Raw genomic sequence first — 144,179 nt, 5'->3', positions numbered from 1 at the left:
CCATAATTGTGACAGTACACACTTATGATCTTCTGAAAGTACAGCAATAATAACTCACGATGTCGTCTGGTGAGCATGGGATCCTAGGAGTCGTCTGCTGTGGAGCCCCACGTTCAACAACGTGCGCTGAACCCTGTGTTCCGGAACACTCGTACCTTCTCCAGTATTGTACTCTTGACGTCACATGCGCCACAGATCGCCGCTTATCCTGTCTTAAACGGGCGAGCCTGCGACCTCCACGTTCTGTGATAGGACGTGGAGGTCGAACACCTTGCCGTCCACTCATGATTTCACCGTCCTTCAGCCACTTTCTACGGACGCTCGGGGCAGTAACATGCAAACGGCCCAGCAGCTCGTTCCCAGACGTCGGTTCATAACAGTCTGCCATTGGGCAGTCCCCATCTGTGAACCATATCGGCGCTAGAGTGAGCCAGATCGCTTATCTTCTAATCCTGATGAAAGGCAACTAAATCAGCACAGTAAGCTCAATGAGCATGACAACAATTAATGATTCTCCAACTTTAAGATAACTATTCTTATTACTTTTCCAAATAAATTAAAGCTTTTTTAAAAATACCGGTACATGGAGATATACGGCACATTTAATATGATAACATACACTGAAGCACCAAAGAAACTGGTATAGGCATGCTTATTCAAATACAGAGATATGTAAAGAGACAGAATACGGCGCTGCGGTCGGCAACGCCTATATACGAGAAGAAGTCTCTGGAGGAGTTCTCAGATCGATTACTGCTGCTACAATCGCAGGTTATCAAGATTTATGTGAGCAGAATGAGATTTTCACTCTGCAGCGGAGAGTGCGCTGATATGAAACTTCTTGGCAGATTAAAACTGTGTACCCGACCGAGATTCGAACTCGGGACCTTTCCCTTTCGCGGGCAAGTGCTCTACCATCTGAGCTACCGAAGCACGACTCACGCCCGGTTCTCACAGCTTTACTTCTGCCAGTATCTCCTCTCCTACCTTCCAAACTTTACAGAAGCTCTCCTGCGAACCACGCAGAACTAGCACTCCTGAAAGAAAGGATATTGCGGAGACTTGGCTTAGCCACAGCCTGGGGGATGTTTCCAGAATGAGATTTTCACTCTGCAGCAGAGTGTGTGCTGATATGAAACTTCCTGGCAGATTAAAACTGGAAACATCCCCCAGGCTTTGGCTAAGCCAAGTCTCCGCAATATCCTTTCTTTCAGGAGTGTTAGTTCTGCTTGGTTCGCAGGAGAGCTTCTGTAAAGTTTGGAGGGTAGGAGACGAGATACTGGCAGAAGTAAAGCTGTGAGAACCGGGCGTGAGTCGTGCTTCGGTAGCTCAGATGGTAGAGCACTTGCCCGCGAAAGGCAAAGGTCCCGAGTTCGAGTCTCGGGCGGGCACACAGTTTTAATCTGCCAGGAAGTTTCAAGATTTAAGTGAGTTTGAACGTGGTGTTCACATGGCACAGGATCGATGGGACACAGCTTCTCCGAAGCAGCGATGAAGCGGGAATTTTCCCATACGACCATTTCAAGAGTGTACCCTGAATACCAGGAATCAGGTGGAACATCAGATCTCCGACGTCGCTGCGATCGGAAAAAGATGTACAAAACGGTACCGACGACGGCTAAAGAGAATCGTTCAACGTGACAGAAGTGCAACCCTTCCGCAAATTGCTGCAAGTTTCAATTCTGGGCCGTCAATAACGTTCAGCGTGCGAACGATCGAACGAAACATCATCGATATGAGCTTTCGGAGCCGAAGGTCCACCCGTGTGTCCTGATGACTGGACGAGACAAAGCTTTAGACCTCGCCTGGGCCCGTCAACACCGATATTGGACTGCTGATGACTGGAAACATGTTGCCTGGTCGGACGAGTCTCGTTTCGAATTGTATCGAGTGGATGGAAGAGTACGGGTATGGGGAAAACCTCATGAATCCATGGACCCTGCATGTCAGCAGGGGATTGTTGAAGCTGGTGGAGGCTCTGTAATGGCGTGGGTCTTGTGTAGTTGGAGGGATACGTCTAGATACTACTCTGACGGTTGACACGTACGTAAGTATCCTGTCTCATTACCTTTCTCCATTCAGGTCCATTGTGCATTCCGAGGGACTTAAGCAATTCCAGCAGAAAAATGCGACACCCCACACGTCCAGAATTGCTACAGAATGGCTCCAGGAACACTCTTCTGAGTTTAAACACTTCTGCTGGCCACAAACTCCCCAGATATGAACAATATTCGGCATATCTGGGTTGCCTTGCAACGTGTTGTTGAGAAGAGATCTCCACCTCCTCGTTCTCTTACAGATTTATGGCATCAATTCCCTCCAGCACTACTTCAGACATTCAAATGGTTCAAATGGCTCTGAGCACTATGGGACATGACTTCTGAGGTCATCAGTCTCCTAGAACTTAAACCTAACTAACCTAAGGACATCACACACATAAATGCCCGGGGCAGGATTCGAACCTGTGACCGTAGCGGTCGCGCGGTTCCAGACTGTAGCGCCTAGAACCGATCGGCCAACCCGGCCGGCACTTCAGACATTAGTCGAGTCCATGCCACGCCGTGTTGCGGCACTTCTGCGTGCTCGCGGCGTCCTACACGATATTAGGCAGGTGCCCCAGTTTCTTTGGCTCTTCAGGGTAGATGTATGTGTCTTACAGGAAATGTTAAGTATTGTTATTCATCTTTAGAGTAGTAATTTTAGTTGTTTCGTCTCACTATTACCATAACTGAACCTGTAGCAAAAGTCTTTGACACAGCCAGTTAATTGATGTTTGACTCAGAGACACATCATCTGTAATCTGTAGCGTATACGACGTGTGGCTATAAAATGACGGGAATGATGCTGCCGCGGAGCAAGTACAAATGCGCTAAAGATGAACGGCTAACAGTTGTGAAGCGTGAAGCTTTCTCAGTTGAATGCGGCGTCTCTGGTCATGGAGCTAAAAAGGGAGAGTTGTGTCATTACGTCACAAACTTGAAGCTGATGTCCGTCATATTCACTAGCCCAAAACATTAGTTCACAGCATTCATACCTCCACAGTTAAATGCAGTGATACTTGCTCGTGACGTCAATCTGACGTGCCTGTGCCCAGTTTATGTCGTGTTGCGTGCTTTGATTGTGTGGAGACGTAGTTGTTTCATCAAAAATGACAGCTTGCGTTGTTTACGCCTGCACTAATCGATCCGATCGTAAACTCAAATTTAAAGAAATAATATTTCATTCGTAACTGGAGCCGATCAAGTAATATTTTCTTTTGTATACATGAATTATTATTACATTGTTTACTTTTATTGTAGTGGTTTTATTTCTGTAATTTGACTTTAGATTTGCCTCATTGTAATCATTGTCCTTTCTTTCTCTTCTTTCCTGTGTTTCTCATTGCCTTCAAATCGCAAACGCTTCAACAAACGAGCCACACTGCATCAGCTGCCTCGTCCCAGCACAACACCCAGCTACGTAACCGCGCTGATTGTTGGGGCAACGTCTCATACCCTAAAATCCTCTCACCGATAATTATTATTAATTTTTTTTTTGCATTTCCTCCCTCTTTAAAAAAGATTCCCGATAGAACAGACGGAGACAGCGGTCACGCGTGAATGATTTTCGTGTGTATGATTCTATGAATGTGTGTGTGCTTTGCTTCTTTTCTGAATAACGCTTTGGCTGAAAATTTACATGAAGTTTGTTGCAAAAAATCCTCTGCAATTCAAAAGGAACAATAAAGTACGTAATTACAATACCCGAAGAAAAAAAATTATGTTCATTACACCACATTAAGATTGTCTGTAGCCCAAACAGGGGTTCACAATGCTGCAACCAAAAGTTTTGATCACTTACCCTTTGATATAAAATGCCTGACCCACAGAAAAGTAAAATTTTAAACTAAAATGCAAACGTTTCTCTTTGACAACTCCTTCTACTCTGCGGAAGATTGTCTATTACTGCAATGTCTACATGGCGATAGGTAGGAATTACCGACTAACGTATGTCTGTCTTCAACTAAAAAACGTAAAAACTGACAAATAATCCGCATAGAGGTATATCAAAGAAAGTCTCATGTCGATATACAATGACTTGTTCCATATCTTTACCATTTATCGTGCAAATGATATATGAAAAATGAAACAAACTAACAAGTGACTATTGGTATAGCACAAAGCATGGTGTAGACTTCTATACTTTGAAAACCTCTAAATGAAATTCAAAAGAAAAACTAAGCAGGTGATCAAAGTAGACGTACATACCAATGGTGATAGCTGCATGTCTGATGAGTCAGTGTGCGGAGTGGCATTCAGCTGGGAGGACTTGTTGTCTGTCCACAGTGATTTCCGTAATGCAAGCGCATCTGTATCAAATTCTGTGCGAATCTCAGGAAAAGCCCTACGGAAACCCTTGCAATGATTCAACAAGTGTTTGGGGGACAGAGCATGAGACGTACAATCGTCCTAGTGGTAGAGCCCGGGCCCTCCAAGACCCAAAAAAGCGAGACGGGGGAAGAGCAAAGTGAAGATCATGACCATCGTTTTCTTTGATACCAAGGGAATTGTGCACAAAGAATTCGTCCCACCCAACCAAACAGTGAATTCCGCGTACTACTGTGACGTTTTGCGACGGCTCCGTGAAAACGTGCGGCGACGACGGCCCGAACTTTGGCGTCAAGGGAACTAGCTGCTGCGTCACGACAAAGCGCCCTGTCACACCTCCTTGCTCACCACGGGCTTTTTGACAAAAAACAACGTGACGGTTGTACCCCACCCGCCGTACTCACCAGATTTGGCACATTGCGACTTCGCATTATTCCCAGAATTGAAACTCAAGTTGAAAGGCCGTCGGTTCGACACTCTAGAGAGGACTCAAGAAGCGTCGCTGGCGGTGATAGAAGCCGTCAACGAACAGGACTTCTAGAAAACGTTTCACCAGTGGCAGAAGCGCTGGGACCGGTGTGTACGTGCGGATGGGAAATACTTCGAGGGTGATGGTGACCATTAGTCCAGAGGTGAGGTTTTTAACAGATGTCAGCACCAGTCCCGAAAATTTTGGATAGCACCTCGTAAGCTACTGTTGGAAAGTAGGCCTACGTGCTACACAGATCGAGCTACTATTACTCAAAAATGACTTACATACATGTTAAAGCAAAACATCCATTTTATGCGGTCCAAGTGTTTGAGATCATTCCCTTAATCACTTTTGTAGCATTGCACAATGCTGGAACATGTTTAAAAATTAAACCGTTTTTTACCCGTAAACTGTAATTATTGGCCACACACATCATAGATAAGATTTGAAAGTGAGAAGATGTGTAAACTACAGTGAGACAAATGCACAGGCACTCTAATAAAACAAGAGCTCTATTCTGCATGGAGGTATACCTCTGTGCAGTTCTGTTTCTTTGACATTTCATTATCGCTCGCTTTGTTGACATGCACAAGAAACTATAGCGTCCCTTGCTTCCTTCCTTATTGCACACATTTATGAGATAACGAAGCACACATAGGTAAGTTACTTACAAACGTGAACATTAAAATTGTTGCTCATACGAATTGAAAGCTGAAAATAAAGCGATCAAGAAGTAGCAGCAATAAAGGAAACATTGGTTTCGGTGTTCCATCTTCATTTGCTATCGACACAAATCTTGATAATGGCACATTGAAGCCGAAATAATGATTGCGTAAGTGTAAATATTATGAAACGTCCCCTTTGAACAATTTATACAAGACTGTGCTTAAACTGACACACAATGTTTTTAGCGCAACGCAATCTGACTTTCAAAATTCCCTACAAAAGAATGGCCCTGACTAACATTAAACTATACCTTTCACAAATCACTTACCTCACAAAAATCTTCGCTGCTTAAGCTACTGCAATACAGCGAGCGCCACTACTGCCAGCTAAATAAAATATTCAAACTATGGAAGGCACTAACTACTGATAGGGATAGTTAGCAAATGAAAGATATTAGTAGAGAACAAACAATGTATTTACCTTGATATCATCATATATAAATATAGCAGTTCATGACAAATTACAAATCTCCGCCATCTCTCTCCCCACATCCACCACTGCTGGCGGCTCACCTCCAACTGCCCAATGCTACGCGCTGTTCACATCCAGCTGCCGCTACCCAACACTACAATGGCGAGTATTACAACAATGCAAAGCAGCCACAGACTGCACACAGCACAGCCAGTGATTTTCATACAGAGGTGGCGTTACCAATAAAAAACCTAAACAGCCTACTTACATAGAGAAAACATAAACAGCCTACTTACAATATAACACTGTAAATAAACAACAGTCTAATGGCGGTACTGAGTTTAAAGAAATTTTTGTCTTTGCTTCGTTTGTCTTTTAGCCACACCCCGTGCTACTTCTTCCGATTGTTTTCCCTACACCCAGCTAGAATATCTGTGTTGTCTGCTAACCGTATCTTTGTTGTCTGTTCCGTTTCGAGTTTTATTCCCCTTCCTAAATTTTCCTTGACTTTTTTTTTAATTGATTCTTCGGCCAACAAACTGATCAACAGCGATGGTCTACCGAAATCCTGTCTTACACCCTTTATAACGTGAACTTGTTTTCTGTGACCCGCCAGTTTCACCATTCCCACTTTGGTTCTGTAACTGTTGTATATTATTTGTTATCACTGTACTTCATATACAATCTTCTAAAAATAACATTGCAATGGCTCTCTCCAGGTCCACAAACGTTGGGGTGATGTCCTGATTTTTCTTCAGTCTGACGTCCATTTACTAACAAAGCTCAGAGGCTGTGAAAACTGGCGATTGAAGGAATTTTCATTGCTCTTGTTGCATGAGCAACGAGAGAAGAGGATAGCCAGTGAGGTAACTTTTTTTTCTTCTGAGGAAGGTCTCTTACGGCGTCCTCTACTATGCTGACAAACATTAATACAACCCACTCAAAGAAACACCTCTCAGTTTATCATCAGTCTCATATAAAGTTGTTTAAGCTTCATAATTCAAAGCAGTTAATGAACCTGACTCGAAGATGAGCCTGTATACACGGTAGTTACCCCTGATAATAAAGACGGTACTACGGCTGTCAAATGCTCGGCTTTAGCTGGAAATGTCCAGCCTTTTACGGTCGTGTCCGAGCAGCTATACAGGGTGTGCCAGGAGAAACTGGTAAGTATTCAGGAATATGACAGGAACGACCACTCGAAGGAAAAAGGTCCAGTAAACATGAGCTTTAAAATGGGTATATTAAGAACTATGAGCACTTGTTCAGTAAAAGAGATGTGTTTCACAAAAGGGAGCATAAAGAAGTCTTCATATTTCTCATTTTAGAGCCTATGTTTTCTTGATGTTTTTGATTCATATGATCGTTCGTATCATATAGCTGAACATTGACCATACACGCTGTATACAAGTTCGGCCCGTGCGGCTTTTGCTCGGCTTTTTAGCGATGAGATAGTGAACACAGAATAAAGGTCCGTTCCAAGATAATGACGTACGCAGGAGATGTCACAACCTCCCTTCGCGCAGAGCAGGCACGACAAAGTACAGTTGTCGGTCAGCCGACAATCCGCCATGCCCCGCCACACAAGTGCATATCGAGAACGTTTTTTCGAAATTATTGTAACTGGTGGCATATTACTTTGCAATTCCAGGCTTAACTCCGACGTCGAAACGGTGTCAGCCCCCACAGCGCCCAGTGGAGAAAGGAGCACAGTAAATTGCAAATCGACACAATCACAAAAATTATGTTGATACTGCGTAATTTTTACCTCAGGGAGTCACACCTAGTGATACGTGGCTGGCGACCACGGGGCCCCGAGCTGAGTCCTGGCATTGCTTCCACTTACTTATGCCAGGCTCCTCACTCTTATCTTTCCTATCTGGCCACCCTCGGCCAGCTCTTGTTCTTTTCCGACCCTGACGCTATTAGGTTTCGAGGGCTAGGGGTCTTTCATGTTCCAACCTATACTTCTCATGCAGCGTCTGACCCGGAGCGGGCGGCTGCAAAAGGCGTCTGTATCCCATGTTAGGGGCGGCCTCCATAACTGCGGAAGGCAACGGAATACCACCGCAGATTATCTTCCCTGCATAATGCAGTCTCCATTTTATGCACAAAAAATGGCTTCCTCTCATGTTAAATCAGTGTCCGGAGGTAAAATAGTCCCCCATTCGGATCTCCGGGGGGGACAACTTGAAAGGAGGCAAAAAATCAAAACGAGAATTGGTACCTGGAATGTCAGAACTCTGCTACAAGCAGGAAAACTAGAAAACCTTAAAAGAGAGATGGAAAAGAATCATATGGACCTCGTAGGAGTTGCTGAAGTAAGATGGAATGGACATGGAGAGTTGCAGTCAGATGAAAATGTATTCTACTACTCAGGAGGGGAAGTAAAAGGAATTAATGGAGTAGGAATGATTATGACAAAGGAATTGGCTAAATGTGTGGAATATGTAGACTATGCAAATGACCGGGTTACTGGTGTAAGGCTGAAAGGAGCACAAAAAGATTTACTGATTGTCCAGGTGTATATGCCAACTTCAGAACATTATGACCAAATTGTAGAGGAAACGTACAATGTAATAGAGAGAATAATGGACGAAAATAAAAAATGCTGCAAAATCGTAATGGGAGACTGGAACGCCATTGTGGGAGAAGGGAAAGAGGGAAACATAGTAGGCAGTCATGGTCTTGGAAAGAGAAATGACAGAGGTGAATGGTTAATTGACTTCTGCAGGGAAAGGCAGCTGATAGTGGCAAACACATGGTTGAAGAACCATAAGAGGAGGCTCTACACTTGGAAATCACCAGGGGATAAATATAGAAACCAAATCGATTTTATACTGGTAGAAGAAAGATACAGGAATGGAATCAAGAAGGTGCACATATTACCAGGTGCAGATATTAATAGTGACCACAACTTACTTATGGCAGAAATAGAAATAAGAATGAAAAAACTGAAAAAGGCGTCAATGGTGAAGAAATGGGATCTAGAGAAGATAAGGTCCAACAAAGAACAAATTACAGAAATGCTGTCTCGGGACTTTCTAAACACATTACGAGACAAAGAAGCACCTGATAATGCCAACGAGTACTGGAATATGCTGAATCAAGGAATCATTAAAGCAGGACAGCAAAATATAGGATACGTAAAAGGGAAAAGGTCAAAAAAACCATGGGTCACACAAGAAATGATTTCCAAGATGGAGGAGAGAAGAAAATTGAAAAACAAGAACACTGAAGATGCAAGAAAGATATACCGACGGTTAAATAACGAACTGCGAAGAGAAACAGAGCAGGCTAGGAAAAAATGGCTAAAAGAGGAATGTGATGAAATTGAAGAACTGGACAGGAAAGGAAGATACGACTTACTATACAACAGAGTAAAGACTACGACATGGGAACAAAACAGAGCAGGAAGTGCTACTATGGAAATTTTGAGTAAAGACGAAGAGGTAGTGTATAAAGATCATGACGATGTCCTCCAGAGATGGGAAGAATGTATAAAAGAGCTATATGACACAAATAGCAAACCAGAAACTCTGGAACTTGAATCACACAACAGTGTAAGTGATGAAGAGAAAGGACCGACCATCATAATGGAAGAAGTAAAGTCTGCTATTGCTGCAATGAAATATGGCAAAGCAGTAGGTACAGATACAATACCGGGAGAAATACTAAAATGCTTGAACCACAATGGAATAAGAGAAATATTGAGGTTATGTAATAAAATATATGACAGTGGTGAATGGCCTGAGGACTTTTTGACACCAGTAATGATTCCATTGCCGAAAAAACAAGGAACCAAGAAATGCAGCGAGCACAGGACAATCAGCCTCATTTCACATGCAGCCAAAGTGATGTTAAGAATAATTAATAAAAGACTTGAAAAAGTAATAGAGGAGAATCTCGGCGAGGAGCAGTTTGGCTTTAGACGGAATACGGGCACCAGAGATGGAATAGGGCTCCTACGAATCTTAGAAGAAAGGTTTATTGAAAAAGGAAGAGACCTATATATGTGCTTCATCGATTTAGAAAAGGCATTTGACAATGTGGTTTGGGACAAGCTGGCGACTATTATGAGGGAAAAGAGAGTGGACTGGAAAACCAGAAGACTTACAAACTCATTGTACCTTAATCAAAAAGTTTCAGTTAAAGTGAGAGGAGAAAGTACAAACTGGATCAGACTAGGGAAAGGTGTAAGACAAGGATGCTGTTTATCACCTACTCTTTTCAACCTGTACTTGGAAAATATGATTGACCAATGCTCATTAGATGACAAAGGAGTAGAAATTGGAGGAAGAAGAGTAGGGTGCTTGAGATTTGCTGATGACATGGTCCTTCTAGCCACAGGGGAAAAAGAATTACAGGATTTGGTGGACACCATTGCAACTAACGGAAAAAAATATGGAATGAAAATTAACACAAATAAAACAAAAGTATTGGCAATAGGAGGAAATAAGGAACTAAAAATTGTGCTGAATGGAGAAAAACTAGAACAGGTGCAAAATTTTAAGTATCTTGGAAGCAGGATAGACACCGACTGGAAGTGCACCACAGAAATTAAAACAAGGATAGCAATGGCAAAAGAGGCGTTTTATAAGAAAAGGAGAATCTTCTGCAGCGGTATGGACAGAGAACTCAGAAAGAGACTCATAAAATGTCTTGTATGGAGTGATCTTCTACATGGCGCTGAAACATGGACTATGAGGAAAAAAGACAGAGAAAGGCTGGAGGCTTTTGAGATCTGGACATAGCGGAAGATGGAAGGAATAAGTTGGATGGACAGAGTAAAAGATGAAGAGGTACTGAGAAGAGTGGGAGAGAAAAGGCAGTTACTAGATGTAATAAAGAAAAGAAAAAGAAATTGGATTGGGCATATATTAAGAAAGAATGACGGACTGATAAAAACAGTTTTAGAAGGTTATGTAGAAGGGAAAAGGAAGCGAGGAAGGAAGAGATTCCAGATACTGGATGACACGATGGACGGTACAACATACAGCAGCCTTAAGAAGGAAGCAATGGATCGCAGAAAATGGAGAGGCAAAGGACCTGCTAATATAGCAGATAACTGATGATGATGATTGCGTAATTTAAAATTATATTGTCAAGAGTTCCCCGAAATGCTTTCCAAGAAAAATAACGTTCTTGATAAAGTGGGTGAAAATGAAAAATATTAATACTTAACTACAGGTAATTGTTATTTACGAGAGCGTGCTATAACTTAATGCCTTCGAATTTATTATTATCTCCTAAAGCTTTTTAAATAAAACCAGTGTTATTAACATTCTACATCTTCATTTTCGTATCTACATATCTGCAGCCTTCTGCCGCTAAACGACTCCGAATGGTAGCGTGTGACATGGTGGTGTGTAATATGACTATGATGGTGCGCGAGAACTGAGTTTCGAATTCGTAGCGTTCGTCCACACGTGGAGCAGCCTCTCTTTCCGCATAACAACGCCAGATCACACACGAGTGCTGCGATATCTGCAACAATCTAGTGCCATGGGTTTACTGTCATCACTCATCCTTTACACAGTCCCTAAATCGCCTCCATCTTATATTCATGCGTTTCCAAAACTTAAAGAAAAATTTCTAGGACTTAACTTCGATAGTGTGTTGGTATTTTCACGAATTCTTTACAGACGAATGGAAAAACTGGTAGAAGCCGAACTCTGGGAAGATCAGTTTGGATTCCGTAGAAATGATGGAACACGTGAGGCAATACTGACCCTACAACGTATCTTAGAAAATAGATTAAGGAAAGGCAAGCCTACGTTTCTCGTATCTGTAGACTTAGAGAAAGCTTTTGAGAAGGTTGATTGGCATACCCTCTTTCAAATTCTGAAGGTGGCAGGGGTAAAATACAGGGAGTGAATAGCTATTTACAATTTCTATAGCTACCAGACGGCAGTTAGAAGAGTCGAGGGGCATGAAAGGGAGTGAGAGCCTCTCCCCGATGTTACTCAATCTGTATATTGAGCAAGCAGTAAAGGAAGCAAAAGAAAAATTCGGAGTAGGAATTAAAATCCATGGAGAAGAAATAAAAACTTTGAGGTTCGCCGATGACATTGTAGTTCTGTCAGACAGCAAAGGACCTGGAAGAGCAGCTGAACGGAATGGACAGTGTCTTGAAAGGAGGATATAAGAGGAACATCAACAAAAGCAAAATGAGGATAATGGAATGTAGTCGGATTAAATCGGGTGATGCTGCGGGAATTAGATCAGGAAATGAGACGCTTAAAGTAGTAAATGAGTTTTGCTTTTTGGGGAGGAAAATAACTCATGATGGTCGAAGTAGAGAGGATATAAAATGTAGATTGGCAATGGCAAGGAAAGCGTTTCTAAAGAAGAGAAATTTGTTAACATCGAGTGTAGGTTTAAGTGTCAGGAAGTCGTTTCTGAAAGTATTTGTATGGAGTGTAGCCATGTATGGAAGTGAAACGTGGACGATAAATAGTTTAGACAAGAAGAGAATAGAAGCTTTCGAAATCTGGTGCTACAGAAGAATATTAGATGGGTAGATCACATAACTAATGAGGAGGTATTGAACAGAATTGGGGAGAAGAGAAATTTGTGGCACAACTGGACTAGAAGAAGGGATCGGTTGGTAGGACATATTCTGAGGCATCAAGGGATCACTAATTTAGTATTGGAGGGCAGCGTGGAGGGTACAAATCGTAGAGGGAGAACAAGAGATGAATACACTAAGCAGGTTCAGAAGGATGTAGGTTGCAGTAGGTACTGGGAGATGAAGAAGTTTGCACAAGATAGAGTAGCATGGAGAGCTGCATCAAACCAGTCTCTGGACTGAAGACCACAACAACTTCGATAGTGATGAAGCGGTCTAAGCAGAGGTGACCTTGTGGGTCCATCAAAAAAATCGAACATTCTGCAGTGACGGTGTCTTTAGTTGGGACAAATGAGTTCAATAAAGATGTAGAATGTCAATAAGGTTTGTTTTATTTAAAGAGCCTTAAGAGTTTTCACATAAAAAATTAAGTGGCACTACTTTTCAGTACTCCCTCATACTATGACTAACTGAATTACCGAAGTTATTGAACATCATTTCGTTTTTCGTCCCAGAAGAATAGATAGTTACCTCTTTAATCAAGAAATTTTACTTCGTTGTGGCATAAGATTAGCTTAGGACGAAGACAGAGACTGAGAAAAAATGAGCACGTACGTGCTATCGTATTTGGAAAATTGTAAGGCTGTACATCGATTGTTTTTGCTTTAATTTAACACGTTTAAGATTGGTCTTGCGAAAAACTGGCTATAACTGTTTATTATCAAGCCATCGAATATACCCAGCTGACACTGTTTCTATTCAAAATAGGCTGTCTGGCTTTTAGGGCAAAATGTCTGGCTTAATATAACACCGAGTCCGACTTTTCTATTTTTGAATCTGGCAGTCCTAGACTTTTCTAAAGTTCCTGATCACCAACATCTATCTCAAGGTTTGAAATAAATTGCACACCTCCCCGCAATGCCTAATGGCGTGATGGCACCATCATCTTGAGCCTCAAATTGTACAATGAAGGAAACTCGGAGCCCTAATTCAACGATGTTTTTGATGCTGGTCGATGAAAGTGATATATTTAAACCATCCTTACCGTGCTGGGTTGCAAACACCCCTTTCGATGTATTTTGTTGTCATTAAATGGCGTGTAATTTTCACTTGAACACTTCAGTGCTGTGGCACGTGCATAATATTTCCTAAGTTGAAAGGGACGAAGTCTAAATATTCATGCTGCAGCAGCTTAGAATAGACAGTTATAATGCTGCTGTAGTTACCGTCAGTTTACTTCTTTTCCGGAGGAAGACAGACGCGTTTCCCGTCGCTGGGGGTTTAACAAATCCCACCATACTAGTGGAGACTATTTCCACAAAAATGGTAACTCAATAAACAGTTTTCAACAGTAAATGTGATTTACGAAGTTTGCCTGATGCAACGAAAGGTCATCTAATTCATTCCCACAATTTTTCAAATTCACATTAAAAATTTTCTGTGTTCCAATGAAACTGTCCGCATAAAAACCTCATCGCAAAGCACGTACATAATACGTCTTACGTCCAAAGACAGGAAAACAAAACGCCAGTGCTGGGCATGCGTAGAATACATTGTTTTAATGTGTGAAAGATCGTTTCTGTGCTGAAGAAGACACTGAATGGGCATTGTTTCCCTCAGTTACACGTAAGAAAACTGTACATTACAACTGAAATTAGGACAATGTAAGCGTAGTTATTGTTGCTCTTATTTTTGACAAAATGAGCATTATAACTGAAAATTACAAAAATTTTCAGAACTTAAGAAAAAATTATGCTGGTATGTAAAATCCTTTTTGTAACTGATGTATGTTGTCAATGTTCGTTACAAATGTTTTCACCAATATTTCTAACAAGACGTACCATTTCACTCTCAAACAAAAACATTAACTTGGGGTTACTCAAGCTCCACGGCACTAATGATGTTAAATTAATTGATCGCAGTGACGAAGAGTTACATATAGGGTGACGTCCCGATTAATCGGGATTGACCCGTTTTTTGATGCTCGAAAATTTGTCCCGACTTTTTTTTTTCAAACAAGCAATTTGTCCCGATTTTCAAGGATTATTTTCAGACATTTACAAAGTGGTTAAAATATTTTCTGAGTGTCGATTTTATAAACTATCAATTGAAACTGACATTCCGTACGTTGGTACCCCCTGATAGTTTACAGCTTAAGCACTGTAATTGTTGCGTACTCTTATTTTCTTTTCTTTTGCTTGCCATTGTTGTCAGCACTCAGTATCAGTTTCGTGAAGTGCTAGCACGTCGTGGCGATGCCGAAACGAAAATCAGAGTTTCCCGAAGAGCTTCAGAGGAAATTTCCTTGCTTCACTGCTACAGACAATGACTGTTCAGCAAAATGTAACGTATGTAACTGTGCTGTATCCGTGTCTCATGGTGTTGCTGCAGATCTCAAGCATCATATGGAATCAGAAAAGCACAGGAAGAATCTTCGATCGGCAGGTTCCTCGCAAAAAATGACTAGATATTTTGTAACTTCAAATACACAGGAACAGAAAAACGTAGCTGCAGCAGAAGGAACCCTGTCATTCCATGTTGTTAAACACCACCAAAGCTATCGTTCTAATGACTGAAGTGTTCAACTAAACAAAAATATTTTTCCTGATTCTAAGATTCCAGAAAATGTTTCGTGTGGAAGAACAAAGTGTGAAGCAATTATCAACAACGTTATAGCTCCGCATTCCCAGAAACAGGTAATAGCTGCTGTAAACAGTGCAAAGTACTTTTCAGTATCTACTGATGCTAGCAACAATGGGCATCAGAAAATTTTTCCTGTGATAGTTCAGTATTTTTCTGTAAGTGAGAGTGGACTGCAGACGAAATTGCTTGATCTTGATGAATTGCAGAATGAAAAGTCCGAACCAATTTCCAATTTCTTTCTCATGTTATACACTCATTCAGTATCATCTCAAAGTGTGATGCATTTGGTGCAGACAATACTAACTGTAATTTTGGGGGGTTTATGAAGAAAGAGGGTAATAATGTTTTCACACATCTGAAAGAAAAATTAAAAAACTCTAACATTGTTGGCATAGGTTGTCCAGCACATGTTGTTCATAACACACTTCAAAGTGCTTGTGATGTTTTACCTGTTTACATTGACTGCATTGTCATGAAGTTGTACAACCATTCTCATATTTTTTCTATTCGTGTTGCAGAACTCACTGAATTCTATGAATTTGTTGGTGTCAATTACAAAAATTTACTTTCCTTTTCCAAAACAAGGTGGCTTTCATTGTTGCCAGCCATAGAAAGTATCTTGAAAAATGTATGAATCTTTGAAATCTACTTTTTGCCAGTCTAACTCAAAGTGCCCTGCAATCTTAAAGAGTTTTTTCGGTGATCCTATAAATGAATGTTATTTACTTTTTGTACATTCACAAATGAGTGTTTTCCAACAATCCATTCTGAGCATTGAGAAACAGAATAATTCCATATGTGAAGTATTAGCAATCTTAAAGAAAGCTTTGACAAGTCTAAATTCAAGGAAACATGAACATTTTGTACCACTAAGTGTAAAAAAACTGCTGAATGATTGTGATGACCAGTCTTTTAAGAAATTTGACATAGCAGTATCAACGTTTTATGATGCTTCAGTAGACTATTTATCCTCATAGTTACGGGGAATAGCTGAGTTTTCTGTATTCTCATGGATGATTCTCACAGAACCACCAGAATGTAGTTGAAAATACTTTAATGTGGCTAAATGAAAAGAGCATTCTAGTAAATGACAGCCTCTTATTTGATGAAATAGACAGTGAACAATGGAATCAGTTGATGGCACATGAAAAACGGTGTAGGTTTTTCAGATCTTGCCAGTGTAATGAACAGTTCAGAGAATCGCTTATTATATCGCAGTACTTCTTTTCACTCCCTGGCCACAATGCAAATGCTGAAAGAGTTTTCAGCTTACTATAGTCGCAGTGGACAGATGAGAGGAATAGATTTACGGTGAGGAGCGTTAAGTGTATTTTATTGACCTGTTTAAACTTCAGTAAATGCAGTTGCACTGACTTCTATTCATATCTATTAGGCAAACCTGAGTTGCTGAATGAAATTTCATCTTTGAAGAAATATGATTGCAGTGTGGAATCCATAAAACCATAAATTCCTTGTGTTCACTAAGAACTTTTTTTGTAGTGATTGTTACTGTATGTCTTTCTACATTCTGTGTTACAAATGTTACATTTCTTAATAAGTAAATTTCTGAAAACCTGAAATGTACTTCTTTCCTGTCTTTCCATTCTTTGTTTGGTTTTGTATACACACACACACACACACACACACACACACACACACACAGACACACACACACACATAAATATCAGTGAAGGCTATATTTGCAGAGGAAGAAGAAATGTTAGCATTAAAAGTGATATTAAACGAGAAATAAAAATTGTCCCACTTTTTGGCCAAGAAAATGTATGAAAGTCCCACTTTTGTCCGAAGAAAATATAGTCACCCTAGTTACATAGCACTAGTCGTACGAACCTTGTAGATAGCCAATGTGCACTGCGATTCGCTAACAGAAAGAAGGAAACGATGCAGCAATAACCGCAAGAGTTGTAATGGGATATCAGATGTTGTTTCGATCGATAACTCGTGTGTTAAATCGAGGAGTTAGAAGTTTAGAACACAGTAGGTAAAGTTGTACCATCGCAGCTACCAACGAAACGGAATCCTATTGGTTGAAGGATAGGGCAGACACACAGAACCTGGTGAGAACATCCATTTTGTAGCTCTGGAGCCCCCTCCCCCCTACCTCCTGCCTCCGCCACCCACTCCAGCTCTCAGACAAAGGAAAAAAACATAGTGTAGTCAGGAGTTTTTCTTTCAAGAAAATAATCTAAAAGTTGGTATTGCGTTAGTTAACTGTCTCGTAACTGGAACTTATTCACGACTGCTTACAAGTCACAATTCGTCTTCCAAAATACGGAAAATACTCCATACCTCCAGGTCTATCCCGCTGACCATCTCCACCTGCAATCCATTGTATGGGTGCCGTTGAAGGAAAATATAGTGTGTGATGTAGATGGAGGAGATTTGTGATACCCTGCGGCAGTGATGAATATGGCACCCCGGTTGCTCATGATTTGTTAGCGTTATTACAAGGATTCACTTTCTGCACTATTCTTGACTTATGTTTCTGTGAGTAAGTGTTCCTCGACGAATCAGAAGGCCCAGTGTTGAGAACTTGGTGAATGCGGAACAGTCGTACTTCGAGTTCGATAATGATTCAAATAGATGTCGTAAATTCTATGCCTGTGACTGATCTACCACACTTTACATGTTTGTAAATCATTCTTTGAGAACAGGAAATAATCTGGATAACTTTATGTTGAAAGGCATATTGGCTAGAAAGTTACATAAAAGCTTTGTCTCCTATGTAAAACAATATTTGAAAAATTTCTTGACTGAAGACTTTATTAGATTTACTTTCTACGATTCAGTGGATTTGTAATAATATGTCTGCTCTGGTGTGAAGTACATTTTACAGAAAAGCAATTTACAATATTGTGACATATTTGTTTTGTTATCGTATTTCTGTTCGAACATTTTAGCCACGTATGAAATACCCGTGTGCATATCCTTACCATGTCACTTCTTGTGCGTGTTGTTCCTCTGACGTTGCTAATGTAATTTAACTGCAGAAAAATCAGTGGATTATAGTGAATGAACCAAAGGTAGTTCGTTTCGTGGTGGTGCATTTATCGAATGACAAACAGCTATAAACAACTAAATTGTAATGCGACAAACAATGCTACACTAAAAGCAAATGTAACAATAATGAAAGTGAGTTGCAACGCCCTCATCTCAGCGCGTCATCAACTACGAGCGAGAGGTAACTCGTGAGTATCTCTCCTTTCTTCCGCCAGATGGCGTGGAGGTTGCGCTGTCGCACGAGTACGCTTCGAACGTATTGGACAATTCAGTCAGAAAAATAACATCGTACAATTAGAAATTCTGATACACTCTAGTATTTAAGGACAGCAAAACAGATATTCGACAGATAGATTGTGGCCTCTTGAAAAATTTATAAACATAGCTTTTATCTACGATACCTTATGTTCAAACATAGACGTAAGAGAATGACATGGATATGAAAGCATTTTACCGCGTAGCTTCTAACTAAGTAAAACTTAACAATTTGTGGTGAACTTTATTTTCATATTCCGTTTTCTCACAATGTGATCCACAAAGAAAAAGCTGATTACTCACAAAAATAAATGCCAAATAAAGAGTTGAGTTATGAATAAAAGAATAAAAAATACGCATAAAAATCTGCGAACGGCCTTGGTGATATGCCTGTCGGGTCATCAACAATGGCTTTTATGCCTTCATTGTAGAGATACTGCCCGTAAGTATTTCAGTTAACTATATTTAACAATCTGGTGATCAGAAACTGCCCGGAGTTTCCTCTTTCCCTTGTTGACGAAATAATGATTTTTCAGACCTACAAAATAGGTACGATGAACTTCGGTTATGCCAGCACGATTTAGTAACAAAGTTTACAAAGTATCACAAAAAACTTTGTAGATCGAACATTCTTCTTCTCTGTAGTTGTATGTCTACAACTACGTACATCTATAGTCTGTGAAGTGCTTGAAAGAGGGTATTTCCCATGGTACCACAGATCAAGAGTCTCCCAGTCATTTTGCTTGCTCTAGTGGTCCATACGGGAGCGGTAAACAGGGGGCTGTAATAGGTCCCTAGTTTCTTCAGTTAAGACTGGTTGCTAAAACTAAGCAAGTAGGATTTCGCAGGAGAGTTTTCGTCTGTCTTCAAGCATCCCTCTTCCACGTTTCCACCTTCCTTTCCACGTTTCTCAGAAATTCTGTGAAGCTCTTCCGTGAGTCAAACTTCTAGCCATTCTTGTTACCTTCTTCCCCTGTTACTCGAATCTTGGATGGGCCCCACACATTTAAGCTCTATGTACAAAAACAAGTTCGCTATTCTTAATATCAATAATTCCTCTGTTTTTAAATATTTTCTCAAGTAAGTTTGTTTCACTAATCCTTAAAACTTCTGGCATCCATGAATTTCGAACACGAACATCATCGTGCTAAATAAGTGAAGAATACTTTGAATATTTTTTCTCTTTCCGTTTTATGCACACATCTCTACAGAAACAGTACAGTTAGTTGTACTATCTCCACTTATCTGGTCTTTACAAAATAGCATGACTTTGGACACTTCCAGTTGCGTATAGAAATGACCGTTCTTGTTTCTTACAACCTGTTCTACTCTTACTATCACTAACTTTTGAACTGGTAAATATTTTCTCATTTAATGTTGGGTTTCGACTGATAATTACAAAGCTGTTTACTAACAACAGTACTTCTTATCTTTCTGTTTCAGTTTTTTGGCACTTAAGTCATCTTCGCTGTCAAACGTTAGTGTTTCATCATCCAAATGTGATCACATCGAACAGCTCTTGTTTCAGTCTTAAATGTGTTCTCGGATAGTTCAAACATTAGAACCCCGTCTCCTGTGGTTACTGATGTTGCAAACACTTTTTCCAGTCATAAAGTCTGAACACATTAATATTACTGTGGAAAATACACCTTTGGTATTTTGTGGAAAAATGTGAAGACTTTTAGAAGTAGTAGTTGTTGTTGTTGTTGTGGTCTTCAGTACTGAGACTGGTTTGATGCAGCTCTCCATGCTACTCTATCCTGTGCAAGCTGCTTCATCTCCCAGTACCTACTGCAACCTACATCCTTCTGAATCTGCTTAGTGTATTCATCTCTCGGTCTTCCTCTACGATTTTTACCCTCCACGCTGCCCTCCAATGCTAAATTTGTGATCCCCTGATGCCTCAAAACGTGTCATACCAACCGATCCCTTCTTCTGGTCAAGTTGTGCCACAAACTTCTCTTCTCCCAATCCTATTCAATACGTCCTCATTAGTTACGTGATCTACCCACCTTATCTTCAGCATTCTCCTGTAGCACCACATTTCGAAAGCTTCTATTCTCTTCTTGTCCAAACTAGTTATCGTCCATGTTTCACTTCCATACATGGCTACACTCCATACAAATACTTTCAGAAACAACTTCCTGACACTTAAATCTATACTCGATGTTAACAAATTTATCTTCTTCAGAAACGATTTCCTTGCCATTGCCAGTCTACATTTTATATCCTCTCTACTTCGACCATCATCAGTTATTTCACTCCCTAAATAACAAAACTCCTTTACTACTTTAAGTGTCTCATTTCCAAATCTAATTCCCTCGGCATCACCCGATTTAATTTGACTACATTCCATTATCCTCGTTTTGCTTTTGTTGATGTTCATCTTATATCCTCCTTTCAAGACACTGTCCATTCCGTTCAACTGCTCTTCCAAGTCCTTTGCTGTATCTGACAGAATTACAATGTCATCGGCGACCCTCAAAGTTTTTACTTCTTCTCCATGAATTTTAATACCTACTTCGAATTTTTCTTTTGTTTCCTTTACTGCTTGCTCAATATACAGATTGAATAACATCGTGGAGAGGCTACAACCCTGTCTCACTCCTTTCCCAACCACTGCTTCCCTTTCATGCCCCTCGACTCCTATAACTGCCATCTGGTTTCTGTACTTATTGTAAATAGCCTTTCGCTCCCTGTATTTTACCCCTGCCACCTTCAGAATTTGAAACAGAGTATTCCAGTTAACATTGTCAAAAGCTTTTTCTAAGTCTACAAATGCTAGAAAAATTGGTTTACCTTTTCTTAATCTGTCTTCTAAGATAAGTCGTAAGGTTAGTATTGCCTCACGTGTTCCAACGTTTCTACGGAATTCAAACTGATCTTCCCCGAGGTCGGTTTCTACCAGTTTTTCCATTCGTCTGTAAAGAATTCGCGTTAGTAATTTGCAGCTGTGACTTATTAAACTGATAGTTCGGTAATTTTCACATCTGTCAACACCTGCTTTCTTTGGGATTGGAATTATTATATTCTTCTTGAAGTCTGAGGGTATTTCGCCTGTCTCATACATCTTGCTCACCAGATGGTAGAGTTTTGTCATGACTGGCTCTCCCAAGGTCATCAGTAATTCTAATGGAATGTTGTCTACTCCCGGGGCCTTGTTTCGACTTAGGTCTTTCAGTGCTCTGTCAAACTCTTCACGCAGTATCTTATCTCCCATTTCGTCTTCATCTACATCCTCTTCCATTTCCATATTATTGTCCTCAAGTACATCGCCCTTGTATAAACCCTCTATATACTCCTTCCACCTTTCTGCTTTCCCTTCTTTGCTTAGAACTGGGTTGCCATCTGAGTTCTTGATATTCATACAAGTGGTTCTCTTCTCTCCAAAGGTCTCTTTAATTTTCCTGTAGGCAGTATCTATCTTACCCCTAGTGAGACAAGCCTCTACATCCTTACATTTGTCCTCTAGCCATCCCTGCTTAGCCATTTTGCACTTCCTGTCGATCTCATTTTTGAGACGTTTGTGTTCCTTTTTGCCTGCCTCATTTACTGCATTTTTATATTTTCTCCTTTCATCAATTAAATTCAATATTTCTTCGGTTACCCAAGAATTTCTACTAGCCCTCGTCTTTTTACCTACTTGATCGTCTGCTGCCTTCACTACTTCATCCCTCAGAGCTACTCATTGTTCTTCTACTGTATTTCTTTCCCCCATTCCTGTCAATTGTTCCCTTATGCTCTCCCTGAACCTCTCTACAACCTCTGGTTCTTTCAGTTTATCCAGGTCCCATCTCCTTAAATTCCCAACTTTTTGCAGCTTCTTCAGTTTCAAGCTGCAGTTCATAACCAATAGATTGTGGTCAGAATCCACATCTGCCCCTGGAAATGTCTTACAATTTAAAACCTGGTTCCTAAATCTCTGTCTTACCATTATATAATCTATCTGATACCTTTTAGTATATCCAGGATTCTTGCAGGTATACAACCTTCTTTTATGATTCTTGAACCAAGTGTTAGCTATGATTAAGTTATGCTCATTGCAAAATTCTACCAGACGGCTTCCTCTTTCATTTCTTCCCCCCAATCCATATTCACCTACTATGTTTCCTTCTCTCCCTTTTCCTACTGACGAATTCCAGTCACCCATGACTATTAAATTTTCGTCTCCCTTCACTACCTGAATAATTTCTTTTATCTCGTCATACATTTCATCAATTTCTTCATCATCTGCAGAGCTAGTTGGGATATAAACTTCTACTACTGTAGTAGGCATGGGCTTTGTGTCTATCGTGGCCACAATAATGCGTTCACTATGCTGTTTGTAGTAGCTAACCCGCACTCCTATTTTTTTATTCATTATTAACCTACTCCTGCGTTACCCCTATTTGATTTTGTATTTATAACCCTGTAATCACCTGACCAAAAGTCTTGTTCCTCCTGCCACCGAACTTCACTAATTCGCACTATATCTAACTTTAACCTATCCATTTCCCTTTTTAAATTTTCTAACCTACCTGCCCGATTAAGTGATCTGACATTCCACGTTCCGATCCGTAGAACGCCAGTTTTCTTTCTCCTGATAACGACGTCCTCTTGAGTATTCCCCGCCCGGAGATCCGAATGGGGGACTATTTCACCTCCGGAATATTTTACCCAAGAGGGCGCCATCATCATTTAATCATACAGTAAAGCTGCATGTCCTCGGGAAAAATTACGGCTGTAGTTTCCCCTTGCTTTCAGCCGTTCGCAGTACCAGCACAGCAAGGCCGTTTTGGTTAATGTTACAAGGCCAGATCAGTCAATCATCCAGACTGTTGCCCCTGCAACTACTGAAAGGGCTGCTGCCCCTCTTCAGGAACAACATGTTTGTCTGGCCTCTCAACAGATACCCCTCCGTTGTGGTTGCACGTACGGTACGGCCATCCGTATCGCTGAGGCACGCAAGCCTCCCCACCAACGGCAAGGTCCATGGTTCATTTGGGGAAGTTAGAAGTAGTATACGAAGAAAATTGTAAGCATTGGACGTCAAATGCACCTTTGTCGGAATCTTATTATTCATTCCACATAAACTTGAGAAGTGTTTCGTTGGCTACCTCTAAACAGATGAATTCTTCTCGGGTTAACAGCCGAGTGGTGGCGTCGTCTTGTCGCAACGTTTCAATGAGTTTCGTACCCATCATCTTCTGGCCAAGTGCTACAGTGTTAGTGGTGTTAATCCAAAGCACAGCAAAAGCAACTATAAACAAACCAAACATTGCATTGTATCTACAACAGCTGCAGAAGTTGACATTTCGTCTGAATGGAACCGAATTAATTTCGCAGAGTGAGAAAGAAGTGGCAGATGAAATATTAGCATTTCTGCAAGATGAGTCAGTGGAGTTAGTGGTTTCGTATAGGCTCGACTGTGCGGGCAATGTACGTGAGGAGTACAATAATGACCATACATGCTTACCAAGTGATTGTGATACTGAAACAAGTGTCGAGCCACGTAGTTCATCATCCTTGTCGGACATGGGGCCACAAATCCCGTTGCCCGTAAAACATAGTAAAGCTAGTTGTCCAAAAATGGTTCAAATGGCTCTGAGCACTATGGGACTCAACTGCTGAGGACATTATTCCCCTAGAACTTAGAACTAGTTAAACCTAACTAACCTAAGGACATCACATACATCCATGCCCGAGGTAGGATTCGAACCTGCGACCGTAGCGGTCTCGCGGTTCCAGACTGCAGCGCCAGAACCGCGCGGCCACTTCGGCCGGCCTAGTTGTCCAAGAACTGGTACTAAACATAATAACGTACACGGAAAATCATCCCGCAGCATAGTAAAAAAACAATTATGAACAGATTTCCATTTAGTCCGCAGCAACATGACCGTGTAGTGTATAAGAAAAACTACGGATATTCAAAGGAGGACAAGGTGCAATAATTACAAAAACTGGTGTTTCCGTGCGACATATATTACAATGATTTCAAGGGAAGTAGTGGATGGTTGCATAACTTCAAACAATGTTACGGAATTGGAAGACGTAATGTAACGAAATTTCAAACAAAGTGTCAACTTAACGATGCACAGCATACTGCGGAATCGGCCAGAAAATTTATAGATGCGATAAACGAACTTATCCCATCGTTCAGTAAGGATTTTGTTTCCGTCTCCAACCAATCGCGATTTGAGGAGGAAACGCGTATGAAAGGAGCCCTGGAAATTAGAAACCGAGAGAGTTCTATCAAGGAGAAGTAACATCAATACCTTAACCCATTTGTATACAATTACGTCGACTGTTAATCTGGATGTTAAATTGGCTGAAGGTTACTTACTGCGCTATGAGAAGTTTGATGTTCTCTGCCCCTTACGATTCTTTTCGTGAGCGTGATCTTGCAAGGGCAGTAAGGAATATTTACATCACAGAAAGCAAGAGTGGGAAAATGGACGTAAGAGAACTACAACTACGGTATGAGCACTGTTTTTGGTCGATAGCTGGTCAAATAAACTTTACTTTACTTGATTCCTGGTCTGCGTATAAAAATTATACTCCTCTACAGCAAACTATCCCTCCTGAGAAGTGTGTGACGTCGCAGTTCACACCGCCTGGAACCACTGGGCAAATTCAGCCTCTGGATTTTTGTTTTTACTGTGTCTGTGAAACATTATCGCACTTAAAGGATAGCCAGTTTCACGATAAGCTCCACGTCTGACTGTTTCACATTCGGTTCCATGTCATCATATCTCATCAATTCTCATCATCCCGTTACATCAGTAAGATTCTCTATGTATTCTGTAGGAGTGGATACCTATCCGAACGTCCTGTACGATTTATAACTCCCAAGGACTTCACCTTAGATCTTGATGGTGCAAATCTTTGTGTTCACTTTGGGACGCCATTTTTCATTCGGTGTTCACGGTGCAAGTTAATGGTTTGTTTTGAACATTTCTTGAATGTCGGCGACGTCCGTTTTATGAAGTGCAATACTTACATACCCTAGCAGATTGATCTCTGTACATCTCGGACATTCATTCGCTCTCCTAATGCGCAAGGTGAGTCATTAGCAGCTAATATTTCTCCTTTCATAATTATTAACATAACACTTTCAAATGAGCCTTATGAAAGACTGAACTTGCGACCTCACACTCAAGAGGGTTCCATGTTTGCGATATTTTTGACAGTGAAGATTATTACTTTCAACAGGGTGGATTGCTATCACACTTTGGACTTCAAGTGGGGGAACTCCTTAACTGCACATTCCCTTCCGGATCGACGGGACGAAGAGGAACTGCTTTGGAGTATCCAGCTTGTTCACTGGATTTAATAAAATGGTTCAAATGGCTCTGAGCACTATGGGACTTAACTACTGTGGTCTTCAGTCCCCAAGAACTTAGAACTACTTAAACCTAAGTAACCTAATGACATCACACACATCCATGCCCGAAGCAGGATTCGAACCTGCGACCGTAGGAGCAGCGCGGTACCGGACCGAAGCGCCTAGAATCGCTCGGCCACAGCGGCCGACGTGTCTGTTACAGAAATACCGAACTTGACAAAGTGCTGATTTTTTTTTTATGTTCTACACTCGTCATTCACAGCCCAAACTGACAGAACGATTGGTTTTCATTGTAGATCTCTGATCTTTTGTGCCAGACCGTTGTTCACCACATTTACTTTACAAACAAGGGAAGGTTCCAGAAATCCTTTGTCTAACTCAAGAGAGTGACGATATTTACATTGTTATTAATAAATGTTGTTATTTGTGTTGGTAATTATAATCATTCTGATAATAATGTATTATATGCACACACAACTCAGCCACAAGTACGCATTGTAATGAAGAAGACTGTTAAACACTGTTTACTAATAGTTTTTCTGTTGTATAGTTCCCTTCCCGATGTAAGAGAATATCGAGGCCGTAATATGGCCGGGCTAAATGAAAACAATAAATAAATGAAACAAATTGACGCAATAAAAACTATGTAGACTAGTGTGTAGCCATATAACTGGTTATTTATGTATGAGAGGTTTCCTAAAATTTTAACTATCATCTTTGAAACGTGCACCGTTCTCTGTTGTCGAACTGTTAACGCCGCTGCCTTCAGTGCTACAAGACCTTGTTTTGGTTCTCAGTAACTATTTGAATTTTTCTGTGGTAGGGAGAGTCTGAATCGTGAGGCCAAACGAGGAGCTGCTCGAATAAACAGGCAGAACGATCACCAGGATTCATCCATTGACAATAACGGCTGGAGGGATTGGCGACATGCTGATCACGTGTTCCATGACCATGGATCGCTCATCATACTAGCTTGTAGGCACCAGTCGATCGGAACAGACCTACGAGCTAATCCCTGAATGGTGTTTGCGTTTCCACCTTAAAAGCATTGTGTTCCAAGCATGAAACTTGGTGAGGGTAATGGCAGCCTCCATATTCGCCCTTCAGTGTGACACGTCTCAGGAATGGATGATCTGGCAGTCAGCTTGCGTTATGCGACCGCTTTTCCGGAAGCAGTCACGTAATTTACGCAAATTCATGATGAAAGACCTGTTTGGTCAGAACATTTAATTGATGCTGAGGAATATGGTAAACAGTAGTACTAAAGGTGGTCAGTAACTGACTAATTCAACTTTGTTCTTCTTTTACTCTTAGTAGAGTCAGCTGCCTCCCCTAGAGATAATTAGCAGAAGGCCTGCCGACGGAGAGGTGAGCGTCAATAGCCCACCACCTTTCGTAGTGCACCTGTGACGTCCAGCTTTGTTCTGAACGAACAGAAATAGGACCTCCCGTGGCACAGGCACAAACGCCCGGTGAAAACATTTTACAAAGTGGTAGTGGAATGAGAATGTTTGTCTTTTAGCAGAAGGTACTATTATGTTCAAATGTAGAAACCTCACTGTTTCTCACAAAGCTCTTGACACCAATGCTCAAAGCCGGCCGCGGTGGTCTCGCGGTTAAGGCGCTCAGTCCGGAACCGCGCGACTGCTCCGGTTGCAGGTTCGAATCCTGCCTCGGGCATGGATGTGTGTGATGTCCTTAGGTTAGTTAGGTTTAAGTAGTTCTAAGTTCTAGGGGACTGATGACCACAGAAGTTAAGTCCCATAGTGCTCAGAGCCATTTGAACCATTTTTGAACCAATGCTCAGCATGTCGAAGACGGACTGAAGTCCCACGTTTTGAGCTTTTGGTAATGTGAGACACCACTGCAAAAATGCATGCAAAAATTTAGACAAGATAGTCTACGGAGAGCAGCGACCTGATGCTATTAAGTTAAAATGAACAGCAGGGATCACAAAAATATTTGTTTATTTACTGGATTCTGCTTATGTAAAAGCCATCCTCAGAATTTTTGGCCCCTGTGGATAGTGCTGGCGGCGCCTCGGTTTTCTCGTGATACCACGATCCTACACTGGCTCAGGGGGCCAAAAATTCTGAAGATGGCTTTTACATAAGCAGAATCCAGTAAATAAACAAATAGTTTTTCTATCTCGACTGTTAATTTTAACTTAAATGTTTATGCAATGAAACAAACTTCAGCATTGGTTAACATAAATAAACTACAAGTTAGGGAGAGACACGGGACGGTGACAGTGAAGACCATCTCATTGGTCACAGAGAGAGAGAGAGAGAGAGAGAGACAGAGAGAGTGAGAGAGAGAGAGAGAGAGAGAGAGAGAGAGAGAGAGATGGAAGCGACTTTTTTCTGTGGAAGATGGTGTGATGTACGAAATTGTTTAACCAGTTGGAGGAAGACAGATTACTGTTTCCTAGGAGCATTTTTATCGGTTGGTGCTCGGAAATTTTAAAGTCCAGTCAGTCTGTATTTAGCAAGACACAAACATAGGAATTTGAGGTTTGCTTTTTATTAAGAGTCGATCAGAAGTGACTCAGTCCGGGAGCCTGTATCACCAGTTCCACGCTGAGAACCGCTATCGATTCTGCTGGCCTGAACCAATCTGTTGTGGACTGAGAAAAATTTCGGTCTGATTTTGGTTCTGCCAATGATTGATTCTGCAGCCACTTAAGCATCCACCAGCAAATCTATTGTGAGAACGAGCCGCGACTGTGATAAATGTGTAGGGGCATTAAAGCCATTTTATAGTAATTGGTTACTTCTGTTGGGAATTGAAGTCGTCGGGACACTTATATCTATGATTAATGATACTCTTTGTAAGACATAACACGTTGTAAACTCTTTGTTATATGTATGTACTGTGACTGTTAAAGTGTTGCGTTAAGCCTGCAAATCGTTGCTTACTACTGTGATTCACGACATAAGGACATCCACCGTTCATAAACACATTTTTCTGCGTGGCTACTTAGAAGGGGAGCCAAAGTTTTTAGCTGATGGTATTGCTGTAGTCTCTGATACATATGAAGAAACCAAGAGAATCCTTACCGCACTCATTGGCGATAAAACAGAATTACATAAGCTCACATGGACTATTTAGAATCTATAAAATCCGTTCAATTTTCGAATTCAGAATCTCTTAATTCTACATTTATCGAGTACAACCACCGCATCCAAGCTTTGCGCGCGCTCGGTTAAGACGTAAATCTTTAAGGCGCGTGTCCACTAGCAAGTAACTTCCGCAACTACTTGCTGAAGTGTTTACATTAGTACGAAAACTTGCGCAAGTTGACTTCTGCAAGTCGCTTCGGCAAGTTAATTTCACGAACTTGCTGCAAGTATTTGCGGAAGTGTATCCACTACAGTTCGCGTTGTGAGACAGGCAAGTTGAAGATTACAATGTCGTGTGCACAAACGAGAGCAGCCGCCAGTATTGTTGTATTGTTAGGGTTAAAGAAAAAGCGTGACGAAAAACCAAAAGTTAAGAAAAAGAGAAGTGTTTGGGTAAAGAAATGGATACAGTGGTGTTCATGCTTAAGTTTCGAAGAAACACTACTGAACGAACCGATATCAGAGGACTTTGCTCAGATTAAAAACTTTCTGAGAATGTCTTTGCAAGTTTTGAACACCTCTTGTCAATTGTAGAATCAAATATTCGGAAACAGGACACAAATATGCGGCAAGCTATATCACCAAGAGATATAAGCAGAAAAATACGAAACAGTTATCTTGTGGATGATGAACTTGGGCAGTATCAGAAATAATAAGTACTTTCTCTGATGGTGTGCAGATGAAACTGCTTTCACCTGTCATCCAAGAATTAGTTATAGATTCATCTTCCTCAGATATTTTCAGTATTGCCTTTTGTATTATCCTCCTTAATTTTTTTCGACTTGACATTTGTGTTAATAACCTCAATTCCGATGCCACATAGTCTCCAAACACCTGATGTTCATCAACAGGTTTGTGCATCGCTTCTATTGCCTTGTTTAGAACAGTGTCAGAATTTTCCTCGGTATTTTTTTCTTTTCAAAATTCTTCTTTCCTGTGCTTTTTCCTGGACTGTATCTGTCTCACACTCATGATTTTCCTTGGCGTTTTCTAATCCCTAAAATAAATATTGTAATGTAATATTTGTCTTCAAAAGGATAAATTTCAGATATAATTTTGTTTTCTATAATTTTACGTACCTTCAACAGAAGAAGAATGGTTGCAGATCGCTACTGGTTTTGAGAATAGATGGGATTTTCGCAACTGTATTGGCGCTATGGATGGAAAACATATAGTCATACAGGCTCCCAAGAAAGAAGGCAGTGTGTACTTTACACTGATTGGACCTGACTACAGAGTTATGTACTTCGATGTGGGCGGTAATGGTAGAATATGTGATGGTGGAGTTTTTAATAATTGTAGACTGTCAGAATGTCTTGAGTCTAATTCTTCGAATGTACCAGTCCCTCGAAATTTACCTGGTAAAACTGTGCAGATACCTTACGTCATTGTTGCTGATGATACATTTGCTCTAAAAAATTATATTATGAAGCCCTACCCTTTAAGAGACCAACCAATGCAAAATCGTGTGTTTAACTATCGGCTCTCTAGAGCAAGATATGTGTCTTAAAACGTTTTTTTTTTTTTTTTTTTTTTTTTTTTTTTTTTTTTTGCTTATATGCACACGTTTTCGAGTATTACGAACGCAAATTCTTCTAAACCCAGAGAAATCGAGGCAAATTGCCATAGCGATTTGTGCTCTTCACAGCTTTTTACTCACAGAAGAGAGTAGAAATTCCGTTTATGCCGAATATACAGCTGGAATCAATAAACATACATAATTGGCCACAAATGCCAAGAAAGTCAGAAATGAATTCACAAACTACTTTGTTTCACCAGAAGGGGAAGCAGCCTGGCAATACAGACGTCTTTAAATTTCAATTGATTTCTGATGAGAGTGTAAACATAAATACATCTGTAATAAAAGTAATCAAAGAATTCCCATTTACTTTTATGTAAGTCGTCTGAACTTGGTCCACTTTTTCTTTTCTTCGATTTATTTAGTTCTTGATTATACTGCGTACGCAATTCATGGAATTTTTTCCGTATTGCTGGCTCTGTAGAGTCGAATTCTGACGCAATAATTTCCCGTGCATCTTGTTTTTTTTAACCGATTTTTAAAGTCCATGTGTTATGTGTCGCACAACACTGGAAAACACTCCACTCGCTGAATAAGTCATTGTGTTTTTTCACTCGTCCACACGAACTTCAAGACTGACGTTTCGTACTGTACACACTTCTGCAAGTTCCGAAAATACTTCCCGCAACTGGCAAGTCGAGCAAGTAATTGAAGGAAGCTACGGGGAACCGTTTACACTAGCCTGCGAAAGCTACTTTTCCAAGTTGACGAAACTTACGGATGTCAACTTGCTGCGGGTGTTTCCACATGCAAAGAACTTGCAGAAGTAGCTTCTGCAAGCGACTTGCGGAAGTTTACTAGCTAGTGGACACGCGCCTTTACGCTCGCGTGCTAGCACCATAAATTCTCAAAACGTTTCCTGATGATATCTGCCGACACTGACTCATCCATGTCAAGTAAACCGGTCTTTCAGAAGGGGACATACTTCAGTTCATGTAATTTATAGGCACGGAAATAGACGCAGAGCTTGCTTCACCCAAGATTCGTTGTGACAATAAAACGTTGAATTACACTCCCACAGCTGCAGCCCTTCACGTCCACGCTCATCAGAAACAAACATTACCCAAGGACAGTAAAAACTACGGTTCATTTTGCGAAGAACATGGCCATTGAGCCCAAGAGCCTACCAGAGTTACTGACCTCACTAAAGAAAGCAGAAACTGATACTAACCGATGTTGTCTATGCCTAACCAGAGAACATAAAATGTCAGAGTGCGGGAAGAAGGGTAGGACACTTTCTGCTAATTGTAAAAAAAAAAAAAAACACATCACAAGTCGATATGCGTCGAAGGTAAGACGTGTAAGAAAGCAGCACCGAACAACGTCACTTCTATCAGTGAAATAGACGCAATTATACCTACCTTTACCTTCTTGTAAACTCCTCATGTGCACATCGTAGGACCAACATGACTAAGTAAACTCACTCGATGAGTGCCAGAAGATGGAAGCCAAGCAATCTTCATAGTAAGGTCATTAATAGATGATTTGAAATTACCTGCCCTGGACCAATTGTAACAGTGTTTGCACGTCCGAATCTCGTACTAGCTCCTCACAATGGCGTAACCTTGCCAGCTTCGAAATTAGAGGAGTGTTGACTAACTGTACGACTTACATCAACGCGTGTGGAAGTGAGCCCTACTTCACGTCTCAGCCCAGAGTTCCACAAGATATTAAGAATGTAACACAAGTCTGCGCACTACTGTTAGCTGATCCACAGATTCCCAAGAAGATATGACCATCGAGTTTTTAACTGGTAGTGATCACTACTGGAAGATCGTCACCGATGATTTACCTATTCGTATTTCTAAACCCATTGTTCTGTTTCCCACCAAATTCGGTTGGATCCTCAGCAGCTGCAGATCTGGCTATTGTTAACAAATGCTCACAGATGACCACTTGAGACGACTGTGGGATCTAGATTCTATTGGCATGACTGCACATTATGATACGGTAAAGACTAAGAAAGATTTTTCCCTCATTCACAAATTTCAGGCATCTTATCTTGTGCAGGATCATCGAAGAATCGTTCGTCTTCCTAAGAAACAAAAAGTTATTTTATATTCTACTAACTGACTGAACGCAGAAAGAAGATTTTGAAGTTTACATAAAAAACTTCTTAGCAACGATTCCTTAAAGAACGCTTACCACCATCTAATGTTGGAGTCCATCACAGAGAACCACGTAGAACTCGCTCTTCCTGAAGATACAAGGGACAGTTGATAAAATAAAGTGGAGGATCGTTTTTGAGCGTCTTCTCACGAGATCAACGCTCCCCTTGTCAACAGTCTAGAGGCGGAACCAAATCTTCTGCCAGAAACACTTGCTGCTCTGATACGGTTTCGAATACTCCCCGTGGCTGTTATTAGCGATATTACGCAAGCATCTCTGCAACTTACCTTGTACAAAGGCGACAGGGACTTGGCAAGATTTCTATGGCATGAAGTTTTTGAAGATAGTCACAGGAACTAGCATAAGACGAAGAAGTAACGATTTACCTTTTCAGTATACTTCCATTGGGCCTGACATGCAGTCCATTCCTGCTTTCCGCAACGCTGAAAGAACATGCTTCTAAACATGAGACCATATTCCCTGTCGCTGCACAGGTACTAGCCACCAACAATGTTTACATGGATGAATTCGCGTTTGGTGCTGATGACGACTGTGAAGCTATAGCTATGTATTATGAACTAACGCCCCTTAAGAAACTATTGAACTTTCAGTTGACGAAATGGGCCACTACTTCAGATCAGTTACACGACGTATGGAGAACCGCAGGATGAGAGATGACTACATCTACTCAAGTTTTACGCGTATACTGGAACACTGCAATGGACAGTTTCTACATCAACACTGATGATGTCACAGAAAAATTATCTGATGAACCTACCACCAAGAGGAAACTATAACTATTACGGACTGTAGTGAACTTTACGATCCACTAGCAGTATTCTCTTCTGTGTCAGTCATGGTAAAACTATTATTCCAATAAGCCTGGTGTAGGGGAAGTGACTGGGATGTTCTGCTACGCAACAATATGGTAGCCCAGTGGAATACTTGGGTGTCTAATTTATCTCCATTGTCTTGCATTCGTATCCCACGTCGGATATCAACTACCAAAGATCGCGACGTTCAGATTCACGTATTTTGTGGTGCTACACACCGAGCGTATGGCGCAACTCTGTTCCTCCGCAGTGTTTTGCAAGGCGCCACAATCATTCACTTGGTCTGTAGCAAGAACAGAGTAGCACCTGTCAGAAGGATAACACTGTCACGTCTCAAACGTATAGGTACACTTGAGGGAATACTATTACTAAGATATTTCTGCACAATTCCGGGGTACGACATTACTCAGGCAATGCTGTGGACGGACACTGCAGTGATCATAGGCTGGATAGACAGTGATGAGAATCATGTGCAACACAGAGACAGAAATTGATACATATACGACCCCTAGTCAGTGGAGACATTTTCCTGGAAGTGGTAACCGAGCGGATCACCTAACACGGGGGCTTCTTGGAAATCAAATGTTGGCCATCTGGTACTCCAAATTTGCGTCATGACCTCCCGGAAGAAAGATGGAATGTAAAACATGTGATGCCAGTTACTGTGTAACGTTGTTGCTGTGATTTGTGGTGTAAGCGGTGCTGCTAGACAAGACCATAAAAGTGGGTTAAAAGCTGTGAGCTATCTGAGGAAGTTAACCTTGCATTACTGAGCAACTGTTTCACCAGGTATCCACTCTAGCTTACCAAATTCCCAACCAGACTAACATTAATTATAATCTTTTAATCGTCATACGACAACCGGTGATATATATATACATACAGAAAGAGAATTTAAATAAAAAGAAATAAATCAGTTCATATTTGGAAATTTATTTTAACATTGATCATTGCAATTTCTGCATATTAAACCTGAGTCATAAGCTGGTGCCTTATTTAGGTCTGTGAAAATGTGAGTTTGTAATCTTACGGAACACATCAAATATGGAGCCAAGATTGGGAGACAGCATACAACACTGCATTCATAAAATAACACACGAAGAACGTTGAAACATATGCAAGAGGAAATTAACCACAACCAACCGATTCAATTTTCACCCAAAGAAGTTACGTTCGTAGCGCAGTCCTGTCCGTCATGAAATTACCACACACTGGTATACTAAATTCATACTAACTCTCTGTGAAATCTTCCCGAAAAGAATAGCTGAGGGCTACTTTGATGATTACACCACATGCTTCATGTGGTCAACTTGGTTTACACAAAGAGTGTAACTCCACAATAATTTTAATAATTAAAATAAATTACATCGAAACTCAATTTACAAAAGAAAAACCTCGAACTGGTTACTATCGTCTTACTATTAACCTGATGGGTCAAACAATTGTATAAGCACGTGGTACTGGTCTCACAAAGTACACCCCACGTGGGTTGAACATAAAGAAAAGTTGCTATATTGAAAAATATTGTCAAGACGAGACGTTATAATCTCACGCACATTCGCATTTAAGATTGATGACCTTAGAGTTACTGATCAACACGTGGTTCCGCTTTACTCACTAAGCATTGACAAAGCAACTACCGGAATACTATTCTGAACTTCACACTCGAATTACACTGCGTTGCAGTTTAAGATAACATTAGATATTTTAGAGCTAAACCTGAAATAAAGGTGATTAAATTTTCAGTTAGGCTGAACTTAAGAAATCCATTGCCCTACGGACTTAGCAGAGACGTGCTTAGCCGGAGATCTTACCACTTCAGACGCTCGCCACGGACAAACTGCCGTGGGTCCCTTCTTGAGGGGTGGCTCACAAATACAAACGGAAGTGACCAGAGAGGCAGCTTCCTATACCAACATGACAAGGGACGGACAGGACCATACTAGGGATAGAAACCTCTTTGCTTTTAGAAAGCGTAGCTACCTGTTCCGACGTTGGTCCTACTGTTCTCTAGCAGACAAGCTTGTCTGCTACCATCCAGCATGCAACTAGAAATACATTTGCTCATTCATTCTCTCACACAGAAGGGAAGGGGGATGACAGTATCTTATCATATACAGAATATAAAAGAAAGTGGATGTAGGTTACGTATGAGATTGTGTGACATGAATTACATGTAAAGTGTGTTTTAAAGTGTAGTAGTGTGACAGATCGTTGTTGTTTATGTGTAAAAGTAACACGTTTCACTGCTCAGTCTCCTCCCAGATAGTCAGAAACACCACAGTAAATTTAGAAGAGGAAGTTATGCCGTAAATGACATCAGATTTCAGAAATTAACATGAAAGGAATCCAACAGAGACCTTTCAACTGTACTTCCCAATATCATAGAAATTTCCAAGTTCAGCTCCCACCGGCTAGATTCTTCGCTTTATACATAAGATTCGTCACGAAGACAAGCTCTCTGGAGAGCTGCCAGCAATCAAGCTCGCATATGCACGCACTTATTGGATCAAACGTCAGTGCTTCACGCGGGAATTCCACGCACTTCATGACAGTAACCCGATCCCCCAAGGTTCTAAAATTGGACGCTTTAATCCATCCCTTGAAGGCGGACTCTTCGTCTGGAAGGTAGACTACAGTTTGCAGACCTCACCAGTAAGAAACAACATCTATTACATGTAGATGGTTCACATCGCTTCACGAGACTCCTCGTACTTTAAACACATATTGATCTCAATCATCTTGGTGGCAGAATTTTCTTATACAAACTTCGACAAGAATTTTGGATACTTAAAGGTCGCCAAACCATTAGGAGAGTCCTGCACACATGTTTCTCATGCAAGATCATGAGGTCTTCAAGATGAAAATAATTGAAGCTCCTCTACCGACAGATAGGATGAGACCATCTAAGCCTTTTACTCTCACTGGCGTTGATTCTGCTGGCCCTCTTTACATCAAAACAGGCATGATCATGGGAAAGGCCTGTATAACACTCCCAACTTGCGCAGCAACACGTGCAGTACATTTAGAGCTCTGTTCCAATATGAATACAAACGTTTTTGATGGTTTTAGAGAGATTTGCAAGTAGACATGAATTTCTGCACACTTTCTACACCGACAATGCAAAGACCTTTCAGGCTGTGAAAAAAAAATAGGAACTATGGAACTCACCAACCGCCAAAGAGACCCATCGCTTCCTCGCCAAAAACTGAATCACTTGGAAGTTCATTGCACCAAATGCGCTTTGGTTGGGACGATGGTGGGAGGGGATGGTGGGCACCGTCAAGCGATGCTTACTGAAGGTATTTGGACGATCATGTCTAACTGCAGAGCAGCTCTGTATCATCTTGATCAGCACTGAAGCTTCAGTAAACTCAAGGTCAATCTCTTCAGGAGATGACACAACCTCCAACACCATTTTTGATTGGTGAAGACCTGTTAAATGTCCCCACTGGACCAGAACCTACCGTTACACACAATACGGCCAAAGAATTTAAATTACAGCAAAAACTAGCAGATGACTTTTGGAAAAGGCGGAGCAAGAAGTATCTCATGTAGCTTAGGAGCAAGGATGGGGAGGATGTTGGGAACTGAGGCCCCTGGTGCATTTATACCTCTGATTAATGATACTCTTTGTAAGACATAACATATTGTAAACTCTTTTTTATGTGTATGCTCTGTGACTGTTAAATACAGTGTTGTGTTAGGACTGCAAATCGCTGCTTGTTACTGTGATTCACGACAACTTCAATTTTCACTCAGAAAATTGACGTCAATGAACAGTGTGCTTTCAACTTCATCCACAGATGAGACATATTCTCTTCTGTAGCACTACCTGTTTCCAAAAACACGTAACACTAATTTTAATGAAATAAATCAAAGCACTTGTGGTTTGTGTCCCAGTTCTAGTCGTAAGTTTCCCTAGTTATTGTTTTGGAGGGTTATTGTGAAACCTACTAGGCTTGTCTTCCAGTTTTAAAACTAAGCCCAGTTGCAGCTGGTTTTAGAATCCTGTATTTGGGTGTTGATGGAACATTTCACCTGCAAGGTCACCTGATTGTCATACTGGAAACGTCTGTCACACAGTGATTTCTGTGTTTGAGGAGGAGGGAGAAGTCACTGATTTACATGTCATGAGAATAAAGGATGAGGCAGAAATAGATAGTCCAAAGTAGCAACATGTGAGATTGTGTCCTGTGCAGACTGAGCTGAGAAGCCTCCGTGAAGCAAAACCGCCCACTTGGACCTCTTCACTCGATGAATCGTCTTAATAGCTCCCCATAACCTACTGTGGCCGTTTGCCCTTACGGATATAGTCTCTTGGCCTCGCACCTTAGCGGGTCCAGTTGCCTCTCAGCATCAGCTAGTCAAATAATGATTACTTTTTCTGCTTTCTAGTGGATGGTGAATACGCAAGATTAGATTAGATTAGATTAGATTAGATTAGATTAGATTAGATTAGATTAGATTAATACTAGCTCCATGGATCATGAATACGATATTTCGTAATGATGTGGAACGAGTCGAATTTTCCAGTACATGACATAATTAGGTTAATTTAACAACATACTTAAGTTAATATAACAACTTTATTTTTTTGTGTTTTTTTGTTCTTCTTTATTTTATTTTTTTAATATTTTTGTTTTGATTTTTTTTCTTTTTTTCTTAATTTATATCTAAAAATTCCTCTATGGAGTAGAAGGAGTTGTCATTCAGAAATTCTTTTAATTTCTTCTTAAATACTTGTTGGTTATCTGTCAGACTTTTGATACTATTTGGTAAGTGACCAAAGACTTTAGTGCCAGTATAATTCACCCCTTTCTGTGCCAAAGTTAGATTTAATCTTGAATAGTGAAGATCGTCCTTTCTCCTAGTATTGTAGTTATGCACACTGCTATTACTTTTGAATTGGGTTTGGTTGTTAATAACAAATTTCATAAGAGAGTATATATACTGAGAAGCTACTGTGAATATCCCTAGATCCTTAAATAAATGTCTGCAGGATGATCTTGGGTGGACTCCAGCTATTATTCTGATTACACGCTTTTGTGCAATAAATACTTTATTCCTCAGTGATGAATTACCCCAAAATATGATGCCATATGAAAGCAATGAGTGAAAATAGGCGTAGTAAGCTAATTTACTAAGATGTTTATCACCAAAATTTGCAATGACCCTTATTGCATAAGTAGCTGAACTCAAACGTTTCAGCAGATCATCAATGTGTTTCTTCCAATTTAATCTCTCATCAATGGACATACCTAAAAATTTGGAATATTCTACCTTAGCTATATGCTTCTGATTAAGGTCTATATTTATTAATGGCGTCATACCATTCACTGTACGGAACTGTATGTACTGTGTCTTATCAAAATTCAGAGAGAGCAAATATCCACTATCTGCTTTGTTCCTTTGTCTCAGGGTCGTAGTGATACAAAACAGCTCTAGTACACTGTGGTTAGGCAGGTAAAGGAGTGATCTGGACTAGCCCGACACAGCTGCAACATTTACGTTGCTGGCATTTTGAATGGATGTGACTTGCAGCGGAATCTAGCAGGTGGCAACATGTGTCACTTGAGACCTTCAGTTTTCACGGCGATTCAAGAGTTTATATTGCTCTCTGGTGTTGAGCTGAGTGCAGTCGTTTACGGAACACGACATTTCGAGAGCGTGCCTCACCGTCATCTTCAAGTGACACGTCGTATGAGCGTGTTGCTACGTCATGTCACATTTATACCTTTGTCGCTCCACACCCGTTTCCTTAGTAAGAGGACGCACGCCACGCCGGGTGGAGTGGTGGGAGAACGCTATCGCGGAATACTGGGCGCGAACTCCGGTCTCTTTGAGTGCTTCTGCGTCTCCGTCGGGTGCGGAAGTCTCTCTCTCGGCTGATGGCGTGACTTCACTTGGTTGAGAGCTGAGTTGAACGCTTTACTGAGAGTGAAGCCGCTGTCTCTCTTGACCAGCCTATCGGCCATTCATATTTTGACAGCTTCCTTTAGAAAACAATCACAAGACAACGATGTCCGTGCGAGGCAAACAACTTATGCGTCTTGCCGCACCTCGACTTTTCCTCTAAATCAACTTATGTAAGTCCCATACAAAATGTGAGAGACTATCTGGAACAGCGGCTGAAATGTATCATCGTCAGTGAAGGGCTTCAGTTTGGTATGGCTTAGCTGAGAAACCTTGCGGACTCTTCCTTGCCAAACCGCGGCCGTTATTAAGGCTATAGGAGTGGTCACGCGTGGTATTAACGCAATGCCTCCTGAGGGAGGATTAATTTTTTCTGCCGATGTGCCTAAGTAAGGACGTACGCGCTATGGAGCGACATACGTCAGCGCATTGCTCTCCACGCCGTTTCTGAGACTTTCCAGACAGCGGAGCAGCTGCTTCTCCGTCAAGTAGCTCCTCTGTTGACGTTACGAGGCTGAGTGAACCTCGTACCAGTCCTCCTACCAAGGAAAAATCCTTGGCAGTACCAAGAATCGAACCCTCGTCCTCCGCTCGGCAGCCATCTGCGTTGACCACTCAGCATCGGAGACAGACTTAAAGTACCATCGCTTGAACTTTATCTCAGATGAAACAAGTTGAAACACGTATGTAACATAGCAGCGATGGCGAGGCATTGTAGCATCTGTGACCAGAGAGTATGCGCTTGACCGCGCGAGTGTTGCGAGCGGTTCTCAGTCTGTCAGTCAGTCGTTGCGAGTCTGTAGCTCTGTCTAGTTGGGTAGTGTACTATGTCAGTAGTCGTCGCGAGCAGTAGCTCTGTTCAGTGGCGTGCAGTACGCCAGTAGTCGTCATGCAGAGCGGTCGGTCAGTGGTAGCAGCCCAGTGGGATTGCGTGATGTGGTCTGGCGACAACACTGGTCAAGATGCTGAATGAGGTATACTGTTAATTAAGATAATCATCGGATAATGTAAAGTTTAATTATTGTAACTAATTTTCAACAAGTGCCCCCAATAATAACTTTGATTTCAAAAGCAATTTTACATAAAATTTTCATTTAATTGAAGTAACTATTTCGTTCCACTTCCCCTAAACAAAAGTTTCAGTTTTCAATTAGATTACAAAAAAAAAAAGGGAATATTATTATTTTACAATGCAGTTCCTCCAAGCGGTGCGCAACAACAAGAGCAGAAATTTGACTAGGTGTTGCAATGAGGTAAGAATTTAATTTTGATTTTTTTGCACAGGGCCAAAGACCGATATTTCGGTTTAATTGAATAATCATTATCACTGAATGGACTTTCATTATTTTAGTGGGAGCTTACACCAGAGTCAGATTGCGAATTTCACATTTTTGTTGCCTTTGTTAGTACATTTCATTGCACGGAGGTTATTCTTGGGTCCCGTTTATTATTATAATTTTTTATTTAAATATTTCTGAGGGGACGATATTGCCGCTTGGCTCCATTTTCATATAATTTTATTCAATTAAAAAAGTGGTGGGGAGGTTACACTTGGCGACACCCAGTCCAGGATCGTATTTCATTGAGAGTCTTTTGAGCAACAGTCAGATATCTGCTCTTATTTGCTTAGATATAATTAGGATTTAGCGCAACGCTTTTAATAATATTGTGACTTTCTTTCTACAGGTCAACGGCAATTTGTTGCTTTGTTGTATTTGTGTGTTGCTTTTGCATTGTGCTTATTTGTTTTGTGAAAAATTTTGACTATTGTAAAAATGCCGCGAAAGACCGTGAATAGTGTATCGCGAGGTATTATGAACGAAATTACCGACTTAAACAACGTGACCGATAGTAATTGTGACACGCAGTGTAATGATGACAATCCTGCGTTCACTAACAATCAGTGCATTACAACCACTAATGATGATTTTTGTCTTAATGATGAACAAACGAACTCAATTGTCTCGTCTGTTAATTTGACGACAATTGATGACGCGGGACGCTCTATTGTAATGAGCGCTGCCGAGCTTAACACACCCGATTTGGAAAATTTAAGTGACGAACAGACAAATTTGTCTAATGAAAATGAACAGGATACACAAAGTACGACGGATTTATTTAATTCCGAAATAGTGAGTGACAGTGTAGGTCCGACTGATAATCCTTTTTGTAAGTTACGGAATGACCAAATGGTCACACAGAACGTGACAATTGCATGTACTCCATCACAGAGCACTAAGAATGCAACTGCTACTTTTGATTTGAATCAATTTATGGCAATAATGCTACAGTTTAAGAACGACCTTACTGTAAATTCCAAACAACAGAGTGAAGATCTCAAACAACAAATTAATGAGCAGGTCAAACAACAGAGTGAAGATTTCAGACAACTTAGGGAAGATAACAAACACTTAAATGAGAAACTAGACAATAATGACGAAAATCTCAAACAACTTAATAAAAAATTAGACGACAATTCCAGACAGTTTAGTGAACAAATTAGAGACGTTGCCGCGCAGTGCCATGACACTAAGGAACAGTTGCGCGTGGAAATTGAGGCTTGTTCAAAAAAAAAATAGCGAAGAAATTAAGTCTGTTGCGCAGGAATTAAGAGAAATGCAAACAGCCGCAACAGACACACTCAGAGACGAAATTAGCAGAGTCGCTAAACAATGCTCTGAAAAAGCTGCACAATTACGGGACGAGTTTAAAGTAATGACGGTAGAACTTTCGCGCACAATGGACGCAAAGATAGACGCGAAATTCGAGCAGCAGAACACTCAGATTAACGAGCGCTTTAATCAGCACATACAGAACAGTGATACGCGTTTCCGCAGATTTATTCAAGATCAAAACAAAGTAAAACGACAAGTCATGGAAACAATCACTGCACAAAGACAAGAGGACAAACGTAAAATGTTCGCGAAAGCAAAAACGTATGTAGACAATAATATTACTACAGTGTCCGACAAAATTAATACCATAGAACAATTGAACGCCGAATTAAGGGATGAAATTTTTGATCTTAAATCAAAAACAGATACACACACAGTAAATATTCAAAAAGTGACAGATAGATTCGAACAATTAGATCTAACACAGGATTGCGATGTCATCAAAGCTGATGTTAAAAAACTGAGCGAAACTACGCGTAAGTTGCAAAAACAGATTAATGCGTCTGATTCTAAAACCGATGATCAGGTTAAAATACTGTCTGAAAAATGTGATGAATTGGCCAGTCGTATTGATGTCATCGAAAATACTAATGACAATAAATCAGACGATACTGCACCGGTTTTATTTATCCAAACACCTGAATTTCAAAATTTACAGCAGACAATTAATGAGATCGATTCATCTAACAACACGTTACGTAGGAAGTTGTCAAATTTACAACAAGAAGTAACAGAGATGAAAAACATTTCAGTTAATAACATACCACAACAGACGCCACTTTATGAACATTTGGCAGACTCACGCAGCGCGTATAATTTGGGTAATCTACAGAGAGTACGGGACATAGATTCCGATCAACCACAGTTCAATAGATTCTCTTACGATCCTGAACCTGTTCCATCACACAGAGATGATAATTTCGACTACAAACATTTTCTGTCAGTGAGAAAGTTTAAAGTTTTCAAAAACGATAGAACGCAGATTCACCCACTGGATTGGATTCAACAATTTAGCTTTGCTCTTCCACCGACTTGGCCTGTAACACATAAACTTGAATTTATTTGCAGTTTTTTGGAAGGCGAACCGGCAACTCGTATGAGACCGATCGCGAGACAGTGTTACTCGGTACAGGAATTTCAGAATGCTTTTCTATCAGCGTACTGGTCGAAGACGACACATGCGGAATTAAAGATCAGTTAATTAGTTTGCCAAATTATGAGAACTCCAATTTTCCCAGTGTCACGCAATTTTTTGAGCACATGGTGCAACAACACCAGTACCTAAGTGAACCGTACAGTGAATCCGCACTTATACAATTATGCATTTCCAAATTACCACGGTCATTACGAGTGTCACTTCTAACAGGTCAGCAAAAAGAAAATATTTCAGCGTTCAGAGATCTTTTACAGTTCTTGGAAGTACAGCAATCTGATTATTCTTTTGTAAACAAAAACTTTTCTTATAATAACCAAGGTCAACAAAAGTACAGCAATTATGATCAGACACGTAATTTCAATAGGAAAGATAACAGACGTTTTAGGAACGACAACTACCAGAACTTAAATCACAGACAAAATTCAGATTATCAATATCGTCAAAATTTTCAGCAACAGGAAGCACATTTTGGTAACAATAGACGTTTTCCACCACAACAGCATGAAAGTCAGCCGGTTGGAATACATAACCAACAATGTAATGCACAAGGTCAACCGGGCGTTAATGTTCCGCCGCGACCACGTATAGTCCCTGATACAACAAATAGTAACGTACGTCAGCAAGGAAACAACTACGTACAAAGAAGACAGTATTTCAATTCCTATCGCAATGCACCGTATAGGAACGACTATTACGACAGACGTAAAAATAATGAGAACAATTTTCAGCGTACATCTAACAACAGGCGGACATACCAACAGCAAAATTTTACACAAGAACCTATTCTCATGAATGAACCCGACAGTAGGTATCATCCAGAGCGTAATACGTGTGGAAGAAGTAATAGGACAGTTCAAATAGTAGAAATGCCACAGAATCCTCCTAGTAACAATAACACGTCAGGTAGAATCTGACTAAATACTGCACAGGACGCATCTTCTAATAGCACAAGCACTACTTTTGACACGCAAAATGTTGTTCACGAAAATGTAATTACTTTTGACGATATCAGAGACACTCTCTTGCAGGAAAGACCAGTTATTCAGAAAACCATTTCACATCCTGTTATCGAAATTAAAATTGGTTCATCGAAATTCTCAGCAGTAATTGATTCCGGCTCACCTATATCAGTAATAAATGAGGAGACTTTTAACGAATCCAACAAAGCGAATACTTATCCCACATTACCTTTAGGCAAGACGAAAGTAAAAGGAGCAGTATCGAGTAAAGGAGTAGACGTTAAATTACAGACACATTTATCATTTTATATCGCAGGTCATACATTCCACTCAAATTTTTGGATTGTTCCTTTATTGACAACAGACGTTATTTTAGGTACGAATTTTCTGGTACAACACGACGCAGTTATCGATTTTCAAAATTCTTATTTAATGTTAAAGGATGAAAATGTACAATTGGCTTTAGAATTTCAGTACTCACTATCTGCGGAAGAGCAAACAATTAACCGCACAGAGGTCATTTCCGCAACACGTAACATAGACTGTAATCCCACATTGTTCACGGATACATACGTACACAATTATAATACTCCAGACGAAGTTGACTACGACGTAATGCAAATGATTTCCGATAAGGTTAAAAAGAGCAGTGCAACTACAGACGACGAACGAACGCAGTTACACAAAATTCTTTTACAGCAAGCTCCAGTTTTTGACAACATTCCTGGTACTATGTCCGGCTTTATGTATGAATTTCAAGTCAAACAGCACGATACATTTAAAGCTAAGCATTATCCCATTCCATATATTCACAGAGAACAAGTTAAAAAAGAATTGCAGGATATGCTTGATCAAGGAATCATAGAACCGGCAGTTAGTGCGTACATAAACCCGTTGCATATTGTTAAGAAAAAAGATGGCTCACTTCGCCTTGTACTTGATTCACGTCACATTAATGACATTATTATTAATGAAACAGATCGACCACAGACACTAGAGGAACTTCTACAGAAATTTCACGGTACAGCTATTTATTCTACATTAGATTTGAAATCGGGATTTTGGCAAATTCAACTTCATCCGAGTTGCAGAAAGTACACAGCATTTCTTTGTTTTGGCGACTGTTATCAATTTTGCAAATTACCGTTCGGCTTAACTATTTCTTCTGCAGCTTTTATTCGCGGTTTGAACACAATACTTCCGACAGAACTTAAAGACAGAATCACGACGTATGTAGACGACATTCTTATTGCAGAAGCTAACTGGTCGGAACACAATATGATTCTTGAACAACTGTTACAAACTTTCCATGCACAAGGACTTACAATTAACCTCAGTAAATCGCACTTTGGCAAAACTTCTATAAAATTTCTTGGACACGTAATTTCAGCAGAAGGCATTGCACCTGATCCGGAAAAACTTCAGGCTCTACGTGACATTACTGTTCCTATGACAAAGAAACAACTACGCAGTTTTTTGGGCTTAATTAACTTTTTTCGTAAATTTATTCATCACTCTGCTTTAGACACACCCAGATTATGCCAATTAACAGGTAAAAACAGTATTTGGTCTTGGGATAAGCAAGCACATTCTGAATTTGTGAACCTAAAACAAGCTTTGTTGAATGCTCCACTTTTATCGCACCCCGATCTTACTAGAAATTTTTCCATTGCCACCGACAGTTCTAACACCGCTTTAGGCGTACATATTTTCCAGGAAATTGAAGAAGATGGTTCAACAGTTATTAAAAACATCGCATTTGCAAGTCGCATTTTGTCACCCGCTGAACGAAATTATTCTGTTACAGAACTTGAAACATTATGTGTTGTATGGGCTTTTACGAGATTTCGGCATTTTCTTTACGGCAGACATACCACCGTCTACACAGACCACAGAGTAATACAATTTTTACTTTCGGCTAAATTCACTCACGACAGGTTAAGTAGATGGAAACTATATTTACAAGAATTTAATTTTACGATTGTTCACATTCCCGGCACACAAAATGTTATAGCAGACGCACTATCGCGTTCTCTCGGCAACAATCAGCAAGACGTTGCAACCAACTTCTGCAAAACAAATTTCAGTGTCATGTACATTCAGCAAGTTGCATTTGAAAACTTTATTTCATCGTCACTACAGGACATAGCGCAAGAGCAAAATAAGGACAATGTGTGGAAAGAAATTAAACACCTTTGGCAAGATAGGAAAAATGTTACGATTAGGAACCACTACACTGTACGCAATGACATTCTGTTTCGCCGCTCTCATCCTGACAGCAACAATTGGTTATTATGCATTCCTAACGAACTGGTTAACAAATTAATTTGGTGCACTCATTTAAGTTACGCACATTACGGAGCACGAAAATGTTTTCTTATACTGAGACAGAACTCTTATTTTACTAACATGGAGAAACGTATACGACGAGTTTTAGCGTCTTGTAAAATTTGCCAGAAAGCTAAATCAGACACCACTTCACATATTCCTCCATTATATCCCATTATACCTGTTAAATTAAGACACATGGCCGCGGTAGATATTTTTGGTCCGATTCCGAGAACTAACAGAGGTTTTTGCTACATCTTTGTCGCTGTTGAGCTCACTTCAAAATTTGTTACTTTCACTCCATTACGCAAAGCTACTGCTAAAACTGTTTCGAAAGCATTTGTAAAACATTTTCTATTTCATGTAGGGCATGTGATGAGAGTAATTTCTGACAATGGATCTCAATTTCGTAGTAGCGTATGGACACGCATGTTACGAGCTAGAAACATTTCTCCGATTTATATCCAAGTACCACGCTTCTTCGAACCCCTGTGAAAGATTAATGAAAGAAATTGGTAAACTGTGTAGAGTATACTGCCACAGAAGACATATTGATTGGGATACACACATACTCTCATTCCAAGACGTAATTAATTCCATTCCAAATGAATCCACTATGCTATCTCCGTCTATTATATTGAAAAACGTTGAACCACCAAACAAAATTAAAGAATTAGTAAACTTCCCTAAATGTCGTCGACTAAGACACCACGAAATAATTGACATTGCGCTGAACAACATCAAACGTGCCGCAGAGCGCCGGAGAAGACAGCAAAAACAGGTTTGTAGACGCCGAGACTTTCACGTTGGACAGAAAATATTAGTACGTACACATTATTTATCCAGCAAATTAAAAGGTAAGTGCAGTAAATTTGAACTTCTATACGCAGGTCCATATCGGATTCGCAGCATCCCTCATCCCAATGTTGTACACGTCGAAACTTTGAGAACTAGAAAATCGAAAGGCAACCACCATATCTCAAACATTAAACCGTTTATTGAATGAAGACACTTTATGATTCAACACACTATGATGTCATTTATTAATGCAATTATTTCACTTGACTAATTACTGATGATTATCGTATTTTTTTCTTGGCAAGTGCCCGGCAAGGTAAGGTTAGCAGGTCGCTTTTCTTGTCGTTACACATCAGACCGTGCACATTTTCCACTTTTTTTGTGTATATGATTGTATTCCAGTTTTGTTTATATGCACTGTGAAATAGTTAAGATATAACACACACCAATTGACTTAGACATTTTTTTTGCCTTATGACATCTCAACATCGTGACTGTTTTACATTTTTGCTGCTGCATTGTGATATTATCTGTACATTTTGCCTCTGAACACTGTCAATGCCTTTGACATATTACGTTTTCTGTCATGTTATGCTGTATGGTTAATTATGTTACCATAAACCAGTCATTATTTAGTGGGTATATGATTTAAATGCAGGACATTAATCTTTGTTCATCAATTTCAGAAAGAAATGATGCGTGTAAGAAATAAATTCAACAGAAATGGGAATTTCACCTACGGAATAAACCAAAGAAGATACAATAACTTTATGAGGAAGAGTAAATGGATCAGGATTAACAAGCATTAACAAGAATATACTATACTCATCGTAGAATAGCAGTCTTAACTAATTATTTCTTTCAGAATACAAGGTGATTGATGCAGGCTGTCAGACTGAACTACACATCTTAGTTTTAGTGATGAAATATGCTAGAGATAAGGAATAGTTGTATAATGAGTAATGAAGTGATTTTTTGCAGATGATAATGAATACTGATGAATAATGATGAAGGATATGGTATTATGAATAATGAAGTTTTTCTTTACAGGTGATGATAATAATGAAGTTATGATAATATGGACAATGAAGTGATTGATAATGAAGTTTTTTTCTTTACAGATGAGGATAATGTTGGAGTTTTATATTTATGCTATGTAGTTATTTAAGTATTTGTTGCAGTTTGTTTTGACAGCAGGTGTTATATTGCATAGTAGGATGACGGAAAGTTTTGGAAAGGACAGCTATGGAACACATTTTATACACATTTCACTACCTGTTAATTCGAAGTTCACTACTTTTCAGCATAGTGTACGTTTCTTCTTTCAGGTCAATAATCCATTTTGTATTTTTTCCAGGAGATGCTTGTCATGATACTTACTAAAACTGTTACTTATTATACCTGTTCTAGTACTTGCATTTTTATTTTTTTTTACCCATTTGTGTTTACCATTTATAAATGTGATCACATATACTGCCTTGTTACATACCCTTGCTACAGCTGACTCATGACGAATGACGTTATCTATCCTCATTTGCAGCAATAGGTCAAAAGCAAAAAGTTTTATACCTCAGCAATTAATTATCGATCCCAACGCAATGCATTGCTAACAAAAAAAAAAATGTATTAACAGTCCCAAATAGTGATACCAGTTTGAGAGAATTCTGAATAATACTGATTAGCTCTGAATAGTATGTCACTTGAGTAATGACTTCTTAATGAGACAACAAAATTACACATATATATAAAATAATGCTTAGTAACTGGCTAATAATTGCCACTGTTATTGTAATGAGACTACTTATAATCCCCATGATTATTAATGCTATGACTATAATTAACTGATTTCAATAATGACTTCGTAATGATCTGAATAATACTGAATGAGGAACAATGCTTTATACTATTCGATACCTGATGGCCACTGAGTGCCAATAATTAGTGTCACTTAATGAATTGTTATTAATTATGCCATTAATCAGCTCTTGTTTTCAATGTTCATACTTTGTAATTAGGGAAAAGCTAATAATTATTACTATTGGGATGACAAATGATTAATTAACTATGCTTTATAATTGGAAATGAATGTGACTGTTTAATAATGCTTTGTAATTAGGAGAAAGCTAATGATTAATACTGTATTGAAATGACAAATGATTAATTAACTATGCCATACTTTGTAACTGGAAAAGAATGTGATTGTTTCATAATGCTTTGTAATTAGAAGGCTAATGATTCTTACTATATTGAAATGACAAATGATTAATTAACTATGCTTTATAATTGGAAATGAATGTGACTGTTTAATAATGCTTTGTAATTAGAAGAAGGCTAATGATTCTTACTAGATTGGAATGACACATAATTAATTAACTATGCTATTGTTTCATAATGCTTTGTGATTAGGAAAATGCTAATGATTATTACTATTGGAAGACAAATGATTAATTAATTATGCTATACTTTATAACTGGAAATGAATGCGATTGTTTCATAATGCTTTGTAATTAGAAAGCTAATGATTATTACTATTGAAACGACAAATGATTAATTAACAATGCCATACTTTGTAACTGGAAAAGAATGCGATTGTTTCATGATGCTTTGTAATTAGGAGAAGGTTAATGATTAATACTATAATGATTATTACTATTGAAATGACAAATGATTAATTAACTATGCCATACTTTGTAACTGCAAAAGAATGCGATTGTTTCATGATGCTTTGTAATTAGGAGAAGGTTAATGATTAATACTATAATGATTATTACTATTGAAATGACAAATGATTAATTAACTATGCCATACTTTGTAACTGGAAAAGAATGCGATTATTTCATGATGCTTTGTAATTAGGAGAAGGTTAATGATTAATACAATATTGGAATGACAAATGATTAATTAACTATGCTATGCTTTGTAACTGGAAAAGAATGCGATTATTTAATAATACTTTGTAACTAGGAAAAGAAGATTACTGATTCTATATAAAACAATTAATGAACATTTTTCTGTAATACTACAAACATGGTACAGAAATGTTCAATAACTGGGTTATGAATGCCGCAAACTACTACTGTAATTGACAATATTATGTGACTTAATGTCCTTCACCTCATGAGCTAACTACCCTGAATTACTGCGATGTCCATTTGTCCTGTTTATCCTAGTGATCATGGAGCACTATCTTTGGTTTTGCACTAATTCTACGTTGGTGTGCCTTGTAAGAGCGTGGTGTTGACACGACATGCTGTCCACCACCGTGAGCGATGAAGACGTTATTATGGTCCCACTGTTTGGTGTACCTAATGTACTGCCAAAATGAAAACAGGAAACATTAATACGACAGTTCAGTGTCTTGGCTACGCTGATAAATTCTGAGGGGAAAAGAACTTCAAGTTGTGTCACTTGGTGTTGTACTTCTGTGGAAAGATATGGACTTTCAGAACAGCTGTGTGCAATCTAAAGTGCTACAACCATGATGCAATCCTTCCCTTTCCTATCCTAATTCTTGTCACATAGTGAAAATCATTTTTGCTAACATTATTTATGTTCATGGCTATACATTTTTTCAATTCGCTAAACTCCAGTGCGAGTACACTTATGTCACTGGTCGACATGATTTTTTTTGCTATTATGTTTATTTATTGCCAAAATGCTAAAGACATTTTTTTGATTTGTTCTGAAGTACAGTATATGTGCACTTTTGTCTTTTATATTGTATATACATTTTTTATTTTCTGAACTACAGTGCATGTGCACTTCTGTTAGGTGTTAATATGTTTTCTACTGAACGTCAGTGCCTGTACACTTTTCTCATTTTTCAATATGATTTCTACTATTCTGTATATTCAATACTTTAATGCGAATGCACTTATGTCATTTGTTACTAATTGTACATACATTTCATCAATTACTGATATGTTCTCAACTGCAGTGCATGTGCACTCATGTCACTTGTCAACACAATATTTTGCCAGTCTGTTTATTTGTTCTGAATATGCTAAAGAATTTTTTTTCAGTGCCTGTGCACTTTGTTATCTGTCAAATAATTTGTATATACATTTTTCTGATTTGCTACTATGTTTTGTACTCACATTTTGTCTTTGTCTGATATATTTTGTACTTAGTGCATGTGCACAACATTTAAATATTCTGTAAGTTGTAGAATTTTGTTAATTAAAGAAAAATTTTGCCGCGCGTGGCAAGTCCAAATGACTCACCATCGCTGCCAAATTTTTGCCCCCCCAGTGGAGGGTTATGAAACACGTATGTAACATAGCAGCGATGGCGAGGCATTGTAGCATCTGTGACCAGAGAGTATGCGCTTGACCGCGCGAGTGTTGTGAGCGGTTCTCAGTCTGTCAGTCAGTCGTTGCGAGTCTGTAGCTCTGTCTAGTTGGGTAGTGTACTATGTCAGTAGTCGTCGCGAGCAGTAGCTCTGTTCAGTGGCGTGCAGTACGCCAGTAGTCGTCATGCAGAGCGGTCGGTCAGTGGTAGCAGCCCAGTGGGATTGCGTGATGTGGTCTGGCGACAACACTGGTCAAGATGCTGAATGAGGTATACTGTTAATTAAGATAATCATCGGATAATGTAAAGTTTAATTATTGTAACTAATTTTCAACAAGTGCCCCCAATAATAACTTTGATTTCAAAAGCAATTTTACATAAAATTTTCATTTAATTGAAGTAACTATTTCGTTCCACTTCCCCTAAACAAAAGTTTCAGTTTTTAATTAGATTACACAAAAAAAGGGAATATTACTATTTGCAATGCAGTTCCTCCAAGCGGTGCGCAACAACAAGAGCAGAAATTTGACTAGGTGTTGCAATGAGGTAAGAATTTAATTTTGATTTTTTTTTTTTTTTTTGCACAGGGCCAAAGACCGATATTTCGGTTTAATTGAATTATCATTATCACTGAATGGACCTTAAGTTTTTTATGAAGAACTTATACTTGAGTCAGATTGCGATTCTCACTTTTATTGTCATTAAATTTAATTGCTAGGGAGGTTACGTTTGGCTCCTATTCATTTATTATTTCTGTCTTTAAAAATTTCAGTGGAGAGGTTACACATAGAGCAATGTGCATTAGCATTCATAAATAATATGTTTGTCATTTAAAAATTTTGTGGGGAGGTTACACTTGGCGACACCCAGTCCAGGATCGAATTTCGTTGAGAGTCTTTTGAACAACAGTCAGATATCTGCTCTTATTTGCTTAAATATAATTAGGATTTAGCGCAACGCTTTTATTAACTTGTGACTTTCTTTCTACAGGTCAACGGCAATTTGTTGCTTTGTTGTATTTGTGTGTTGCTTTTGCATTTGTGCTTATTTGTTTTTGAATAATTGTGACTACTGTAAAAATGCCGCGAAAGACTGTGAATAGTGTATCGCGAGGTATTTTGAATGAAACTACCGATTTAAACATCTTTACCGATAGGACATGTGACACGCAGTGTAATGATGACAATCCTGCGTCCACTAACAATCAGTGCATTCCAACCACTAGTGATGACTTTTACCCTGATAATGAACAAACGAACTCAATTGTCTCGTCTGTTAATTTGAGGACAATTGATGACGCAGAACGCTCTATAGTAATGAGCGCTGCCGAGCTTAACACACCCGATTTGGAAAACCCAAGTAACGCACAGACAAATTTGTCTAATGAAAATGAACAGGATACACAAAGTAAGACGAATTTATTTAATTCCGAAATAGTGAGTGACAGTGTACATCGGACTGATAATACTTTTTGTAAGTTGCAAAATGACCAAATGGTCACACAAAGTGCGACAACTGCAGATACATCATTAAACAGTACTGAGAATAGAAATGCTAATTTTGGTTCGGATCAAATTATGGCACTATTACTGCAACGAATTAACCAAATGATGGAAAACCAAGACAACAGTAGTAAAGAGTTCAAACAACAATTTAGTGAACAGGACAAAAAATTTAATAAAATTGATGAAAATTTCAAACAACAGAGTGAAGATTTCAGACAACTTAGGGAAGATAACAAACACTTAAATGAGAAACTTGACAATAATGACGAAAAACTCAAACAATACTTAAATGAAAAATTAGACGACAATTCGAGACAGCTTAGTGAACAAATTAGAGCCGTTGCTGCGCAGTGCCATGACACTAAGGAACAGTTGCGCGTGGAAATTGAGGCTTGTTCAAAAAAAAATAGCGAAGAAATTAAGTCTGTTGCGCAGGAACTAAGAGAAATGCAAACAGCCGCAACAGATACACTCAGAGACGAAATTAGCGGAGTCGCTAAACAATGCTCTGAAAAAGCTACACAATTACGGGATGAGTTTAAAGCAATGACGGTAGAACTTTCGCGCACAATGGACGCAAAGATAGACGCGAAATTTGAACAGCAAAACATTCAGATTAACGAGCGCTTTAATCAGCACATACAAAACAGTGATACGCGTTTCCGCAAATTTATTCAAGATCAAAACAAAGCAAAACGACAAGTCATGGAAACAATCACTGCACAAAGACAAGAAGACAAACGTAAAATGTTCGCGAAAGCGAAGACGTATGTAGACAATAATATTACTACAGTGTCCGACAAAATTAATACCATAGAACAACTGAACGCGGAATTACGGGATGAAATTTCTGACCTTAAATCAAAAACAGATACACACACAGTAAATATTCAAACAGTGACAGACAGATTCGAACAATTAGATCTAACACAGGATTGCGATGTCATCAAAGCTGATGTTAAAAAACTGAGCGGAACTACGCGTAAGTTGCAAAAACAGATTAATGCGTCTGATTCTAAAACCGATGATCAGGTTAAAATACTGACTGAAAAATGTGATGAATTGGCCAGTCGTATTGATGTTATCGAAAATACTAATGACAGTAAATCAGACGATACTGCACCGGTTTCATTTATCCAAACACCTGAATTTCAAAATTTACAGCAGGCAATTAATGAGATCGATTCGTCTAACAACACGTTACGTCGGAAGTTATCAAATTTACAACAAGAAGTAACAGAGATGAAAAACATTTCAGTTAATAACATGCCACAACAGACGCCACTTTATGAACATGTGTCAGACTCACGCAGTGCGTATAATTTGGGTAATCTACAGAGAGTACGGGACTTAGATTCCGATCAACCACAGTTCAATAGATTCTCTTACGATCCTGAACCTGTTCCATCACACAGAGATGATAATTTCGACTACAAACATTTTCTGTCAGTGAGAAAGTTTAAGGTTTTCAAAAACGATAGAACGCAGATTCACCCACTGGATTGGATTCAACAATTTAGCTTTGCTCTTCCACCGACTTGGCCTGTAACACATAAACTTGAATTTATTTGCAGTTTTTTGGAAGGCGAACCGGCAACCCGTATGAGACCGATCGCGAGGCAATGCTATTCAGTAGAAGAGTTTCAGAATGCTTTTCTGTCAGCGTACTGGTCGAAGACGACACAGCGCGGAATTAAAGATCAGTTGATTAGTTTGCCGAATTACGAGAACTCCAATTTTCCCAGAGTGACGCAATTTTTTGAGCACATGGTCCAACAAAACCAGTACCTAAGTGAACCGTACAGTGAATCCGCACTTATACAATTATGCATCTCTAAATTACCACGGTCATTACGAGTGTCACTTCTTACGGGCCAGCAAAAAGAAAACATTTCAGCATTCAGAGATCTTTTACAGCTCTTGGAAGTACAGCAATCTGATTACTCTTTTGTAAACAAAAACCTTTCGTATAATAGCCAAGGTCAACAAACTTACGGTAATTATGATCAGGGACGCAATTTCAATAGGAAAAGTAACAGACGTTTTAGGAACGACAACTACCAGAACTTAAATCACAGACAAAATTCAGATTATCAATATCGTCAAAATTTTCAGCAACAGGAAGCACATTTTAGTAACAATAGACGTTTTCCACCACAACAGCATGAAAGTCAGCCGGTTGGAATACGTAACCAACAATGTAATGCACAAGGTCAACCAGGCTTTAATGTTCCGCCACGAGCACGTATAGTCCCTGATGCAAGAAATAGTAACGTACGGCAGCAAGGAAACAACTACGTACAAAGAAGGCAGTATTTCAATTCCTATCGTAATACACCGTATAGGAATGACTATTACGACAGACGTAAAAATAATGAGGACAATTTTCAGCGAACATCTAACAACAGTCGGTCATACCAACAGCAAAATCATACGCAAGAACATTTTCTCATGAATGAACCCGACAGTAGGTACCATCCAGAGCGTAACACGCCTGGAAGAAGTAATAGGACAGTTCAAATAGTCGAAATGCCACAGAATCCTCCTAATAATAATAACACGTCAGATAGAATCTGACTAAATACTGCACAGGACGCATCTTCTAATAACACAAGCACTACCTTTGACACGCAGAATGTTATTCACGAAAATGTAATTACTTTTGACGACATACGAGACACTCTTTTGCAGGAAAGACCAGTTATTCAGAGAACCATTTCACATCCTGTTATCGAAATTAAAATTGGTTCATCGAAATTCTCAGCAGTAATCGATTCCGGCTCACCTATATCAGTAATAAATGAGGAGACTTTTATCGAGTGCAATAAAGAGAATACTTATCCGACATTACCTTTAGGCAAGACGAAAGTAAAAGGAGCAGTATCGAGTAAAGCAGTAGACGTTAAATTACAGACGCATTTATCATTTTGTATTGCAGGTCACACATTCCACTCAAATTTTTGGATTGTTCCTTTATTGACAACAGACGTAATTTTAGGTACGAATTTTCTGGTACAACACGACGCAGTTATTGATTTTCAAAATTCTTATTTAATGCTAAAGGACGAAAATGTACAATTGGCTTTAGAGTTTCAGCATTCATTGTCTGCGGAAGAACAAACAATTAACCGCACAGAGGTCATTTCCGCAACACGTAACATAGATTGTAATCCCACATTGTTCACGGATACGTACGTACATAACTATAATACTCCAGACGAAGCTGACTACGACGTAATGCTATTGATTTCCGATAAGGTTAAAGAGAGCAGTGCAACTACAGACGACGAACGAACGCAATTACACGAAATTCTTTTACAGCAAGCTCCAGTTTTCGACAACATTCCTGGTACTATGTCCGGATTTATGTATGAATTTCAAGTCAAACAGCACGATACATTTAAAGCAAAGCATTATCCCATTCCATATATTCACAGAGAACAAGTTAAAAAAGAATTGCAGGATATGCTTGATCAAGGAATTATTGAACCAGCAGTTAGTCCGTACATAAACCCGCTGCATATTGTTAAGAAAAAAGATGGCTCACTTCGCCTTGTACTTGATTCACGTCACATTAATGACATTATTATTAACGAAACAGATCGACCACAGACACTAGAGGAACTTTTACAGAAATTTCACGGTACAGCTGTTTATTCTACACTAGATTTGAAATCGGGATTTTGGCAAATTCAACTTCATCCGAATTGCAGAAAATACACAGCATTTCTTTGTTTCGGCGACTGTTATCAATTTTGCAAATTACCGTTCGGCTTAACTATTTCTTCTGCAGCTTTTATTCGCGGTTTGAACACAATACTTCCGACAGAACTTAAAGACAGAATCACGACGTACGTAGACGATATTCTTATCGCAGAAGCTAACTGGTCTGAACACAATCTGATTCTTGAACAACTGTTACAAACTTTCCATGCACAAGGACTCACAGTTAACCTCAGTAAATCGCACTTTGGCAAAACTTCCATAAAATTTCTTGGACACGTGATTTCAGCAGAAGGCATTGCACCTGATCCGGAAAAACTTCAAGCTCTACGTGACATTACCGTTCCTACGACGAAGAAGCAATTACGCAGTTTTTTGGGCTTAATTAACTTTTTTCGTAAATTTATTCATCACTCTGCTTTAGACACACCCAGATTATGTCAATTAACAGGTAAAAACAGTATTTGGTCTTGGGATAAGCAAGCACATTCTGAATTTGTGAACCTGAAACATGCTTTGTTGAATGCTCCACTTTTATCGCACCCAGATCTTACTAGAAATTTTTCCATTGCCACCGACAGTTCTAACACCGCTTTAGGCGTACACATTTTCCAGGAAATTGAAGAAGATGGTTCTACAGTAATTAAAAACATCGCGTTTGCAAGTCGCATTTTGTCACCCGCTGAACGAAATTATTCCGTTACAGAACTGGAAACATTATGTGTTGTATGGGCTTTTACGAGATTTAGGCACTTTCTTTATGGCAGACATACCACCATTTACACAGACCATAGAGCGATACAATTTTTACTTTCGGCTAAATTCACTCACGACAGATTAAGTAGATGGAAACTATATTTACAAGAATTTAATTTTACGATTGTCCACATTCCCGGCACACAAAATGTTATAGCAGACGCACTATCGCGTTCTCTCGGCAACAATCAGCAAGACGTAGCAACCAACTTCTGCAAAACAAATTTCAGTGTCATGTACATTCAGCAAGTTGCATTTGAAAACTTTATTTCATCGTCATTACAGGACATAGCACAAGAGCAAAATAAAGACAATGTGTGGAAAGAAATTAAACACCTTTGGCAAGATAGGAAAAATGTTACGATTAGGAACCACTACACTGTACGCAATGACATTCTGTTTCGCCGCTCTCATCCTGACAGCAACAATTGGTTATTATGCATTCCTGACGAACTGGTCAACAAATTAATCTGGTACACTCATTTAAGTTACGCACATTACGGAGCACGAAAATGTTTTCTTATACTGAGACAGAACTGTTATTTTACTAACATGGAGAAACGTATACGACGAGTTTTAGCGTCTTGTAAAATTTGCCAGAAAGCTAAATCAGACACCACTTCACATATTCCTCCATTATATCCCATTATACCTGTTAAATTAAGACACATGGCCGCAGTAGATATTTTTGGTCCGATTCCGAGAACTAACAGAGGTTTTTGCTACATCTTTGTCGCTGTTGAGCTCACTTCAAAATTTGTTACTTTCACTCCGTTACGTAAAGCTACTGCTAAAACTGTTTCGAAAGCATTTGTAAAACATTTTCTATTTCATGTAGGGCATGTGATGAAAGTAATTTCCGACAATGGATCTCAATTTCGTAGTAGCGTATGGACACGCATGTTACGAGCCAGAAACATTTCTCCGATTTATATATCCAAGTACCATGCTTCTTCGAACCCCTGTGAACGGTTAATGAAAGAAATTGGTAAGCTGTGCCGAATATACTGCCACAAAAGACATATTGATTGGGATACACACATACTCTCATTCCAAGATGTAATTAATTCCGTTCCAAATGAATCCACTATGCTATCTCCGTCTGTTATACTGAAAAACGTTGAACCACCAAACAAAATTAAAGAATTAGTAAACTTCCCTAAATGTCGTCGACTAAGACACCACGAAATAATTGACATTGCGCTGAACAACATCAAACGTGCCGCAGAGCGCCGGAGAAGACGGCAAAAACAGGTTTGTAGACGCCGAGACTTTCACGTTGGACAGAAAATATTAGTACGTACACATTATTTATCCAGTAAATTAAAAGGTGAGTGCAGTAAATTTGAACTTCTATACGCAGGTCCATATCGGATTCGTAGCATCCCTCACCCCAATATTGTACACGTCGAAACTATGAGAACTAGAAAATCGAAAGGCAACCACCATATCTCAAACATTAAACCGTTTATTGAATGAAGACACTTTATGATTCAACACACTATGATGTCATTTATTAATGCAATTATTTCACTTGACTAATTATTGATGATTATCGTATTTTTTTTTCTTGGCAAGTGCCCGGCAAGGTAAGGTTAGCAGGTCGCTTTTCTTGTCGTTACACATCAGACCGTGCACATTTTCCACTTTTTTTGTGTATATGATTGTACTCCAGTTTTGTTTGTATGCACTGTGAAATAGTTAAGATATAACACACACCAGTTGACTTTGACATTTTTTTTTGCCTTATGACATCTCTACATCGTGACTGTTTTACATTTTGCTGCTGCATTGTATTATTCTATGTACATTTTTGCATCTGAACACTGTCAATGTCTTTGACATATTACGTTTTCTGTCATGTTATGCTGTATGGTTAATTATGTTACCATAAACCAGTCATTATTTAGTGGGTATATGATTTAAATGCAGGACATTAATCTTTGTTCATCAATTTCAGAAAGAAATGATGCGTGTAAGAAATAAATCCAACAGAAATGGGAATTTCACCTACGGAATAAACGAAAGAAGATGCAATAACTTTATGAGGAAGAGTAAATGGATCAGGATTAACAAGCATTAACAAGAATATACTATACTCATCGTAGAATAGCAGTCTTAACTAATTTTTTCTTTCAGAATACAAGGTGATTGATGCAGGCTGTCGGACTGAACTACACATCTTAGTTTTAGTGATGAAATATGCTAAAGATAAGGAATAATTGTATAATGAGTAATGAAGTGATTTTTTGCAGATGATAATGAATACTGATGAATAATGATGAAGGATATGGTGTTATGAATAATGAAGTTTTTCTTTACAGGTGATGATAATAATGAAGTTATGATAATATGGATAATGAAGTGATTGATAATGAAGTTTTTTCTTTACAGATGAGGATAATGTTGAAGTTTTATATTTATGCTATGTAGTTATTTAAGTATTTGTTGCAGTTTGTTTTGACAGCAGGTGTTATATTGCATAGTAGGATGACGGAAAGTTTTGGAAAGGACAGCTATGGAACACATTTTATACACATTTCACTACTTGTTAATTCGAATTTACTACTTTTCAGCATAGTGTGCGTTTCTTCTTTCAGGTCAATAATCCATTTTGTATTTTTTCCAGGAGATGCTTGTCATGATACTTACTAAAACTGTTACTTATTATACCTGTTCTAGTACTTGCATTTTTATTTTTTTTACCCATTTGTGTTTACCATTTATAAATGTAATCACATATACTGCCTTGTTACATAACCTTGCTACAGCTGACTCATGACGAATGACGTTACCTATCCTCATTGGCAGCAATAGGTCAAAAGCAAAAAGTTTTATGCCTCAGCAATTAATTATCGATCCCAACGCAATGCATTGCTAACAAAAAAATGTATTAACAATCCCAAATAGTGATACCAGTTTGAGAAAATTCTGAATAATACTGATTAGCTCTGAATAGTATGTCACTTGAGTAATGACTTCTTAATGAGACAACAAAAATACACATATATATAAAATAATGCTTAGTAACTGGCTAGTAATTGCCACTGTTATTGTAATGAGACTACTTATAATCCCCATGATTATTAATGCTATGACTATAATTAACTGATTTTTAATAATGACTTCATAATGATCTGAATAATACTGAATGAGGAACAATGCTTTATACTATTCGATACCTGATGGCCACTGAGTGCCAATAATTAGTGTCACTTAATGAATTGTTATTAATTATGCCATTAATTAGCTCTTGTTTTCAATGTTCATACTCTGTAATTGGAAATGAATGTGACTGTTTAATAATGCTTTGTAATTAGAAGAAGGCTAATGATTCTTACTAGATTGGAATGACACATAATTAATTAACTATGCTATTGTTTCATGATGTTTTGTAATTAGGAGAAGATTAATGATTAATACTATATTGGAATGACAAATGATTAATTAACTATGCTATACTTTATAACTGGAAATGAATGCTTTGTGATTAGGAAAAAGCTAATGGTTATTACTATAGGAAGACAAATGATTAATTAATTATGCTATACTTTATAACTGGAAATGAATGCGATTGTTTCATAATGCTTTGTAATTAAAAAGCTAATGATTAATACAATTGAAATGACAAATGATTAATTAACTATGCCATACTTTGTAACTGGAAAAGAATGCGATTGTTTCATGATGCTTTGTAATTAGGAGAAGGTTAATGATTAATACTATATTGAAATGACAAATGACTAATTAACTATGCTATACTTTGTAACTGGAAAAGAATGCGATTATTTAATAATGCTTTGTAACTAGGAAAAGAAGATTACTGATTCTATGTAAAACAATTAATGAACATTTTTCTGTAATACTACATACATGGTACAGAAATGTTCAATAACTGGGCTATGAATGCCGCAAACTACTACTGCAACTGACAATATTATGTGACTTACTGTCCTTCACCTTATGAGCTAACTACCCTGAATTACTGCGATGTCCATTTGTCCTGTTTATCCTAGTGATCATGGAGCGCTATATTTGGTTTTGCACTAATTCTACATTGATGTGCCGTGTAAGAGCGTGGTGTTGACACGACATGCTGTCCACCACCATGAGCGATGAAGACGTTATTATGGTCCCACTGTTTGGTGTACCTAATGTACTGTCAAAATGAAAACATGAAACATTAATACGACAGTTCAGTGTCTTGGCTACACTGATAAATTCTGAGGGGAAAAGAACTTCAAGTTGTGTCACTTGGTGTTGTACTTCTGTGGAAAGATATGGACTTTCAAAACAGCTGTGTGCAATTTAAAGTGCTACAACCATGATGCAATCCTTCCCTTTCCTATCCTAATTCTTGTCACATAGTGAAAATCATTTTTTGCCAACATTATTTATGTTCATGGGTTATACATTTTTTTTCGATTCGCTAAACTCCAGTGCGAGTACACTTATGTCACTGGTCGGCATGATATTTTTTTGCTATTATGTTTATTTATTGCCAAAATGCTAAAGACATTTTTTTTATTAGTTCTGAAGTACAGTATATGTGCACTTTTGTCTTTTATATTGTATATACATTTTTTATTTTTTGAACTACAGTGCATGTGCACTTCTGTTAGGTGTTAATATGTTTTCTACTGAACTTCAGTGCCTGTACACTTTTCTCATTTTTCAATATGATTTCTACTATTCTGTATATTCAATACTTTAATGCGTATGCACTTATGTCATTTGTTACTAATTGTACATACATTTCATCAATTACTGATATGTTCTCAACTGCAGTGCATGTGCACTCATGTCACTTGTCAACATAATATTTTTTGCCAGTCTGTTTATTTGTTCTGAATATGCTAAAGAATTTTTTTTCAGTGCCTGTGCACTTTGTTATCTGTCAAATAATTTGTATATACATTTTTTTGATTTGCTACTATGTTTTGTACTCACATTTTGTCTTTGTCTGATATATTTTGTACTTAGTGCGTGTGCACAACATTTAAATATTCTGTAAGTTATAGAATTTTGTTAATTAAAGAAAAATTTTGCCGCGCTTGGCAAGTCCAAATGACTCACCATCGCTGCCAGATTTTTGCCCCCCCAGTGGAGGGTTATGAAACACGTATGTAACATAGCAGCGATGGCGAGGCATTGTAGCATCTGTGACCAGAGAGTATGCGCTTGACCGCGCGAGTGTTGCGAACGGTTCTCAGTCTGTCAGTCTGTCGTTGCGAGTCTGTCAGTCAGTCGTTGCGAGTCTGTAGCTCTGTCTAGTTGCGTGCAGTACTCTGTCAGTAGTCGTCGCGTGCAGTATGCTAGTAGTCGTCATGCAGAGCGGTCGGTCAGTGGTAGCAGTCCAGTGGGATTGCGTGATGTGGTCTGGCGACAACACTGGTCAAGATGCTGAATGAGGTATACTGTTAATTAAGATAATCATCGGATAATGTAAAGTTTAATTATTGTAACTAATTTTCAACAAGTGCCTCCAATAATAACTTTGATTTCAAAAGCAATTTTACATAAAATTTTCATTTAATTGAAGTAACTATTTCGTTCCACTTCCCCTAAACAAAAGTTTCAGTTTTTAATTAGATTACACAAAAAAAAGGGAATATTATTATTTGCAATGCAGTTCCTCCAAGCGGTGCGCAACAACAAGAGCAGAAATTTGACTAGGTGTTGCAATGAGGTAAGAATTTAATTTTGATTTTTTTTTTTTTTTTTTTGCACAGGGCCAAAGACCGATATTTCGGTTTAATTGAATTATCATTATCACTGAATGGACCTTAATTTTTTTATGAAGAACTTATACTTGAGTCAGATTGCGATCCTCACTTTTATTGTCATTAAATTTAATTGCTAGGGAGGTTACGTTTGGCTCCTATTCAATTATTATTTCTGTCTTTAAAAATTTCAGTGGAGAGGTTATACATAGAGCAATGTGCATTAGCATTCATAAATAATATTTTTGTCATTTAAAATTTTTGTGGGGAGGTTGCAAATGTTACCTATAATCCGTCTCGATTGCATAAAATGTTTATTCATATGACCGGTTTAGGTTCTTCTAGAACCATCTTCACATCTGTAACGATAATGATACTAATTTACTATTTCACGAATGCAAACCTTTTTCATCCTGTCCAATCACCATCATATATACCTGAACATACCTGCAATTTCGGTTACAGGAGTAAAGCGTCCACACACCGCAAGCTTCACATGCTGCGTCAAATAAAATTGATTGGCAAAATACACGTCATATATATTACTTAAAGCACTATTACCGACAGGTGGTGTCTGGTACATTTGTTACATTACGTATGCACATACTGTATTAAGTAAAGTTTTGTAATTTACTTAAATCTGTAAAAATACTTAATTAAAATCTGTATATGTCAAAATTAAATTACACTGTAAAATATCATTTTTTATGATCTAGAAACAAAAGGTGATTTCTCTATCCATGGCGTTTGTGAAGATTTGTTTTCCTCCATGACCTGCTTCCGTGTTTCCCGCCGCCATTTCGGTGTTGTGCCGCGATCCGCCCAGTCACCGTGGGCTGGAGGGCCGCGCAGGAGGGCCCCGTCTACGACAGCAGGCGCTGCACGCATCTTCCAGTTTCCCCATCATGCACCAACTCTCAGCCCTAGGCCTGGACCTCCACACGCAACAGTTGGCTTCTCAGTAAGTCGTAATAAATACTGAAATAGGCGTTATGATTGATCTCGCGTTCCTCGTTGAGGATTAAATCAATCATAACGCCTATGGTAGAAGCCGACCTCGGGGAAGATCAGTTTGGATTCCGTAGAAATGTTGGAAAACGTGAGGTAATACTGACCCTACGACTTATCTTAGAAGAAAGATTAAGTAACCTCATAAAACCAGTCCTGGGCTATGCGAGCTGTGTGAACAGACGCCCTGTCTTCTCGGAACACAGCATTACCTTTGGGGAAGAAACATCGTACCATTCGATGGTCCTGAGCATCCAAAATGGTGACATCATCCTTGGCGGTAATGTGACCTTATACAGTAGCAAAGTATTCCGGAATATCACAACACGGCTGCTCAGATCAACAGCGAACCGCCACCATGTGTCACGTGGCCAGTAGCTGGAAACAGTGTGAAAAACAAACTCATCCGACCAAATGACTGTCTTCCATTGCTCCTTAGTCAAGGTTTTATGGCTTCGGTTCCACGTTACCCCGTTACGGGCATTTGCGTCACTGGTGAGTGCTTCTGGAATTACAGCTCGCGCTGCAGTTTCTTGCTAATGGAGCCCCCTTTGTGTTGTTTTTAAGCTGACAAGATTCGCAAGTGCAACATTCAGTTCCGCAGTGACTTTTGCAGCTGCTGCCCTCTTAAATGACCGTCCGTCACGTCCACCCAACACACAATTTCGTCCGCTTTGTGGCTTAGCGGATGATGGTTTTCCGCTTTCCCTGCGGTATAAACCTGTGATAAGGTGCCTTTTGAAACACCAAAGGCGTCGGCTACCGCCACGGAAGCGTCCATCACACCAGCGCCAACCATTTTCCGGATTTCAAATGTACTTAACTCTGAAATAATGCACTCATATCGACACAACAACACTCTTCCGATCACGACTGACATTTGCAACATGTTGACGAAAGTGCACAAGTGCCGTTCGTGGTCCGTCACAACAGTGCGACCTGCAGGCTTGCCTAATATCTGCTTTCATGTTCAAGCACGCATTTCCTGCGGTGTTTCCACGTTTTTATGCAGTCCCTGCATATTTCCTAACTTCTCTTCGGAAAATAAAAACTTTTTGACAACCATTCATTCTTAATTAGCAATTATTTGTAAAGGCAAGTAAATAAAACGACCATTCGGTGAGTGAATGACAGCCGTGTGGTGTGACAGTGACAAGGAAAGCGTCTCAACGACGGCACTAAGAAGGCTCAAAAAAACGTCGAGCGTGACGAAAGCTGACATAGAAGAAAACTTTCTGTTCCTGTTAAATTTGGTTATTTCGTTTACCAACAACGAGCACGACGTAGGAAGTCACGATCATTAGAAAGAATGTGTTAGACAATAACAAATTTAGTGCAAGAGTATTCTTAGAAGAGGTGTTGTACCAAAACATAAAAGAAGGAATTACACTTACTGGCCATTAAAATTGCACGCCACGAAGATGACGTGCTACAGACGCGAAATTTAACCGACAGCAAGAAGATGCTGTGATATGCAGATGATTAGCTTTTCAGAGCATTCACACAAGGTTGGCGCCGCTGGCGACACCTACAACGTGCTGACATGAGGAAAGTTTCCAAGCGATTTCTCATACACAAACAGCGGTTGACCGGCGTTGCCTGGTGAAACGTTGTTGTGATGCCTCGTGTAAGGAGGAGAAATGCCTACCATCACGTTTCCGACTTTGGTAAAGGTCGGATTGTAGCCTATCGCGATTGCGGTTTATCGTATCGCGACATTGCTGCTCGCGTTGGTCGAGATCCAATGACTGTTAGCAGAATAAGGAATCGGTGGGTACAGGAGGGTAATACGGAACGCCGTGCTGGATCCCAACGGCCTCGTATCACTAGCAGTTCAAATGACAGGCATCTTATCCGCATGGCTGTAACGGATCGTGCAGCCACGTCTCGATCCCTGAGTCAACAGATGGGGACGTTCGCAAGACAACAACCATCTGCGCGAACAGTTCGACGACGTCTGCATCAGCATGGACTATCAGCTCGGAGACCATGGCTGCGGTTACCCTTGACGCTGCATCACAGACAGGAGCGCCTGCGAAGGTGTACTCAACGACGAACCTGGGTGCACGAATGGCAAAACGTCATTTTTTCGGATGAATCCAGGTTCTGTTTACAGCATCATGATGGTCGCATCCGTGTTTGGCGACATCGCGGTGAACGGACATTGGAAGCGTGTATTCGTCATCGCCATACTGGCGTATCACCCGGCGTGATGGTATGGGGTGCCATTGGTTACACGTCTTGGTCACCTCTTGTTCGCATTGACAGCACTTTGAACAATGAACGTTACATTTCAGATGTATTATGACCCGTGGCTCTACCCTTCATTCGATCCCTGCGAAAACCTACATTTCAGCAGGGTAATGCACGATCGCATGTTGAAGGTCCTGTACGGGCCTTTCTGAATGCAGAAAATGTTCGACTGCTGCCCTGGCCAGAACATTCTCCATATCTCTCACCAATTGAAAACGTCTCGTCAAAGCTGGCCGAGCAACTGGCTAGTCACAAAACGCCAGTCACTACTCTTGATGAACTGTGGTATCGTGTTGAAGCTGCATGGGCAGCTGTACCTGTACGAGCCATCCAAGTTCTGTTTGAGTCAATGCCCAGGCGTATCAAGGTCGTTCTGGGTACTGATTTCTCATGATATATGCACCCAAATTGGGTAAAAATGCAATCACATGTCAGTTCTAGTAAGATGTATTTGTCCAATGAATATCCGTTTATCATCTGCATTTCTTCTTGGTGTAGCAATTATAATGGCCAGTAGTGTATTTAAGAAACATTGCAATAATCTCCTTCTTCTAATTTCATTAACCATCGATGACAGCTGCCATTTTCCTGTGAGAACTGCTCAAAATCTGTTGGTGTAATTTTTGATACGAGAAGATAAGTGTCTCAAGAAATGTCATCAGGATCGTCGTTTCCGGGTCGCTGTCCGCAGCGGTTTACAAATACTTGTAAGCAGTGAGCTAGCAGAACAGCGGAGCCTTGCAGTCAGAAGGGAAAAAATCGGTATCAAGCGCCCTCTCTTATCACGTGCGATAAAGGCCAGTCGATCAAAGTGCGGGCGTAAAGCACGAAGAGCGCAGCTGCTGTGGAGTAAAACTGCATTCATATGCTGCGAGAGGGGCAACCGGTTTTCTCTGAAACAGGACCCCCACTTAGATTGTTCAAATAAAAATCGGAGTTTATCCACTGCAGCTGAATCTGTAAACTGCAATATCGGCAGACGTTGTTCATGTGGAGAACACAATTCGCCATGCAGCGACAAGAACACTGACAAGGAGCCTCTTGAGCGCGAGATAGCAAAAAGTCAACGATGTTTGCGGCATTCGACCCCACATATTCTCTACCATGCAACCACAATACTGGGTGCTAATGGCAAGAGGGGCTGGAACTGGAGGGAGGTATCCAATGGCGAGCACGGCACGAGGCTACGTAACGTAGTTTTGAACCGATGGTCGACGAGTAACTCACAACGGCACAACGGCAACTATAAACAAAGTAAATATTGCGCTATATTTACAACAACAGTTGAAATGGCTCTGAGCACTATGGGACTTAACTTCTGCGGTCATCAGTCACCTAGAACTTAGAACTACTTAAACCTAACTAATCTAAGGACATCACACACATCCATGCCCGAGGCAGGATTCGAACCTGCGACCGTAGCAGCAGCGCGGTTCCAGACTGTAGCGCCTAGAACAGCTCGGCCACCCCGGCCGGCTATAACAACAGTTGCCGACGTTGAAATTTCGTCGGAAAGGTTCTGAAGTGTGTAATGGTAGTGACACACCAAAATCACAATAGGAATCCGTTGTAGTTGCTACATATTTTATTACAATCAAAAGCATTATAAAATCACAATAACAATAATACAGGAGACTGCCTTACAAGGCCAGATCACTTGGACAAATAACAAATAAATATCTTTAACCGGAACAAAACCCATAAAACTGGAAATTCGAATATGACTAGGTAAATATACTCAGGTAAAGGTTTACTTAAAAAGTACCAATGTTCATACAATTCCCATCAGAACTCTCATTACTCCCAATCAGCTGAGGAACAGATTAAGCCGGCCGTTGTGGCCGAACGGTTCTAAGCGCTTCAATCTGGAACCGCGCGACCGCTATTGTCGCAGGTTCGAATCCTGCCTCGGGCATGGATGTGTGTGACGTCCTTACGGTAGTTAGGTTTAAGTAGTTCTAAGTTCTAGGGGACTGATGACCTCAGATGTTAAGTCCCATAGTGCTCAGAGCCTTTTGAACCCAGATTAAGGGTAAGAACACAGATCTTTTAACGTTTGGCTAGCCATCTTTCGTAAACAAAACTATACACAAATGACTAAAACAATTAAGGAGGTGCTTTAATTTTGGCCAAATCAATCTTGAAATTTACTTACTCAGTTGATTAATCAATAATATTCTCAGAATGATTTCAACTATAACATGACCATATGACAATACCCCTAAAATGAGGTCGCTTCAATACTGCGTGTGAATTAGCGATAGACGCGAGCAGACCAAGGATTCAGATCAATACGAGAGATCCATGAGACAGAAAGTGACATAGAAATGTACTCAACTTTGCACTGCGATTGAACTTCAGATGCTATAATTCTCCACCGGAAAGATGTAATCACGCAACAGTGACAACACAACCCAAGATGTAAAGGAGAAGACAGGGCCTTAAATATCTCTCTGCTCCCGTGGTGCTCTGCTCCCAATATGCTCGTATCGACCGCTGCCAATTATCTGTAACACAACACACATCAACGGCAAACAATATTCTGAGACATAAACCACACAATCTTATCTAGAGAATAGGTGATCAATACAACTGAAGAGAAACAAAGTAGCCTCCGTGAGTTACTTGGACAGTGCCAGCCCTTAAACTTTGATTAATAAGTTCGCTAAAAATCATGCCCTAAAGGTAACAAGACAAGAATTATCTCGGCGCACATTTACACGCCAAACTACCAAATGAACTACAAGGTAGAACAGAGGACGTATCTCGGTGAGTCTTGAAACGCCAGAGCCGGACTTACTCACCACTCGTTGCACTCCTAGCTACGTCTTTAACCACACTTCACGTCGATTGGTTGGGCGTAGCCACACTTCCTCAACTGCCGTCAAGATAGTTAGTCACGACGCCGAGGTAAGTGATAAACAACTAAAACAATTCCAAAGGATTTTTAGTACACTGGCATATTCAATTAAGCCGCACGCAACCCTCCGAAGCAACTCGGTGACTTCATTTCAATCGGCCGGCGTAGCTTATAATAGACTCGAAGTTGCTTGTCCTCCCGACCTAGAAAAACCAAATCACCATGGGCCGTGGATCTGCCCTCACGACTCAACACGCCGTAGCCGCTGGCCCCGCTCCTTCCTTGTCCGACTCGTCCTCTTGCCGTCCTGCCTACGTACACAGTCCCACGTGACTCTCGCTCACCGCCGATTTTCACACACCTCTGACAAGGGAACCTCCCCATCGCATCCCCCTCAGATTTAGTTATAAGTTGGCACAGTGGATAGGCCTTGAAAAACTGAACACAGATCAATCGAGAAAACAGAAAGAAGTTGTGTGGAACTACGATAAAATAAGCAAAATATACAAACTGAGTAGTCCATGCGCAAGATATGGAACATCAAGACTGATATGAGCTCAGGAGCGCCGTGGTCCCGTGGTTAGCGTGAACAGGTGGGAAACAAGAGGTCCTTGGTTCAAGTCTTCCCTCGAGTGAAAAGTTTAATTTTTTATTTTCAGTTTATGTGACAAACTCTTATGGTTCAAATGGCTCTGAGCACTATGGGACTTAACATCTATGCATCAGTCCCCTAGAACTTAGAACTACTTAAACCTAACTAACCTAAGGACAGCACACAACACCCAGCCATCACGAGGCAGAGAAAATCCCTGACCCCGTCGGGAATCGAACCCGGGAACCCGGGCGTGGGAAGCGAGAACGCTACCGCACGACCACGAGATGCGGGCAAACTCTTATGTTTTCATCACTTTTTTGGGAGTGATTATCGCATCCACAAGAAAACAGAAATCGGGTAAGGTAGAAGAATCTTTTTACCCATTCGCCAAGTGTACAAGTTAGGTGGGTCGACAACATATTCCTGTCATGTGACGCACATGCCGTCACCAGTGTCGTATAGAATACAACAGACGCGTTTTCCTGTGGAGGAATCGGTTGACCTATGACCTTGCGATCAAATGTTTTCGGTTCCCATTGGAGAGGCACGTCCTTTCGTCTACTAAACGCACGGGTTTACCGGTGCGGTCGCAAAACACAGACACTAAACTCATTACAGTGAACAGAGACGTCAATGAAAGAACGGATAGATCATAACTTTGCGAAAATAAAGAAATTAAACTTTTTACTGGAGCGAAGACTTGAACTGGGACCTCTCATTCTGCAGCTGATCACGCTAACCACGGGACCACGGCGCTCCTAAGCTCATATCAGCCATAATGTTGCATATCTTGCGCATAGACTACTCAGTTTGTGTATTTTGCTTATTTTTTCATAGTTTCACACAACTTCTTCCTGTTTTCTCGACTTATCTGTGTTCAGTTTTTCAAGGCCTATGCAGTGTGCCAACTTATACCTAAATCTGAGGGGGGTGCGATGGGGAGGTTCCCTTGTCAGCAGAGCGCACGCGCTGTCGTTAAATCCGCGCCGCCAAAGATGAGCAGAAAACAAGTAAGCATCGTAGTGGACTCAAAGATCAAAACGACGATCGATGGAAACTGGCGCCAGAAACTCACCAGCTCAGCGAAGACATATCAGTTCTTGCTATAATTCCTTGAGGATAATTTCTTTCATCATATCTGCCTTCTTAGTTATTATGATGTGAAAATAAACATAGAATTTTCACGGATGCCACAACCATTACATTTGTCGATAAGAAAAATAAGACCTTATCATGAAGAGAAGGCTTCTTTGAACTTGGAAGACTTCATTTCTGGCAGAATTTCCTCTATGTTTTTCCTCAAAGCTGCCAGTGCTGTACTCTTTTCCTGCTACAGTTCTTCAAATAGAGGAACGCCGTGAAATAATTATTCACAGCAAAATTTGTTAACGTTCTTCCCAATGTCTTTGTTAGTGTCTTTGCTGTGGCAAAAGCAATATTGGTTTCATGTGTCTGATCAGGTTCCAAAAAATGCATTCACTTTCTTAGCCGTAATACTCTGCCGTCTTCTTTCACGATAATTGCAGTGCACCTTCCTTTCAAATTCGTACGACGTATTACCATCTCTAACATTTTTTACGAGATGAAATAGTCTCATGCGTTTTGAGACTGACAATTACACTACCTGTTAGTGGTTCAGATGAAATTTTCATGATATTGTGTACACGAATTCTGCTGCATTGTGGCGGTGTTTTACTACACTAAGTTCCAATACGACTAATAAAGAAATCAGCACTGCTGTCTTCACTTGGAATGCTAGAAGACATGGATTCATTATCCTGGGTACATCAGTGTCAGAACCACTGTCATCTTCCTAGTCAAAAAGAGCTTCATTATCAAGACATTCATTAATTGTTGACTCCAAATTCTGATCGCTGTCGCTGACTTTAGATATTGCTGTTTTACTTATGTCGCAATCATTCTCTAAGTAAAAGATAAAACTATTCCGCTCATGAAGCTAAACTTCTGCTCACCTGAAACAATTCTGATGCAAAAAAATTCCTTCCAAAATAAAACTGAGTGTAGCTCAATAAACTGTAGTACTTCTGGCTTTTCAACAGCAAATAAGTGTGCCGAACTGTTATTTGCTGTTAGTAATCTTTCCAACATAACGTGGCAATCAGACCACAGATAAATTCGAGAGATAGCTTGCTCGCCAACGGGTCTGAAAGACCCCTGCCATGCATTAGACATGTAGGATTACAAAATTAATAAACAAAAATAATTAATTTAACCTCTACCAAATAATGTTTTTGCTACAGAAATTCATTTGTACACAACTGGCCATTAAAATTGCTACACGAAGAAGAAATGCAGATGATAAACGGGTATTCATTGGACAAATATATTATACTAGAACTGACATGTGATTAGATTTTCACGCAATTTGGATGCTTAGATCCTGAGAAATCAATACCCAGAACAACCACCTCTGGCCGTAATAACGGCCTTGATATGCCTGGGCATTGAGTCAAACAGCTTGGATGGCGTGTACAGCTAGCGGCCCATGCAGCTTCAACACGATACCACAGTTCATCAAGAGTAGTGACTGGCGTATTGTGACGAGTCAGTTGCTCAGCCACCATTGGCAAGACGTTTTCAATTGGTGAGAGATCTGGAGAATGTTCTGGCCAGAGCAGCAGTCGAACATTTTCAGTATCCAGTAAGGTCCGTACAAGACCTGTAACATGCGGTCGTGCATCATCCTGCTGAAATGTAGGGTTTCGCAGGGATCGAATGAAGGATAGAGCCACGGGTCGTAACACATCTGAAATGTAACGTGCACTGTTCAAAGTGCCGTCAATGAGAACAAGAGGTGACCGAGACGTGTAACCAATGGCACACCATACCATCACGCCGGGTGATACGCCAGTATGGCGATGACGAATACACGCTTCCAATTTGCGTTCATCGCGATGTCGCCATTCATGGACGCAACCATCATGATGCTGTAAACAGAACCTGGAGTCATCCGAAAAAATGACGTTTTGCCATTCGTGCACTCAGGATCGTCGTTGAGTACACCATCGCAGGCGCTCCTGTCTGTGATGCAGCGTCAAGGGTAACCGCAGCCATGATCTCCGAGCTGACAGTCCATGCTGATGCAAACGTCGTCGAACTGTTCGTGCAGATGGTTGTTGTCTTGCAAACGTCCCCATCTGTTGACTCAGGGATCGAGACGTGGCTGCACGATCCGTTACAGCCATGCGGATAATATGCCTGTCATTTGGACTGCTAGTGATACGAGGCCGTTGGGATCCAGCACGGCGTTCCGTATTACCCTCCTGAACCCACCGAGTCCATATTCTGCTAACAGTCATTGGATCTCGACCAACGCGAGCAGCAATGTCGCGATACGATAACCCGCAATCGCGATGGGCTACAGTCCGACATTTATCAAAGTCGGAAACGTGGTGGTACGCATTTCTCCTCCTTACACGAAGCATCACAACAACGTTTCACCAGGCAACGCCGGTCAACTGCTGTTTGTGTATGAGAAATCGGTTGGAAACTTTCCTCATGTCAGTACGTTGTAGGTGTCGCCACCGGCGCCAACCTTGTGTGAATGGTCTGAAAAGCTAATCATTTGCACGTCACAGCTTCTTCTTCCTGTCGATTAAATTTCGCGTCTGTATCATGTCATCTTCATGGTGTAGTAATTTTAATGGCCAGTAGTGTATTTACAAGGATTATTCAGAACGTAAACAAAATTAACAATTTTGAAGACAGTTTATAGATACACTTGAAGGTTGCCGGGACCAAAGACCCCTGTTATGCATCCTGGGGTTAATGTTGGCTTCTTTAGCTTATATTGGCCAAGGTGAAGTACGACTCTTCTACATCTACATCTACGTAAAAGCTCCGCTAACCGCAATTCATGAACAAGCCTACAGCCAATACTGCTAGTTTTCCCTTCCATTGCATCCGCGAATTCAGCGAGGGCAACGTGGCTGACTATACACCTCTGTATCCGCCCTATTGTGCCTTATCTTTTTCACATGATATGCACTCGTGAAGCACAATCGTCGCACAGCCAACTTATAATAAAGGTTCTCTCAATTTACCCAATCGGGTTTCGCGGGAACGACTTAGTCTTCCTTCCAAGGATATCCATTTCAATTCCCGGAGCGTTTCAGTTATAATTTTATGTATGTTACACTGACCTGTTATTATCTGAAAAGTGTGTCTCTGAATCCATTCGATAGCCATTGTCTCGCCTACTTGATAAGGACTTTAACCATCGGAACTAGAACTAGTTGCCATAGCATCTTACGTAGGATATCCTGTACAAAAGAATGCACTTCCCAGTATCCTTCCAACAGATCTAAGTCTCCCATTTGTCTAGCGTGAGACTGATTTTACATGGCCATTCCACTTGATGTTACTTTTTTTTCTTTTTTCGTCGGTCTTCTGTCTGAAATGATGTGTCCCATCACGAATTCCCCTGCTGTGCCATCCGCTTCATCTCAGAGTAGCACTTGGACCCAAAACGTCCTCAGCTATTTGTTGGACATGCTCCGATTTCTGTCTTCCCCTACAGTTCTTATTCTGTACTGTTCCTTCAAGTATCATGGAAGTTACTCTGCGATGTCTTAAGACATGTCCTACCATCCTGTCCCTTTATCTTGTCCATGTTTTCCATATGTTCTTCTTCTACTGAGCGATTCTACCGAGAACGTCCTCCTATCTTACCCGTTGCCCTACCTATAGAAATCTTCTGTAACAACACATCTCAAACGCTTCGGTTATCTTCTTTTCCAGTTTTCCCACAGTGCATGATTCACTGCCATACAATTCTGTGCTCCAAACGTACATTCTTAGAAATTTCTTCTCAAATTAAGACGGGTATTTGTTACCAGTAGACTTCTTTTGATAGGAATGCCCTCTTTGCCTCCGACATTCTGCGTTTTATACCATCCTTGCTTCGACCGTAATGCGCAATTTTGCTCCCAACGTAGCAGAATTCCTTCACTTCGTAGTTCCCAATTTTGAAGATAAGTTAATCGCCAATCTCAATTCTGCTACTTCTCACTACTTTCATCTTTCTTCGGTTTACTCTCGGTCTGTTTTCTGTACTCATCAGACTGTTTATTCCATCTAAAAGCTCCTACAATTCTTCTTCACTTTCACTGATGACAGCTGTCATCAGTTTATCTTGTCACTGATTTCCTTTCACACACAATTTTTTATCTCATTGTTTAACTTTTACTTCCATCATTGCTTCTTCAGTGTAAAGATTCAGCAATACTATTTAATCCATCACGTCATTCTCGGCCTTTTAGACATACTTTTACCACTTGGTTCTTGTACGAGGGAAGATTGGAAAATAACGCACAAAAACTTTAATACATAATAAAAAATTGTAAATGAACTTCTGACTTTTACCTACTTTTCTAACGTTCTCAACACATTTGTTCCATCGTGGTACCCGAATACGCCCGTTCGTGGATGTCTGGTTGGTTGGAATCTAGCCATCTGTGCACTGCTGATTTCACTTCCGCATCTGACGCAAAGTGTTGGCCGGCCAGGAATTCCGTCAGGGGACCAAACAGATGAAATATGCAGCTGAAGGTCAGCATTTCATTGTAATTTCAAACAGATGAAAGTCCGACGGTATAAGGTCTGGACTGCTGGAGCACCACCATATCGAAGTGAATGTATTATGCGACAGGAAAGGACACCCTCCACGGTGCCGAAATTATATTTGTAGTCAATTTTTTTGGACGCTGATTGAGCGAAGTGTTAATTAATTGTTTCTTGCTTAAGTTCATTATGGAAGGATGAGAACCTGTTTGAAGAAAAAAAGAAGTTTGTAGTTTCAAGAACAAATGTAAAATTTTTCCGATGTAAATATTTTGTTAATTCAATTTCGAAAAAAAAGAGTTCAAGAATAATTTATAATAAAAACATGATACGAAAAAAAGATGGAAATTTTCTGTAAATTGATCTGATTGTATGCTATTTAGTTCTAGCCCTTGATATTCGATGTAATTTTATATAATACTGTTATGTAATTTCGATATTTGGTTAGTTGAGAGAAAAAAGTGTGATTAACAGTGTCGTTGTAGTTAAAGATAAGAACCATAAAATATGCTCAGGAGAAATTTTAACTTCTTAGGGGGTGGGTAACCGTGAATAAATGCGCGATAACATTCGTTGCTACACAGCCTGCAATATTGTAGCCGGAGGCTGTGAAAGAAACCGCCTCTTGTGTCTTAGCCAATGAGTCATGCACACCAGCTACTACGGCAGCCTGAGAACAGCACCAGTGTCACTCCTTAGCATTCACCTCCTATAAGAACCTAAATAAACGATATTAAATATTATTCAATGATTTTCAAAATCGGTACAGTGCCTTGTGACATTCAGGAGAAGATTGTATCCAAATTTCAGCTTTATAAATATAATTGTATCAGAGATTAAAAGAAGTTGCAAACAAAAAAGTAAAAAACCGACACTTAGGGAACTAAATTCAGTTAGGAAATATAATAGTTTATCCCTTGGTATTATCTAAAAACACAAACAGAACTCGTAGGGTGCAGAATTAATTAATTGAGTTTCTCATATTAAAACTTTAATTATTTTTCGTTTTCGTAATATAAAACTCATACAAAATTATTTTTGGTGTCTAATATTGTTCTGGGAGTATATGTGAGTGAATGAGAGTGTGTATGTGGGACATTCGTCAAATTTTAATGTTGCATTATACACCGTCTTAAGTAACCTGCAAGAGTTACGCAAGCCTGTCGTGGGAAAATGTTCATAGGGAATTTACCCACTTTGGTGATGACGTATGTCTAGGTGCATTTGCTACTGTAACAGAGCAGCCAGAAAGTCAGCTGGAGTATTATCTGTATCTAAAGAATATTTAGAGATTTATTGTCTTTTCGTTTTCGTTTATTAAACATTACATTTTTGGCGAGCAATTTCTTTTTTGATATCCACCAGAATGACCGAATGTAAGAACTCATGTGGAATTAATGACTGTGGAAACGTTGTTTAACACGGGTCGGGTCTGGACAGATTTCTGGCTGCCGTGCGTGCGATATGAGTGTATGAATTGTGAGCTTGACGAAAATAACCAATAGTTTAAATGTGGACCGAATAGTACCGTTTCTTTGGTTATAATAACAAATAAACATTTTTGTGTGGAAAATTCGGACATTATTTTCCAGAAGCCACTCCATTATCTTACCGCCCGATAGATTTTTTTATTGACGGTTTTTCTACAGAACTTTATTTCATTACTAGAGTATCGCAATAATTGTAGATATTAGACGGTGTTTTTTATCTACGCTGCTTTTACATCATCTTGTAAGTATTTACGTTGCCGAGTGAAGGGACATCGAGCATTCTAAGGTAGGTGAATTTCTAATTTGCAGCCTGCACAGCACACGGAATTTCAAACCCCGCCACGCCGTAATTGGTTCATCGGTTTCTGGGAAAGACAGTAGTAAAGTTCTGGTGGGTAGGAACTTTATAAACAGGCAGCAGCGTTTAAATGAACTCGTATAGAATTCACACGCGACTGATAAAGGAACTATTGTGAGACAATAGACAAGTGTGATAACGAATGGTAGTTGGAGCGCAGCACCAAAAGAGCTCGAGTGCGAACTTACTGGTGAAGTGTACAAGGCAGCGAGAACAACTGATGGTCTGCAGTAGCAGACTACGTGCAGACAGCTGAAGATCGACAGGTGCCACACTACAGCAGCAAACCGGTGGACAGAACAGTTGGCAGCCGTGTAGGGAGTGCTGGCCCGTAAGCTGTATAGGTGGAAGCAGGGTCAGGAGAACAGACCCGCCGTATCACCTTGCTGTGCAGTCATGCAGACGAGGCAAAAGATAAATACTTTTCTACTTAGAGTTTTGTGTGTGTGTGCGCCAAGAAACTTTGCAGAATGGCTCAAAATAATCAGGTGATAGTAAAAGAGAGACTGGGGATAGATTTGGGGAATGTAAAAGATGAGAATGATTCCATGATTGGTAATTTCAGTTCTGATTTGTCACAAGAAAATGTTAGTAAGAGTTTGCCAGATTCACTGTATGTTAATTGTGGGAGTGATAGTGAACAAAATGTATTGGAACCCAGTGTCCCATGAGTGAACCAAATGAGAGTGTTTCAGAATTAGACAAAGTTAATGAACAGGTTCATAATGTAGGAAATCATTGTGTGGTGTGAGGAAAGTCACACAGTAGCAAGTAAAATCAAAGAAGGAAATATATGTGTGCAAAGATTGGTACGCATGTGGCAAGTAAAATTACCAACATAGAAACAAATATCCAGCAATTTGGTACCAGTGTGAATTAACAATTGTGTATAAGGGTAGACTAACCCGAGTAGAGCAAAATCTTAACAACCGTAGTGGCTGTGTAGTAACTAATGGGGTAGTAGAATCATCTGAAATTGCTTATGTAACACATTGCCAATTCTTGAAATTTGATCCAAATAAGAATGTTCACCCTAAAGGGTTTTGGAGTGATTTTGAATATGTGTTATCTAAAATGTGGAATGGCAAGCAAAAGATTGGATTCATTACCTCTAATCTAATGGGAGAAGTTAGAATCTGGGGGAATTTGGCTTCAGATAACTACGACAAATGAGTAGAGTTCAAACAGGCATTTTTTTTTTTTTTGAAGAATATTTGGGAAAGAGGAAGCAAATGGAAGTGTTGAATAAATTTTGTTTGGGGGGAAAAATATGATTCCAAGAGAGATAACATTGAAAGATTCGTACAAAAGTGGGTGACAACCTTATCTTATTTAAATGCAAAAGTAGAGACGGAACACATAATCATGGGGATTGAAAAGAAATTGCCATTGAGCTGGCGAAATAAGATCATTTCGGCACCTAGGGATGATATTGACCTTTTTATTCATTATCTTGAACGAGTAGAAAACATCTTAAAAGAAGAGGAAAACAACTGAATAGAGTACAGGCCTCCTATTAGGTCGAATGACAACAGAGCCGAAGTCAGTTAAACAGAATAGGCGAACAAAGAGGTAACAGTTGCAATAGAGGCAGATGCCGGGGGAGAGGGCCCAGTGTTGGAAATAGGTTCAGCGACCGAGTCCAATACTTTGATTGCCGTTAGCTACCGTCTGTTGACGTAACAGGAATGCGTGGCGCGACAGGTGACAGAAACGTCAGAGGCAATGACGTCACACAGGAGGAAACTGTTAGCAGTCTGTAATGACGCTAGTGTTTGCAGACTCAAATCACATAAATCTTACCGAATAAACCAGCTAGCAAAATCATTTGTAAAGAAGGCACCTATTGAACAATGTTTAGAGAGTAATGTTACTGAAAATAGGAGGGATAAGGAGAGTGACACTGTTAAACAATTTGTTCCTTTAGAAAAGGAAGTAGCATTTTGTGAGAGTGAAAGCTCAGACAGATATCAACAGAATTATTTTAAAGAGGAATTTATTTCAGAAAGTAGATACGTAAATCAGGATTTAGGGGTGGATCAGCACCGCAGAACAGATGAGAGGCTAACTGGAGTCTGTGGAATTAATATTATGGAAACGCAGGAGGAAGAGGAGGACAGTATTGCTGAGTTTTTGAATAAAGTAAGTGGAGTTATTTCAGAAGGTGAATACAAGGAATCAGGAGAGGAAGAAGAGGGGTAATATAGATAATTCTGTCGACACCTTAGATAGGGTTGCAGAATCAGAGGATATTTCAGGTGAAGAGAAGGGTAAAGACAGAGATTCTTTTTCCATTATGAGTAATTTAGTGAAAGAGGTTAGTAATGGTAGAAATAAGGTGAAAGAGGAGTCAGTAAATGTACGGTTAATTTCTACACGAGGCGTAGGTTTTGACATGCGAGAGGTGGTGCACAATTTGCTAGACTAGCCCGAATCTTAATCTGTAAAAATAAATCCTAGAAACCTATAATTGAGGTAATAAGGAGAAAGTTGAGTGTCTTGTTGACAGTGGTTCTAAAGTATGTGCAGTGTCACAGGAATTTGTGAATGCTCACCCTGAAAGAAAAGAAGTAACTACTATGCCAGTAAGTGGGTTAAACGTTATTGTGGCCACTGGTACAAGCAAAAATGTTGTTAGGCAAGAGTTGATGATACCAATTACTCTAGGTGGGGTTCAGTTGGAGCAGAACTTTCTGATTAAAAAAGGACTAAGTGTGGAAATGTTAGTAGGTGCCGACTTTTTACAAAAATACAAAGATAGATTAGATTTTGGAAACATTGAGGCGGTAATAAATGTACAAGGGGAAACTATATCCATTGCTTCTGTTGGAGAATAAGGGTCCATTGCTAAAGACTTGCCAATATGCTTTCGCAGATCCACAGAGAACGTTGAAGAGATTGATGAAGACGGAGAAGGGAAAGAAGTAGGTCCTGTTGAAATGAAATCATTTAAGCGACTGGGAATCAAAAACATATTTGATTTGAAGAGATATTTAATGGAGCAGCAAATAAACAGCAGTAACTAAGAAGCCACAGAGGGCGTTGCACTCTATGCAATGCTAAGTGTTGGACGAACACTAAGTACTCGGGTTACTGACAAATACTATTTCCGTTTATTTTTGTATTGTCAATCTTCCTCTTCTTCATTCATAACTTTGACTATCGTCTTTCCTTCTCCCCTATCAGTAAATAGAGTTTGTGGAGTAGTACCAAGTGTACAGAGAGCTAGTGTCCCAGTAGAAACAAAGAAATGAGAGAGAATTGCATATTAATGACAGAAAAGATTACTTTGAAGTGACTATAGAGTAATATGAAGAGTAATACAAGAGTTTTCTGTAACCTGTAAAGACATCGCAGTGTAAGAAATGTGTTTAAGGCAAGAGAGGGCCTATTCAAGGATGCAAAGTCTAAAATGTGATGTGTTTTGAAGGCCACAGAGGTGAGCATAAGATGTCTAATTTTCCTGAAGTTTTATGCAAGTGTTAGAAATATTATTGTATAGGTAGGGTCTTCAGAGGCAAAAGAGTTTTTTATCAACGCTGCTTTCACATCATCTTGTAAGTATCTACGTTGCCCAGTAAAGGGACATCGAGCAGACGTCATTCTAAGGTAGGTGAATTTCTAATTTGCAGCCTGCACAACACACGGAATTTCAAACCCCGCCACATCGCACATTGATCACTAACTTTACGAAATTTCAACGTATCAAGAGCAATATCGTTCTCCGCACCATTGGAAATGTAGAACAGCTGTCATAAGGTTCCCAGTTCCTCAGGTCAGTCGTTCAAAATCGCTGCCTCAATGGCTCGGACATTATACAGGATTGCACCTTTTAGTAGCCGCCCGGAGTGCGGCGAATCAGTAAGGTCCACACGCCCCCCTTGGAAGAATGCACATCCCCTGGAGACATTTATACTGTCCATACAGGAGAACCCATAAACACCAGGCATGTCCCTGTGAATTTCACTGCGTTTATGTCCTTTGGCCCACAAATATCGAACTACACTTCGCTGCTCTTCATAAGTTTTGGACATCAACATACCCGCCCTCTGTAGCGCAAACTTCTAACTATATCGTCGTGAAATTTCAACATTCCCGCAGCAATACCAGGGGAGAAAAAAAAAAATTATTGTGCGTTACTTTCCGATTCTCCTCGTATACATGGTATACTAGTATACGGGGTCATCCATTGATAGTGACCGGGAAAAATATCTCACGAAATAAGCGTCAAACGAAAAAACTACAAAGATCGAAACTCGTCTAGCTTGAAGGGGGAAACCAGATGACGCTATGGTTGGCCCGTTAGATAGCGCTGCCATAGGTCAAACGGATATCAACTGCGTTTTTTTAAAAATAGGAACTCCCATTTTTTATTACATATTCGGGTAGTACGTAAAGAAATATGAATGTTTTAGTTGGACCACTTTTTTTTCTTTGTGATAGATGGCGCTGTAATAGTTACAAACGTATAAGTACGTGGTATCACGTAACATTCCGCCAGTGCGGACGGTATTTGCTTCGTGATACAATACCTATGTTAAAATGGATCGTTTACCAATTACGGAAAAGGTCGATATCGTGTTGATGTATGGCTATTGTGATCAAAATGCCCAACGGGCTTGTGGTATGTATGCTCCTCGGTATCCTGGACGACATCATCCAAGTGTCCGGACCCTTCGCCGGATAGTTATGTTATTCAAGGAAACAGGAAGTGTTCACCACATGTGAAACGTCAACCACGACCTGCAACAAATGATGATACCCAACTAGGTGTTTCAGCTGCTGTGGCGGCTAATCCGCACATCAGTAGCAGACAAATTGCGCGAGAATCGGAAATCTCAAAAACGTCGTTGTTGAGAATGCTACATCAACATCAATTGCAACCGTACCATATTTCTATGCACCAGGAATTGCATGGCGACGACTTTGAACGTCGTGTACAGTTCTGCCACTGGACACAAGAGAAATTACGGGAGATAACAGATTTTTTGCACGCGTTCTGTTTAGCGACGGAGCATCATTCACCAACAGCGGTAACGTAAACCAGCAGAATATGCACTATTGGGCAAAGGAAAATCCACGATGGCTGCGACAAGTGGAAAAACAGCGACCTTGGCGGGTTAATGTATGGTGCGGCATTATGGGAGGAAGGATAATTGGCCCCCTTTTTATCGATGGCAATCTAAATGGTGCAATGTATGCTGATTTCCTACGTAATGTTCTACCGATGTTACTACAAGATGTTTCACTGCATGACAGAATGGCGATGTACTTCCAACATGATGGATGTCCGGCACATAGCTCTTGTGCGGTTGAAGCGGTATTGAATAACGTATTTCATGACAGGTGGATTGGTCGTCGAAACACCATACCATGGCCCGCACGTCCACCGAATCTGACGTCCCGGGGTTTCTTTCTGTGGGGAAAGTTGAAGGATATTTGCTATGGTGATCCACCGACAACGCCTGATAACATGCGTCAGCGTATTGTCAATGCATGTGCGAACATTACGGAAGGCGAACTGCTCGCTGTTGAGAGGAATGTCGTTAAACGTATTGCCAAATGCATTGAGGTTGACAGACATCATTTTGAGCATTTGTTGCATTAATGTGGTATTTACAGGTAATCACGCTGTAACAGCATACGTTCTCAGAAATGATAAGTTCACAGAGGTACATATATCACATTGGAACAACCGAAATAAAATGTTCAAACGTACCTACGTTCCGTATTTTAATTTAAAAAACCAACCTGTTACCAACTGTTCGTCTAAAATCGTGAGCTATATGTTTGTGACTATAACAGCGCCATCTATCACAAAGCGAAAAAAGTGGTCAACTAAAACATTCATATTTCTTTACGTACTACACCAATATGTAGTAAAAAATCAGGGTACCTGTTTAAAAAAACGCAGTTGATATCCGTTTGACGTATGGCAGCACCATCTAGCGAGCGAACCATAGCGCCATCTGGTTCCCCCCTTCAAGCTAAACAGGTTTCATTCTTTGTAGTTTTTTCGTTTGACGCTTATTTCGTGAGATATTTGGCCCTCTCACGATCAATGGACCACCCTGTATACTGTATAGTAGTGACACCGGTGATGCTTCACAATTTGCTAAATATGTATGGCAGTTATTTATACGTCCTAATCTCCTCCTCCCCCTCTCTTTCTCCATCTCCTCCTCTTACCCCCACTGTCCATCTCCTCGTTTCCCCCAATCTCTCTCCATCTTCTCCTCATCTATCTCTCTCTGTCCGTCTCCTCTTTCCACTATTTTCTCCTCTGCCGTCTCCTCTTCCCCTCTCCATCTCTCCTTGACCTTTGTTTACTGTTACTGCAAACGAAACCTCGATTGGGAAATAAAGCCACTTAAAATGAATGGGTATGTCGAGTGGTGTCATTACAAGGGGTACGGGAGAAACGTCTCCAGCTGCTGTATCTATGGAAAGTGCATTAGCCTGTGATTGGGTGGTGTCAATAATTGTCTTGCAAATTAGGAGCAGAGTGGAACTCTGATGCATTCCACACTTATGTTGGTGCACATCAGTTGTAAGGGAAGATGCGAATATTAATTTGGTCCCAAAGCAACCCACCTTGAGGAGGCTAAACTTTACATATATTTCATTAAGAGAGTATTATGTCCCTTCTATAGCAGTGATGGGTAGGAATGCAGGGAAGTAGTGTAGTTCAGCAGAGACAATTCTAACCTAGAACGTTATTGACTCAAAAATAAACATGGACATGAAATTCAAATATGAGCAGTTGATTACAAAATTTTGAACAAAAGTAGATAGAGGCTCTGACAAAATGCAGTAGGGGGTCTATCTGAGAAAAATTGCTGTGAGGCACCTACATGTAACTGGGGCCGCAATGAGATGCGAATCAATTTGCAATTGTAGCTGTGTCAGTGATCGAACACTTTGTCACCCTGTTGCTAATTCAAGGAAAGTGGTGCTAAATGCATCCATTATGAAGACAACGTTACTGTGTCGAGGCGTGAAATCGACTGACGAATTCCCTGTTAGTCGGAGCAGAGAGCACTATCACAGAGAGCAAATTTCGGCGTATAGACGACTGTTATGATTCATGGCCACGTACGCTGCGATGAGGCTGATAGCGTCCGATGTAGAGGGCTCCAAACTCGACAGAGAAACTCTTTTGGTCCGGGTGACCGGACAATTACGGTTCTAACAAACTACTCTCAAACAAAGTACGGAAGGGTAAGTAACGACCGACTCCTGCAACGATCGGGATGGCTCACCATGCGTTTTACCGAGCGAGGTGGCGCAGTGGTTAGCACACTGGACTCGCATTCGGAAGGACGACGGTTCAATCCCACGTCCGACCATCCTGGTTTAGGTTTTCCGTGATTTCCCTAAATCTCTCCAGGCAAATGCCGGGATGGTTCCTTTGAAAGGGCACGGCCGACTTCCTTCCCCATCCTTCCCTAATCCGATGAGACCAATGACCTCGCTGTTTGGTCTCTTCCCCCAAACAACCAACCAACAATCTCCATGCGTTTTCTTCGCCACAGCTTCTGCTCTGTTGCGCTAGTGACTAGCGCTAAAAATCTATCCTTTTTATACAGTGTATATACATTTATATACAATATATATTAAAAACCTATGCAGCCTTTGTCCGTCCGAACGTTTATTAGCGAATTGTGTAAAAATTTGAAGTAAATCGGTCAAGTACTTTTCGAGAATTTTGGTAACAACCTTAAACTACAACTTGTTTTTATGTAGTAATATATATCATCCACCTTTCCCTACAGCTTACATTTATTTTCCTGTGCATTTCCCATATTTTGCGCCATCTTATAACGTGAAATTCCTTTTCTAGGTCGACAAGTATTATGAACTTTTCTTAAATCTTGCCTCTGTTATCAAGCGCAACGCCATAACTGCGTCTGAAGCGCCTTTACTTTTTCGAAAGCCAACCTGATGGTAATATAACAAATCCTCAATTTTGTTTTCCTTTCTTCTGCGTATTAATCTCGTTAGCCATTTCGACACGTCAGCTATTAAAATGATTGTGGGGTAGTTATGGCACTTAACTGCCCTTGTTATTTTCGGGACTGTGGGGATGATATTTTTCCGAAAGTTTGATGGCATGTCTCCTCACCACACTCACATATTCTATAAACCAGTTTGAATAGTCGTTTTCTTACCATTTCCCTCAATTATCCTAGAAATGCCGACATCAGTGTCATATATGCTTTCCATCTTATTTGATCACAATTTTTCCAATGGTCAACTAAATTCTGATTAATACAGCATCCCCTATGTCTTCATAAGTTCCCATTTTTGCTCCATCACGTCTTCAGACAGTACTCCGCAGAGGCCTCCTTTCCAGCTACCCGCTTTCTCTTCTGCATTTGAAAGTGAAATTCCCCTTGTACTGTTAATGTTTACTTTTAATTTCACCCAAGATTTTTTGACTTTTCTGTATGCTGAAGCAGTCCTTCCGACAGCCAGTTCTTTTATGATTTCTTCACATTTTTCCTCCAGCCACTTCGCCTTGACTTTCCTGCACTGCCAATTCTTTTCATTCCGGAATGTCTTACAATTCTGCTTTCCTGAACTTTATGAACATTTTTGTATTCAATTCTTTCGTTGGTCAATTGAAGAATTTCTTCGCAATTATCTCGATTGCACGTACGTTTGTGTGTGTGTGTGTGTGTGTGTGTGTGTGTGTGTTCACTTCTGCTCTTTTTACGATGTCAATTCGTCTTCAACTGAACTTCCTATTGTGGTAATCATTATCGTAGTATCTATAGGTTCAGAGAACTTCAAACGGATTGCGTCATTCCACAGTACTTCATTATCCCAGTTCTTTGCTCACTGATTCTTAAGGATGAGTAGCTTACACTTCAGCCTACTCTTCATCGTTACTAAATGACTGATCCAATTTCGTGCCTGCTCCTTGAACCGTGATTTATTTTCAAAGAATATTCTTAAGAATTTATTTTATTTACTATCGATTCATCAGGAACATTAACACATTTAATCACACTATGTAAGCATGGAAGTAGTTGGCAGGGAGTAACTGATGAAATCATAACCAAATTCCTTTTAACAAATGGGAATTTTATTCACTTTAATAGCGCCTAAAAGCATTTTTTTTAAAAGAAACAGATTTAAAATTATAATCAGAAAGCACTCTCTAAATATCAAAGTTACAATTTATTCAGAGGCAGGAAGAACAGGTTTTGACTGTATGAGCTTTCGGGCAGAGAACTTTCCGCTCCCTTTTGACACGGCCGTAGTTACGACCGCTCACAACAGACTCTGAAAGACTACACTGGTGCAAATCTGCAAAACACCAGATAACTTTAAACTAAGAGTTTTAACAATTTACACAAGCACACAAACTATGCACCACCGGCAGGAGGGATGGAAATGGTACAAAACACTAACAATTAAAATATTAACCTTGCCACCGAAGGTGAAATTTGATTTTAACTTCTAAGAAAAGTCTTACGGTGAAAGGGTGGCAACTTTATATACTAAAATGATCATTTAAATAAAACCCTACGAAATGCAATCTTATATAAAATTCTACAAGGTTGGCCACACAATATTTAAGATGGTCTACAGTACACAGATACCGCCTCTCAAGATCATAGGCAATAATATAAAAGTTTCCAACGATCAAAACATATTTCAGGTATTAGGCCGTTACACTCCAAGCAATGAATTCGTTAACACACATGACAGAGACAGCTACTAACGTACGGTAGATTGATAGGGAGATTACCAAACAACCCGAACTGCAGGTTGCTCTAGCCCATCGCTACTCCACAAGGGAAAAACGACCACCCAATTTATAAACAACCACCTTCCCGCGGGTGGGAAAACGGAGAAGAATGGTGGGACTCCAAAGCAAAACAGCTGGTTACCTCACCAAGAAAACAAGTAGAATTTGACAAGAGTAAATCAAACAAGATATCACCAATCACTTAACTACTAATAAACCGCGATTTCTCGAGAAGACCTGGCGCAGCACCCCCAAATCGCTCTCCCGAATCGTACGCTGCCCGCCGCTTCAACGGACGCAGGAAGGCGCGCCGATCTCCCGTCTCACGGAGTCGCAGCTCGCACCGGCCAGACCGATGTCGTGGGTTGGCTACTGTAGCTCTCGTGTCGACCGCGAAGCCACTACCCCTCGCTATGCGGCGCGGCTCACTGGACTCACGTTGCGACCTCACATGCGCCGACGCTCAAGTCGGACAAGTCATCTTGTCCGATCGATCCAACAGCCAATGACCATTGCCTGAGCAAACTCGAGCAGACTGGCGGCCTAACGCGCAGGCTCAGATGCAGGAACTAAGCCCCGACCGGGCGACCACTCGCTGAGTTCTCTTACTGGCGGAGTGGAAAGAATCTCCTTTTGCCGGCTTTAGAGGTTGATCCGAACGACAGACATACTAGCACTCCGAACGACAGACAGACACTAACTGCCTAACAAACGCGGACGAGAGACAGACTAGGAAGCTGGGGACGAAAGACTGACCCAGACTGACCCCTGGCGAGTTTTTTTTTTTTTTTTTCCTTTATTGAATTTCAATTCCCCCCAAAGGGGGCGGGCTGGCAGCAGCTTAGGACGCCGCTCTGCAGCCTACAGATTTTCTGACAAAGAGCAGGAGAATAAAGAATAATAAAAAACAGGCGATAAAATCGGGGAGCCCCTGGCGAGCTCATAGCGCCCCTTAAATGCACTTGAACAGGCAACCTTTCCCCATTCCCACCAGAGGGAGACACCAAAGCTGCGATTGCCACAGCGGCGTCACCCGCCAGAAACGGAGGGCGACTGCTTCACACTACGCGCTGCGGCGCGCTTTTCATTACAGTAATTTTACCACGGCTCACTCCTAATTACGCCTCACAAATCAGCATCTGATTTCGAATTCTCTGTCTGATCATGATGTCATCCAACTGGGATCTTCCCGCATCTCCTGATCTTTTCCAAGTATATCTGCTTCTCTTGTGAATTTTTAGTAGTGTATTCGATACTATTAACTTAAATTTATTAAAGAAGTTAAACAGTCTTTCTCCTATCTCATTTATAATGCCGAGTCCATATTCTCAGCTTAACTCTTAATTGGGTAAATACGCCTCCAGCTATCCTCCGTTAGGTTTTCCGTGATTTCCCCATATCACTTATGGCAAATGCCAGGATGGTTCCTCCGAAAGGGCCGGTCGACTTCCTTCTCCATCCTTCGCTAATCCGATCTTGTGCTCCGTCTCTAACGACCTCGCTGTCGACGGGGCGTTAAATGCTAATCTCCTCCTGAGCAGAAGTCGTGGGTCTTATTTCCATTTTACTTCACAGACTCGCACTACATCTCGACTGAGTCTTTGCATCACATTTTTCAGATTTTCTTGTTTCCCTACCACATTCAGATGTCTGACGTTTCACTCTTCGACTTGTAGACTGTTAGCTCTTCGAACGTTATTCTAGTCTTTCCTCATGGTCACCTCCCCTTTGGCAGTCCCCTCTCAGATATATGAAGGGGTGACTAATCCGGAATTTTTTGTCAGTGAAGAGATCATCATAATACTTTTTCAATTACCTGTCGCATGTCTCCGTGGATGGCCGTTATGTGTCTTTAATGATACGTTTACATTGACTTCTGCATCCTCAAGACGTTGGACATTTCTGATTCTTTTTCCTTTAATGGGCAGTTTCTCATTCCAAAGGCAAGAGGGTGGGCTGAACTTCTGTCTGCCCCTCCATAGTCTTTAACAAGGCCTTTCACAGGAAGAGGATGACTCCCTACACTTGATGTCTTTTTTTTTTCAGAATTTAAGCAGTGGTTGGGTTCGAACTCGGGACTCAGGAAACCTTTATTTCCTAATCCTTTTTATTACGTTTTTGTTTTTTATTTTATTTTATCGTAACATTTTTTTCTGAAAAAATGTAATATCCTTATTGACGTAATTATTTCCTTTGGCGTTCTATTAAATTCGTGTTAATTCTAAAGTAAATGGTAAGAAATTTTTTATTTCATGAAACTGAAAACAATAATAATATAATAAAATGCCTTTCGATAACTAAGTTTCCTTTATTATTATTTATTTAAAGCATTTTCTCTTTCTCCTGAAAGCCTTCATGTCTCTCTTTGTTCCAAAACTACTTTTATTGGTTCAAATGGCTCTGAGCACTATGGGACTCAACTTCTGAGGTCATTAGTCCCCTAGAACTTAGAACTAGTTAAACCTAACTAACCTAAGGACATCACAAACATCCATGCCCGAGGCAGGATTCGAACCTGCGACCGTAGCGGTCTTGCGGTTCCAGACTGCAGCGCCTTTAACCGCACGGCCACTTCGGCCGGCCTACTTTTATTCATCTTTATAAATGCAAGTAGCTGTAATACTTTGTCAAAATCCAGTTTTTTGTCACTTGTACAGATTGAACTTCTTGCTTGTCGTTAAAGAAAGAGAAATTAAAATTCTTGTCTTTCAACGCAGTCACTTTTCTTATTACCACTTTTACGTTATTTTAATTGTGTAAATTGCGCTTAAAATACAAATAAGATAGTGGGTGAAACAATTTATTTTAAACACAAAATAAAAACTAGAGGACTTAGCAATCTACACACTGGTCCTAATATCTCAGATGCAGGGATGCCACGCTTCTGTATAGTTTAACAAATTGTTTCGATAATTCGTTTTTTCCTTAGTCCACAGTGTAAAGTTGTTAGTGTACACTTAAATTTCGAAAAACGTGTTTCTGACTTTGGCACATATAGAATAAATTACATCCGGTAGCCGGATGTTCCTGGCTGGGATATCGCTTTTGGTCTGTTTTCACAGCTTCCTGTGTCTTGACATACTGCGTTCCCGTCCTCATTAGTGATGGCAGTTTTTGTTGATATCATTCCCAGATTCCGTCTGCGTTATCATATAGCAGTCGGTGTTCGAGTGTATCACCTTCATTAAAACTGTCATAGCTGAGTGAATCTGCAAGGCGGATAGAATACAGTTTTGCAAGCACTCGAATCGTTTCATTCAGGACTTCGTATCACGTCTCCCAACATTCAATATAAGCTGGTTGTTGTGGATGTACTTCCACACCTCAGGCCAAGTGACACGAAGGTATTTAGCATCCATTCTGTTATTACCTGACAATTACTTACTAAACTACACTCCTGGAAATGGAAAAAAGAACACATTAACACCGGTGTGTCAGACCCACCATACTTGCTCCGGACACTGCGAGAGGGCTGTACAAGCAATGATCACACGCACGGCACAGCGGACACACCAGGAACCGCGGTGTTGGCCGTCGAATGGCGCTAGCTGCGCAGCATTTGTGCACCGCCGCCGTCAGTGTCAGCCAGTTTGCCGTGGCATACGGAGCTCCATCGCAGTCTTTAACACTGGTAGCGTGCCGCGACAGCGTGGACGTGAACCGTATGTGCAGTTGACGGACTTTGAGCGAGGGCGTATAGTGGGCATGCGGGAGGCCGGGTGGACGTACCGCCGAATTGCTCAACACGTGGGGCGTGAGGTCTCCACAGTACATCGATGTTGTCGCCAGTGGTCGGCGGAAGGTGCACGTGCCCGTCGACCTGGGACCGGACCGCAGCGACGCACGGATGCACGCCAAGACCGTAGGATCCTACGCAGTGCCGTAGGGGACCGCACCGCCACTTCCCAGCAAATTAGGGACACTGTTGCTCCTGGGATATCGGCGAAGACCATTCGCAACCGTCTCCATGAAGCTGGGCTACGGTCCCGCACACCGTTAGGCCGTCTTCCGCTCACGCCCCAACATCGTGCAGCCCGCCTCCAGTGGTGTCGCGACAGGCGTGAATGGAGGGACGAATGGAGACGTGTCGTCTTCAGCGATGAGAGTCGCTTCTGCCTTGGTGCCAATGATGGTCGTATGCGTGTTTGGCGCCGTGCAGGTGAGCGCCACAATCAGGACTGCATACGACCGAGGCACACAGGGCCAACACCCGGCATCATGGTGTGGGGAGCGATCTCCTACACTGGCCGTACACCACTGGTGATCGTCGAGGGGACACTGAATAGTGCACGGTACATCCAAACCGTCATCGAACCCATCGTTCTACCATTCCTAGACCGGCAAGGGAACTTGCTGTTCCAACAGGACAATGCACGTCCGCATGTATCCCGTGCCACCCAACGTGCTCTAGAAGGTGTAAGTCAACTACCCTGGCCAGCAAGATCTCCGGATCTGTCCCCCATTGAGCATGTTTGGGACTGGATGAAGCGTCGTCTCATGCGGTCTGCACGTCCAGCACGAACGCTGGTCCAACTGAGGCGCCAGGTGGAAATGGCATGGCAAGCCGTTCCACAGGACTACATCCAGCATCCCTACGATCGTCTCCATGGGAGAATAGCAGCCTGCATTGCTGCGAAAGGTGGATATACACTGTACTAGTGCCGACATTGTGCATGCTCTGTTGCCTGTGTCTATGTGCCTGTGGTTCTGTCAGTGTGATCATGTGATGTATCTGACCCCAGGAATGTGTCAATAAAGTTTCCCCTTCCTGGGACAATGAATTCACGGTGTTCTTATTTCAATTTCCAGGAGTGTATTTTGCATCACAAATTTGTCTCCTTGTGTTACGTAGCTGTTCTTGGCTGTGGCGACGAGAAAGCTGACGATGACGATGCTACATGGTGTATAAATTGAAGGTACAGTGATAGAAAGGAATGGAAAGGGAAGGAACTAATGGTATCTGCTGCATCGGACTTTATGCGGAATCAGCGGCGACGAGTGAAAACGTGTGCGGGACCTAGACTCGAAGCCGGGATCTCTTGCTTACTAGGCTATTGCATTAACTCCTGCGTCATCTGTTTGGTGCCTGTTCTTTCGAACATGTCCGAAAGGCAGACACCACGCGTTCATGTAACACATATTGTGCTACACGGCTTTCTGGGTGAACTGCTGAAACTGTTTAGGGCTGAATTCTGGTATCTTAAAAATATTATGTACCATTTGCATTTTGTATCAATCTCTATTGATCTGACCCCACCTTTTTTCAAAGTATAATGTTAGTTTGCTGCATTTTACTTTGAAAATATTACCAGGGCATACGAATTATCCCATTAGCGAAAGTAGACTTTTGGCTATTTGCGCTGGTAGTGACTGAATGGACACTACGTAATGTACTTTCGATGTGATGAATCCATTCACCAGTTTTCATTTCCGGAAAGCATCGCGTCTTCGCTCGGAATATGAACTTAGGCTTGCCTAATTTTGTTCAACATCGAGCATTAGTTGACAGTCTGCATCCTGAGTGGTTCTGTCACAGGATTTAGACCTCCTATCCTTGCTACTGTGGGTAACCATTGTTGTTCGTCCAGCTGTAACAATTTCCCTTAGTTCATTACCTATCTTATTATTGTATTTCATCGTGGTTTCTGTTGATTCACAGTAAGTGGTTTGTAAATGTCTTACGTGCGTTATCTTGGCGTGTGTCGGCGCAGAAACGCTCACATCATCTTCAAATGCTAGGCAAACGATTGTCTTTCCTAATACGATCAAGCCCGGTAGCGAGTTGACTCCTAGACCACAGTTACGTGGACTTAGTATTATGCACAAAAAACGTATACAATCTAACTTGCTCAAGATCTTCAATATTAATCATGTAATCAGATACCATGGTGTTATAGTGTTCTTCTCCTTTGTTATAGGCATTATCTCACATTTATCCACCACATTCAGAGAGGGTAGCCAGTCGTCATACAATAGGTGAATTTTGTCCAAGTCTTTCTGTAGTACCTCACGATCGTCCAATGATGATACTTTCCTCTACACAACTATCCAATTGCGGCGATTGCTGTTTAGCTGCAGGGTCATAGCCAGAAAAACAACTTTCATCGTCAAAGGCCAGCTTTGGAAGAAAGTTTTGACTGTCTTGGAGCAGTTGATTAAGTTCCCTGCAGACTTCCACTTCAACGTTTGAGTGTTCGTGGAGCGATTTTCCAGACTTAAAAACAAACTTTTACGGTCAGGCTGTTCTTTCAGGTTAGCCATCGCGAAACAGCAAACTCACGTAGACAGGACAATGGAATCATGTTTGCCGCTCGGCATGCAGGTTCCCTGATTCAAGGAGGATGCGTAGAGTGACACCTGTAGATATTAGATTAGTGTATTAGTAACCAATTGCGTGGAAAATTCAAATGTCGGCATCGTATTTGATCTCAGTTTTATTCAACTGCTTTATAGCTCTAGCGCGAAATTTCCTATAAATACACTGCCTGACATAAAGAAATGAAGCACCCAGAAGACATGCTCGGACGTCAACGTAAATTCGTACACGTGCACACCATCGGCGAGTTAGCAGTTCGTGATTTAGTGCTGCCTCTGGATCGGGGGGTATCGGGTTCGATTCCCGGCAGGGTTGGGGATTTTCTTTGTCTTGGCACTGAGTATTTGTGTTGTCCTCATCATTTCATCATCATCATTCGTGACAGTGGCTAGATTGGACTGTGGACCAAGATTGGGCTGCGTAAAAATTGGAACTTTGTACGGGCGCTAATGGCCGCGCACTTGAGCGCCCATAATCACCATCGGCGAGTACGAAAATGATTAGAGTGGAAATTCTCTGTGACACGTAGAACAGTCATCATAGTGCGTTTGTGATGTTCGTTTTTAATGTTTTGCCAGATCTGGTAAGATGTGTAAGGGGCGTAGACAGCTTCAGGTCTTGAAACGTCCATGTACAGGTGTGAGACAGTGTTATCAGCACTGTGCAGAGTTTGAAAAGAGCCTCAGTGTGGATCTCCATTTAACCGGCTGGTCGACCGTGCAGTATCAAGATCTGTAGGACATTCGACTGCGACAGTGGCCCTATGTTCGACTGCATGGGAATGTGAGGGAGAGCAAACACGTGGTCAAGATTTCGATCGACGACGTCCGACCACTACGAGGGAGGATCGCCATATTGTCTACCAAGCTCATCGTAGCTCTTTCACATCTGAGCCCACCATCCAGGAACCAGTACTGGAGTCCGTACAAGATTTTGTGTCATGCCACACCATTGGTCGGAGACTAGCAGCAGAAGCACTAACGAATTACCGTCCCAAGCGTAGGCTATCGTTAACACCATTACAAAAATGGCTGCTTTGACGAGGAAGCACGGACTGGTGGTGAATGGTGCCGCATTATGTTCAGCAGTGAGTGTTAGTTCCGGACTGTCCCCTGACTATCGTCGGCGAGTGTGTTGTCGACTTGTGGAGAGGTCCCATTCTTCCAGTGTTTTGGAGAGGCACAACGCTGTTACTCCTGGCGTCCTTGTGTGTGGATCCATCAGGTATGACTTCAGATCACCGCTGGTAGTGATTGATGATGATGACGATGTTTGGTTTGTGGGGCGCTCAACTTCGCGGTTATCGGCGCCCATACAAATTTCCAACCTCTGCTCAGTCCAAACTCGCCACTTTCATGATGGTGAAATGATGAGGACAACAAAAACACCCAGTCATCTCGAGGCAGGTGAAAACCCTGACCCCGCCAGGATTCGAACCCAGGACCCCGTGTTCGGGAAGGGAGAACGCGACCGCGAAGCGGACGGTAGTAATCGAGGGAAATCCGTCCCGAGCATCCTGCGTTCTGCTCTGTTAACTCGCATGCGACAGCACTGTGGGGCCATTTTTCAACAGCACAATGCTCGTCCACACATGGTAAGTGACTCTATGAACCATCTGCGTGGCGTTGGAGGTACTGCTGTGGCCAGCAAGTTCGCCAGATCTGCCACTGCTAGAACATGTGTAGGACCACCTCGGACTTCAACTCTGACCCACTGTCAGTATCCAAGATATCAAGGAACTAGTTACAACAGTTGTGAGCCAGTTTGCTTGAGGAGAGGATTCAACGGCCTTCTGACACTTTTCCCAACCGAATCAATCCATGCGTACAGGCCAGACTGTGTACAACATCATACTGATAAGTAGGCTCATACTGCCAAGTTCTTTGCAAAGTTGAGCCGACTTTGCAATCAGTGAGTCGACGAAGTTTCATTTCGTTTCCCCCCACACATCTGAGTCCTTCACTTTTTTGTCAGGCAATGTAGCTGAGATCTTGAGCTGGTGACATACCCCCGCTAGGATGACGCAACAGTGCGGAAGCGCGCCGCTCCGGTGCGACCATCTCCCTGGTCGATCAGCGCCACAGCGCGCCGCCGAGAAGCCGCCGCCCGGAGAAATCGAGGTCGATGACCCGCTCAGTCGGCAGGCAGTGGAATGCGGACAGCGCTTCTACGCGACCTCGGGCTGTTAAGTTTGTATTAAGTCCACGTGCTGTTGAGTATTGCTTCTCAAAAGTAGGAGAAACAAACATACACGAAACAAACGCCAGACCTACCTGTACAGTAAAAACTACCCTCTTAACTACTTTTATACGAAGGATTCCAAACAAAACTCAATACTTACGTCAAAATATAACCCTTCTTACCAGATCTACCTCACCAATGCTATCCCAGCTCTTACTCCTTTCATTTTCATTCCCTGGTCCAGCTCACACCTCATTCGCTATTGCCGGCCGTTGTGGCCGAGCAGTTCTAGGCACTTCATTCCGGAACCGCGCTGCTGCTACGGTCGCAGGTTCGAATCCTGCCTCGGGCATGGGTGTGTGTGATGTCCTTAGGTTAGTTAGGTTTAAGTAGTGCTAAGTCTAGGGGACTGATTTCCTCAGATGTTAAGTCCCATAGTGCTTACAGCCATTTGAACCGTTTCTCGGCCGGCCGGAGTGGCCGAGCGGTTCTAGGTGCTACAGTCTGGAACCGCGCAACCGCTGCGATCGGAGGTTCGAATCCTGCCTCGGGCATGGGTGTGTGTGATGTTCTTAGGTTAGTTAGGTTTCAGCAGTTCAAAGTTCTAGGGGACTGATGACCTCAGAAGCTAAGTCCCATAGTGCTCAGAGCCATTTGAACCATTTCTCATTCGCTATTTCATTTCTGCCTCCCAGGACTTTCACCCGCACACCACCACCACCTACCCTCATCTCCTAACCCACATCCCAACAATCTCTCTGTATATATACACAGACGCTCTGCCGCCCTTATAGGACTTCTGCCTTTCCCCTTTAATTATCATTTACCACTACATAAGTTTTCAACTTTCAGAGAATGTGGAGTGCTGCTTTTTAATATCTTCACCTCCTTTGAACACGTTTTTAAAATTACCCAGATGATAATTACTATTATAAAGCAAAATGTTGAGTTAATAAAACCATTTTTTAAACAATTATTAAAAATGTATCTTACCTATTATGTTGAGTTAATAAAACCCCTTTTTAAACAATTAAAAAAAAATTCTAAGTATCTTACCTATTCAAATCTACTGTTTCGATTACACGTACGTTAAACCCGTTTGACTGAAGACTAGGATGCGTCTACTACTAATTGCCTAACCCTTCGTCCTTATGGGACCAGGGGAACGAAACAACGACCAAGAAAAACAGTAAAACAAATATTAGAGCTTCGAATATTGATAAACTAGACAGAGAACCATGGTTCAGAAAGAAATCCTTGTGAGTGTATTTTCGAAGTACAGGAGCCAAAAGCAACCACCGCATGGAGGTATGTACACTCCTTTACTTATACTTTTAAACTATATTTTCTTATTTGAAATTGTAAGAGAATATTTTGGCGGACACTGCACAATTGAAAGTACTCTTCACAAAATATATTGAGGAGCTTTCTGTATCTGTTGAGTATGTCAAGACAAAAATGCAGTATTTGATAAGGCGAAAATCCGCAAGTGAGGAACATGTTAATTCGAGGGAGTAATACGTACGAATTTAAAACTTTTACAATAAAATGAACGCTATTAAAATTTTACATCCAAGAGTATATGGTATGTGAAACGAAAATGGGACTGAGTTTCACTTTGGGCTTTAGGGTACAAAGACTCTCTAGCAAGTTGACACACCTGTGTGTTATATGTTAGCAAAGGCCTTATTTAATAAGAATTAATTCCATGAAAATGGCAGTTAACTGTGGAAATTTCTTTTCACATAGTCACAAACTATAAAACCAGAGTGTGGCGGAACCGGGTTATAGTATTTCGTGACTTTAATTACTTATAAATGATATTTCTGATAGAACAAAAAATATACAAAACCAGTTACCTATTGGCAGTGTAACAATTCGTTTGATCTCAAAAATGATTATCCTGGCTAACATTTGTCACTCCGTTAAAGAAATCTCCACTTGACAATGTGTAGAAATGTTGTCTGTAAAGTCGTGTGATTGGGACTAAATTGCATATCATTTATCAGATTTTACACTAATGTTACTTAAGATGGAAGCACTTTTCTCTAGCAAAGGGAACATTTAGTCACAAAATACTACCAGCGCACAACACTGACGTATGTCTCCTATTAAAATATTTCATGTAAATCGTCCGAAATAATTAGGCTTCATACATCAGCAAATAAGAAATTGATATTACGTAATGTGCTGTGAGCACTGTTTTTAAAGATTCAATCTGAGTTGAATTCTGTCTTTTAAAGTAGATTCGGGACCACCGATGCACATTTATTTCCATTCATTTATATCTAACAATATTTATGTTTGTTAAAATTCTCGATTCAAAACTGCCGCGGAGATATTTTTGCTAAGATGGCGGCAGGCAGACGATAGTCAATTTGTCAATTGTTATTTTCCATTCCTTTTATATCAAGGTAATATATTTACATAAAACTCTTTAAGCCTTTTATCTCTATTCTTTAGCATTTAAAATCATTTTCAATGATAAATACCGTCATAGTTTTTGTACCAGCTACTAGTAAACTCCGCTGTAAGTTACCAGCGCTAACGGCTGCGCTCCTAATTGCGGAGCTGAAAATTAACACTTAAGAAACATTAATTAGATTGGATTACAATTGAAATACATAAAAATCCACGTCTAGACAATAGCGACTCTACTTTTCAAATAATAATTAACAGTATATACAGTTACAGGTTTTCCTCTTTACAGACCTCCACACGTCTCACGTCAGAACAGTTCGTCGGTTAGCTCAGGAAGAACAACTGAACCACAATTATCATACATAACAAAAAAAAAAAAAAAAAATTGTCGTTTTCCATGAGTGTAGTTCTCTGATAATAATTTTAATTCACACAGAAATTAAATTATTTCAGAAATAATGAAATAATTATCGTCATTTTTACACGATAAAGTCCTTTTATATGTAGTATCGATAATATTTGTTGTAGTTTGTTCACTTAGTTCATTTTAACATCTTGTGGCTAGAACATAGTGTCATGGATATTACAAGAGGCACAGACTGATGCAATAACGCACAAGCAATTGTGTATTCATTAGCGTGATATTGTTTAACAACCAGAGGCGTTTGTTTTCCTGATACAGGTCTCACACATATAACTCGTAAGATGTGCTATAAACCTCGGAAATATTCGACGTTAATATCAGTACGTTTGCCCCCAAAGATCTTTCCACATTCTTCCGTGTTACATACGAGTTCTGCATTGGCTAAATGTACACTCTTTGACATAAAACTTGGCCGGCGGCCGGCCGCTTCAGAGGCTAAGTCCGCGCCGATCGCGACATGGGACAAAAAAACTGGCCAACTCGCTAATTCTCTAAGTCCGGTTATCTGCACAATCTGGCAACACTGTAGACTGCGGCACTTCCTGGAGGAAAACTTGTCCCATGATAGAGAAACACTAGGCTGATTACGCCTGTGGTCTAGCGGTAGCGTGCGTTGTTTCTGTTCATAATGTCAGTGGATCGAGAGCAGCTGGCATAAAATATTTTTATAGCCTCTTCTGTCTGAATGCTGAAGACGTGAATGTAATGGTAGCGCAGATTCAATCTGTTTCGCTTTGTGACACACCGATATCAAAATTTTAACCAGTAACGATTTTGCGGCAGATTTCCTGCAGACTGTCCTCCTCTGGACGCCGTATGCGGCAAAGCTCCGGGATCCATTTGCTGGCTACTGGCAGCGGCCGTGGCGACAGCAGCGGCGCTGCACTCCCCCGTTCTTTATCGAAAGCGACTGCTACCGCTCATCGCTTTTGATGATTTAAAACGCTTTATTATTAAATGTTGCTCCACAGAAAATTTCTACAATTTCCATTCACGCTCAAAAGCAACGGAGACAGACGCCCTGATTAGTAGGCGGGTATTATATTACATTAATCGGCAAGAGCTGAGTATGGCCCGAAATTAATTTTATAGACGAAATGAAACCACCTCACTACATTCGATGAATTTATAAATGCTTCAAACCTCGTTTCTTTTCCCTTCAAACTCAATTATTTGTGCAAATTTTGGTCAATATTTGGATGTTTTCGTCAAGCCAGAGTGAGCGTCTGTGGTGTAAAGTGTATTACAGTTCTTGTTTCATTCCTTATGGTAAGTCTATGCGATAAACTGTGTGAATACCTTACAACTCATGCTCTGTTGCACATTTGGAGTTCATGAAGTATTTATTGCTGATCGGAAGTGATAGTTAAGGTCATCAGATTTAAACCAGAAAAATTTGTCGTTTTGAAGGTTTCAGAGAACGGAAAGGAATTGCTAACGCCGTTGTTAGAAAACGTCTACAGTTAAATGCTATTGCAAAAATTTAGAAGAAGGGAACTATATTAATGAACATGTGCACTTCATAAACAACCTTCTGACATGTTAGACCTATATGAGGAACAAAGCTCAAATTTATATCGTTGACAGTCGGTTTGAATCTTTTCTGGGTCTATTTTACAGTGAAGCACCTTGGAATTTGCAAAGCAGAAATTCATGATATTAACTTCATTTACTAAGTCGAAATCGGACGAAGATTGATGTTTAAAGGCATTCTTCAGATATCGCATAAGAAATTTTTACTAGCAGTTTGCAACTCTATTAATTAAAATGGAAAATAAAAGGTTGTAGTCAGCGGCTTCTACCGTGATTCGAACTGCTATGTCTTATAGTACAAGCACTGCAACGCACAAGGGAACCTCTGAGCTAACGACACACTGGCTGCCAGAGGCGGAATATAGTCATTGCGATGTTGCCTGAGCCTCAAAACGCAACCTTAAACACACGAACAGAGGAGGTGGAGATTACTGTTTTAACGTCCAGTCGACAACGATGTCATTAGAGACGGGGCACAAGCTCGGATTGGGGAAGGATGGGGAAGGAAATCGGCCGTGCCCTTCCTAAGGAACCATCCCGGCATTTGCGTGAAGCGATTTAGGGAAATCATTGAAAACCTAAATCAGGATGGCCGGGCGCGGGATTGCACCGTCCTCCTCCCGAATGCACACACAAACAGGTGTTACTTATGTGAAGAACGCCGTTCTTGGAGTCCAGAAATTAAATATACTTTCTAATTGTGTCATCTTGCAGTGGATTATATCGTACTAGTCTTCGATGTGGAAAACGAATGTCAAGTGAATTTCGCGAGCTAACGCCGACCTACACCCGGAAGTAAATGCACGATCAGACTGTTGACACATACTTGCTACGACGCTGCCATTTCTAGGCTCTCTGACCAGGCAGCTCTTCAGCGAAATGCTTGCCGTGATTCTCCGATACGGTTCTTCAGAGTGGAGACGCGCGCGCACGTTTGGTTTTTATGCGGCGTTCTCCCCTGATGGTTTCTGACGTCGCCTTGTGGGCTATGTATACGTATGAGACATTCAATTATCATTAATCCAGAATCATACAAGTTTCAGCTTCCGGCGTGGAAGAGGGTGTTGACGCCGACATTATATCATTTCAACGTAGGGAAAGCAAAACGGATCATTCAATGTTTCTCATTCAACATAAAGCATGTGAGATAATTTTCCGTAACGTTCATAATCATCTAAAAATACAAACGAAGTAAAAATACACCGGAAGCTTATTCGAATTGAATATAACGCTTTGCACCTCGATGTCGAATTTGTCCACTTGCAATCTTTTGCAGCATACACATAGAATGTCATGATTACCACGAGAATGAAGAAATATGTTGGTAAGGATGGAAGCAAGAAGAGACGCAGTCAACAAATATTCTATTCCTCATGGCATTCATTTTATTTGACACGTAAGAAGAGGTAAAGCGGGAATTTACTTTCGTTAACACGAAAGATATGCCGCACATATTGATGACGAGGAAGTCTGCGTCTTCATACGTTTCCTCCTTGAAATCTGTATGCTCTATTATATACTAAGTAGCCCGATCATTGTTTCAGTAATGTTACCCTCTTGTTTGACCCCGTAACGATGAACAGATTCCAAATGCATGTCTCCCTTCCTGGGTTGTTTTTTGTGTTTTATTGCTTGGAATTCCTGAAGCAGACCACTGTGCCTTACCCCCTCGTGGGTTAGGTCTCAAAACTAAACCGCTTTGTATCCAATGGCATAATTTATTCAGACAGCATCAGCATAAGACTATCAAACAAAGCCTTCCATTTACAGTTGCAGCACTCTAACCAGCACTGACCAAAGTGTAATCCACGGTCATGGTCCTAAATTACCAGCTGTCTGCTACTGTGGCAAAGTCCGTACTACACTTTCGATTCCGTAACACCATTTTATCTGGTAACACTGTGTAGTTGCACAGTTGTGCTACCAGGTCTGTCCTCACACTGTCAACTTTATGTATCTCACTTCTCCTGTAGCGTAGATCACGAGGAGCCGAAGTAAATGAGTATATTCTGCATGACGTAACATTCAGTATTCCCTTCTTTCATAGCCACTCTTCATGTGCATCGATACCAAATAGGAATGCGAAAACTCTTGCGAGTGAGAGAATGACAATAACAATCGTAACAAGAACAAGCAAATAATGAATGATGTTTATTCCAACGCAGAACGAGAATGGCTTTAAATATAAAAATCTGTATCTATATCTATATCCATATCTATTGATCTTTGAGTTGGCACAATGCAAATATATTCTTAGCATTTAGTTACTGAATTTAGTTCTGGATGTTTGCAGAGAAAGGGAAAAGTCGGTACTTCTCGCTAGTGTAATATAATGTGAACCAGCAACTACCCTTTCCTTAGAACACGACTCAAGCAGGTCCTCAAGTAGGTACCAAGGCACTGCTGCATTCTGTTCCCTGACATTGCTCTGATGACGGTTAATGCAGATAGTTCCGATTATGAAATACAAAACGTATTGCAGGTTAGTTCCTAGGATAGTAACATTAAATTTGCGTTGTAGACGGCACATGAACGTGACGACTATCCATATTACTCATCAATATAAAAAGACAATATTTTGGGAATTTAGCAGGATTACTCAAAATGAATTCTGAAATTGGGTGACTGACTGCACAGGTGCTAAGCGTCGTCAAGAGTATACGATGTCCTAATCGCATTAGGAATATGAAGATCGTCTTCGACAGCTCGCAACTTTCACATTGCTATCTCCACCCTACTCCAGACAGCCCTCGGTGGAGTTGCACTACGTTGCCGATGTTATGGAAGGCCTTCAAACCGACAACAGACCACATATTGAAAAATACAAGCGAATTCTCTTGCAGCGTAAGCTTATTGTAACTAATCTAAAAATTATTGGAGAGGAACATTGTCCTATTCAAAGAAAGTAAAATGTTACACACTGTTGACGTCAAACGGACATTATCTATGTCCTGTCTTGTGTCCTACTCATCTATAATATCAAGTATACTATGAAAATGATTATATATAATGGATGATAGGGTAATGCATTGATACCAGATGGTGGGGGCCGGCCGGTGTGGCCGTGCGGTTCTAGGCGCTTTAGTCTGGAACCGCGTGACCGCTACGGTCGCAGGTTCGAATCCTGCCTCGGGCATGGATGTGAGTGATGTCCTTAGGTTAGCTAGGTTTAAGTAGTTCTAAGTTCTAGGGGACTGATGACCTTAGAAGTTAAGTCCCATAGTGCTCAGAGCCATTTGAACCATTTGAACTATTTAACACAAAATGACATTAAAAATTAAAGTTATTCACGAGCAGCTAGTTGAGAATATGTATGAACATGAAATGACACGACGAACTGAAATAATATGACGAAGAGTTCAGCGCTCACTGGGAATAGAGCCCCACACATATCGTTGTTGACTACACACAAAGAGACGTCAGCTACCGAATTTTTCTCCACCAGCTGCTCAGAATAGCATCTTGAACTTACAGTCATCTCGCAAATAGTTCTGTGTCTCACTGGGAGTTAAAAACGTCAGATATCGTTAGTGTTGACAACGAATGAAAATACATTAAAAATCAAAATTATTATCCACCAGCAGATAGGTGTTCTCCTGATAGAGCTTGATAATACATAATTAAATCTTTAGTGCCGGGCCAGGATTCGATCCCATTCACGCGTAATATGTGAAGGTGTTGAGGAATCTGCAGTTTTGAACAAACAACAAATTGTAGCCGAGCTGTATTGCCACGAAGGGATCAAATTCCGCGTTAAGGGCGGTCTGAGTTGCATTCCCAGTTTAGAACCAATTTTATCGACATACAGAAGCTCAAATAAAAGATGGAATAAGTGTCCTGTGACCATACATAGCGTTTGTGTCGTCACTTGAAATAAATAACTAGTATAAGAAAGGTTACTGGTGATAGAGTTTCTACATGTCGCCACTCCAGACTTTATTGTGGTTCAACCTACCGTCTACGTGGTAAAGAAGGAATATCATCTTTAATGTGAATTTTCAGACCACGCAGCCATTATATCTCCTTCACTTGGCGTAGCCAGGAGAGAATGGAATCTGTCTCTCCCTATCTAAAATCATTGACGGAAATGGGAATCGAACCCAGACCATAGGTATAACAACCTACCATCCGTCCAACAGACCACGAAATCCTCTTCTCTGCGAGTCATTTTTCTATCGTAACGCAGTTGTGCCACACTGGATGAGAATTCTGACACACAGGCTCCCTGTAGTAATTTGCAGCATGTTCAGTAAATTCATTTACTTGGTTGACCGAATCACCATGAACTAGCTGCCTCGGCTACCCAGTGCATACATTCGACTATTTTGTAATCACAGAAATAAAATCACGTAACTGCCACCTACACACAACTGCCAACAGTGTAGGATGCAGAAGTTTAAATAGGAAGTGTTCCTTTCCACTTGACCTATTCTATTGCGCTATCTGTTACTAGAAAACGTCGTTCAGTCCAAAAGAAAAGCTGTAACTGTTTGTCTCTCAGAAGTCAAGACCTGGCCATATGCATAATCTCACAGTGCTGTGGAATCCAAAAGTTCTGGAGGAATAGTTGCCGAGCTCTGGAGCTTATGTAGCTACGTGTCAGCTTGTAGCATAGATAAGATGTCGCGAGTTCGAATACATTCAGTGCTACATTTTTTAAAACGCAATTCTGCTCTCTGCTGAAGGTATCAATCTAATGGAACTTTGAACATAATTCCCTTCACTTCTCAACCCAAAGTAGTCGCATGTGGAAAAAGGGCTAACTACTGTGACATTTTGTTCTATTCAGGTTTAATAGACAGCAGGCAGCAGATGCATCTCGAAGATGTGCAGGGAGAGCGCATCGTGCCATTATATGTCAGAAAAGTATTTTCTACATTAGCCGTCGTGTGGTAGTGATATTTTATTCTTCTTCAAACTTTGTTTGACAGCTTTAACTCAGAACAAGTTTTCTACATGCATGTAATCAATAAACTGCATGTGCATTGTCAGACTGTCATAGGTAACATCAGAGAATTCGCATATATCGTTGATGAATACGTTCTCTCTCACGTTTACTATTGTTTTAACAACACTAAAGGAAACCTTACGAAAATTGACCACTGTATTATAAGAAATGAAATAAAACTAACCATGATAACCTTACGACGAAAGTATCTGTACACAAGCATGCCTCTATCGACACGAATTAGTAAAATACTACTCACTTAGATTTTGATTGGGTCTGTGTTTAATTGGTATGCTGTGTCATACTCAAGAGGTATGCAAATGTGGCAATTCATAAATATAGTTACGTATTCCTAGAAACCCAAAATTCGCTTGGCAGCAGCGGAAAGAGGCCTTACCTGTTGTGCAGCATTGTAAGTTTTTCAACATTGCACTATGAGCTGAAAGCATTTTCTTGCGATTTCCTTATTGATGTTTGATCCGACTGCTTGTAGCTCTTTCACAGAAGGGATAAAAACGTTACACTCAGTGAGACTGGAACTGCGAACCGTAACAGACGCTTTTCAACAGGTCAGCACGTTACCACAGAGCTGGCGAGGAGGTATGGGTCTCAGCTTCCTATTACGAGGGCAATAGGAACTCGAACTCGTAAACCGCTATTTGAAGGTCGAGATTAGTTGCGGTTTCCACCTGCAACGACTTTCCTGGGCTGAAAACCGTAAATTTTCAATCTTTAGTTACCCTTCAAGCGATAATAACTCAGATTAGTCAATGGAAATGACAGGTAAAATCAAGTGAACTTTGAGGCTTAATTCCGTGCACACCAGGAAGTAACTCGTCGATCACAGAGTTGCCAAACATACGTTGCCTTGTTGCCAAATCTCAGTTACAGTACCAGCAGGAAGAAGACGAACCGATGTGATCCTACAGCGGTCTGGGAAGTGACCATAGCTGGTGTCTCCAAGTCGCGGCTGCTACGGCCTGGAATACGTAATGCGTCTGATTCGCTTTCTGTAACTAGGTTTAGGGACTGGAGCGTAGTTACTAATAATACTCAGTACTGACTGCAAACTGAGCATCATAAATCAGTAACTCTCATTGTTGTTTTTATATTTCTTTCGTAAGTGTACTCAAAACTAAGAAAGTCATTCACACGCGTTTTCGTGCCTCGCCGATAGTCGAGCACAACATACAAATAAAAATAAAAAAGAATGTGTGTGTGTGTGTGTGTGTGTGTTTGTGTGTGTGTGTGTGTGTGAGAGAGAGAGAGAGAGAGAGAGAGAGATAAATAAAAAGCAATGAGAGAGAGTGTAAAAAATTGTTGTAAAGAAATTGAATCATGGTATTTAAAGAAATCTTTCATTAAAATGACACGATCTACATCATTACGAAATGTCGTATTCATGATCTATGGAACAAGAGTTAATCTAATGTAATCTAATCTAATCTAATCACATCATATTGATGATTAGCCATGAAGAGTCATGAATTACCGAAATTTTGTCCCATACCAGTAACCAAATCTAAACTTGAAAATAAACGACGACAATTTTTGTAATAAACCGTGACTCCTATCAAGGCCCTTTCGTCCCTGTTATCTAACCACGAAAGATGTCTGATATACCTCCATTCTGAAGTAACAAAGTGTGCATGCATTTAAAGATGAAGTGCATGATGTGAAGTTCTGTGACGGAGATACGAACCCAACACGTAATCCGATTGTTAACTAAGAAAAATCAAATGTTACCTATCGGTTTTTCTTACGAGCCGCTAGGTGTCTGAATCTAAAATAAGGATACGAACTTTTGTGCCTAAGCGACAATCGAACTGCACACCTACCGTGCATCCACGAATATAGCTTAAGTATCAGTTGCTTACTCATGAACAGTAAGATGTGTGCGTGCTTGACCAGAAATAACGACACCTGTTGCGATTGTTGGAAACACATGAACAGACATTGAAATTGCGCGTTAATTTTCACTAGCAGGTGGGTGTGCACTTGATAAAGCTAGAAATGAAATTATGAATATTTTTGTACTGGATCAGGTTTCAGACCCACATACTTACCTTTGGAGGAGACCTAGAGAAGATTGCAGTCTTGGGAAAAGGAACGAAATGACTGAACTATACTGTTCCGAGAGATTCAGATCCTCGAAAGAGGAGATACGAATTCGAATCACAGTCCAGCACCAAATTTTTAAACGTCTCTAGTTCAATCAAGTACAAGTAAAATAAGAGCCCTGTCCCTTTAAATGGCTACCGGTTCATCAAATAAAATAAAATTTTCTAATGTAAGTAAGCTTACTGGCGACTGTATTTCTGTTTATCATGACTTCCGCTGTGTCATTTCCCAACGTAAACCGGCTCTGCCCAGTTGGTAATGAAGGAACATGATGTTTAATGCGGATTCTGGATTATAACGTCTTTCTCTTGAGGTTACCACAGGTAAAATAAATTTGTTTGTGCCTCTTAAAAGTAAATGCCTGAACCCACGCATTGCACCTGTGATAGCTCGTTCCACCATACCATTGTGGCCACATTACCCAGCCCCAAGAGTGTGCTGTAACGGATGATGTGCTTAGCTTACAAAATTAGTCACGGTGGAAAAAATGCGAGTCTATTAAGTGGTCAAGTAGAAGCAAGCTTCTGACGCAGAGATTATGCTATTCTCATGTCAGCAGGATGTAAAGACTCTTCTAGGCATCATAGGCTGGATGTGAAGCCATTTTGATTTTTCACAAATTCAGCAAATTTCTTAGTTCGAGAAAATCCACTGTGAAGTGTGAAGTTGCCGGATAATTCGATTATTACTGTTATTATTACTATCATTTTATTCATACCGCTGCTGGAACACGACCGTAGTCTTCAGGTAAAACGCGAGACCAGCTAATATGACGTCTGGCGACCGAAAGCACATATCGACAAAATTTTTATTGCCCCTTTCCTCTCGGTGCTGAAGCTATGAGTGTAATTCAAGCGAATCTACAATATCATATTAGCTGGTCTCGCGTTTTACCTCAAGACTACGGTCGTAGTCAAGAGTAATGTACTAAGACTGGAGTCAAGACTTCCTCTGGGAAGTGCCGCAGTCTACATGTTGCTAGATCGAGCATATTGCCAGACATAGAATTCTGAGAGGAGCACAACTGTATTGTCCACCTTACGTGAACGACTCGGAGGTCAATTTTTTGGTCTGAGACTGTATCTACAACACATATTGCACGCTGAAGACCCAGAAGAATTAAAAAAAAATAGTAGTTTATGAGAGCAACGTTAACCATAGCGTTCGAAGTATTCATAGTGTTGTATACGTGTGTGTAAACGCCTTCCAATGACCACTCAAGAAAGACAAAGACACACAGTCTAGCTCCAATATTATAAATACGCCTCAGTTTGTGGATGAACTCAGACTTAGGTTGATAATAATTGTGAAAATTTAGCAGCACTGTACCCATTGGTGTTAAACTCGTTTTCAACCAATGATTCCCACAGCTACAGGGATACTACTTGTGATACCTCTTAGACAAAATACTTAAGCAGTGTTACCAGACGAAAAGATCAACCTGACACAAACTGTGGGAAGTTTGTTTTACAACCTTCGTACCTGGATATTCAGCTTTTTGCTATTTGAGATATCTGTGAACGTTGCTGCTTAAGACGTTTTAAGCAGAAACTAAATTCCTTCAGCTTCGACAATGTTGAAAGAAATCGTCTTATTGGCACTAAATCGTGGTTTGTGAATTGTTTACCGGCCGTACTCTGCCGTATTTTGCCGGTTGGAAGGCAAAAGCTTACTGACAAATTTCACACAGAAATTACTGTTACAGTGTACTTATGGAGCCAAATGAGTGAATTGCGAATTTTCCGGTGAGAAGGAGCACTGGCAAACAGTCTTCGCTACATTAGGTTATTTAAACTGGTGTCACTCGGAGCTAGAATTTATGGTCAGCGACTAAGTGTAAGGTCAACGCTTCGGATGCGAGTTTTGCGACTGTGAAATACTTTCCTACATTATAGAAGCGAATATTAAATTTGAACTAATATTGCGAAAATTTTGTACTTGGACAGCTTAGAATGAAAATACTTCCGTTTATTTCAAAGGGAAACAATAGATTTTCTAAAACACTGTCTGTCATACACAACTTGAAACAGGTCATGTCGACCAAATCATGTGGAAGAACTAACAGCAACGTATATCGGAAGGCAGTAAGATCTCTTGCCTTTTGGATTGTCAGTATTCGATAGCCATTTCTAGGCGAAGGTAAATGAAGAAAGGCAGTGCGTTTTTGTTACCAAGTAACGTCTTCGTCAATTACTTTAGTTTTAAAGTAATCTACGAGTAATTGCTGGTGTTTGATATTAACATGAAAAGGATTCCGTAGACAGGGAAAGAACCTGATCTTGGGAAACTACATCTATAGTGACCAAAAGGCATTAAATGATGTTCAAGCACTTGTGTTACAGCAGCGGTATGAATAAAATGATAGTAATAATAACAGTAATAATCGAATTATCCGGCAACTTCACACTTCACAGTGGATTTTCTCGAACTAAGAAATTTGCTGAATTTGTGAAAAATCAAAATGGCTTCACATCCAGCCTATGATGCCTAGAAGAGTCTTTACATCCTGCTGACATGAGAATAGCATAATCTCTGCGTCAGAAGCTTGCTTCTACTTGACCACTTAATAGACTCGCATTTTTTCCACCGTGACTAATTTTGTAAGCTAAGCACATCATCCGTTACAGCACACTCTTGGGGCTGGGTAATGTGGCCACAATGGTATGGTGGAACGAGCTATCACAGGTGCAATGCGTGGGTTCAGGCATTTACTTTTAAGAGGCACAAACAGATTTATTTTACCTGTGGTAACCTCAAGAGAAAGACGTTATAATCCAGAATCCGCATTAAACATCATGTTCCTTCATTACCAACTGGGCAGAGCCGGTTTACGTTGGGAAATGACACAGCGGAAGTCATGATAAACAGAAATACAGTCGCCAGTAAGCTTACTTACATTAGAAAATTTTAATTTATTTGATGAACCGGTAGCCATTTAAAGGGACAGGGCTCTTATTTTACTTGTACTTGATTGAACTAGAGACGTTTAAAAATTTGGTGCTGGACTGTGATTCGAATTCGTATCTCCTCTTTCGAGGATCTGAATCTCTCGGAACAGTATAGTTCAGTCATTTCGTTCCTTTTCCCAAGACTGCAATCTTCTCTAGGTCTCCTCCAAAGGTAAGTATGTGGGTCTGAAACCTGATCCAGTACAAAAATATTCATAATTTCATTTCTAGCTTTATCAAGTGCACACCCACCTGCTAGAGAAAATTAACGCGCAATTTCAATGTCTGTTCATGTGTTTCCAACAATCGCAACAGGTGTCTTTATTTCTGGTCAAGCACGCACACATCTTACTGTTCATGAGTAAGCAACTGATACTTAAGCTATATTCGTGGATGCACGGTAGGTGTGCAGTTCGATTGTCGCTTAGACACAAAAGTTTGTATCCTTATTTTAGATTCAGACACCTAGCGGCTCGTAAGAAAAACCGATAGGTAACATTTGATTTTTCTTAGTTAACAATCGGATTACGTGTTGGGTTCGTATCTCCATCACACAACTTCACATCATGCACTTCATCTTTAAATGCATGCACACTTTGTTACTTCAGAATGGAGGTATATCAGACATCTTTCGTGGTTAGATAACAGGGACGAAAGGGCCTTGATAGGAGTCACGGTTTATTACAAAAATTGTCGTCGTTTATTTTCAAGTTTAGATTTGGTTACCGGTATGGGCCAAAATTTCGGTAATTCATGACTCTTCATGGCTAATCATCAATATGATGTGATTAGATTAGATTAGATTACATTAGATTAACTCTTGTTCCATAGATCATGAATACGACATTTCGTAATGATGTGGAACGTGTCATTATAATGAAAGATTTCTTTAAATACCATGATTCAATTTCTTTACAACAATTTTTTACACTCTCTCTCATTGCTTTTTATTTATCTCTCTCTCTCTCTCTCTCTCTCTCACACACACACACACACACAAACACACACACACACACACACACACACATTCTTTTTTATTTTTATTTGTATGTTGTGCTCGACTATCGGCGAGGCACGAAAACGCGTGTGAATGACTTTCTTAGTTTTGAGTACACTTACGAAAGAAATATAAAAACAACAATGAGAGTTACTGATTTATGATGCTCAGTTTGCAGTCAGTACTGAGTATTATTAGTAACTACGCTCCAGTCCCTAAACCTAGTTACAGAAAGCGAATCAGACGCATTACGTATTCCAGGCCGTAGCAGCCGCGACTTGGAGACACCAGCTATGGTCACTTCCCAGACCGCTGTAGGATCACATCGGTTCGTCTTCTTCCTGCTGGTACTGTAACTGAGATTTGGCAACAAGGCAACGTATGTTTGGCAACTCTGTGATCGACGAGTTACTTCCTGGTGTGCACGGAATTAAGCCTCAAAGTTCACTTGATTTTACCTGTCATTTCCATTGACTAATCTGAGTTATTATCGCTTGAAGGGTAACTAAAGACTGAAAATTTACGGTTTTCAGCCCAGGAAAGTCGTCGCAGGTGGAAACCGCAACTAATCTCGACCTCCAAATAGCGGTTTACGACTTCGAGTTTCTATTGCCCTCGTAATAGGAAGCTGAGACCCATACCTCCTCGCCAGCTCTGTGGTAACGTGCTGACCTGTTGAAAAGCGTCTGTTACGGTTCGCAGTTCCAGTCTCACTGAGTGTAACGTTTTTATCCCTTCTGTGAAAGAGCTACAAGCAGTCGGATCAAACATCAATAAGGAAATCGCAAGAAAATGCTTTCAGCTCATAGTGCAATGTTGAAAAACTTACAATGCTGCACAACAGGTAAGGCCTCTTTCCGCTGCTGCCAAGCGAATTTTGGGTTTCTAGGAATACGTAACTATATTTATGAATTGCCACATTTGCATACCTCTTGAGTATGACACAGCATACCAATTAAACACAGACCCAATCAAAATCTAAGTGAGTAGTATTTTACTAATTCGTGTCGATAGAGGCATGCTTGTGTACAGATACTTTCGTCGTAAGGTTATCATGGTTAGTTTTATTTCATTTCTTATAATACAGTGGTCAATTTTCGTAAGGTTTCCTTTAGTGTTGTTAAAACAATAGTAAACGTGAGAGAGAACGTATTCATCAACGATATATGCGAATTCTCTGATGTTACCTATGACAGTCTGACAATGCACATGCAGTTTATTGATTACATGCATGTAGAAAACTTGTTCTGAGTTAAAGCTGTCAAACAAAGTTTGAAGAAGAATAAAATATCACTACCACACGACGGCTAATGTAGAAAATACTTTTCTGACATATAATGGCACGATGCGCTCTCCCTGCACATCTTCGAGATGCATCTGCTGCCTGCTGTCTATTAAACCTGAATAGAACAAAATGTCACAGTAGTTAGCCCTTTTTCCACATGCGACTACTTTGGGTTGAGAAGTGAAGGGAATTATGTTCAAAGTTCCATTAGATTGATACCTTCAGCAGAGAGCAGAATTGCGTTTTAAAAAATGTAGCACTGAATGTATTCGAACTCGCGACATCTTATCTATGCTACAAGCTGACACGTAGCTACATAAGCTCCAGAGCTCGGCAACTATTCCTCCAGAACTTTTGGATTCCACAGCACTGTGAGATTATGCATATGGCCAGGTCTTGACTTCTGAGAGACAAACAGTTACAGCTTTTCTTTTGGACTGAACGACGTTTTCTAGTAACAGATAGCGCAATAGAATAGGTCAAGTGGAAAGGAACACTTCCTATTTAAACTTCTGCATCCTACACTGTTGGCAGTTGTGTGTAGGTGGCAGTTAAGTGATTTTATTTCTGTGATTACAAAATAGTCGAATGTATGCACTGGGTAGCCGAGGCAGCTAGTTCATGGTGATTCGGTCAACCAAGTAAATGAATTTACTGAACATGCTGCAAATTACTACAGGGAGCCTGTGTGTCAGAATTCTCATCCAGTGTGGCACAACTGCGTTACGATAGAAAAATGACTCGCAGAGAAGAGGATTTCGTGGTCTGTTGGACGGATGGTAGGTTGTTATACCTATGGTTTGGGTTCGATTCCCATTTCCGTCAATGATTTTAGATAGGGAGAGACAGATTCCATTCTCTCCTGGCTACACCAAGTGAAGGAGATATAATGGCTGCGTGGTCTGAAAATTCACATTAAAGATGATATTCCTTCTTTACCACGTAGACGGTAGGTTGAACCACAATAAAGTCTGGAGTGGCGACATGTAGAAACTCTATCACCAGTAACCTTTCTTATACTAGTTATTTATTTCAAGTGACGACACAAACGCTATGTATGGTCACAGGACACTTATTCCATCTTTTGTTTGAGCTTCTGTATGTCGATAAAATTGGTTCTAAACTGGGAATGCAACTCAGACCGCCCTTAACGCGGAATTTGATCCCTTCGTGGCAATACAGCTCGGCTACAATTTGTTGTTTGTTCAAAACTGCAGATTCCTCAACACCTTCACATATTACGCGTGAATGGGATCGAATCCTGGCCCGGCACTAAAGATTTAATTATGTATTATCAAGCTCTATCAGGAGAACACCTATCTGCTGGTGGATAATAATTTTGATTTTTAATGTATTTTCATTCGTTGTCAACACTAACGATATCTGACGTTTTTAACTCCCAGTGAGACACAGAACTATTTGCGAGATGACTGTAAGTTCAAGATGCTATTCTGAGCAGCTGGTGGAGAAAAATTCGGTAGCTGACGTCTCTTTGTGTGTAGTCAACAACGATATGTGTGGGGCTCTATTCCCAGTGAGCGCTGAACTCTTCGTCATATTATTTCAGTTCGTCGTGTCATTTCATGTTCATACATATTCTCAACTAGCTGCTCGTGAATAACTTTAATTTTTAATGTCATTTTGTGTTAAATAGTTCAAATGGTTCAAATGGCTCTGAGCACTATGGGACTTAACTTCTAAGGTCATCAGTCCCCTAGAACTTAGAACTACTTAAACCTAGCTAACCTAAGGACATCACTCACATCCATGCCCGAGGCAGGATTCGAACCTGCGACCGTAGCGGTCACGCGGTTCCAGACTAAAGCGCCTAGAACCGCACGGCCACACCGGCCGGCCCCCACCATCTGGTATCAATGCATTACCCTATCATCCATTATATATAATCATTTTCATAGTATACTTGATATTATAGATGAGTAGGACACAAGACAGGACATAGATAATGTCCGTTTGACGTCAACAGTGTGTAACATTTTACTTTCTTTGAATAGGACAATGTTCCTCTCCAATAATTTTTAGATTAGTTACAATAAGCTTACGCTGCAAGAGAATTCGCTTGTATTTTTCAATATGTGGTCTGTTGTCGGTTTGAAGGCCTTCCATAACATCGGCAACGTAGTGCAACTCCACCGAGGGCTGTCTGGAGTAGGGTGGAGATAGCAATGTGAAAGTTGCGAGCTGTCGAAGACGATCTTCATATTCCTAATGCGATTAGGACATCGTATACTCTTGACGACGCTTAGCACCTGTGCAGTCAGTCACCCAATTTCAGAATTCATTTTGAGTAATCTTGCTAAATTCCCAAAATATTGTCTTTTTATATTGATGAGTAATATGGATAGTCGTCACGTTCATGTGCCGTCTACAACGCAAATTTAATGTTACTATCCTAGGAACTAACCTGCAATACGTTTTGTATTTCATAATCGGAACTATCTGCATTAACCGTCATCAGAGCAATGTCAGGGAACAGAATGCAGCAGTGCCTTGGTACCTACTTGAGGACCTGCTTGAGTCGTGTTCTAAGGAAAGGGTAGTTGCTGGTTCACATTATATTACACTAGCGAGAAGTACCGACTTTTCCCTTTCTCTGCAAACATCCAGAACTAAATTCAGTAACTAAATGCTAAGAATATATTTGCATTGTGCCAACTCAAAGATCAATAGATATGGATATAGATATAGATACAGATTTTTATATTTAAAGCCATTCTCGTTCTGCGTTGGAATAAACATCATTCATTATTTGCTTGTTCTTGTTACGATTGTTATTGTCATTCTCTCACTCGCAAGAGTTTTCGCATTCCTATTTGGTATCGATGCACATGAAGAGTGGCTATGAAAGAAGGGAATACTGAATGTTACGTCATGCAGAATATACTCATTTACTTCGGCTCCTCGTGATCTACGCTACAGGAGAAGTGAGATACATAAAGTTGACAGTGTGAGGACAGACCTGGTAGCACAACTGTGCAACTACACAGTGTTACCAGATAAAATGGTGTTACGGAATCGAAAGTGTAGTACGGACTTTGCCACAGTAGCAGACAGCTGGTAATTTAGGACCATGACCGTGGATTACACTTTGGTCAGTGCTGGTTAGAGTGCTGCAACTGTAAATGGAAGGCTTTGTTTGATAGTCTTATGCTGATGCTGTCTGAATAAATTATGCCATTGGATACAAAGCGGTTTAGTTTTGAGACCTAACCCACGAGGGGGTAAGGCACAGTGGTCTGCTTCAGGAATTCCAAGCAATAAAACACAAAAAACAACCCAGGAAGGGAGACATGCATTTGGAATCTGTTCATCGTTACGGGGTCAAACAAGAGGGTAACATTACTGAAACAATGATCGGGCTACTTAGTATATAATAGAGCATACAGATTTCAAGGAGGAAACGTATGAAGACGCAGACTTCCTCGTCATCAATATGTGCGGCATATCTTTCGTGTTAACGAAAGTAAATTCCCGCTTTACCTCTTCTTACGTGTCAAATAAAATGAATGCCATGAGGAATAGAATATTTGTTGACTGCGTCTCTTCTTGCTTCCATCCTTACCAACATATTTCTTCATTCTCGTGGTAATCATGACATTCTATGTGTATGCTGCAAAAGATTGCAAGTGGACAAATTCGACATCGAGGTGCAAAGCGTTATATTCAATTCGAATAAGCTTCCGGTGTATTTTTACTTCGTTTGTATTTTTAGATGATTATGAACGTTACGGAAAATTATCTCACATGCTTTATGTTGAATGAGAAACATTGAATGATCCGTTTTGCTTTCCCTACGTTGAAATGATATAATGTCGGCGTCAACACCCTCTTCCACGCCGGAAGCTGAAACTTGTATGATTCTGGATTAATGATAATTGAATGTCTCATACGTATACATAGCCCACAAGGCGACGTCAGAAACCATCAGGGGAGAACGCCGCATAAAAACCAAACGTGCGCGCGCGTCTCCACTCTGAAGAACCGTATCGGAGAATCACGGCAAGCATTTCGCTGAAGAGCTGCCTGGTCAGAGAGCCTAGAAATGGCAGCGTCGTAGCAAGTATGTGTCAACAGTCTGATCGTGCATTTACTTCCGGGTGTAGGTCGGCGTTAGCTCGCGAAATTCACTTGACATTCGTTTTCCACATCGAAGACTAGTACGATATAATCCACTGCAAGATGACACAATTAGAAAGTATATTTAATTTCTGGACTCCAAGAACGGCGTTCTTCACATAAGTAACACCTGTTTGTGTGTGCATTCGGGAGGAGGACGGTGCAATCCAGCGCCCGGCCATCCTGATTTAGGTTTTCAATGATTTCCCTAAATCGCTTCACGCAAATGCCGGGATGGTTCCTTAGGAAGGGCACGGCCGATTTCCTTCCCCATCCTTCCCTAATCCGAACTTGTGCCCCGTCTCTAATGACATCGTTGTCGACGGGATATTAAAACAGTAATCTCCACCTCCACTCCAAATGTGCAGTGTTCCTGCACTGCTACAGAGCATGCATTGCAAGGTATTCACACAGTTTATCGCATAGACTTACCATAAGGAATGAAACAAGAACTGTAATACACTTTACACCACAGACACTCACTCTGGCTTGACGAAAACATCCAAACATTGACCAAAAATTGCACAAATAATTGAGTTTGAAAGGAAAAGAAACGAGGTATGAAGCATTTATAAATTCATCGAATGTAGTGAGGTGGTTTCATTTCGTCTATAAAATTAATTTCGGGCCATACTCAGCTCCTGCCGATTAATGTAATATAATACCCGCCTACTAATCAGGGCGTCTGTCTCCGTTGCTTTTGAGCGTGAATGGAAATTGTAGAAATTTTCTGTGGAGCAACATTTAATAATAAAGCGTTTTAAATCATCAAAAGCGATGAGCGGTAGCAGTCGCTTTCGATAAAGAACGGGGGAGTGCAGCGCCGCTGCTGTCGCCACTGCCGCTGCCAGTAGCCAGCAAATGGATCCCGGAGCTTTGCCGCATACGGCGTCCAGAGGAGGACAGTCTGCAGGAAATCTGCCGCAAAATCGTTACTGGTTAAAATTTTGATATCGGTGTGTCACAAAGCGAAACAGATTGAATCTGCGCTACCATTACATTCACGTCTTCAGCATTCAGACAGAAGAGGCTATAAAAATATTTTATGCCAGCTGCTCTCGATCCACTGACATTATGAACAGAAACAACGCACGCTACCGCTAGACCACAGGCGTAATCAGCCTAGTGTTTCTCTATCATGGGACAAGTTTTCCTCCAGGAAGTGCCGCAGTCTACAGTGTTGCCAGATTGTGCAGATAACCGGACTTAGAGAATTAGCGAGTTGGCCAGTTTTTTTGTCCCATGTTGCGATCGGCGCGGACTTAGCCTCTGAAGCGGCCGGCCGCCGGTCAAGTTTTATGTCAAAGAGTGTACATCTCAAGGTCAGTCAGCCTGACATTACCGACATCACAGCAATACAAAAGTTTTGATGCTTTATCATCCATCCGAGCACGGGCGCTTTCGTTCGCGTTGCAGTCCTCAAATTAAGGAACAAGTGTCTACACATAATGTTTGTGATACGCTATCGAACTGATTAGTGAATGACTGATTACAAAATCCTTTCATTTCATTGTACATTATTTCAGCCGTTTACATAAGCACATCAGCATTAGTTATCTTCAAGGACATCTACTCGGTACTTAGAATTTCATCAGCCTCTCAACCACCGTGCTGTCTGTGAGGTTCGCCCGCGACAATTTCGCTCCTATCGTTATAATCCATTTCCCACGGGTACAGGTACATCTGAATGTCACAGTCGGTGTCAAGTGCAGTGCGTGGTCGGACAGCGTGTGCAGATATGCCGTTGTCGATCTGTTCTTGAACAAGAGTGTTTTGCTTACAAGTAATTGTCGAGTTTTATCTCTTACCTCACAGCTCCTCGGCTATACTTAACTGCAGGTTGCGAAATATGCCTAGTCTCGGTTCGCTGAAGGCACAGTCTGACATTCCTACGTCAGCTGTTTCACTTACAACTGAATTTCAACGTACGTCACTGTCGTCGTCGGACAATATTTTGAGCAGTGAGACTCCTGAGTGGTGAAAGTCACCAATCCGCGATGAGTTGGTGGTGCTAGATTCGGAGTTAGCGATTATAATCTCACTAACTAAACAAATTATCTTTGTTAGCATTCGGCCAACAAAATAATTTCTTCACCTTCCGTAAAATTGCAGTGGTACTTACAAGGGAACCTCCCCATCGCACCCCCCTCAGATTTAGTTATAAGTTGGCACAGTAGATAGGCCTTGATAAACTGAACACAGATCAATTGAGAAAACAGGAAGAAGTTGTGTGGAACTGTGAAAAAATAAGCAAAATATACAAACTGAGTAGTCCATGGGCCACATAGGCAACATCATGGACGAACCGTGCTTAGAAGCGCCGTGGTCCCGTGGTAGCGTGAGCAGCCGCTGAACGAAAGATCCTTGGTTCAAGTCTTCCCTCGACTGAAAATTTTACTTTCTTTATTTTTGCATAGTTATTATCTGTCCGTTCGTTCATTGACATCTCTGTTCACTGTAACAAGTTTAGTGTCTGTGTTTTGCGACCGCACTGCAAAACCGTGCGATTAGTAGACGAAAGGACGTGCCTGTCCAATGGGAACAGAAAACATTTGATCGTAAGGTCATAGGTCAACCGATTCCTCCACAGGAAAACACATCTGATATGTTCTATACGACACTGGTGACGGCATGTGCGTCACATGACAGGAATATGTTGTCGACCCACCTAACTTGTACACTTGGCGAATGGGTAAAAAGATTCTTCTACCTTGCCCGATTTAGGTTTTCTTGTGGATGTGATAATCACTCCCAAAAAAGTGATGAAAACATAAGAGTTTGTCACATAAACTGAAAATAAAAAATTAAAATTTACACTTGTTGGAAGATTTGAACCTAGGACCTTTCGTTCCGCAGCTGCTCACGTTACCACGAGCCCACGGCGCTCCTGCGTTCCTATCGTATTTACTGTTGCTTATCTTCCCTTGAACTACTCAGTTTGTATATTTTATTTTTTCACAGTTCTACACAACTTCTTCCTGTTTTCTCAATTGATCTGTGTTCAGTTTTTCAAGGCCTATCCACTGTGCCAACTTATAACTAAATCTGAGGGGGGTGCGATGGGGAGGTTCCCTTGTTAGTTTCAAAGCACAGTACCGCCCAGTCACGTGACACACACTCATCGTGTACCATGCAAGGCTTACGATCGGATCGTCCAAGTGATACTTCGTTGGCGTATATCATAGACTCCAGTAGGATTATCTTACTGTTACGATGCTGAAAAACTCTGACTTCGTATGCTTTCCTGGCGTAATAGGTCTTGAAAGTCTTTTCGGGTTTACTGCCGGATCCTAAAATCAACTCGATTTGTTGATTTTTGGATCCTGCTGAAAAGCTGTGGGCAACCTTTCAGCGTCTGAGAGCATTTGTCAGATTTGGATCGCTCGAGATCAGTTATTTCAGGCAACAAAATGAAACAGCAACGAGTCATGGTATGCTCTGCGATCACATCTGTATGACCTTGTAACCACCCAACAGAAAAATAAATATTATATTCACGTTTAGAGTAACTTCCCAATAGAAAAAATATCGTTTAAGTTCCCAATAGAAAAATTTCTTTCCAATAATAAAATTTCAAGTTTTAATGTGACCTTCCATTAAAGACTGACTGCATATCGAGATTAACAAGTTTTGACGTCAGCAGCCCTGCGTCATGGCTCTGTGAAATCATCCTGAATAAACTAAAAAATTCTTACCTCACAATGATGTCGCCGGATAATGCTATCTATATATCTGCTCCTATAAGAAATTTTTTTGGCACAGCCTAGTGCAATGCTGGCCACTAGATTTTGGTTTGTAGGAAAACAACTGATTTTCTTTTGCTTAATCAACATGAGTATGTTCAGGAAAAATTCGTAAAATCTTTAAACTCAGATAAAAGACTGGCAAAAGTTTTCTTCGGAACAAAAGTTATCTATATATCTGCTCCTATAAGAAATTTTTTTGGCACAGCCTAGTGCAATGCTGGCCACTAGATTTTGGTTTGTAGAAAAACAACTGATTTTCTTTTGCTTAATCAACATGAGTATGCTCAGGAAAAATTCGTAAAATCTTTAAACTCAGATAAAAGACTGGCAAAAGTTTTCTTCGGAACAAAAGTTATTATTGAAAAATTTCTGCAAAGAATTACATGGGACTTTAACATTACAATTGTGGTTAAATCAGTTGTGGCAATTAACATATGCGCGCGGCAACAAAGAACAATAATATTTTTTTTACGTTATACCACATCGCTCAGGCACTGCCATCGTTCTGCACGACCGGCCCAACACAAGTCAACCACTACACTGCCCTGTGTGAACTCCAGAACTTAACTGCTCAATGCGAGCTACTAAACCCGACTTACTGCCAACACTTCTCTGACCTGAGATTCTATTGTAGCATAGATATTCCATATCGCAGGCAGCGCGTGAGGAATCGATCTAAATTACATCTGCTCAAGTGCGCTAGCGAATAGTAATGAACGCCTTACAACCTGTTTCAGATCTTAGCTCTCCAATATCTCGATAAGGACTTATTATGAAATGTATTCGTATCCACTTCTTATCTTTAAAGATTCGAGGAAGACAAAGCATGTTCTGGCACCCGTTTTTTCCAGCGTCTTATTACTTCATTTTTTTCCTTTTCAAGTATAGTTTGCGGGCGCTTTATTCATAAGTTGTTCAAATTTATTCCCCAGTTGCATCATTGTTGCACTTTCTGCTTAACAAAATACATACAACGAAGAGCGGCGCATTTCGTCACCGGTTTGTTGAGTCGGCACGACAGCGTTACCATGATGCTCAACAAACGGCAGGCGTTACAAGAGAGGCGTTGTTCATCACGGAGAGCTTCACTATCGAAATTTTGAGAGAGCATTCTCCAGGAAGAGTCGGAAAACATGTTACTTTCTCCCACACACATCTTGAGTAATGACCACGACGTGAAAATTCGAGAAATTAGGTTGAATATAGAGCCTTACCGACGATCAATCTTCCCACGCGGCATTTGCAGATGGAACGGGGTAGGAGGGATCAGTTAGTGGTAACATAAGTCCCTCCACCACCAACTGTTAGGTGGCTTGCGGAGTATGATTTAGATGCAGTTACTTCTCCCCCTTGCCCTACAGCCTATCGTTACGTTCACGTCGTTGGTACGAAAGCCCTATGAGCTTACTATTTTGTCTTTATTAACTCGTTATCTATTCCATCGTGCCATTGTTAAGTCATCGTGTATCTTCGATACTCTAATACACTCCTGGAAACGGAAAAAAGAACACATTGACACCGGTGTGTCAGACCCACCATACTTGCTCCGGACACTGCGAGAGGGCTGTACAAGCAATGATCACACGCACGGCACAGCGGACACACCAGGAACCGCGGTGTTGGCCGTCGAATGGCGCTAGCTGCGCAGCATTTGTGCACCGCCACCGTCAGTGTCAGCCAGTTTGCCGTGGCATACGGAGCTCCATCGCAGTCTTTAACACTGGTAGCATGCCGCGACAGCGTGGACGTGAACCGTATGTGCAGTTGACGGACTTTGAGCGAGGGCGTATAGTGGGCATGCGGGAGGCCTGTGGTCGGCGGAATGTGCACGTGCCCGTCGACCTGGGACCGGACCGCAGCGACGCACGGATGCACGCCAAGACCGTAGGATCCTACGCAGTGCCGTAGGGGACCGCACCGCCACTTCCCAGCAAATTAGGGACACTGTTGCTCCTGGGGTATCGGCGAGGACCATTCGCAACCGTCTCCATGAAGCTGGGCTACGGTCCCGCACACCGTTAGGCCGTCTTCCGCTCACGCCCCAACATCGTGCAGCCCGCCTCCAGTGGTGTCGCGACAGGCGTGAATGGAGGGACGAATGGAGACGTGTCGTCTTCAGCGATGAGAGTCGCTTCTGCCTTGGTGCCAATGATGGTCGTATGCGTGTTTGGCGCCGTACAGGTGAGCGCCACAATCAGGACTGCATACGACCGAGGCACACAGGGCCAACACCCGGCATCATGGTGTGGGGAGCGATCTCCTACACTGGCCGTACACTACTGGTGATCGTCGAGGGGACACTGAATAGTGCACGGTACATCCAAACCGTCATCGAAACCATCGTTCTACCATTCCTAGACCGGCAAGGTAACTTGCTGTTCCAATAGGACAATGCACGTCCGCATGTATCCCGTGCCACCCAACGTGCTCTAGAAGGTGTAAGTCAACTACCCTGGCCAGCAAGATCTCCGGATCTGTCCCCCATTGAGCATGTTTGGGACTGGATGAAGCGTCGTCTCACGCGGTCTGCACGTCCAGCACGAATGCTGGTCCAACTGAGGTGCCAGGTGGAAATGGCATGGCAAGCCGTTCCACAGGACTACATCCAGCATCTCTACGATCGTCTCCATAGGAGAATAGCAGCCTGCATTGCTGTGGAAGGTGGATATACACTGTACTAGTGCCGACATTGTGCATGCTCTGTTGCCTGTGTCTATGTGCCTGTGGTTCTGTCAGTGTGATCATGTGATGTATCTGACCCCAGGAATGTGTCAATAAAGTTTCCCCTTCCTGGGACAATGAATTCACGGTGTTCTTATTTCAATTTCCAGGAGTGTATTATCAAATGGAAAATTTCTTTTTTAAAACTTGAATACTCTCAGGTAACCCAGTTCTAAAAAGGATAAAAAAAGAAAAGATGTCGAGAAATTAAAATATCGCTCGAAGTTTATCTTGGAGAGTTCATTGTAATAAAAAATGGAAATAAAACGTTACCGCGGCAGAATCTCATTGACTGGGGTAGAATTGTCTTCAGTGAAGAGTCGTTCTTCCATTTGAGCTCCGAGACCAGCGAAGACATGTCTGCTGACGCCCCAGGCAGCGGTGGGATTCCAACCGGACTGTCGCTTGTCACGCAGCCAGACAGTTACGTGTGGTGGTCAGAGATGCCATGTCATTTCATAGCAGGAGCCGATTGGTTCTCATTCACGGCACCCTTCCAGCATAGCGGCACGTTAAGGATATTCTACGCCCCGTTTTGTTGCCCTTCATGGCAAACTATTCTAGGGCTACATCTTCGCAAGATAATGCCCGCCCTCACAGGCGAGAGTTTCTACTGCTTGACTTCGAGTTTGCGAAATCCCACCTTGACCAGAAAAGTCACCGAATCTCCCCCCCCCCCCCACCCCTCCACTTGAGAACGTTTGGAGCAATTTGGGTAGAACTGTCCAGCCAGCTCGGGATTTGGAAGATCTAACACGGCGATTGGACAGAATCTGGCACGATATCGCTCAGGAGCACATTCGACAAGTACAAGGATACCGCGCCGTGTTCCGGCGGCGGCACAGACTCAAAGCAACGGTCAAGTCTGCGCGCCGCACAAGGCAGTCGTTGACCGCAAACAATTACTTCCTACGTCACGCGTACCTACAGCTTATCGAGCGCTCAGTGCGAATGCACTGTCAGCCATAAACATATACACAGTCTAATATCTCTGATTAAATTCAGTATAAATCTATAGTGACTTGATAAATTATGTTATTAACGTTCAGTATTTTTCAGGATACGATTGTATAAAATGTTTAAGAACTTCAGGTAAATTCTGTGTGTGTCCGACGTTAAGGGGACTTGCTATCGAGAAATTTTCAGGAAGAATGTCATTTCGAAGAAGAAAGTAATAAACTAAAAAGGTAACTATTAATTGAGTTTATTTTTCAGGTAACATATTTCCACTTAGGTACGTACTTTAGACGTAATTTGCTGCTCGCGATTACCTGATTCATACTTTGTGCTAAATTTCATGTTCTATGAATTTACTTGTGAAGCGACGTGCTTGCGTACATTAACTGATTTTGACAATGATTGATTAATGAAGAGGGTTGTTACTTGTGTATATTATGCATCGCTTGGCTGCTATGCTTTTTCACTGATGTCATATTTTTCTATTATGTGCCTGCTGTGCTTATTTATTTAAATTATAATTGTCACCTGATTAATTGCACTGATGTTGTTATGTATGTAAGTTATACTTTGTGATTTATCTACTTGTGCCTTCATGTTTACTTATTAAGATTACATATTAACATTTATTTGCTTATGCTGATTTGATGCTAATGACCTGTTTATTATGTAAGATACGTATCTGCTGCTTTGCGTATGGATTGCATATTTACACATTTTTGTTTTGTTCTCATCACTACTCTTTAATTTGGTATATAGAAATACTGATATATGGTGTACGAACATGGAGTTTAGGTCACACTATGGTATTAATTATAGATTGTTCGCTTGGCAGAGCCTCGTTGTAGGAATTGTGCTGCATCCACTTGTTGACATTCTGTTCTCCAAATGGTTCAAATGGCTCTGAGCACTATGGGACTCAACATCTTAGGTCATAAGTCCCCTAGAACTTAAAACTACTTAAACCTAACTAACCTAAGGACATCACACACACCCATGCCCGAGGCAGGATTCGAACCTGCGACCGTAGCAGTCCCGCGGTTCCGGACTGCAGCGCCAGAACCACTAGACCACCGCGGCCGGCTTCTGTTCTCCACTGGTATATTTACTCGCTATTGCATGTTTTGCTTACGCTCAGTGCCTTATATTTTTAAGATAAGAAAATGAACTGCTATAATTCTACGATCGACATTGGTACAAGAAACTTCGTTGAAGTCACATGAGCTGGAGGTTTTATGGAAGCTGTATAAATTTATGCTAATAGAAAGGAAGCTAACAACATGACATACCAACACTAGGTTTAGACCATTGACAGTTATTACACTGCATTCTTCGTGAGCAATTGAAATAGCAAGTGACACTTGACACAAGAAATACTCCACATGTTTGCTTCTGTTTTGCCATGATTCTTGAAGTGGTGTACACACTGTGAAATATTACGATCATTAACACTCCTTACTCGTACTTACTTACTGAAAGTTATTCGACGTAAAGGCTGTTAGAGGTCATGTATGCAATTCTTTTGTTTAATGATGGACAAGGAAACCAAAATGTATCTTATGATTCATAATGAGTAGAAGATTTGGATCAGATGGATTACACAGAGGTTGTGTGTCGACATTGTGTCTTCGGATTGTATGGGATGATGAATTGAGGTTTGCACTAGGATTTTATCTGTACTTGTTCGAGGAGACTGACTAGAGGAAAGAGTTGTTATGGAAGTGAAATGATATTGGTGATAAGGTTTATATGTATCGACGTATTGAAGAGGTATTATTGAGGTATAGATATTGTGTGAAGTTGATGATTATTAGAGTTTTGGTGGACAAGAGGTACGGTAAATGATATTGATGATAAGGTTTATATGTATCGACGTAAGAGGTATTATTGAAGTATTAAGATTATGTGATGCTGATGATTATTGGAGTTTTGATGGATAAGAGATAAAGTAAGTGAGGAGCATATTTTTTTTGTTGGTTTATGTGGTGTCACCGCCAGACACCACACTTGCTAGGTGGTAGCTTAAATCGGCCGCGGTCCATTTAGTACATGTCGGACCCGCGTGTCGCCACTGTGTAATCGCAGACCTAGCGCCACCACCAAGGCAGGTCTTGTGATACGAGAGAGCACTCGCACCAGTTGTACGAGAACCTAGCTACCGACCAGATGTACGAAGCCTTTCTCTCTCATTAGCCGAGAGACAGAATAGCCATCAGCTAAGTTAATGGCTACGAACTAGCAAGGCGCCATTAGCCATACAGTGATAGTACTTAAAGTCTCTTGTGTATCGTCAAGATCGATGTACCACCATGATTGAGTAAAGTTAAGTATTAAACCTGCTCCGTACTTTTCTTCCTAACATTAATTACGTATCCTGTTCCAGTACTTCACGCCCGTCTGCGTTAGTCTAGCTTGCCTTTTCAGCCATCTCAACTTCACGGTGTCGGCCCAGATACCGACACAACATTGGCGACGAGGGAAAAGAGTTCTTTCTGATTGCTTACATTTAATTGTGTCATGGCTTCGCCACATTCTCCAGATGTACTGTCCGAATTTTATCGCTTGCAGAATCAGCAGACGCAGGCGTTACTGGATGCCCTTGGACAGCTCGTCCAGGGTCAACGTACCATTCAAACCGATGCGGCCGCCGCCGCTTCTTCGCTACCGCTGCCACTAAACGCTGTTGCACCTCCCTTTCGACCATACGTGGCAGCCGATGAGACCTGGCACGAGTGGTCTCGCCAGTTCAACTTTCATCTAGCAGCCTACAGAATTCAAAGTAAAGAGCGGCAGCCGTTTTTGCTTTCTTGTGTCGGTGTGTCCACATACCGTGTGATAGTGAAATTGTTTCCCCGACGCAACGTAGCAACTCTGTCCTACGAGGAAATTTTGTCTGCATTAGATGCCTATTTCAAAGAAACAGTTAATGTGGTTGCAAAACGGTATACGTTCTTTCGTACAAAACGTACGGCCGGTCAAACTAATAGGGAGTGGGTAGCAACATTGCAAGGACTTACTAGGGACTGTGCCTTTGAATGTGACTGTGGTCTTTCTTATTCAGATACAATGGTGCGTGATGCAATTGCACAGAACGTTTCTGATGTTCGCATACGGGAGCAAATTTTGAAACTAGTTAATCCCTCCCTTCAACAAGTGATAGACATATTGGATAGAAAGGACACACTTGACTGTGCTCAGGAATCTTTTGAAACTTCGCCAGCCGTGTGTAACATTAACCGGCCCGCTGGACGCGCTGCGCGGCCCGGTAACCGGGCCTCGCGCACGTCCGCACAGCTGCCGCCGCGCGCTAAGCCACGTGTGCCGTGCCAGCCCACAATTGTAGTGAAATCGTGCCCGCGGTGTGCTACTAGACATTCGCGTGAACATTGCCCGTCACGCCAAGCTATTTGCTTTTTCTGCAATAAGAAAGGACATGTTCAAAGTGTTTGCCAGAAAAAGCTCAGATCAGACAATCACAATCATTCCAGGCCCTTTGCTTCGCGCCGGAATCGAACCAAGGACACTCAGGCTCGTGGACCTTCGCCTATGGACATTCATGTCGTTCATTCCGCTTCGTCCAGTGACACTTTCTCTAACAGTAACTGTGATCGTCCCACAAAAACTGTGCGTCGACGTCGCCGGAAATCACGTCAATTAGCAAGTGATTCTGTACCAGTGTCTATTCAAATTGCACAAAACAGTCGCTTTTGTCGTCAGCAGGACAATAAACTTTTTGTGGACTTAGACTTTGAAGGCAAAGTGATACCATTCCAGCTCGATACCGGAGCTGCAGTTTCATTGCTCAATCACGACACGTACAAACAACTGGGCAAACCTCCGTTGCGTTCCGCAAATGTTAAGCTAACTACATATTCCGGACAGACAATTCCTGTGTTAGGACAGTGCAGCCTTCTTGCAACATACAAGGGACAAACAAAACTTGTGTCATTTTACGTTCTTCGTTCTTCTTCTGCAGTGAACTTGTTTGGTCAAGATTTATTTCAGTTGTTTAACATGTCTATTGTAAATCAGGTCCTATCAGTGAATCAGACTGTGCCTACAGACAGGTTTCTCGGCTGTGTGGCGAATTTGCAGACATTTTTGCACCGGGCTTAGGTTGCGCTAAAAACTATGAAGCACATTTGGAACTGGAAGGAAACGCGCAACCGAAATTTTTCAGAGCGCGCAATGTTCCCCACGCATTGCGTCAGGAGGTCGCAAGAACATTGCACAATGTAGAATCACAAGGTGTGAGTGAATGTGCGCAATGCCTCTTCTCTTTCAGCTCCGCTTCATCGCGTACGCTGTACAGGTGTTCCGTTCGTCTGGACGACGGAATGCGAACGCGCCTTTTGCCAGTTGAAATCGGCGTTGCTTTCTAATACTTGCCTTACGCCATTCGATCCCCAGAAACCCCTTTTGTTGATGGTAGATGCATCGGATTTCGGGATCGGTGCTGTGCTTGCGCACAAAGTTGGCTCCCATGATCGCCCTATTGCCTTTGCGTCCAAATTGCTCTCGTCTGCGCAAAGAAATTATTCACAGATAGAGAAAGAAGCTTTGGCTCTCGTGTTTGGTGTTACTAAGTTCCATGATTTCTTGTATGGTCGTCACTTTACCATCATCACAGACCACAAACCTTTGACATCGCTTTTTCATCCGACCAAGCCTGTACCTCCACGTACAGCGCAGAAATTCATTCGCTGGTCTATTTTCCTCTCGCAGTACCGCTACGATATCTTGTATCGGTCCACTGCTAAGCACGGAAACGCCGATGCGTTGTCCCGTTTGCCTGTTGCTGAGGATAAAGCATTCGATTCTTCCGAACTTGCTTGCATGTTCATTGATTCGGAAACCGATGAAGTGGTCGAATCGTTTCCGATTGATTTTCGTCGTGTCGCTACAGCCACAGCTGCTGACCCTGTCCTTGCTACTGTTTTACGTTTTGTTGCTACGCAATGCCCTTTGTCACAGTCTCGGATCGAGGATCCGTTGGTTCGCCGATTTTTTGCTCACAAGGAGAGACTTTTTGTTCGACGTGGTGTTTTGTTGTTGCGTTCTGATAATGATCAGTCCAGAGTTGTGGTCCCACGTTCGTTACAGTCCTCTGTTTTACGGCTTCTTCACCACGGACATTGGGGTATAGTGCGAACGAAACGACTTGCTCGTCAGCACTGTACTTGGTTCGGAATCGATGCTGCGATTACCAATATGTGTTCTTCGTGCCCGGCGTGTGCCGAACAACGGTCCGCACCGCCGCGGAAAGTCTTTGCGTGGCCAAAAGCCCCTTCCCCTTGGCAACGCTTGCACATTGATTTTGCTGGTCCATTCTGGAATGCTCGATGGTTGGTTCTGGTCGACGCCTTCAGTAATTTTCCTTTTGTTGTCCGGATGTCTTCCACGACGTCCTCCGCCACCATCCAAGCGTTGTCTGCTATCTTTTGCATTGAAGGTCTTCCGTAGACTATTGTTTCCGACAATGGCCCACAATTCATGTCCGCAGAATTTCAGTCATTCTGCCAGGCCAATGGTATTCAACATCTGACATCCGCGCCGTTTTCGCCTCAGTCCAACGGTGCCGCTGAACGATTGGTCCGGACTTTCAAGTCACAGATGTTGAAATTGAAAGAGTCGCATTCTCGGGAGGACGCATTGTTGCTCTTTTTGTCTTCGTATCGCTCTCAGCCCCGAGATGGTCGCTCGCCGGCTGAGTTGCTCCACGGTCGTCCTCATCGCACCTTCATGTCTTTGCTGCATCCGCCGCATCAGGTTCCTGTGCAGCGGCAGACTCCTGCTTTTGCTCCAGGCGACGTTGTATTTTATCGCAACTATCGAGGTTCACGGCGTTGGCTCGCAGGGCGCATTCTTCGCTGCCTCGGCCGCGCGATGTATTTGGTTTTGGGGGCCTCTGGTGAGGTGCGTCGGCATCTCAATCAGCTGCGCCTCTGTCGTCGCTCGGGTTCTGCCGCTCTCCGTCTGCTTTCAGCGACGGTGCCGTCCGGTCAGCGCCCTGGGGACCCATCTACTGGCTCGCCTCATCCCCAGGTGTTACCGACGATGCCTTCCATTTTGCCCCATGGCGACGCGCCGCCGCCGCCGCAGCATCAGCAGCCGCCGCCGCCGCCGCTTGTTCTCCCGCCGGCGCCGCCCGCATTCGACGCTTCGTTGCAGCCGCCAAGCGCCTCCCAGGGTCACGCGCCGCCGATCGCTTCCCGTGACCAGCTGTCCTCCGCCATGGAACTCCCGCCCGCTCCGGACCACATGACGTCATCGCGCGTCGGCTACCCCGACGCAATGGAGGTTGATCCTTCGGTCCCTCCTGTCTCTTTACGGGCGCATACACCGCATGTTGACGTGCACCCTGGACTAGTTTTTCAGGCGTTTCCTAGCTCCTCTCGGACCGAATGGCCGGGTGCGGGTGGCACAGCCTCGCCTGTTGTTAGGCTCCCCACCTCATCGCCTACGTCAACATGTGGTCCTCCCCACGGCGGGCGGAAGCCTTATCACACGACCGTTCGCCGATTTGCGGGGGAGGAATGTGGTGTCACCGCCAGACACCACACTTGCTAGGTGGTAGCTTAAATCGGCCGCGGTCCATTTAGTACATGTCGGACCCGCGTGTCGCCACTGTGTAATCGCAGACCTAGCGCCACCACCAAGGCAGGTCTTGTGATACGAGAGAGCACTCGCACCAGTTGTACGAGAACCTAGCTACCGACCAGATGTACGAAGCCTTTCTCTCTCATTAGCCGAGAGACAGAATAGCCATCAGCTAAGTTAATGGCTACGAACTAGCAAGGCGCCATTAGCCGTACAGTGATTGTACTTAAAGTCTCCTGTGTATCGTCAAGATCGATGTACCACCATGATTGAGTAAAGTTAAGTATTAAACCTGCTCCGTACTTTTCTTCCTAACATTAATTACGTATCCTGTTCCAGTACTTCACGCCCGTCTGCGTTAGTCTAGCTTGCCTTTTCAGCCATCTCAACTTCACGGTGTCGGCCCAGATACCGACACAACAGTTTATATGGAACAAGGAGGATGAAGATGGCAGACTAGAACACTCAAGTAGAAGGAAGATTGTCTACACACACACTTTATTAAATCACTAAGCAGTATATACTTTTTTTTTTTTGGAGAGAGGAAGCATTTGCATATCTTGGCACACTGACAGTTGTTCAGCAACCATACATTTTGATCTGGCTTGGCAAACATTGGTCTTGACATGATGACTATGACGTTGACTAACTATTATTGACTGTTATGCACTGTTACCAATACTATTGGTACACATGTTGAACATAAAATTTTGCACAGAATTGTATTTACACAGTTAACACTATTCAATTGCACAGTAGTACTTAATGTGGATGAAAGATGAGTGAGCGTGTTTTGTGTGTTTTCCTTTCCTAATCCCAAATAATTGGTACCGACCTATCTCCTAAATATTATTTTTCTTGTTTGTTGTGACTTGCACTGACACCCATAAATATTATAGGTTTACTCTATTTGTGTATTTGTAATATTTAATATGACAATTATCTGATATCATTTGTGTGTTTATTATATTTTGTATGTTTAGTGTAAGAGCATTGATAATAATTTTGTAAAGGCAATTATGTGTGCCTTCAAACTGTTCTTCTTGCTTGCACCTATTCAACATTGTTGGGTGCCACTTGGAAATGTTTAATTTCTGTTGATAAACTCTAATGAACAATGTGATTAGTGGTAGTGAATATTATGGACTGCTGTCTGCACCTGTTCAACATCGCTGGGTGCCACAGTTGGAACTGCTTCTACTGAAGTAATGTCACTTGTTGGTGTCTGCACCTGCTCAACATTGCTGGGTGCCACTGATGGAACTGCTTCTATTGAAATGATGTCACTTGTAGGTGTCTGCACCTGTTCAACATTACTGGGAGCCACTGATGGACTGCTTCTACTGAGATAATGTCACTTGTTGGTATCTGCACCTGTTCAACATTACTGGGTGCCACTGATGGACGGCTTCTACTGAAATGATGTCACTTGTTGGTGTCTGCACCTGCTCAACATTGCTGGGTGCCACTGTTGGAACTGCTTCTACTGAAGTGATGTCACTTGTTGCTGCCTGCACCTGTTAACATTACTGGGTGCCACTGATGGAGCTGCTTCTACTGAAATGATGTCACTTGTTGCTGTTTGCACCTGCTCAACATTGCTGGGTGCCACTGTTGGAACTGCTCAACCAGGAACTGCTTCTACTGAGATAATGTCACTTGTTGGTATTTGCACCTGTTCAACAATGCTGGGTGCCACTGATGGACTGCTTCTACTGAAATAATGTCACTTGTTGGTGTCTGCACCTGTTCAACGTTGCTGGGTGCCACTGATGGACTGCTTCTACTGAAATGATGTCACTTGTTGGTGTCTGCACCTGCTCAACATTACTGGGTGCCATTGATTGAATAATACTTATGTAAACTTTTATGTAAAATCACATGTATGAAAGCAATTGTATTCCTTACTGTATTTTATATATTAGGTTATTGAAGGGTCAGTGCAAAGCCAAAATTTATTTAGTGAAGTGATATTTAATTATTAATATTATCTTTTATTTTTGTCTGTATTTTTTTGGACGAATTTGGTGGTATTTTCACCACCAATGCTGGCAAAAAACCATCAAATTCTGGCCTGTGGAGGAGGGGCATATGAAAGGTGGCTACACTGAGCCACAGCGCCAGAGATAGCGCCAAAGAGTTTTATTTCGCCGCCTCCACTGGCAGTTCTTGTCGAGAAGTCGTGGTGGAGAGTGCTTGTTGAGATGTAGCAGTGGTGAGTCGTTGTTGAGAGGTTCCCATGGAGAGTGCTTGTTCAGATGTTGTCATATTGTTTTGATGGGCTAGACACCAGATGTTGTTGGATTAGGGATGCTGTAATGTGCTTTTCGTCAATATATATGAAGGTAAAAAAATTCCTTCTTTTTTTGTATTATTTCAATGTCTTGAACAATAATGCCTATTGGTTACAGTTTCAGTCAACAAAGCATCTGGCTCGTGTTCTTGTATTAGACTGTATTTCTGGTTTCTATGTGCAATTATAGTATTTCTGGTTTTTTTAATTACTTCAGTATAAATGATGTTTAAAATAACTGGTCTTATTGAGGAAGAACCGTGCCAGATGTGTACATTGAATCACACTTCCACACACAGAACAGCTACACTTGTGTTTTGTTGTTTCGAAGGTTTTATAGTTGCTGGGGACTTAATTAATTAATTGTGTTAACGGAAATTTTCTCTCATTCTTTGTTGTTATTCTATGCAGTCAGATTGCGTACTAATACTAATCAGGGCCAACCGTTTACGAGACTGCGTAACCGGACAGACAGCTACAAAACTTAAAAAGTATTTGCATTATAAATAATTAAGCCCCCATGCAAGTTACAAGAGTCGAATGGCAGGAAATGGGAAGCAGTGCTTGAGAGGGAAGTGAGACAGGGTTGTAGCCTCTCCCCGATGTTATTCGAACTGTATATTGAGCAAGCAGTAAAGGAAACAAAAGAAAAATTTGACCAGGAATTAAAGTCCAGGGAGAAGAAATAAAAATTTTTGAGGTTTGCCGATGGCATTGTCATTCTATCAGAGACAGCAAAGGACTTGGAAGAGCAGTTGAACGCAATGAACAGTATCTTGTAAGGAAAATATAAGATGAAAGTCAACAAAAGCAAAACGAGAATTAAATCAGCTGATGATGAGGGAAGTAGATTAGGAAACGAGACACTTAAAGTAGTAGATGAATTCTGCTATTTGGGAAGCAAAATAACTGATGATGGTCAAAGGAGAGAGGATATAAAATGTAGACTGGCAATGGCAAGAAAAGCGTTTCTGAAGAAGAGAAATTTGTTAACACTGAATATACACTCCTGGAAATGGAAAAAAGAACACATTGTCACCGGTGTGTCAGACCCACCATACTTGCTCCGGACACTGCGAGAGGGCTGTACAAGCAATGATCACACGCACGGCACAGCGGACACACCAGGAACCGCGGTGTTGGCCGTCGAATGGCGCTAGCTGCGCAGCATTTGTGCACCGCCGCCGTCAGTGTCAGCCAGTTTGCCGTGGCATACGGAGCTCCATCGCAGTCTTTAACACTGGTAGCATGCCGCGACAGCGTGGACGTGAACCGTATGTGCAGTTGACGGACTTTGAGCAAGGGCGTTTAGTGGGCATGCGGGAGGCCGGGTGGACGTACCGCCGAGTTGCTCAACACGTGGGGCGTGAGGTCTCCACAGTACATCGATGTTGTCGCCAGTGGTCGGCGGAAGGTGCACGTGCCCGTCGACCAGGGACCGGACCGCAGCGACGCACGGATGCACGCCAAGACCGTAGGATCCTACGCAGTGCCGTAGGGGACCGCACCGCCACTTCCCAGCAAATTAGGGACACTGTTGCTCCTGGGGTATCGGCGAGGACCATTCGCAACCGTCTCCATGAAGCTGGGCTACGGTCCCGCACACCGTTAGGCCGTCTTCCGCTCACGCCCCAACATCGTGCAGCCCGTCTCCAGTGGTGTCGCGACAGGCGTGAATGGAGGGACGAATGGAGACGTGTCGTCTTCAGCGATGAGAGTCGCTTCTGCCTTGGTGCCAATGATGGTCGTATGCTTGTTTGGCGCCGTGCAGGTGAGCGCCACAATCGGGACTGCATACGACCGAGGCACACAGGGCCAACACCCAGCATCATGGTGTGGGGAGCGATCTCCTACACTGGCCGTACAGCACTGGTGATCGTCGAGGGGACACTGAATAGTGCACGGTACGTCCAAACCGTCATCGAACCCATCGTTCTACCATTCCTAGACCGGCAAGGGAACTTGCTGTTCCAACAGGACAATGCACGTCCACATGTATCCCGTGCCACCCAACGTGCTCTAGAAGGTGTAAGTCAACTACCCTGGCCAGCAAGATCTCCGGATCTGTCCCCCATTGAGCATGTTTGGGACTGGATGAAGCGTCGTCTCACGCGGTCTGCACGTCCAGCACGAACGCTGGTCCAACTGAGGCGCCAGGTGGAAATGGCATGGCAAGCCGTTCCACAGGACTACATCCAGCATCTCTACGATCGTCTCCATGGGAGAATAGCAGCCTGCATTGCTGCGAAAGGTGGATATACACTGTACTAGTGGCGACATTGTGCATGCTCTGTTGCCTGTGTCTACGTGCCTGTGGTTCTGTCAGTGTGATCATGTGATGTATCTGACCCCAGGAATGTGTCAATAGAGTTTCCCCTTCCTGGGACAATGAATTCACGGTGTTCTTATTTCAATTTCCTGGAGTGTAGATTTAAGTGTCAGGAAGTCCTTTACGAAAGTATTTGTATGGAGTGTAGCCATGTATGGAAGTGAAAGATGGACGATATACAGTTTGGACAAGAAGAGAATAGAAACTTTTGAGATGTGGTGCTACAGAAGAATGCTGAAGATTATATAGGTCGATCACGTAACTAATAAGGAGATACTGAAGAGAATTGGGGAGAAGAGAAATTTATGTTACAATGTGACTAGAAGCAAGGTTCGGTTGGTAGGACACATTCTAAGACATCATGGGGTCACCAATTTAGTACTGGATTGAAGCATTGGGGGTAAAAATCATAGAGGGAGACCAAGAGAAGAATATAGTAAGCAGATTCAGAAGGATGTAGGTTGCGGTAGTTATTCGGAGATCAGGAGGCTTGCACAGGATAGAGTAGCATGAAGAGCTGCTTCAAACCAGTCTTTGGACTGAAGACCTCAACAACAACAAACACTGCAGTAACTTGCGCTTCTTTCCAGTCACCTGGGACTTTGCACTGGGCAAGAGATTCACGATAAATGCAGACTAGGTAAGGGGCCAGTGCCATAGAGTAATCTTTGTACAACCAAACTGGGATTCCATCTTTTGGATCTGGTGATCCATTTGCATTCAAATCTTTCAATTGTTTCCCTACGCCAGCGGTGCTTATTACTATGTCGTCCATACGGGTGTCTGTCAGATGGTCAAACCCCGATATGTTTGTACGATTCTCCGGTGTGAACGATTTCTTGAACGTGAAATTTAAAGCTTTGGCCTTCTTTTTGCTATTTTCAACTGGCGCACTAGACTGGTCAACAAGGGACTGAATGTAAACCTTAGACCAGCTTATCGATTTCACATAGGACCAGAATTTTCTCGCGTTCTCTGCCAGATATTTTGCCAAGTGGCAGTAGAATTTCGCTTCGCATATAGATATTTTCACAAATGCACAGTCTCTATTAACCTTCACTTTTCTTCATTTGTGAGCTCTCTTTTCAACTGTGAGTGCAACAGCTTCTGCTTCTTCACGATCTTCAGAATTTCGTTATTAAATAGTGGTGGCTCTTTTCCAACCTTTATCCACTTAGTAGGCACAAACTCTCAGACCAGTATTTACAATCTGCTTAAACTTTGGCCATAATTCCTCTACATCCATCTTAGTGGATCTGAATGATGTCAATGCACTGCCTAAGGTTCAAAATGGTTCAAATGGCTCTGAGCACTATGGGACTTAACATCGGAGGTCATCAGTCCCCTAGAACTTAGAACTACTTAAACCTAACTAACCTAAGGACATCACACACATCCATGCCCGAGGCAGGATTCGAACCTGCGACCGTAGCAGTCGCGCGGTTCCAGACTGAAGCGCCTAGAACCGCTCGGCCACCACGGCCGGCACTGCCTAAGGCTTATCTGCTCTATCTAGCAGAAACACTCTCCTTCCCTTCTTGACTGATTTATTAACTTTCGTAATCATAGTTGCTATAATGACATCATGATCGCTAATATCCGTTTCTGTACTGATATTTTCGATAAGGTCCGGCCTATTTGTAGCTACAAGGTCTAAAATATTTACATAGAGTGTGGGCTTCCGTACTAGATGCTCAAGACAGTTTTCAGGAAACGTGTTCAAAAGTATTTCGCATGAGTGTCAGTCTGTTCCCTCCGCAATGAATCCATAGATATCCCAGTCTATACACGTTAGGTTAAAGTCGCGTCCAGCTGATATTGTATAATCTGTTTATTTATGAGCTGCTGACCGTAGATTTTCTTCGAATGACTATAGACCTGTCACAGCGGAGTCGGGTGGCCGGTAAAAACGTCCAGATGTTAACTTGGTTTTACCTACGTCTGTTATACGCAACCAGGTGACTTCACTGTCACACTCAACGTCAATAGAGACAATATGCTCGTCAACTGTAGCCTCCCCTATCACCTCCTATGGCCTCTAATCTGTTTTTTCGACATACAATCCCTGAACCGCTAAATATCTTACAGCTTTCTGAAATTTGTGATTCTAAACGTTTAATAACTGTGAAAATATTAGTTACTTTTGAAACGAAAAATGGAGGGTGCATGAAGCACATAATTGATGTATGAACAGTACATCTCTTTACCATTATCTATTGCGTGCACCCCTACTGGTCGTTTCAAACTTACAAGTATTTTCGTAGTTATCAAAAATTCAAAACCGCAGATTTTTAGGAGTGTATGGGTTAGGAATTTCTGTGAGGCTAGGACACACTGCTGGATATATTTTAGTCTGATTTAAAATCGTGGTATATTAAAAACTGTTTTTATCTGAATATTTATTGAGATATATTTTTCTCTTTTTTCACCACTATCGACGTTAAAATATCTGTTACTGGGCAACTTTTCGTCGGTAACTTGTAATACCGTTCCGTAGTTCGGAATAACTTGTCGAATACTTTCGGGTCCGAGCTCAAATAGAACGTTGTAAACTCGCCATTCGAATATGCGAAATTCACTGTTTCCAGTTCCTGTCGCTAAACGCAAACATGTTTTCGTCGTCACTATTCTTTGCGTATACTGCCTTTGCTAGGATGTCGTACTGGAAACCTGTGTGTCTCGAAGACTCAGTCTACTAATAACCAATCGTCCATTTCTTAAACTTTCGCACGCTCGTATTGCATGGGGGCTTAATTAAATACAATGCAAATATTTTTGGTAGCTGTATGTCCGATTACGCTGTGTCTCGTAAACGGTTGGCCCTGACTAGTATTATTACGCAATCTGACTGCATAGAACAACAACAAAGAATGAAACTGAAAATTTTCGTTAACACAATTAATTAATTAAGTCCCCAGCAACTATAAAACCTACGAAACCAAAGCACAAGTGTAATTGTTCTGTGTGTGGGAGTGTGACTCAACGTACACATCTGGCACGGTTCTTCTTCAACAAGACAAGAAATTTTAAATACCATTTATACTGAAGTAACTAAAAAATAGAAATACTATAATTGCGTAAGGAAAGCAGAATTACACTCTAATACAAGAACACAAGCCAGATGATTTGTTGACTGAACCTGTAATGATGCATTATTTAAGACATTGAGATAACAAAAAGAAAAGGAATTTTTTTTTTTTCTTTTACCTTCATATATTGACGAAAAGCACTCTAATCATTACAATATTTCCACACCGACTCGTTACTATCGCATCTCAACAAGAACTTTTCAGTATCACATCTCAGCAAGCACTTTTCACTAGCACATCTCAACAAGCACTGACTACCACGAGTTCTCCCCAAGCACTGCCAGTGGAAGCGGCTGAATAATACTCTTTGGCGGAATCTCTGGCGCTGTGGCTCAGTGTAGCCACCTTTCATATGCCCCTCCTCCATGGGCCAGAATTTGATGGTATTTTTGCCAACATTGGTGGTGAAAATACCACCAAATTCGTCCACAAAAATACAGACAAAAATAAAAGATAATATTAATACGTAAATATCACATAATTAGATAAAATTTTGGCTTTGCATTGACCTTTCAATAACCTAATATATAAAATACAGTAAGCAATACAAATTCTTTCATACATGTGACTTTACATAATAGTTTACACAATACACAAAAAAATCAGTTTATACAAATGTTCACATAAAATGCTTTCAATGATTAGTTCCAGCAGTAGCACCCAGCAATGGTCAACAGGTGCAGACACCAACAAGTGACATCATTCAGCAGAAGCAGTTCCATTAGTGGCACTCAGCAATGTTGAGCAAGTACAGACACCAACAGGTGACATCCTTTCAGTAGCAGCAGTCCATCAGTGGCACCCAGCAATGTTGAGTAGGTGCAGACAGCAACAAGTGACATTATTTCAGTAGAAGCAGTTCCATCTGTGGCACCCAGCAATGTTGAACAGGTGCAGACACCAACATGTGACTTCATTTCAGTAGAAGCAGTTCCATTAGTGGCACCCAGTAATGTTGAGCAGGTGCAGACACCAACAAGTCATTATTTCAGTAGAAGCAGTTCATCAGTGGCACCTAGCAATGTTGAACAGGTCCAGACAGCAGCCCATAATATTCAGTATCACTAATCACACTGTTCATCAGCAGAAATTAAACATGTCCTAGTGGCACCAATCATGTAGAAAAAGTACAAATGACAGTCCATAATATTCACTATCTTAATCACACAGTTCATCAGCAGAAATTAAACATTTCTAAGTGGCACCCATTATATTGAAAAAGTGCAGGTAACAGTCCATAATATTCACTATCACTAATCACACAGTTCATCAGCAGAAATTAAACATTTCTAAGTGTCACACATCAATGTTGAACAAGTGCAGGTAACAGTTCATAATATTCACCATCACTAATCAGGCATTTCAGGCACGAACAATAGTTTGAATACACATACAAATGCTTTTACACTAAACATAAAATCATAACAAACACACAAATGATGTCAGATAATTGTCATATTAACTATTACAAATACACAAACATCAGTAAACCTATAATATTTATGGGTGTCAGTGCAAGACACAACAACAAGTAAAATAATATTTAGGAGATAGGTTGGGACTAATTATTTGGGATTAGGAAAGGGAAACACACAAAACACACTCACTCATCTCACATCCACATTAAGTACTACTGTGTAATTGAATAGTGTTAACTGTGTAAATGCAATTCTGTCAAAATTTGATGTTCATCATGTGTATCAAGTAGTAGTGGCAGCAATGTATAACAGTCAATAATAGTTAAGTCAATGTCATAGTCATCATGTCAAGACCAATGTTTGCCAAGCCAAATCAAATGTACTGTTGCTGAACAACTGTCAGTGTGCCAAGATATGCAAATACTTCCTCTCTTCAAAAAAAAGTATGTACTGCTTATTGATTTAACAAAGTGTGTGTAGACAATCTTCCTTCCACTTTAGTGTTCTAGTCTGCTATCTTCATCCTCCTTGTTCCATATAGACCAACAAAAAAAATATGCTCCTCACTTACTTTACCTCTTATACACCAAAACTCCAATAATCATCAGCATCACATAATCTCAATACTTCAATAATACCTCTTACGTCGATACCTATAAATCTAATCATCAATATCATTTACCTTATCTTTTGTCAACAAAAACTCCAATAATCATCAACTTCACATAATCTCAATAATACCTCAATAATACCTCTTCAATACGTCGATACATATAAAACTTATTACCAATATCATTTCACTTCCATTACAACTCTTTCCTCTAGTCAGTCTCCTCGAACAAGTACAGATAAAATCCTAATGCAAACCTCATCATCCCATACAATCCGAAGACACACTGTCAACACACAACCTCTGTGTAATCCATCTGACCCAAATCTTCTACTCATTATGAATTACAAACAAAAGAAATGCATACATGACCTCTAACAGACTTAGTTCGAATAACTCTCAGTAATTAAGTACGATTACGGAGTGTGAATGATCATAATATTACACATGGTGTACACCACTTCAAGAATTATGGCAAACAGAAGCAAACATGTGGAGTATTTCTTGTGTCAAGTGTCACTTACTACTTCAATTGCTCACGAAAAATGCAGTGTAATAACTGTCAATGGTCTAAACCTAGTTTTGGTATGTGATGTCGTTAGCTTCCTTCCTATTAGCATAAATTTATACAGCTTTCATAAAACCTCCAGTTCATGTGGCTTCTATAAAGTTTCTTGTACTAATGTCGTTCGTCGGATTATAGCAGTTCATTTTCTTATCTTAAAAATATAAGGCACTGAGCGTAAGCAAAACATGCAATAGCGAGTAAATATACCAGTAGAGAACAGAATGTCAACAAGTCGATGCAGCACAATTCCTACAACGAGGCTCTGCCAAGTGAACAATCTATAATTAATACAATAGTGTGACCTAAACTCTATGTTTGTACACAGTATATCAGCATTTCTATATACCAAATTAAAGAGTAGTTATGACAACAAAACAGAAATGTATAAATATGCAATCCATAAGCAAGGCAGCAAACATGTTATCTAACATAATAAACAGGTCATTAGCATCATATCAGCATAAGCAAATAAATGTTCATATGTAATCTTAATAAGTAAACATGAAGGCGCAAGCAGATAAATCACAAAGTATAACTTACATACCTAACCACATCAGCACAATTAATCGGGTGACAATTATAATTTAAATAAATAAGCACAGCAGGCACATAATAGAAAAATATGACATCAGCGGAAAAGCATTGCAGCCAAGCGATGCATAATATATACAAATAACAACCCTGTTCATTAATAAAACATTGACAAAAATCAGCAAATGTACGCAAACACGTCGCTTCACAAGTAAATTCATAGAACATGAAATTAGCACAAAGTATGAATCACGTAATTGAGAGCAGCAAATTACGTCTAAAGTACGTACCTAAGTGGAAATATGTTGCCTGAAAAATGAACTCAATTAATAGTTACCTTTTTTAGTTTATTAGTTTCTTCTTCGAAATTACATTCTTCCTGAAAATTTCTCGATAGCAAGTCGTCTTAACGTCGGACACGCACGGAATTTACCTGAAGTTCTTAAATATCTTATACAACCGTATCCAGAAAAATACTGAATGTTAATAACATAATTCATCAAGTCACTAAAGCTTTATACTGAATTTAGTCGGAGAAATTAGACTGTGTATTTGTTTACGGTTGTCAGTGCATTCGCACTGAGCGCTCGATCAGCTGTAGGCGCGTGACGTAGGAAGCAATTGTTTGCGGTCAACGACTGCCTTGTGCGGCGCGCAGACTTGACTGTTGCTTTGAGTATATGCCGCCGCCAAAGCACAGGGCGGTATCCTTGTACTCTCTGCGTGTTTACATGTAGCTGTTAGTTTCTCACAAGTATGTCATTCGACAAAAATTTTAACGTTAGATATGTGATGTATTCCCTTAGAACCCCGAGATTTAAGAGTTTCTACTTCGACAGTGTTATCATAAATAATTTTGCGAACTCTATATGGGCCGTTATAAAGCAGAAAAAATTTGTGACACAAGCCCTTTCCTTTGTGAGACAAACGATGAGACTTAATTAACACCTTCTGACCAACTGACAAGATTTTTAAATGACCAGGATGTTTAGCTGATTTCTCTCTTCTAGCAGCCGCAGATGCAATATTTTGCAGAGCCATGTTCACAACTTCAGAATGCCGCAGTTTCTGTGAAGGCGGAACAGGAACGATTTCAGATATGCGATTTGTCGGTGCTTTGTTTTTTAATATCAGTATTGGCGGTAAAGAAGTTGAGTCATTAGGAAGTTCATTCAGAATGTTTTGAAAAATGTGAAGATACTGATCCCACATACTGTGATTCTGATGACAATAAAGACGACACAATTTATTGATTTCCTTCATCCATCTCTCTGAAGCATTAGATTGAGGGTGAAAAAGTGAAATGAAGATTGGTTTAATCTTACGAATCCGTAGAGTACGAAGCCAAATTTTAGAACGAAACTGTGATCCATTATCTGATATAACCTTATTAACATGACCAACTTCTTTAAGAAAATGTTTGATGAAAGCATTAGATACTGAACGAGCTGTTGCTTTGCGTAACGGTGTAAAACACCCATATTTTGACGTCAACTCCACTGCTACGAAAATGTACGCAAAACCATTAGTAGAACGAACCACTGGACCAAACAAATCAACTGCAGCCATGTCCTTTAATTTCTCTGGAATGATAGGAAACAACGGTGCTCTGTGAGAAATTGTTGGCGGCTTAGCCTTTTGACATAATTTGCATTTGGCCAGAACAGATCGAATACGTTTTTCCATATTACTGAAGTAGCAATTTTCTCGTAATTTATGTAAGCATTTTCTGGGACCAAAGTGTGCATAACTGAAATGCGTATACCAAATCAGCTTATTAACCCACTCATCAGGAATACAAACTAACCAAACAGAGTTGTCGACCGATTTTCGTTTAAAAAGAACTTTCCAGATAGATCGCAAAAACGAGGTGTGGCCAAATCGTCCAGTCTAACAAAGCGTCTAAGAAAATTACAGACACCAAGGAAACTACGAACATCACGTTTTGTGGTAGGAACAGCATAATTACGAATAGCGTCTAATTTCTCTGGATCAGGAAGAACACCTTCTGTAGAAATAATGTGACCGAGAAATTTCACCTGAGAACGACCAAATTCAGATTTCTCCAAGTTCACAGTAATGCCAACTCTTGCAAAGATACGTAACAATAAATCCAAAATTTTGTTGTGTTCACTCCAAGAATGTTTAGCAATAAGAATGTCGTCAACATATGAAGTAATATTGTCACGAAGATAAACAGGTAAAATTTCATTTAAGCTACGAATGAATGCTGCAGAAAATATAGTAAGTCCAAACGGTAATTTCTGAAGTCACTTTTGGGTAAATTATTCATATCAGGTTATTGTTTACTTACTCTCTAGATAGATTGATAGTAGAAGAGTTGTTTTGACAGATGCAAAGAATAGTAAAAGAGTAGGCAGCGGTGCAGAAAACTAAAAGGGAAATAGCACCACTACAGCTCGGGGCCCTATGCACGCTACGGCACATATTCACTTAGTGTAGTGAATCCCCTGAGGACTTTAATAGCCGCACATAATTTCCAGTTTGTCTTAGTGGCCAATTCGGTGGAAGTGCGTACATAAATTGATCTAACGATGCACATGGATGTTTGTCATTCTTAGAATTGCGGAAGATCTTAAATTTCCGAACAGTCAAAAAGTGTTTATAGTCAAAGTTTTCGCCTCGTGGCGACAAAGACCTACCTCGTCTGTCCCAGTCACAATGACGATTATTGTTAAGTTCGCGCGTCTGGCGCTCTCTTGTTGCTTCTCGTAAATGAAATAAATTATTTTCTTCAAAGCCCTCTGCTATCTGTGATTCTAAATTTCTTCTGCTGTCTTTTCCTACGATTTCGCCTTCAATTTGTTTGACTTGCTTTT

This window comes from Schistocerca americana, chromosome 3 (genome assembly GCF_021461395.2).
Source record: "Schistocerca americana isolate TAMUIC-IGC-003095 chromosome 3, iqSchAmer2.1, whole genome shotgun sequence".
Classification (NCBI taxonomy): domain Eukaryota; kingdom Metazoa; phylum Arthropoda; class Insecta; order Orthoptera; family Acrididae; genus Schistocerca; species Schistocerca americana.
Note: the sequence above shows the minus strand (reverse complement) of the source record.